The following is a 131,068-nucleotide window of genomic DNA, read 5'->3' as shown; positions in this document are numbered from 1 at the left end:
TTTTTAGTCAATAACATCAATATTCTCTAACAGGCAAAGCCCTGGCTGGTTTATGGTTTAGCTCAGTGGATTGAGCGTCAGCCTGCGAGCTAAGTGTCGCTGGTTCGATCTTCCAGTCAGGGTACATCAGAGAAGGAAAACTCTGACTCCAAAAAACCTCCGCTGCCTTGCGGCATACCTCTTCAGGGGAAAGGCTAAGGGAGTAAACCCCGACAGAAAATCCGGAGCCGGAGTCCCTAAGGCGGTTTGACGTTGTAGTCAACACCGGCAACTCCTGCGGCGCACCTGAAGCCAAGCTGTATCGACTCCGTCTTTCCCTTGGACCCTTCGGCTGCGAAGAGAGGGGGGGTCTGCTGCATGGGCAACAGCAGACCCTCCATATTACCCTGCCCAGGCTCTGTAGCTTCAGCGTCATCGCAAGATGTCGATTCAACACGGGAGGAGACAGATACTACCATGTCACTCCCGAGTCGGACTGCACAGCCATTCTCGGCGGTCCAGATGGACTCTTAAGAAGCTACACCATCGTCTCTCGAGACGGACGGCTGCCGACGACAACGACGACGACGACGACGATCTCTAACAGGCAAAGAGATTGAGAAGCTGGAGGCTAGTCACAGAGACCGATGGAGCGAATTGTCACTTGTTACCATCACCCACCCCTCCAAAGGAAGAGAGGGTCAGCTAGGGAGATGAGGCTTCCAGAAGAAACTCAGTTGTTACTGGGATCTCTTTGTCTTTCTTCCTTCACCGAGTTCTACTGCAATACAAAAAGCCCATTTACACCAAGTGTGAGTGAATTCTGTAGAATTTTCTGAGGTTTTGGTAAAATGTAGGGCTTATTGTTGTCCTACTGGCTCAAGCCTTTTCCTCTTTTCCGCTTTTGTCTCCTGAGTATTAAAAAAAAAAAAAAAAAAAAGTTTCCCTTTGCTCCAGGCTTGAGCAGGCCCTGAGGCCCTGCTCTTCTTCCCAAACAGTTTGTGGAAGTAGTTCTTCCAAACAAACTCAGAAATCTCCCTAGGAAATCTCCACCTCATCCGCTCTTCCAATTTCACTTCCACACCATACCCCCTACTCCATACTGGTTGCTGTTCCCTGGGGGCAAGCCATGAGGGTTAGGCAGGGTGGAGTGTCCATCCCAATGCTTTTGGGACTGCAAGCTATCCAGAAGCTTTAAGGATCTGACCTGTTTGATAATAGCTAAACAATTGAGTTTTAAATCCCCCCAAACCACACTAGCATTTGGGGTGCAGTTCTTATTGAGCCCACTGAGCAGTGCTGTTCCTCTATTTTTAGTAAGATGGAGACAATGGACTAAGAGGTGTAATCTTTCTCATCAAAGGGGACAAATATTTAGTGTTTCTGGCTAAAGATAGGTACTTGTTTCCTTTTAGTGACATGTATGTAGAGGGTCTTTAGTGGATACTAAATAAGTGGGCTATTATTTGAATAGCATCAGGCATTGTGCTTGGAGGTTGATACACCTGAATATCTAAAGACAGAATTTTTAAGTGTGAGACTTCAACTAACGTGCCTCAACTATCACCACCTCCTCCACCACCACCATCATCATCATCTTCATTGCTAGGGTCAAACTTTTAAGTACTCCATTAAGCTGTCGCTGTATACCTGGATACTCCTTTGTGCAGGGGGCAGGAATGGGAAGCCAGAAAACTTAACCAAACTTCTTTAACTGTTAGTTTAAGAAGACACATTGAACGCCTTCATTTTCCCTTTTTCAAGGCAAGCAGGAAGAGGAGATTAACATTTATTAAGTGCCCACTATTTGTTAGGTATTATGTTGCTGTCTTAGGAAAGTTATCTCACTAAATCACATAACCTTAGGAGGTAAGTGATATGGTTGTTTTACAGAAAAGGAAACCAAGGCTCAGAAAAACCAGATGACCAAAGTCACACAGCCACACCAAGGTGTAAACTCAAGTATATGTGACACCCAAGTCATTTTTTTTCACTGTACATACCCACAACCACCACAACAAAGGAAAATACAGATTTTCTGATGGACGATAATGTTTGCAGTTTTCTGAAATTATTTTGAAATTGAAAGATGAGGAAACTTGAATAAGGTTTCTGTGTTGTTTATAACTCAACGGTGCCCATTTATTCTTTTTTTAAAAACTACTTTCTTCAATATTACTTTTATAGAACTCTTAGATAATTGAGGAATTTCAACTAAATGCAAAGAATATATAACTGTTTCATTGCAGATTTTGAGTTCCAATTCATTCTTCTACTTTTTGAGCAGATATCATTCAAAGAGACTCTGTAAATTTTAGGAAGGTTCATTTTTTTCTCTAGGGAGAAGTTAAATGACTTTTACATGCTAACATAGCATAAGGACAGAGGAATCATTTCTTTTGGTTCTCTGCATTAGGTTGTCTTAAGGTTATTGAGAAAGAGAAGGTTGAGGAGGGAACAGAAGTTGGTTTCCTACAAGCGAATATGACAGATTGTTATTAGAATATTTCATTCTCCCCCCACTGCTTTCATGTTACATCTGGGTGCCTAAAGGACTTACGGGTATTAGATGCGTGTTACAGACACCCTGGGCAATTTTGGTGACTATTTCAATTACGTATCTCTACTAACTAAATAAGAGTGATGAAATCAATCAGAAGCAAAGTTGACGTAGAGTATAGATATTGCAAATGTTCTCTTTTGCTTCAGAAGTTTCATAGTTGCACATTATCCTTCCCAACTCAACCGCAGACATTGTAAGGTGTCATCCATCCCATTCAGCCCAGAATTGAACATGCAGCAAATGGTCATCAAGATGATCTCAGTTGAAAGGAAATAAGGGGAAATATGTAAAAACAAGGAACTAATTGAAGGTGGGGAATGGGATAAATGCAACAAGACAGTTAGGAGGAGACATATGGGAAGGAGAAGGAAAGATGAATGGAATGGTGTCAGGCAGATGAATGAAGCTATTTTGGATTTTCAGTCTTATTCAAGTCTCTAGACAGCTGCATCCCATACTGCATGGAGAAGAACTACCCAGTTAAGTCCAGCTCAAATTGTAGAATTGTGAACAAATAGTTACTTTAGATCACTAAGTTTTGGGTAGTTATAATAGCAACAGGTAACTGAAACAGAGATCTAAATGGAGAGCTTTATATTTCAGGTATGGCTAACAGATCAAACCACTTGCAGATAATTATAAACTGGGGAAAAAATTAAACTCAACTACCTGAGGGCCACAAAGACTAACAAAAGCAGTAAGTTTTGGGAGAAGAGCTCAAACTTGGAAGACGGGACTATAACAGGGTGACTTTTCTGTTTATTTTCAGCTCTTCCCTGAGTGTAGACCATAGTCACAGTAGGGCACAGAGAAGCTAAAACTCCAATAGAAAGCCAGCTGTCTTTCTGCTCTAAAGTATTAGCTTGGTTGCCAGTAGTGGCAGTCAGAGGATGACAGAGGAGTTCCAGAGAGGAAAGCTAGAGAAGGGAGCCAAATGTTTAGTGTTTAAACTTTGTTCAAGATGCTTGCTAACTCCTGAACTACGTATGCGTGGTGTCAGACTGCAAACAGTGAAGCTAAAGATAAAAGAACTGAGATTTGAGCTGTCACCCACCACAGTTGACATGAAGTTTGTGTTGAGTCTGATCAAGTTGACCGTGTGCTTAACAAAACTGTCAACATTCTTCAGAGAAATATAATAGATTCTAGGGTTTCTACAATGTAACATCCACAATATCCAGGATATAACATCATACTTGACCAGGAAAATAAGAGCTATTCTCAAGGGAAAGGCAATCAATAGAGGTCAACCATGAGATGACCCAGATGTCAGAATTAAAAGGAGTTTAAAGCAGCTACAATAACTATGTTCAATGAGATAATGAAAATATCCTCAGAACAAAGATCTGGACAAGATTTGTAGGTAGAAGAAAACAAGGGCGAAAGAGAAATGTATGACATACACAGACAAGTTCTTCCCTTTTCTCTGTTGGGCTCATACAAAAATATTTGATTATCCTTTCACCCTTGGCAAGGGTAAATATCTTGGCAAGGGCAGTGCATTCTTGAAAATGCTTCTATTGATAGATAAGTTAATGTTTCAAGGCAGAGAAAAATGGGTCAAATCTGAGTGGCTTGGGAGAAGCAACATGATATGGAATCTGAAGAATGAGACTATAACCTAGTTTAAAAGCATCAATTGATTATATAACCTTAGGTATATCATTTAACTTTTTTGAGCCTCAAATTGTCTCATTTGCAAATGAGGATATTAATAACACTTGTTCCAAAGGGTTGCTGTAGAGTTCAAGTAGGTAAATACAATGTACGTGTAGTATATTTTGTAAAGTATTGTCTTAGACATGTTAGTTAAACATAACTCTAAATTTAATGAAAGATATAGTAAGATAAGTGTTTTTATTTTGAAGAACATTTCATAATAACAAAAAGAAAAAAGAAAATAAGTGTGGTTCCAGCAATGTTTTCTGTCAGACCATTTTGGAGAAAGTTCCCTCTCATTTTTTTTGCCAAGAATAAACCCAATTATAGAAATTCAATTTAGCTATTGAAAAATACAGTTAACTTTAAATGTACTTTACAAAAAAAACTTGTGGCTTTTTTACATGTAAAGAAATCTGACTTTAAAACATATTTTTTACTGTATTTTTCTCACACATTCTGATCTGGTGCTGTAGTTTTTGTATCTTTTATCCTGATAAAATTTCAGCCTGTGAAAATATTAGCTACCACTCTTCTTTATCCATATTAAATAACTAATGTCATTCAATGAGCAAAAGGAAGTGAGTTTATTTCAAGCATGATTTTACCAACTATCTATTTAATCTAAGAACACATTTAATCCAAAAGTTTCTTTTGGAAAGTGGTAAATGTCAAGGTACTCATTGACATTTCTATAAGGATGTCTGCTTCTTGAACATTGAGATTACCATCAGGCCTGACTATAAATACCTACTTTCATGGTACTACCCAAGCAGCACTTAGATGTCCTTTTTGTCCCACTCCAAATTGGAGTAATATGAATGTCTAAAATTCTGCCACCAGAAAAATGGCATAACACTTTGTCCTTTATTGAAATTAAAATATTTCTAGTGGGAGGATATATAAAATTTCCACCATAATTTGTAGCTCAATATGAGTTAAATCTTTGCCTGAGAACATGGTGGGAAGAGAAAAAAAAAACAAGGTGCCTCTCCTGTAACTTACAAACTCATATATTAAAATGCCTACTTCATATTGCCACCTAATGTCTAAAGGAAATGTCAAACTTACAATATCAAAAAAAAAAAAAAAAAAAAAAAAGAAAAGAAAGAAAGAAAAAAGAATCCAAAGAACTCCTGATTTTCTACACTTCTCCTCACGGATTTCTCCTGATCAAATAGAAAAATACCTTTCAACCAGTTTTTAAGGCCAAGAAACTTGGAGATAGCCCACAATAGAGCCATCAGCAAATCTGAATGGTTCCTGTTGTAAAATATATTTTTTAAAAATATTTTCCCACTACTTCCTCTACCACGTCCCTAATCTAGACAATTATTACTGCCCACCTGGACTGTTTCACTGGTTTTCTAATTAATTTCTCTGTTTCAATCCTTATCCTAATGTCTATCTTCTTTTCATCTGTGAAAAGCAAAAATAAAATCATGACACCCCTCTGTTCCAATGGCTTGCCATCTCACTCTGAATCAAGTCAGGATCCCCTGCCATGGCGTTTAGGTAACAAGGGCAAAGCGTCAGAGGGCACTTTACTCTGGGAGATTCTGGATCTATACCCACAGAATTCATACAGAATCATGACAATCCATGGGCATCTGGACAGGCATTTAAGGTAACATGCCTGAGAACTGATACGCTGAGATAAAATCCAGAACCTCCAAGTCTTAACATTGAAAGGGGAATTTCTAGAGAGAGGGGCAACCAAACCCATTTGCTTCCTTGAATTTTACGTTAAATGTGGGATCTTCCTGCAATTTATTTAACTGCTGCTACTACCAGGATGGAACCTTAGTTTTCTCATGTTGTAAATGGAGACACTAATAGTCTTATCACAGCATGGTGATAAAACTTTAAATGAGTTAGTATGTGTAAAATGCTTGGAACAAATCCTGGTGCACAGTAAGTACTTAATAAATTTTAGCTGTTATTATTATAACGATTCTATGTCAATACCTAACCATTACCTTTGCATTCATGGAATATAATTTATCTCAAGCAGTAGCTAATTCCATGTACCTATCATGGCTCAGGGGCAGTTATTTACATGAGCAAGGATAAGGGCTGGGACAAATTCATCCTAAAATGTTTTGATGAGCAAGTAACGTGTTATCTGAACTCTCTATGCACATACTGAACTACAAAATCATTACTTAATCCTCCGCCTCTAAACTCACTTTAATCTTAGATGGGAACATTGATACCATTTAAATTAATTTTAAAAGATTAGTAAAAACTGTTTTTAAAGAGGTCTTTTTCATTGTGCTTTCTTAAAAGAGTCTTTGAAATAGGGTCTGACACGGTGAAAGCTTCAGTTCTGGGCTGCATGTGTAACTAAGACTTACTCATCATACCTCATTTAGGAAACCTCATCCTGTCCTGTAACATGGCAAGAATTCAGAAAGTTCCTGTACTAATTGGAGAACAAAAAGAAATGTAAGCTCTGTGATCAGCAGTTAACAAGCAAAGGAGAACAAGGGTATTGTTAGAAAGATAAAAAGTCCATTTTGTTTCAGGGACCATTAATAATTCAGTTTTGTTCTAAGATTTGTCTTTGACATCCATTTCAATGGAAAGTACCAAATTCTAGGAAGGAGGATTACAGGCTGGATCTATTCTGGGGCAATTATAAGGGAGGTGAAGTGTGGCTTAGGTACTTTCCTACATCCTTCTGAGGAGTTCTGTCCTTTTTTACACCTGTTTTCCTCTTCTTCCTTTTGCTTGTTCCTCAATCTGACCCCTTATTACTCTATCATGACTCCAAACACTAATGCTACAAGACCTTCTTCAGTTGTGCAGGACCTAGCATCACAAAGTATGCTCTTTGACCATTGCCCATTTTCTCACCACTATGCCTTCCCCCATCAATGGTCCACATTAAAAATAACTTATTCTTTTCCATCATGTTATCTCTCCTGAAGTCTTTATAAGTACCTGCTGCTCACTGCATATGTTAACTAAAGTAGTGAATGGTCAATACTGGTTCTTTTGTATACTCCTGTAAAATGTATGTGCTTATTAATAGGAGTATCCAGAAGTGGCAATGTCACAACTAAAGAACCAATATCTCTAATAATGTAATCATAAGAATTTTGGCATAATAGTTGGGGAGAGATTATTTTCTGTATTGTATGATCAAGAAATTTAATTTTACAAGATGGAAACCTAGACAGACATGCTGCATCTCCCTCCACAACTAAGAAGGAATACAACTACCTCAAAACTAAAGAAGACAACCAGAAGTTCCAGAAAATTGAGCTGCATGGAAGTCCAACAAACAAAGATATAAAGAAGAAATACTCATCTGTACAGGTAGGAGAGGGGAGGAGCTGGGGTGGAGAGGACTCAGTGTGGAGGCGGCGGCAACAGCAGCTGTGGCCAGCTGGTGGAAAATGCAGTCACACATTATAAAAGCTGGGAGAGACACCTGGGGAATGCTCCCAGTGCAGCTCATGGTTCCAACACAGGGGAAAATAAAGCCACATTGCTTCTGACTGTGAAAACCAGTGGGGGTTGGGGCGGAGGAAGAAACTGCTGACGTCTCAGCAGAATCTGTTTGTTTAGAGGCCCTGAAGGTCCTAGAACATCCACAGACCCACCCACTCTGGGAATCACAGCCAGGATAATAGCCAGAGAGGTGCCAGTCCCATACGGGAAATGGGAGAAGTGCCTGGAAAAGGAGCAAGTGCAGAACAAGCGGCATTGTTTCTTCTCAGTCTCCTCCCACACATACAGCACCACAGCATGGTGAAACAGGTCGCCAGCACTGATAAATACCTAAAGCTCTGCCCCTTACAACATAGCAGGTGCAACAGCTCTACCTAACACACAAAGGCAAACACAGGAGCACAGGAGGCTGTCAAGTTGAGGAGACAGAGAGGTATGGCCCAAAGGAGGGAATGGATCAAGGTTCCAGTGGGAGAACTAAGCAACAAGGAGATAGCCAACCTAACAGATATAGAGTTCAAAACACTGGTAATAAAGATGCTCACAGGCTTGACAAATATACTTAACTACAGCAAACACATAAGGGAAGAAGTGAAGGCTATACTATAAGTGAAGTGAAGAATAATCCACATGAAACCAATGGTGATGGGAAGGAAGCCAAGGTTTAAATCAATTATTTGGAACATAAGGAAGAAATAAACAGTCAACTAGTACAGAATGAAAAAACAATAATTGAAAAAAACGAGGAGAGGCTTAAGAACCTCTGGGACAACTTTAAACGTGCCAACATTCGAATCATAGGGGTGCCAGAAGGAGAAGAGGAAGAGCAAGAATTTGAAAACTTACGTGAAAAAACAATAAAGGAAAACTTCCCTAATTTGGTGAAGGAAATAGACATACAAGTCCAGGAAGCACAGAGAGTCCCAAACAAGCGAGTCTCAAAGAGGACCACACCAAGACACATCATAATTAAAGTGCCAAAGATTAAAGAAAAAGAGAGAATCTTAAAAGCAGCAAAAGAAAAGAAGAGAGTTACCTACAAAGGGGTTCCTATAAGACTATCAGCTGATTTCTCAAAAGAAACTTTGCAGGCAAGTAGAGACTGGCAAGGAGTATTCAAAGTGATGAAAAGTGAGGACCTACAACCAAAATTACTCTATCCAGCAAAGCTATCATTTAGAAAGGAAGGGCAGATAAATTGCTTCCCAAACAAGGTAAAACTTAAGGAGCTCATCATCACCAAGCCCTTATTATATGGAATGTTAAAAGGACCTATTTAAGAAAAAGAGGATCAAAACTATGAACATTAAAATGACAACAGTTCAATTCCCAGTCGGGGCACATGCCTGAGTTATAGGCCAGATCTCTAGCTAGGGGTACGGGAGAGGCAACCATACATTGATGTTTCTCTCCTTTTCTTTCTCCCTCCCTTCCCCTCTATCTAAAAATAAATAAATAAAACCTTAAAAAAACAAAACTAAACTAAAATGACAACAAACTCACAACTATCAACAACAGAACCTTAAAAAACTAAAAGCAAAAACAAACTAAGCAGACAACCAGAATAGGAACAGAATCGTAGGTATGGGGATCATCTGGAGGGTCATCAGCTTAGAGAGGGAATGGGGAGATGGTGAAGGGATTAAGAAGCATAATTAGCAGGTATAAAATAGACAGGGGGATGTTAAGAATAATATAGGAAAGGGCGAAGCCGAAGAACTTATATGCACTACCCCCGGGCATGAGCTAAGGGGGTGCAAGACTGCTGGAGGGAAGGGAGTACTGGGTAGAGGGGAGCAAAGAGAAAACTGTAACAGCATAAGCAATAAAATATACTTTAAAAAAAGAAATTTAATTGTATTACATCATGTTCTAACTTAAAAATGTATTACCAACTTTGACCAAAATTTTGTTGTTGGTTTTACTTAATTTTTATTGAGATTTAATTCATATACCATTAACTTCACTATTTAAAGTAGGTGATTCAGTGGTTTTAAAAAATATATTTGTAAGGTTGTACGACTATCACCATTATCGAATTCCAGAATGTTTTCATCACACTACAAGGGAAAATATTTTTGAATTGGAAAATCTTTCAAGATATGTCTCTGAACATGCCTACTTTGCTTCATAAGACAGTGCCTAGAAAAATAATTAATTGGAATGCCTTTCAGAAGATTTAGAACTCTTTTGAGTAAGAGGAATATTCAAGTCAATCACACAGTAATACCTTCTTACAATTAAATTGGTTACATTTACTATTTGAATTGATCTCATTTACAACTAAATTTATTACATTTACAAGAATACTGTGATAATGAATTGCATATATTTTGTTCTGCTAAAGAAAAGAAAGCAGATGGGATAAAGGCAGAAGGGGAGAAAATATATCCTTTCTTTACCAGTTTAAAATAATTAGCATGTTCTTTATTTTCAGGTAGGGTGGTAAAAAAAGGGAGTGGGGTACTATTTTGGTTGTATTGTTTAGAATTAATTTCCTTGGCAAACAGTAGAAACCAACCTAGCTTGAACTAAGAAGGGAGATGGAGATGGAGAGGAGGATGAAGATGGAGACGGAGAGGAAGAAGGAGAGAGAGAGATGGAGAAAATTAGATAATGTATTATAAAGATACAGGCAGGGGCACATGGCAGTGGACTGGAACCAGAGCCTGCAGCATCCTAACAAACCAGGGAATAGTTTGTACCATTTCTCATCTGCTACCTTTATGTGCTGACCAGTTTTCTCTGTTTCCATATGGCAGAAAACCTGGCTTTCAAAAACATTTCAAATTAGTATTAGCCTACATGTCCAGCCACCTGGTGAGAGTTTTCTAATTCTCAAGGTTTGGGAATGGCCCAATTTGGGGCAGTTGTCCACAGCAGAACCAACCTGTTGGTGATAATTTAGATAGACTTCAGGTGTAAGAAGAGCAGGACAGAGTTCCCAGAAGAAGAGAAATATGGGCAATCAAATAGGCTTTCCCTAAAGTAATCTTTGTCGTCTCTGAACAGGATGGTTTCTGTTGGAAATTCTTATAGTTCCCTACCCTCACCACCGCTAACCTTGGGAAAAGAAATATACCCACTGCCTTGTTTGAAAATTAATTACAGTCAACACTTTCAATGTTCAATGTCTTATTTCATGAAGAAAATGGTGGCACTTAGTAGTAAAATATACAATACAGAGTCTATTCAACTTAGCCTTTCAATGAACTGCAGTGAAGACTGACTAGGAAACAGCATTCAGGAGAAGATAACAAAGGCTCTGTTACTGACACAGTCTCAGATATCCATGAGAGTTTTCCATCCCATCATTTAAATAATGAAGACCTATTTGGAGTCGAAGCCAAATGCTTCTGTTACCCAGCTATAAGCTTGAAAGGCAATAGAACAAAGTCCTCTTAAGATTTTGCAGAAGGTATTCTTTCCGGGATTCTAGCAACAGTACTTGAAAAAAAGGATTCTGTGATCATCACATTTTGCCTTAAAAAGGGTATTTAAAAATTTCATGAAAAACAAATGGCCAATAAGAAATGTATAAGTGTGCAAACTCATTTATAATAAATTATATGAAAAATAAATAAAAAGCCATCGGTTTGGTCAGCAATTTGGCAATACATTGAAGAAAACAATCATTATTCATTATTGCTACAGATGTGTTGAAATGGGCAATGTCAGGCTCTGCTCCTGGGGTGAAAATTGGCATAAACGTTCTAAGTAAATTAGGCTGTCCATATCAAGGTTTTTTTTTTTTTCATTTCAATTTTTAGTTTTTAGAGAAGGAATTTATCCCTGACACACACACACAAATATATGTATATGTATTATGACATTGTTTCAATAAACAAGTATCAAAGAGAAAAGAAAAAGATAAAAATATCAAGTATAAAACAATTAAATGGCTAAGTAAATTAAGGCTTAGCAACACAATAGAATACTATGCCACTGTTTTAAATGATACAAAAATATTAATACCATTCCTATTGGGCTGATGCTCTGCTTGCTGAATGAAACCTTCACTATCTGCTGCCTGGTCCCTCCTGCCTGGCTGCAGTTCCCTTTTTGGCTACTACTGGGTGAACCTCTCCAGTGTTTCTTATGCTTGGGCAATTCTCTGTTCTCCTGATTGTCATGACCACCTAACGAAATCAATGGCTTTTGGATATAAAGGTCTGGCATTCATTTCTCACTTTTTCCAGATTTGTACCACAACCTCCTTATAAGATGTTCCCTTGATTATGGATAGTTGAAGCTTTACATATCAGTAATTGGCTGGGTCATCTTTACCCCAAGCTCTCAACATATCCACTAGTTACTAACATCACTATCACCCTGGTATGCTTGATATAAAATCTTGGTCTGTACCTGTGTACTCATTATTCATTCTTCCTTCACAGTCTGAATGTTTTTTCTTTCCAGGGCCTTGGGAATCTTCCTGTGCTTGATAGTTCTCATTCTCATACTCTTTTACTATAGAACCCCACCCTCATTGTATTTAATACTCCATTTTTCCATTTCCTCTTATGTTAAATTATTCAAATAATTTCCCTTAAACACCGTTTTCATCATGGCTTTTCCTTTTCAAATATCTACAGTGGCATTGGTATGCTTAATCATAACAAATAAAAAGCCTCTAGCTAATCAAGACTGCTCATTCTCTTCCTTCTTTACATGCTTCCCCAAGCTTATTTTATATTATTTTTCATCCTAGTTCCTGTATGCCATCCAGAACTACCTATTTTGTTTTTCCTGTTCTAATACACAAATATTGTTCAAGGGAAGATCTCTGTCTGAGCAATCATGTGGGGGGAACAGCGGAGCCAGCAGTCATGGATTAGCATCCTAGCTAGTCCTTTGAGCTGTTTCCCCACTTATACAATAAAATCAATACTATTAGCCCTAGACTTCTTGTCGTGAAACCCCTCAGATAATGCATGGGAATGTGTTTTATAAACTGCTAGGTAATATGCAGGAATAAGGGAGCTCAATGACATGGACAGCTAAATATCCACAAAGATGCTGAGGTTTCCCCTTGATATGATCTGATTTTGAGTGAGGAAGCATGTATCAAACAATTTCTAATTTAAATGTTTTAGAGATTTAAAAGAAAAAAAGCCTCTTGAATAAAAACATCTGATTTGCAGATGTCATTCTGCTTGGTCCCTGCCTTTAACTTGAGAATCTGTTCTCTGCTCAGCATCTTGGTTCATCATGACAAATAATGTTGGCTCCTTGAAAGTTGGCAAGCAAAAACTCTTGTCTCTGAGGATATTTAAATCTTTCTTGGCTCATGGTCGTTTCCTCTTGGGTGTTGAAATGAAACGATGCCTTCCAGCCTTTCTGAAATAGAGCTGTAAGAAAGACTCGTGATCCTCTCATTTTGACAAAATGCTCTTCATAAATCACAGATGTAATGGGCTGTGGTCCTGGTTAACAGTTCCTCAAGATCTCTCAGATCTCCTGCTTTAGTTTCAGATTCTAATTATTTAGAATATTTTTCTACTTCTCTCTTCCTTTTTTTTCTTTGTGTTAATTAACTAAGGATATTTCTCTGACATTTTTTTCTCTGTTATTTTCTCAATGCTTGCATTTTTTCTCCTGGTAGTTCTCACAGACCATCTGTCAAAATTTTGCTGGTTTTATAGCAGTTCCATGCTGTTTTTTTTTCCTCTCTCTCTTTTTAAAATTGCACAAACAGTACACAAATAAATTTTCATTGCAAATAGTCCACACAAAACAGAAGTTTATGGAGTAATATAAACACATTTAACTATTGAGAAAAAATAGTGATAAAACCAAAATAAAGCCAGCATCACCGCAGAGAAGGAACTCTGGACCCAGTAGAAGCTCTGTGCATTTTCTAACCCACCTAGAACACTTTTCCTGGAGCCTCCTGGGAGCTGATCTGGGTAGCTTGTTGGGGGAACTGGTATGCAGAGGCAGAAGGAAAGCCAGCATTACTATATAACTATCAGAGTTAAAAACTGAGGAGAGAGAAGAGAATATCTAGTCTTGAACATGCAAACTTAAAATCAGAAACACAAAAATGTTTGTTTTCTAAGTCTGGCTGCAGTAGATTGACATTTCCATACTATTTAGTAGTCTCATGAAATTAGTGGTTCTGCCACTCAATTACCATTACAATGGTTCTCCAAATACTAAGACTGGGTTCAATTTGATTCAGTCTTTTCCATGTAATTCTAACTATTGTTTTCATTTTCCCAACTAGTGTCTTCTACATATTACCAAGTGAATATTAAATACCAAAGAGAAGTGCTGAGCAATTGTCTATGAACAATTGGTGAATAAAATGCATACCTGAAACCAATCAGTGTAAATTAGTAACCATATTGTATTTTAGTAAATATATTTTTTCTCACAAAATTGTTTCAGGGGGGCTTGGTTTATCTGAACAACGCTCTAAGCCTTCCATTCTGTCTGTACATATGGTCTGCGGCAGATTACTGAAAGCGCAGTTGAAGGGTAGGCTTCATTGCAATTTGTAGCCTCTGTTCTCATTTGAAGGAATGCAAGCCAAACATAATTGCTCCAGTTCACTGGACTCGGGCTGGATTTCTTGCCTAAAAAATAATAACAGAAGGCAATCAAACACATGAACAGACTGAGTAAAATTGTAGTGTGTTAACCCTGAAAGAGAACACACCTAAATGTCACTCTCATGATTGTGCTATTTCAGAACATGTTGGCTCTCAAAAAGCATTCCAGATGTACGTCTTGAAGAAAAACTGGCCTTATTTCAAAAACACATATAAATTGTCTGCGTGCATTTAAATTCCAACAATACATTCATGAAATTGAGGCAGTTTTTCATTCTTCTCCTTTCTCTAATTAAGATATTTTTTGAACCCACAAACCTTGGTGTGTTGGGATGACACTCTAACCAACTGAGCTACTTGGCCAGGGCTCATGTATATTTTAATTACAAAGTTTGTTGTAAGGAAATTAAGAGACTCAGAGGCAGAGACACCAAGTCCATGAATGGCTGGAAAACTGGGTACAAACGAGACAGAACCATGTTTCCACTGTATCCACAAACCCTATTTCTGTGCACCCTTAGCCCAGATGGCTATTCACTTCTCGACCCACCTAGACTCTCTTTAAACTTGTTTCTCTTAACATGTAAGCTTGGTGACTAGATTTTTTACTTTTCCTGTACATATATCTTTAAAATAGGACAAAAAGCAAATGGAATGAAGATAATATATTTCCAATTTTCCACATATGGAGAAGATCAGCAAATAATTATATGGTACACATTTCATTTTTTAATGTTGTAAATAGCCTATTCTCTCATTTCGGCTTTAAGTACAATACTAAAATACACTTACATTTGCCCACAACTGGTTTACCTCTCATGGGTCTCCTTTTATAAAACTGGTATATATTGTCAACAAATCAGCAAAGATTTTAAAGCACATATTTCACTTGGAGCATTTGTATGTAATTGTGTGCTTCAGTGTGACTATCAAGATTGAAATAAAACTAGCCTCAAAAAATTTAGAAGAATTTCTGTATATTTATGATATTTTTCTTTCCAGACATTTTCTATTTCTAGACAACATATAGGGAAATTAACAGGTAAGGGAGTGATGAGGTATTCTACTTCTGGAAATACAAATTTTTTTCCTTTTGAAAGTAGGTACTGTTTGAGAGAGGAACTAAGATCTCTCAGAATTTGAAGAGCTGCTATAAATAGATTATTCAGAGCTAGTTCTTTTGCCAAGTTACTGCGATTTCCCTTTTTCCCCTGGGCTAGTTTCATCCTTATTCTTTACTTTTTCTTTATGGTAAAAGTGGATTTTCTTCTTCAAGCACTAAAACCCTGTTTTTTATTTCTAACTATTGGAGACTTGGTTTATAGAAATAATTGAAAAGATTTTTTTTACACATTTTTGATAGGGTAGTGGGAAATGTTGCTCAAATATATGATAAGGACAAATATTTTTAATGGGCAAATCATATTTTTTTATAATGTAAACACTTCCTTTGACATTTCTACTACCTAAATTCTGAACAAGTATAAAGGTTCTGAGAAGTTAAGCATTTATAGTAGGCAACAATTAGCATATTATTATTATTTTTTATAATTTTATTATTTTTTTATTTTAAATAATTTATTTATTTGTTTTATTTATTTATTTATTTTTTAGAGAGGGGAAAGGAGAAAGAGAGGGAGAGAAACATCACTGTGTGGCTGCCTCTCACTCACGCCCCTAACTGGGGACTTGATGTGCAACCTAGTAATGTGCCCTGACAGGGAATTGAACCAGCGACACTTGGCTAGCAGGCCGATGCTCAATCCACTGAGCCACAGCAGCCAGGGCCAGTTAGCATATTTATGGTAACTATCACTCCATTCACAAAGATCTGGGTTTTACCAACCATTTGCATCGCCAAGCAAACTCATCAGCTTCAGCCATCTTGTCCAAGGCAGACCCAGACAACTTTGGCCATCTTAAGATTTTTTAAAAAGTAGTAGATTCTGTATTTTAAAAAGTCTAATCTACATGTTTTGGTTTTCTTAATGACCTTATGACCATGAAATCCATCTTTTTACTGCAACACACAACTAGAGCTGTTAGAGGTGGTTATGAATTTTCTGAGGATTCAAAATGAGATTAAGTATCTCTGACTCCTTTTTTAAAAAGATTTTTACTTATTTATTTTTAGAGAGGGGGAAAGGAGGGGGAAAGTGTGTGAGAGATACATCGATGGGTTTCTTTCACACACCCCCAACTGGGGACTTGGCCTGCAAAACCCAGGCAGTGCCCTGACTGGGAATTGGACCAGTGGCCTTTGGTTCGCAGGCCAGCGCTCAATACACTGAGCCACCCCAGCCAGGGCTGACTCCTTTTAATACCACTGCCTCCTCCTTTTTCTTCCCAAGATCACCATCATACCCCATTTCTTATTTGCTTAACATTTATGATATGCCAAGAACTATATAATTGACAAAATTTCCTCCCTGGAGATAAGAGCTTAGAGTAGCCCCTTATTTTTATTGCGGGTGTTTGGGGAGGATAGTTCTCTCCTGCAGGTAAGTATTAGTAGGAACTATAAGAGCTGGTATCCACCTGAGCAGGGGACATTTTGTGCGTGTGTTACACAAGCTGTCACCCTGGCTGGTTTGGCTCAGTGGATTGAGCGTCGGCCTGCGAGCTAAGTGTCGCTGGTTCGATCTTCCAATCAGGGCACATCAGAGAAGGAAAACTCTGATTCCAAAAAAACCTCCGCTGCCTTGCGGCATACCTCTTCAGGGGAAAGGCTAAGGGAGTAAACCCCGACAGAAAATCTGGAGCCGGAGTCCCTCAGGCGGTTTGACGTTGTAGTCAACACCGGCAACTCCTGCGGCGCACCTGAAGCCAAGCTGTATTGACTCCGTCTTTCCCTTGGACCCTTCAGCTGCGAAGAGAGGGGGGGTCTGCTGCATGGGCAACAGCAGACCCTCCATATCACCCTGCCCAGGCTCTGTAGCTTCATCGCAAGATGTCGATTCAACACGGGAGGAGACAGATACCGTGTCACTCCCGAGTCTGACTGCACAGCCATTCTTGGCGGTGCAGATAGACTCTTGAGAAGCTACACCATCGTCTCTCGAGACGTACGGCTGCCGACACGACACAAGCTGTTGTGAAAGGAGTGGTGAGCAAGACCCATCCCTCTCAGTGTCTGTGGTGCTGAACTTGAATCTGGTAAACCATTGCCAAAAATAAGAAGGGGTGCTGGTGGTGACCATCATGGAAGCAGGAGGGAACATAACAAACATCTGGTGTCCAAAAGTAAGAAAGAAAAAAAGCAATCCTTCACAGCTGGAAACTGGTTTGGTACTGCAACTGGGCCTTAGGTTTGGTGGCACTCGCAGCTAGGCCGAGATGTCCCCGGGTTGAACATAACCAGGGTCTTAGAGCATCAGTGTGAGGTGAGCTTACTGTGTGTTGGTGATGAAGCAAAACAAAAACAAGACCACTTCGTAACTGCGTCGGAGCTCAACAAAAACAAGGCCACTGTGAAATCATAAAAATGATCAAATGCTCCATCACCTAGCAGAGTTACTTCTGGTTCTTTATCAATTGCAACTTTAGCCCCACTTCATTCCTCCTGTCTTCTAGATAAAAATGATTAAGATTTCCCATCGTACAATTGCTTCGACTTCCCAACAGCACAAAATCTATGGCAAATACATGCTTTTTTGGAACCCTCCCTAAAAATATGTAACACAAGCCAAATTTCCATAGAAATTTCCTTCTGACTCTCACTTAATGAGATACCCTTAGTTCCCATGTGGTGTGTGGTCTCTCCACGGTTTCCATGAATCCAGCCAATAAAACCACATTTGTTTGACTTTCAGATGTGTTACAGGTGGTCTTCGGCTGTGGTGTATCACCAACAGGCAGACCCAGATTTAAAGTTTCTAAGTATTTTCTTTTCAAAATGAAGTCACTTGAGACTGTGTTTTAAAAATGAAGATTCCTAGAGCCCTGGCTGGGTAGCTCGGTTAGAGTATCACCTGATACGCCAAGGTTGTGGGTTCGATCCCAGTCGGGCACATACAAGAAGCAACCAATGAGTACATAAATAAGTGGAGGAAAAAACTGATGTTTCTCTCTCTTGTGCAGTTGTAATTTTAAAAAATTGTGGTAACAGATTTAATATAAAATTTACCATTTTTAGTATATAATTCAGGGGTATTAAGTACATTCACAATGTTATGCAACCATGACCACAATTCATTTCCAGAAGTTTTTCATTATTCCAAACAGAAGCACTATATCTATTAAACAATAACACCTCATCTTCTTCCCCAAGCCCCTGGTAACCCCAATTTTACTCTCTGCACTGTGATTTTGCTTATTCTAGGAAACTTATGGAAGTGAAATTATAAACTAGTTGTGCTTTTGTGTCTGGCTTATTTTACTTATAATATTTTTAAGTTTCATCTGGGTTGGAGCATATATTAGAATTTCATTCCTTGTTCCAGATAAATAATATTTCATTGCATGTATATACCACATTTCATTTATTCACTCAGATGAAGATTTGGGTGGTTTCCTCCTTTTGTCTTTTGTCAGTAATAATACTATGAATATTTGCTTAAAGTATATGAGGTCTTCCTGGAAAAGGTCCAACCATTGTTAATATAATGAGAACAGTTTGTGCAATACTGCTGTAATCTGGCAGTCAAGGAGAATGGACTGGAATTTGCATGGGTGAACATGCCACTGAGTGAGCATGAGTACTGTGTGGTTGTCCCATTCAAAATGACTGAGCCAGTAGAGCAACAAATCTGCATCAAATTTTGTGTGAAGCTTGTACATTCCTCTGCGGAAACTATTCGGATTATTCAGAAGGCCTCAGCTATGGGCAACTGGTGACTGGCAGCTTCATCATAGCAATATGCCTGCTCATGCATCACATCTCATGCAGGGCTTTTTGGTGAAACATCAAATCACCCAGGTGACTCAGCCCTGCTACAGCCCAGATTTAGCATCTTGCAACTTCTGCCTTTTCCCAAAAACTAAAATCACCTTTGAAAGGGAAGAGATTTCAGGCCATCTATGAGATTCAGGAAAATATGACTTGGCAGCTGATAGTGATTGGGAGAACTGTGTGAGGTCCCAAGGTGCCTACTTTGAAGGGGACTGAGGCATCATTGTCCTGTGTACAATGTTTCTTGTACATTATATCTTCTTCAATAAATGTCTCTATTTTTCATATTACCTGCCTGGATACCTTTTGGACAGACTTCATATTTTTGAGTTCCTGTTTTCAATTCTTTTGGGTATATGCCTAAGAATGGAACTGCTGGGTTGTATGGTTATTCTAAGTTTAGTTTTTGAGGACCTGCCACTATAGAAAAAAATCTTAAAATTTTTGTCTACTAATAGTGAATAAATAGTGACATAACCCTTGATGGCATATTTTGTAACATTTCCCCCCTTTTGGGAAACTTGTTATTATAATATAATAAATACTCCAGCAACCCCTTATTAGATTGATAATCAGGAACACTACCCCTCTTTTTAAAGTTTCAATAATAAATTCCAAGTGTATTTGGACAAGGATATCTAGCCCTAGGTAATTTTATTCTACTACTACCACTAGTAGTGGAAGCATGGGTGCTATAGAACTGTACCATTAATAAAAAACAAACACGGTTCACATGTCATTTGTTTCTCAAAGCATACATGTAATGCAGATACTAGCCCTAACAACTATTAAATAAAAAAACCTTTTAAAATGGCATTTCAGAAATGAAATCCAAGTTTCTCAAAGGCACATGGTTGCATCTATAGTGATTGCAGGTGAGGGCAAAGACCGTGGTAGAATTTTTCCTGTGTGAGAATTTAAATCAGTGCTAGTGTACCCTATAGTACTATAATTTCCAAATTAGTCAGTGTTCATTAACACACTCTACTGAATTGGAATGAAGTGTTAAACACGCACTTGATTACACTTTCCTGAAAGGTCCCTAGACCATATCTTGACTGACTGACCACATGAAGCAACATGACCCGTTAGACAACAACCACCACAGTGAAAAGTTAACACGGGTCTTGATTGGTGACTCAGATGAGCTCATGTGGTCCTTCAGAGGCTGAGTGAGGATCCAATGCCTCAGCATGGTTCTGGGGTCTGAGAATAGGACTGCAGCCTTACCAAGAAGATCATGAAGCCTGAAGAAAATATTTATGGAGTAGAGCACCCTTATCTGAGGAACATGTCACGGTTCTCCTACACACCTCCCTCCTTTTGACCCTTTGTAACGCTTCCCACCTGCCTGTCCACCTGCCAGCCGACTCCCACGGCTTTGTCATTATCTCTGGAGTGAGAGCAGGAAGACACAGAAAATCAGCTGGATTCGTGCAAATGTGTTTAAAATGTATATCTTATCTTCTAAAATGGAAGGCCTTCTGTTGGCAAAATTTTATGGACCAGGAAAACATAACTATCTAAAATTAAACTAGTACGAGTTTATGGTTGCATTTGTCAAGAGATTTAGAGTTGTTTGTTCCTCATACAGCAAAACAAGTTTTTAACGGGAGTTTTCAAAATATCTAGACTAGCCTTTGGAAATAGGGAAAAAAGGAAGTAAATCACTGTTTTCTATCTGTGGCTTCAATACTTTTCTCTAATATAATTTTTAAAAATTTATTGAGATATAATACACATGTAATGAAATTCAGCTTTTTAAAGCATACAAGTCAGTGATATTCAGTATAATCTCAGAGTTGTGCAACCATCTCCACGATCTAGTTTCAGAACATTTTCATCGTCCTAAAAAGAAACTTTGTACCCATCAGCAGTCACTCCTTGTCCCCTACTTCCCCTGGTCCTTGGTAACCACTAACTTATTTTCTGTCTTAGCTTTGCTTATTCTGGACATTTCCTATAAATGGAATCATACAAGATAAAGCCTTTTGTGGCTGGCATCTTATATTTAGCATAATGTTTTTAAGATTTTTGTTTTTCTTTAGAATGTATCAGTGCTTCATTTCTTTTTATTTCTGAATAATAAATATTCCATTGTATGGGTATAACACATTTTACTTATCCTGTTGTCAATTGGTGAGCATTTGGGTTGTTTTCAGCTTTTGGTTATTAGGAATAATGCTCTGGACATTTGTGTACACTTTTTTGTGTGGCCATATGTTTCAATTCTCTTATGTATAAACTTATGGTTTTAATTTTTAATGTAATTAAATTATTGTTTAAGCAAATTCATACAGATTATTTCCCTCTCTGGGGTGAATTTACATGAGATAGTATTTTCACTTTATAACACATATATCTTAAATAATTAACTTCAAAATTACTGCTTGAAATAGGACTACAAAAAGGTGGGACTGCTAAGATACATGGTTTACAATTAAATTAAAAATGCGAAAATAATATTGCATATCTTAAACAGAATCCAGAAGTACATTAAAGACTGCAATGCTACTCCATAACTGAGTGGGATTTATTCCAAAAATGCAAATGTAGCTTATAGCTTTAAAAATACTATTAATATAATTCACCATATGAATAAGTCAAATGAAAGAAATCGTGTGATCATCTTGGCCAATGCCAAAAATGCATTTAATAAAATTTAACATCCATTTCCAAGGAAAACATTTAGTGCAATAGAATTAGATGAATATTTCCTCAATTCATTAAAGTCCAGAGTAAAATAGAGGCGCTGCTAATATATCAAGCCAAGAAGTCAAATAAGAGCTGGGGTGGAGGGTAAAATGTATCATTTTTGGAGGTGATTTAAAAATACATATACAAAATTAATAGTTGGCTTATAGACAGAAACTACCTAGTTATAAAATATACTGACTGAAACATCAATTCAAATAGCAACAAAAGTGTAAATTACATAAGAAAACTTTAACAAGCAATGATATATGAAGAAAATGACCAACCTTTATTGAGGTCTGACTCCAAGTACAATGGTTTAACCACAATGCTGGATATAGTTATATATATTAATTTATATGATAAGTTATACATATTAATTTATATGATAAAGATAGCATGTCAAAAAAGTGGTTTTAAAAGAAAATCATTCTGGAAAGGTTTGGGACAACAGCTCAGTCATCTGGAAAAAAACAAAAACATCAAGATTTCATCTCCTTATGTGCACATACCTTCTAGATGAATAACAGATGTGAGTGTGATAGGCGAAAAGTTGGAAGTACTAGAAGAAAAAGAATAGATAATATTTTCCCCTTTGGAATATTTCAGGCCTTTTAAAACTATGCCACAAAAATTCAGACACCAAAAATGATAAGATTTATAACCTTGACTTTTTAAACTTTTGTGTTGCAAACAACCAACTAACCAACCAAACAAACAAAAAAAATGAACTCACAACTCACTATAGAGAAGGGAGAGCCCTGAATAGTGTGGCTCAGTTGGTTAGGTTTTGTTTGCAAAACTAAAGGTCACAGGTTCGCTTCCCCATCAGGGCACATGTCTGGAATGTGGATTCCTTTCCTGGTTGGTTGCTTCTTGATGTATCTCTCTTACATCGATGTCTCTTTCCCCTTTCTTGCCTCTATAAAAATAAATAACTAAAATATTTTAAAAAGAAGGAAGAAAGATACACGAGAAATTTGGAAAATGTTTTGTAACATGATACATAATAAAGGGCTAAAAATTTTAAAATATATATTTATATGTAGAGGGAAAACAAAAATTACAAAAGAACATGAAAGGAAAATTTACAAGAAGAAGAAATTCAAATGATCAATAAGCATAGATGTTTAGCCTTATTAGAAATAAAAAACTATCCAAATAAAATATCAATGAAATATTATTTTATGGTCCAATTAACAAATATTAAAAAGGTTAACAGAATTTGGAGTTGGAGATGGTTTCAGGAAATGGATACATTCATGCCCTTTTTGTGGGAATGTAAATTGGTACAATATTTCTAGAGAATAGTTTGGCAATATGCATAAAATGACTGAAAACCCCATATATAGGAATTTATCCAAAATAAATAAATGAATAAGTGACAACAGATGTAATTGAAGGATGCTCATTGTGGCTTTGTTTATAATAGTAGAGGTTCAGAAACAGCCTACATGAGTAAATTATGTGCATGGATATAATAGGGTACACTGCAGATTAGAAAACAGGAAAGTAGCTCTGTGTTGATGGGAATGGAAAGATGTCTGGGACAAATAATTGACTGGAAAGTAGTATGTCAGAATAGCAGGTATAGTGTGATTTCATTTATGTAAAATTGCAATTATCTACAAATGTGTACATGTGCTTAGAGAAATGTGTGAAAGTGTTCCCCACACTGTCAGATGTTTACTCTGGTGATGGGATTTTAGGTATATTTTAATTTTCTTCTTGGTACTGTTCTGTTATGTGAGTATTTTGTTTATAATTACATATAACCTTAAAGACAGTAATCTTGCTGAAATATTTGACCCTAAATGCAGCTCCTGTCAGCATGGCAATGCATCTGTTAGTAGTCGGGCACAGATAGGGGAGTAGCAATCATGTCAAGGACATTTCTCTCTTAAAACAGTCTCAGTCCTGAAGAAAAATGTAATAACGTTCAGTGGCTAGAGGAGGTATGGGAAGTATTCAGTACATTAGATGCAACATGGAGGAAAATATTCTGATTTTTGTAATAAAACTATAGATGGCAAAAAATTAGGTGTATAGGTTAAAAAAGATTAAGAAGCACTAATAAGTACTAAACGTTACTGTAAAGGAAGGAGGTTTAAATAAAAGCTGATCATTTAGCTGGGAGCTTAAGAAAATTTTCTTGGTAAAAGAGGTGACAGAGGGACAGGGAGGATCATGCAGTACCCAGAGTGTTCCAGTTTCCTCCCCCATCCCATACTTGCCTAGTGCATGAGCAAGCTGTGAATTTGGAAGGCTTAATCTGTGACTCGGTTTGCTTGATTAAAGGCCGAGTTAAGTTGAAATCGTTGGCATTGTGTTTCAGAACTGAAACCGATAAACATAACACTTGCCAAGTGGCAATTCCAAAAGTTTAAAGTTTTTGATTGGGTCTAAGGTGATTGGGAAAGAGAAGACTTGGTAATAAGAAAATTAAGAAAAATTTACTTGACTTTCAAGTTTGTGAAGAATCGTTAACCATAAATCATCATTGAACGAAGGTATAGAAATAAATAAAAATGCTCTTCACTACAATGCAGGGGAATTTCATGTTTTAAGGTAACAAGTCGATTCTGCCGGAAAGCAGAAATACAAGTAGTAATTGAAAGCATATATTGTTAGGAGGCAAGTGGCACAGCAGGCACACACACATTCTCATACTCCGACCAGTCGCTACACAATAATTCATTGACCTGTTAGAGAAACACACTCTGAACAACAAACAGGGACATTCCACCTAAAATCCCACAGAGGAAGACATTTTAACATAAAAGCAGAACCAGTCCTGCAAGAATGATGTTCATTTTTTGTGTCTTTCTCGTGACCTTTCTTTTCAGGCAGTGCAGAACTGTTGGGTCCCATTATGATACGATTTGGTCACTATGCAATGAGGTTTGTCTGCTGACTTACCTGAATCAAAAATATCCCAGGTAATTCTTCATTTGCTATCCCTCCTAAAATGTTTTGTTAAAAATCATCAGTAGGTGGGTAGAGTATTTAACATAATGAAAACTCTAGTTTAGAATATTATCTAAAAGACTCAGCTGAATTAAAGTCTGATTTATAAAGTTCTTTTTCAGACCTACAAGTTTGTATTTTAAAGCTCTCTTGGAATATGGGATAATTTCCACCAAACTTCCAAGGAAAGCTTCTTTTTTGAACGTGTTTTAATAAACATAATTTTTTAAAAATTTAAAGATTTATTTATTCATTTTTAGAGAGAGGGGAAGGGAGGGAGAAAGAGAGGAAGAGAAACATCAATGTGTGGTTGCCTCTCACACACCCCCAATTGGGGACTTGGCCTGAAACCCAAGCATGTGCCCCGACTGGGAATTGAACAGGCAATCCTTTGGTTTGCAGGTTGGCACTCAATCCACTGAGCCACACCAGCCAGGGTTCATTTAAATTTTTTCTTATCATTTACATGTAAATAAATGTTGTCATAGAACTTTGAGAGTGACTGAAAGAACTTTTGAGAAAGGTTAATTGTTCCCTCTGGATGTTTTATTTATTAATAATTTATGTAGTAAACACTTGCATTAGAGAAAGTACAAATGTCTCAATCTTGCCATGCTAGAATTTTCCCATCTTCTTAAATACTAGGTTTACTTAATGAGTTATTACTGAAATCATGATCATTACTATTATCATACTGGAATGGTATCATGTGTATAAACCTTGTGGAAGACAGTCCAGACAGCAGTGCCTTAAAGTTTGACTTTAGCTATTTCTAGAAGATTCAATTCAACATAGAACAAGATTCTGTAAAATTTTGTAGGTTTTGGGTTGATTTAGCTAATTAGTATTTATCTATAACTTTTTCCACATAAGCCAGGTGTTGGGAGATGGTGTACACAAAGATTAGGATCCAAAGCATATTTTGAAAGTGATAATGAGAATGAACCAGCACCTACTAAGTTTGGAGGATGAAGCAGAACCACTCAACAAAGTCCAAGCTGGAGCAGCTACCCCAGAAACCTGTGAGCCTGAGAATTATGTCATGCATCAGTCAGTTGTGGGGTGATTTATACGCAGCATAATCATGGAAATGGCTGATAAACATACTTATGTAAGTTGTGATCACTTCATTATTAACTCAAAGAGGATAAGTGGGAGGAAATAGAGAAAGACAAAAAGGGGCATAGAAGAGGTGAGGGGGAAAGATCTTGGTCAAGATCTGTGCAAATATTGTGTTAACCAAAGTTCAATTGAAGTCTGTGTTGCATGTCACCTTCCAGATCCTCAAATCCTCATTTTTTAGAGGAAGATATTGGATCTCAGGGAGATGGAGTCACAAGTTGATACCATGGCAGAAGCAGGTTGTTATCTTTCTCCATTCATCATCTCTGCCATGGGAATCCTACCCATCCTTAAAGGTCCAACTCAAAAGTCATCTCTTTTTGGTTGCCCCTTCCTTGTTTTTCTTAACTAAAAGTGGTCTCTTTCACCTTTGAATTTCTACAGATTCCTGAACTCTGTCTGAATTGAAAAAAAAAAAAAAAAAAAAAAAGATAGTTTTGCGTTATTTCATTTCCTTTGTCCTGGCTTATGTAGGAGAGGAAAACTTTCCCTTCTTCCCTTCTAGGTTCTTTGGCTGATCTAATAATTAAATTGACATAAGACAGATAAACAGGAGACAACCAAATTTAATTTTGTACGTACAGAGCCCATAAAAATGAGACATAAAAGGAACCAAAGAAGGTAGCTTTTATATCTTTTAGACAGTGAAATAATAAATTTGTGAAGAATTGACAAGACAAAGAAGTATGGGCTTGGGGTTGTAAATTACTGAAAGTAACAAGTTTGTTCATACAGCCTTCTCCACCCTAAATTTCCTATCTCTGGTGATAAGGATGCCCCTACCCTCTTGTTTTCAGAGGGACAAAGGAGGATCAGAGTGTTCTTCCTGCACCAGCTGTTTCTCAAGTAACTTTAATTCATATTAATCAATATGCCAAAGTGGCTTATTTGGGGATGGCATATTCTGCTCCCTTCACTTACTATTCTTTTCATGTCCCGGGCTTGGGCTGCTTCTCAGCAAAGCCTGCTCGAGCTTGAAGAGAGAGAGGCTCACCATGAAGAGCACAGCAGATGTGTGTGTGTGCTGGAAAGGGTGTTCTACGTAGAGTGTTCTTTCGCTGTAGGGAAAAGAACAGGGAAAACACATGTGCCTGGGCATCATCCCTGCTTCCTTCTTTTCAACAAATGACCTTCATAAATTGTACTTGTTTTATTTCTCCCTGTTCCTATGAATCCAGGCACTAAGTTATTTAAAGTTTCCATCTCAGAGCATTCTATTAACTCCACGTTATGATTCAGAAAAAGAAAGAGAAATCCTGAGTCCTCAGAACGTCTGTAGTAGAACAGAAAGCCAGGTGGCTTCAGCTTTTCTCGGTTTCCTCTTTGGGGGACAGGTGACAGTCAAATTGTAACAGATGCAACTGAAACCTGTTAGTATGATGTTGCTAGGTGTCTCAGAGCCAAGGCAGTCAGAAGAGCGAGTAAGTGATAAATTAAAAGCAAGAAAGGATGGATTTATAATTTTTGCTATTATATATTATTATGCTGAAGAGAACTTATTATGCAACTGTGTTTTAAAAGATGGTTTATACCTAAAGGAGAGATTAATAGCTTGGAGAAGGAGATGTATTTTCCCGTCAGTGAGCTCTTGTGAATTCAAAAACCCTGAGGAGTGAGTCACTGAAGAGATCCCAACAGATGACATGTTGTTAATCTCTTTTCTTCTGCTGGGAAATCAGATGTGAGAGACTTGAAGTAAAATATAAAGTCCAACGGTCACCAAATAAATGGAGAAATTTGTGGTAGAAACAGCAAGAGACCACAACAAAATGAAGCACAGAAGTGGGCCTAGTTGCAAGAAATAGGGAGCATGTGTTTTAGTTGCTACAAAGTCCTGGAAAGCAAAGCCTATGGTTAAGTTCCCAACTCCTTGAGGGCAGAAGCTGTGTTTTATTTACCTGGGTCTGTGCTCAGTGTTTGCTGCATTAAAAACTTTGAGACTAACTTGCTCTAGACAAGGCAATTATGTGCCTATCTTCTGAGACTCTGCCCATCTTTGGTGTTCTTTGCATTTCACGAAATTGGTGACGGGAAAGCAGATGCCCTCAATCTTTTGTACTCTCTGTTCTAAGCCTGGTTCTCACAGCAATTTCTTTCCCACCCTTTTTCTGGTGAGTAAAAAAGGGATGACTTTTCTGGTAAACGACATATGCCTCCTTTGCCTCTAAAGGTCACAAATCAAAAGGCCACCAGGGCCTCTGTTCTTCATGCCAGGAGACTATGACAGTCATACGTCAGAGATACTGCGGGCTCCATTTCAGATTACAAGTGGTAATCTTCTTTGCTGGTGGAGGGTCTTGCCTTAAATTTGTAAAAACACAATGTCTGTGAAGTGTAATAAAGTGAAGCACAATAAAACAGGGTATGCCTGTATTGGTTGAAATTTGGTCCTAGAGTTTAATGGTTTCATTCTCAAATCTTCAGGGAACAGGGCACTGGGGGAGTGTCCCTTTAACCAAAGTGCCTGTCCCTCTCTTCTTTCTAGTCTTCCCTGTGCTTTACAGTAACAGAGCCAGATAGCTCTATCTAGAGGGCCCATTTTAAAAAATGAAGTTTTTGCAATCATAAAAGCAATATAGTTTATTATTAAAAGTAACAATACAAAACTGTATGGAATAAAAAGGAAGTGTTCCAACCCTTTGCCATCTGTCCACCTGAGGTCACAACAGATATGTCTTAACCTCGAGAGATTCAGACAGATTATGTCAGTACCAGCGTTTGAAAAAAGAAAGGTCTTACATTCAAAACAATTCTGTCTACGAGCCTTCCAATAATTCATTTTATAGTTTTGATAAAATGCTGGTCAGGTACTATAAAGGATTTTTAAGTTATTATGCCTGGCACACTTCATGTGTGGTAGAGACAGCCAAATGTACACCTTACAATCTTCTTAATCCATCCTGGATTCCTGGGCAGAGGGTGTATGACGTGGGTGTGTTTCGTGTGCTTGATATCTATAAATATACTCAGAGGCTGTTCAAAGCTGCTCACTGTTATTTCAGCATATTCACTATTCCCAGTTTTTACATACACCGCACCCTCACAAAAAAGGAGTAAAACTGAATTTTACTTCTGCTAAGATGACTGCGATTCTAGATAAATTGTTATAAAACTAGATACAATTTTTTTAGATGTACCTCACCTCAAGGATGCAAAGTTCACTTCTAGTTTGTCCGCAGTGACGTGTGTAACACTGTTTTCACGTCATTTTCTTGACCTTCTGTGTTGAATTCCAGAGGCTGACATTCCTGTTTATGCCTCTACCTGCCTTCTGCAGTTTGGTTCAGGGTTTGTTTTCTCCCAGCCTGTGACTCTGACTCTATTTCTTTTTGTTGTTGTTCCAAGTGGTATTTTACAACATCAATTTAGTATAATACTAAAAATTGTTGCATACAAATTTTAAAAGATTTCCTAAAAAGGCATGTTTGATAGCACAAATTTATTTGATCAGAGACATTGTTTATACAGGGAATCTAGGAGCTTTTGGTTTATAAAATGAATCCAGTATTATTTGTATTTTTTCCTTTGGGATACATAAATAAGGAAAAATGGTAGAAAAGATTCAGGATAGTATACTAAAAAGTTGTCACATTTAATCTATCAATCTTAGTGAGAAGACCCAAAGATGTTTATAAGATGGATCGCTGAGATAAGCTGAGATAAGGACTTAGGAAACTCAGCAAGCTGATGTGACATTCTTGGCCACATTTTTCCATTGTCACCTGTGACCAAATAGGCCACACAGGACATTGAGCAACTCCTGAAGCTCTCTCTGATGTCTAGACTTCAGGCAAAGCAGGTTTTGTTCACATCTGAGTCCATTTCTTGGCTAAAGCTTTTTGTCTTCTTTTCCAGGAATTCCAACCCACAAATCCTCCACCTACAGCTGGCTGCCTGAACCTACTGCTACAGTCTGTACTGACCTGGAGGACAGGACCTTGAACATGTTCAAGGTCCATCACTCACCCCTCTGGTCTCACTCACATGACTTTTACTCATGTAGAGCTTAGTGGTTAAGAGCACAGTCCCTGGAGCCAGACCGGGTCCAAATCTTGGCCCTGTCTCGTATAGATACACAGATACAGGTATAGATACACTCGCAGATATACATATAGCGAGGAACTATAACCACGCAGAATCTTCATTTCTTTAAGTCAAGCTTTTCTCCTTCTTTCCTTTTGATTCAAACTGGCCTTGTCCAGAGACTAAGAGCATCCCGACCCACCTACCTCCCTCTCCCTTGCATGCCCCCTCCCTTAATCATTAATCCCTCAGGACAATGAGTTTTTGGTCAGCATCGAATCATCTTAGGAACAAAGCCTTGGGCTGTTGACCACAGAGACAGAGCTTTAGTCAAACTAAAGATAACATCTAGGTCTCAGTTGTGTTTCAATACAGACCCAGAAAAGTTGAATGACTCCACCAACCAACCACGCCCTTGAGAAACCAGACAGAGTGTCACCATGGTTGACATCATGACCAGATACAATGATCAACTACCCCTGACTCCAGCATGGATCAGCCAATAGACCACACCCCTAACTCCACCGTGAGTAATGATTTTTCCCCCTATTTAACCCATCCCCTAGAACCCATCATGGAGCCAGGTCTTAGAGTAACAGCTCACTTGTGCCTCTGGGTTTGGTGCATTTCTTTACAAATAAACTTTTATTTTCTTTGCTGTAAATTCCTGTTTGAGGTTGATTTGGCTTTGATGCACGCAGGCAAATGAACCCCTTTAGTTCAGTAGCTGAACTGGCTTATGCAGCTGTGGGGGCTAGCTAGGTAAGTCCAAAATCCCCAAGGCAGGCTCTCAGGAAGCAGGTTAGAACTTGCCCACAAGAGGTAAGACTGCAGTCCATAGAAGGAATTCCTTGTTGTTTAGGAAAGCCTGGTTCTACTTTTAAGGGCCTTGAACTGACTGAGCCAGGTTTTCTAGGATAACATTTGACAGCCACACCTAGATTAGTGTTTGTGTAACTAAGGACTATAGCCTAGTCAACTGGCACATAAAATTGACCGTCAACTTTCTAACATCTTATGTAATTTAAAATGTTCTAACTTATTATGTCCATTGCCTGAATCCCAACTGAAATATAAATTCCATGAAGACTGGAGGTCTTTGTTTTGTTTGCAGATGCATTCCACAGTAAATATTCATGTAGATATTTGTTGAATCAAATCACTTGTTGAGTTAAATAGCATCACATCTTCAGTAAGTCTTCTCTGACAACCCACTGCCTCACAACGGGTACCCACATAGCCTAAGACGGCTGCTTCTCTTTTTCCCATTTACTTCTTTAGTTAGCTAAATCCACCCACTTCAATCAGACCCATCTAATCTCCCTACAAGAGATTAAGTACAGTACCAGAAATAACTAAATGTCTGATGAGTTTATTTATTCAATTTATTTCTTTGCTCACATTTGTCTCTTATTTGTATCTATTTCTGTAGTTTTCTTTCCTCTGCTCTACTTTGACCAACTGGGAAAATAAAAGGAAGGATTGCTACTATTAAATTTACATATAAAGGACACTAACATGAAAGGCCACAAGGCAGTGTTATTTGACATACTCACTTGCAAAAACAGTCTTTTTAATTTAGCAGCATGCGCCCATAAAATTTCACCAGCATTTATTAAATAACAAATATGTCAATGTTGTATAAAATTTGAGGACACACAGAGAAAAGCCAAGGTCTCTGCTTTAAATTGTTTATAGTCTAGAGCAGAAATACGAACTAATGTCCTGGGGACCAAATCTAGTCTTTACTCATTATTAATTCAACTCACACATTGTTGATCTATGTAGTGCCTGATGTTTAAAACAGTGATCAAGAGTGGAAAAATAAAAAAAATTTCACATAAAAATCAGAACTTTTGGCTTTTCTTGAAGTATCAGAGGATCTAGGAACATGACCTGAATTTCTACATGGCACAGGCAGCTCAGATCTGAGGAGCGGCTCTTCCCTCTTGCTGGGCATGGGTTCTTCCTCTCAGTTCACCATCTTTCCTACCCCAAGGTTCAGGTCAGGTGCCTGTTGCTGACGACATCTTACACCTGGCCTGATTAGTCATTTAAGTTACTTTCCTGGCCTCTTGTAGGCATTTGGTTTTTGGGTTCCTGGTCTAGTGGGTTGTATTCAATAATACACTAATAAAACACTGTTTAATTCTGCAAAAATATTCTACTTCTATGATATAATTTGATGTTCATAATAAATTGAAGAGGCATGTAGGCCAAGTATTATTAGTCCCATTTTTCACATGAGGTAATGAAAAACTGGAGAGACTAATTTACTAGTCTGGGTGCAGAGGTGGTTCTAGAATTAAAACTTCTTCATGAGCTATCCTAAGTCTAAGGAGTACGGCAGAGGTATCTCACCTCCACCTCAACTTTCGCCACTACAAGATTTCACACTGAAGTAATGAAAGATTGGGGAGGGAAGAAAAATTAACACAAAGTTAAGTTGTTTAGATGTCCTGATGTGCCAAGGTTGCAGGTTTGATCCCTAGTCAGAGCACATACAAGAATCAACCAATGAATGTGTAAATAACTGGAAAAACATATCAATGTCTCTCTCTCTTTCACTCTATCTTTCTCTTTCTCTCTAAAATCAATAAAAATCTTATAGTGTATCAATTTTAATGCTTCCACAATAGTTCATTACCTGGTGGTATTGTAATAATATTTGTCCAGTCACTTATCAGTCAATTTAAATTTCCAATTTATTGTTATATAAATATATTGCATTAAATGTTCCGGTAGCTGACCCATTTTGTGCATCTATGATTACTTCTTTAAGATAAATTTCTAGAAGTGAAATTACTGTGTCACAAGACACATCTATTTCTTAAGACTTTTGATGCTACCCATTCAGGGCATACACAACAATAAGGAAGTGAATGCAGAAATAAGTGTAAGATCCCCTTCTCTCTTTCTAGCTCCCCCTGCTCCTCTCTCTAAAATTAATAACAAAACTTTTGATGCATGTGTAATATCTCCTTAATCAATGCTTTTCCTTATAAATTTTCCCAACTGCCAATTCAATTTGTATACTTCAACCAGATAAATCTCACTAAAGTAATACTTGCATATTTTATTTCCTTGTTAAAAAGCCTCAGTGTCTTCTAGCTGATCAATCAATTTCAAACCACTCTCATCTAGGAACTGGGGATCCTCTGGGAAAATACATTATCTCACCTGTTCAACCTCACCTACTACTTCTCAATGTCAGTTAGGGCAGACCTACAATTTCTGCTGGGCCCATCATTTATTGTTTTCCTTCCCAATATGAGGACCCTTCTCCCTTTTCTCCTCTACTAATCTAAATCCTACATATTTCTAAAGCACAGATCAAATTATACCTCTTCCAGAAAGTGTTTCTGGGCTAACCCACTCCCAAATGATCTTTTCACTCATGTATCATTTTCCCTATAATTTTAGGTAGGTATAGCTCATTTCCTCAGGGTGGGCAAGCTGCTCCCAGGAAGGTTATTTTTTGAGACTTTTTCCAAAGCCAGCACAATGGTAGGTGCTGAATCTTGAAAAGAACTGTAAATGTGTGGGATGAGTTAGTGCAGAAAGTTCTGAAATATGTCCTGAGTACTTTTAGAATCAATCACACTCTCATATGAAATCAAGTGAATGGACCTGATAAGTTTTCAAATAGTTTCAGCCATGCTTTTTTAATAACATAATTATAACTAGTTATTGATTAAATATAAATTATTTCCAGCTGGTCCTTTGAAAGACCTCCACTTGCAAAAAAATTTTGGTATGAAATTCAGTATAAGAGAAATATATCTTAAAGATGATTTAAACACTGCAGTTACCAAAGTAGTTAGTGGTGGTCACATGACATGGATTTTGAAAACCACTTTAATGAGATTCCATTGTATAATGATATTTTTGTTCCCAGCTTATGCTATAAAATAGAACCAATGAATTTTAAAATTATCCTAGACACTGAACATTAAAAAAACAACTTTAGTTCATTTAAAAATAAATTATTTTTCCCACCCTCCCAAAGTATGGTACTTCACAGATCCAAAAATACTTCACATTCAAATAAACTGTAATTATGAACATATATAGCTTCCTACAGTTAGAACTTTAAAAATGAATTGTGCTAAATAAAGTGCATGTTGCTGCAATATTTAAATATGCTTTAAAGTAAATTGTTATAACTAGTCATGTAACTACTACGATTTTAGGAAGGTTTAACCAGGAATGAAAATACAAAAAAGTAAAATTTCAGCAGCTTTTGAGTAACATACAATGAACAGATATCCACCACAACCCAGCTCTTCAAGATCTTCCTCATATCCTGAGTTTTAAAAAAGAAAGCCTTCTTCATGGACAAGTAACTGAAATGAAATATTATGGAAAGGAAAAAGTAAAAATTGAAACAAAACACATGAAAAAACAGAAAGAGAGAATCTAGAATTCCTAAGGATTTCTGGTCATGTAAATCCATTTTTTAAAGTATATTTTATTGATTATGTTGTTACAGTAGTCTCAAATTTTTCCCCTTTGTTCCCCTCTACCCAGTACCCCACTTCCCTCCAGCAATCCCACCCTCCTTAGTTCATGTCCGTGGGTCGTGTGTATAAATTCTTTGGCTTCACCCTTTCCTGTATTATTCTTAACTTACCCCTGACTCTTTGGTACCAACCAATTATGCTTCTTAATCCCTGAACCATTTCCCCATTTTTCCCCCTTTCCCCTCCCAGCTGATAACCCTCCAAATGATCCCTATACCTATGATTCTGTTCCTATTCTGGTTTGCTTAGTTGGATTTTGTTTTTATTTTTTAGATTCAGTTGTTGATAGTTGTGAGTTTGTTGTCATTTTAGTGTTCTTAATTTTGATCTTCTTTTTCTTAAGTACATCCCTTTGACATTTCATATAATAATAGCTTGGTAATGATGAGCTCCTTTAGTTTTACCTTGTCTGGAATGCACTTTATCTGCCCTTCCATTCTAAATGATAGCTTTGCTGGATAGAGTAATCTTGGTTGTAAATCCTTGCTTTTCATCACCTTGAGTAGTTCTTGCCAGTCCCTTCTTGCCTGAAAAGTTTCTTTTGAGAAGTCAGCACATAGTCTTATAGGAACCCCTTTGAAGGTAACTCTCTGCTTTTCTCTTACTGCTTTTAAGATTCTCTCTTTATCTTGAACCTTTGGCATTTTAATTATGATGTGTCTTGGTGTGGTTCTCTTTGGGTCTAGCTTGTTTGGGACTCTCTGTGCTTCCTGGACTTGTATGTCTATTTCCTTTGCCAAATTTGGGAAGTTTTCCTTCATTACTTTCTCTCATAAGTTTTCAATTTCTTGCTCTTCCTCTTTTCCTTCTGGCACCCCTATGGTTCAGACGTTGGTGTGTTTAAAATTGTCCCAGAGGTTCCTAAGCCTCTCCTCGTTTTTTTCAATTCTTATTTCCTCATTCTGCACTGGTTGACTGTTTATTTCTTCCTTATGTTCCAAATCATTGATTTGAACCCCAGTTTCCTTCCCTTCACCATTGGTTTTGTGTGGACTTTTCTTCGTTTCATTTAGCATAGCCTTCACTTCTTCCCTTATGCATTTGCTGTACTTAAGCATATCTGTCAAGACTGTGAACATCTTTATCACCAGTGTTTTGAATTCTGCGTCTGTTAGGTTGGCTATCTCCTTGTTTGTTAGGTTGGCTATCTCCTTGTCACTTAGTTCTCCCACTGGAACCTTGATCTGTTCCCTCTTTTGGGCCATACTTCCCTGTTTCCTCATCTTGACAGGCTCCTGTGTTTGTTTGCCTCTGTGTCTTAGGTAGAGCTGTTGCTCCTATTACATTGTAAGGGGCAAAGTCTTAGGTATTAGTACAGGGGAACTCATTTCACCACGTTGTGGTGCTGTATGTGGGGGAGGGGTCTGAGAGGGAACAATGACACTTGCTCAGCACTCTCCCCTTTTCCAGGCACATCTCCCACTTTGTATGAGACTGGAGCCTCTCTAGCTGTTGCCCTGGCTGTCGTTCCCATAGTGGGTGGGTCTGTGGATGTTCTATGACTGTGGGGTCCCTTTAAACAAGCGGACTCTGCTGAGGGACCGGCAGTTTTTTGCCTACCCCCCAACCCCCATTGGTTTGCACAGTCAGAAGTAATGAGGCTTGATTTTTCCTGGTGCTGGGATCATGAGCTGCACGTTCTGGTCTGGTGCTGGGAGCACTCCCCAGGTGTCCCTCCCTTTAAAATGTGTGATTGCGCTTTCTGCCAGCTGCCATTGCTGCATCTGCTGCCACCACCACATCGGGTCCTCTCTGCCCTGGCTCCACCCCTCCTACCTGTCTGGATGAGTATTTCGTCTTTATATCTTTGTTGGATTTCCATGCAGCTCAATTTTCTGGAACTTCTGGTTGTCTCTAGTTTTGAGGTAGTTGTATTCCTTCTTAGTTGTGGAAGGAGGTGCAGTCTGTCTGTCTAGGCCTCCATCTTGGCTGGAAGTAAATTAAATACATTTTAAATAACTAACTTTTGCCTTGGTTGGTGTGGCTCAGTTGGTTGAATGTTGTCCTGGGTCTGGGCACACACCTGGGTTGTGGGTTTAGCAACCGATCAATGTTTCTCCCTTGCACTGATGTTTTTCTCCTTCTTTTGGAGATTAGTGACTTTGAATCTTGCCCCCTAAGGATTAGAGTAAAAATAAGATTTCTAAAGGAGTGTGGTTTGGTGGGAGGAGAGGGAAAAATGGTATGTGGTACTAAGATGCACTGGAGTATCTATTTGGCAGGGTCATATTTAATCTGATGCATCAGCCAAACTTCTGGTGTTCAAAGCCTTCCCTGAAATTAATATCAGCTAGAATCCTGGAGGTATTGGCAAATGGCAGCTGAGCTCTCTCTGCCTGGGTTCCCCACAGCTACAGCAAATTGGCAGCAAGGTTTCCTTAGCAGCTGCTAACAAGCTGATGATACCATACAGCATGATTCCACTTATGTAAAACAAATACAAACCCATGCATTTCTCTATGTACCTTATATGTATGTAACTGCATAGACAAATGTTTGAAAAGATGTACATAAAACCTGCTATCTCTTGGGGGAAGTCCTTTCACCTTATGGTTTGAATTTTTTTTTACTGTAACAAAATAATCGTGTATTATTTGTCTAAATTTAAAACTTAAAAGCAATACTGGGATGCCAACCTACGTAGAGAGAAAGGTGGAGATTACACAGGAGAGTATACATCTTGTAACAAAGTAGCTTGCCACAGAAAGCTGCATTACCAATTTCTTCAAGAGTCAAAAACTTTATGAGTGGTTCTATCTTTGTACCAAGTGTCCTTGTCCTAGCTTATTTACAACTTCCTGCTGGACATTTTTACTTGCATATCTTGCTATTATTGTAAACTTGGAGGCCTAAAACTATACACATCATCATCTATGCCATGTGACTTTCTTCTTTTTATTAATTCTATCACCATACCCTCAGGTTCAAAACCTTGGGATATTTGACTACTTCATCTTTCTTGTCCCCATATCAAATTAGCCATCAAATCATGCTTATTCCATCTTTGCCATTTGGCATTTTCATTTTCATTTATAGCACACTATAGTTAACCTTTGAACAGCAAGGGTTTTATCTGAGTGGGTCTGTGTATACATAGATTTTGTTCAATAAATACGTACAGTACTGTAAATATATTTTTCTCCTTTATGATTTTCCAAATAACATTTTCTTTCTTCTAGCTTACTTTATTGTAAGAATGCAGTATATAATATAAAACATACAAAATATATGTTAACTGAATGTTCATGTTATCGATAAGGTCAACAGTTGGCTACTAGTGAAGTTTTGGGGCAAGTTAAAAGTTATACATAAAAAAATAAATTACCTGAGAACTGTAAAAGAAAGAAAGTTATAAATGGATTTTTGACTGCACACAAGGTAGGTGCCCCTAACCTGTGCATTGTTCAAGGGTCAACTGTACTTCAAGTTTTATCATCTCACACATGAATCTTGTAATGGTTTCCCAACTAATCTTCCTGTTTCTAGTCTCTCCCACCTGTCAATAATGTTGCACAGCAATGCAAGATTAAAAGTCTTAAGAGAAGAGTTTGTTTATTCTATTACCTGGCCACACACACACACACACACACACACACACACACACACACATTCTCTCTCTCTCTCTCTCTCTTTCTCTCTCTCTCTCTCTCTCTCACTCTCTCACTCTCTCACTCTCACTCACGTACTCACTCCCATACTTGTCTACTTCACATAAAGCCTAAAGTCCATTCAAGCATTCCTAGAATCTGACCCTAACATTAACATCTAGGCTATATTTCTTATTACCTCACCCTTGGAATCATTTATGTAAATCCTCTTTTACTGTTCACTGGACATACTCTCTTTTCTCACTATGAGTCTTTCTCTTTCTCAAGTGCTCTAGTGCTCATCTTATTTGTGAAGACTCTGTTGTCTGGTATTTTTGTTTAATTAATTTGATTTAATTCATTGGATTTATTTCTTGTGTGAAGTTAATTACAAGTTTCTTAAAGGCAGAATCTTTGCCTTAAGCTTTTTATTATTTCTACCTGCTCCCTACCATTCCCAGCCTATTACAATGTATTCATCAAAAAAGTCATTCAATGTTGGCATTCAATGTTGTGCATTCGTTATTTCTTGGGAGCATTGATTTTATGCTTCTAAAAATAAGAATAAAAATTAATATAGAGATGTAGTATATAGGTGTTGAAATGCACATTGCATGAATTCGAGTTAGAGTGTATATTGCTGGAGGTAAATGTTTTGGTTGGTCTATGCAGTGAATTGTGCCAACTGCTTCATTCAATAGTATTTTTTGCTTGCATATTATGTGCTGGTACTCTTCTAAGCCCTGGGGATATGGCAGTGACCAAACAGGCTAAAATCTATGTCTTTGTGGAGCTTACATTCCAAGGGAGAAGACAGACAATAAGTGACATAAATAAGTAAAACACATAGTTTGTCAAATTGTGACATGTACTTTTGGGGAAAATAATCCAGACAACTAGTTTAGGGAGTGTTGAGGATGCAGGCAGTAGTTGCAACTTAAAATAGGGCAATTAGTATTTTCCATATCTGGCATAGGAAAAGCTTGATGTAATACCTAAGTATAATACAATTAAGATTGACTTGCATCAGTTTGCCTCAGAAAATGTGACTAGGAATATTTTTCTCGTGACTTAATTTTAGTTGGCTTTTAACAAAGACTTCAAAATGGCAGCTTAGGTTCAATTTTAGTTCAATGAAGACTACTTCTTATACAGCCTGGATTCAATTTTATTTCTCGGGCTGGATTATTACCAAGATCTTAACAAGGAAAATGAAGAAATATGGATGCCTGAGGAATTGGCTAACTACTTATACCTGCATTAAACATGCTTCTCTGCATCCAGAAGCTGACTAGTACCAGATTAAGAACCAGAAAGGATTTCTTGGCAAAGGATCCTTACTCGCAAAAATAATTCCAAGATTTGGACTGAGCTCAAATTTTAGGATTTATGTGGATATTTAAGACTTATCTTTTCATATTACCATGTGAATAATTTGAACAAATAATACAAACTCCCAGAGGTTTGGTCTCAAAAGGCCTAGAATTTAAGAAAAATATTTTTCATCTACTCTTCCAGCAAAAGTATTACTGTACTTCTATTAATGAAAAAGACACATTCCAACATCACACATCATCATCAGAAATGTTGTAATTAAAATAACATAAAGGGATTGGAATACATTCTAGGAGGAAGGATAATAGGGGATAGGGTATATAGATTTTATTTGGCTAAAATAAATCCAAGGGAAGTTACCCTATTATATTAAAGCCATTATGCTAAAATATAACCCACTAATCATTCTGCTAACTGATAGTAAATAATTTCTAAGTCTGATTGAAAGATGAATGGAGGACAGTGAAGACCTGCAGATAGTGAGGGTTAGAGGTGATAAATAGATGCCAAAATGAAAAAAAGGAAAATATTGGGGAAAGTGACAGTACCAAAAAGCAAACATTTCACAATTTTGCTTACAGTCCATGCTATTAACTGCTGTGATGGACATACTGAAGCTGTGTGTTGAAGTTTGTGTGTGTATGTGTGTGCATAACTTGAGATGCATGACAACAAGCTAATAATGCTTCCCATAATTCAAGAATTTTTACTTGCTTCATCTTCCATGCACTGCTGATTGTGTAGAGAGATGTTTAGTCCTAGATAATTCTATAATGAGGTATTACATCACCAGACTACATAAATAGATACCATATAATTGTATACAAGTAAAAATAGATTATGTAAATTTCCTTTTAAAAATAAAGCACAGAGAAACTGCTTACCTGGTATGCATTAGTGTGAGGTCTATTTTTGGATCCTTCCTGTACTAATACCTCCAACATATGTCCAATTAAACTTTGTAGCAATTTGCTTTCATTTCTCCAGGAACCTCTGATATAGGACAATGGACAGGTGTGCTAGGCTGGAAGTAAGGTGGGCGCCTTAAAGACAATGAAAACAAGGAAACAAGCATTTGTAAAGTGAACTGAACTCATAGGAAGGAAGGACTCCTTCAGTTAAAGATTTTCTCTTTGTTTGGAGCAGAAGACTCACATCACTCCGTTTAACACCACGAAGCTTGTAATAAATACCTTAGTGTATTGACCAATCAGTTTGCTAGATAGCACAGTCTCACAAGAATATTTTGAAATGCTTCATAATATATTATGCACACTAAGCTGCTTCCAAATCAAAAGAATAAAAGCAAAAACTTTAATTTAAAATTAGAAAAACAACTCATGTAATCTATTTTAGGCTAATTCTTTAGGGTAGAAGACATTTTGAAAGGACTCCATTTCCTCTAATACCCTATTTTTTGAATGAGTGATGCTTTTCATACTTGCTATCTTTACAGTGGAAAGGATTACAAAAACGTGATATTTTGTAATCTTCGGAAAAATTAAGTCCTTTCTTTATAGGAGAAATTCTCAGTTCCTGGATTCTTGTCATGTATGTGTTTGTGACTGCCACGTCGTGTCATGCAGTTCTGTTGCAGCATCTGATTTCAACTCAATCTAAGTAATTTTTGCTGCCAGCTACTGTCATGGGCTTGTTCCTCTGTGTGGTTCCATCCTTTTTTAAAAATTGAATTTATTGGGGTGACATTGGTTATTAAAATTACATGCTTCAAGGGTACATTTCTGTAACATATTCTCAGTGTATTGTATTGTGTATTCACCACCCCAGGTCAAGTCTTCTTCCATCACCATTTATCCTCCTTTTTTATAAGTGATATTTTGGTTACCTACATTAGCTTTAGGTTATGGTTACTAATTCAGCTAAGGAGTTGTTCTATTTTACAGTATAGAAATAGATGGACTTTTCTAAGATCTCATTCATGGTTGGGAAGTAAAGGGCTCATCTAAAGAATAATCAGTAGGTATATGGAGCTAATAACCTGAGCAGGGAGAGATCAAACACCCATACATGTCCAACCAGTTTTTATGGCAAGGGAAATAAAAATAAGATGTTTTTGGTGGCTTTGGTTATCAGTTCCTAATCCTTCATGTTCTTTACTTGAGAAAATGGTGAGACTGACATACAGAGGAAGACGTATTAAAAGATTTTTCCCCACGGATGGATTCCTGTTCACCCTCACAATCATTTTTGTGGTGGATGCTGAGACAGAGGTAAGTGGCAAGGCTGTATCTGGTCGAATATCAGTTTTGTGAAGTTACTTGGCCCACACAAAGATGAACATGGAAACTCTGGCCTCATAAATTGCACAAATCTTAGCAGGTTTGCTTATGTCTGAAAGGCAGATGTTTTGTCACTGTCTTCTCAGAAAACAACAAAAGCTCAGTATAGATTAATAAATATTTTCAAATTGCTTCAAGATTCTTAGGGGAGATGCCCAATTCAACCTAAGCCTAGGCTACCAAGACACTTCAGATCCTCCTCTGGCTGCTTCTTCTCTGTCTCCTTTGCTGAATCCTTCTTATTGTCTTAATGTTGGAGTGCTCCAGGGCTCACTTCCTGGTCCTCTTCTTTTCCCCAGCTACATTCTCTTGTTGATCTCAACCAGTTTCATGGATTTAAATACTATCTGTATGCTGACAATCTGCACAGTACAGTCCACCCTATATACATATATCTGTCTACACCTATCTTCACATGGATGTTTAACAGGCACCTCAAACTTATCATGTCTAAATCACAGTTTACAAATACTCCTCTCCCCCCACCAAATCTGCTTCTTCTCTGTTTTTCCAAATCTCAGTAAATATCAACTCCACTCTCCCAAGAGCCCAGACCAAAACTCTTGGGATCATCTTTGACCCTGCTCTTTCTTTTATACTCATATCTAATCTATCAACAACTCCTGTATGCTTTATCTTGTAAATAGAGTCAGAATCGGACCACTTCTCTCCATCATTCTGACTTTATTCCAGGCCTTCCGTATTTTTTTTTTATCTCACTAGTCTAATCTTCTTGCTTGCTCTCTTGCTTCCCTACATGTTGCTCATATAGCAACCAGTCATCTTAAAACACACACACACACACACACACACAGAGACAACTTATTATGAACCTTTTGAAACATCCACATAAATACACATAAATGGTCATCAGCATCACCTGGAAGGCTTGTTACAGCGCAGACTGGGGAGGGGGGCGCACCCCCAGAGTTTCTGATTCAGTAGATCTAAAGTGGGCTTGGAGAACTCGCATTTCTAACAAGTTCCCAGATGCTATTGTTGTCCAGTGGGCATACCTGGAGAACCACCTGCTACATTGTTCTCCCCGTTCCTCAAGAAGCTAGGCAAGGTTTTGCATAGGAATCCCCTGCACTGCTCTTCCCTACGTCCTGAATCTCTTTGCATGACTCAAGATGCGTTTTATTCCATCTCCGTTTAAATGTTATCTTTTGAGCGGCCTTCCCTGACCACTCCTAAAATAGCATCCCATCTTTTAACCCCGAGCATTTCCCTTCATAGTAGGCATCGTTTCCTGTCTGTCTTAGCGGTCTAGGTGGACAGCTCCACACACGGGCAGATCTGGTTTTGCTCTCTACGGCATCCCCGGTATCAAAACCTTGCCGAGTAGGTGCCCATTGCATTCGAATGGACTATAGACTGGGGAAGGAGGTGCAGCTTCTTGCTTGGGACACTAGATAGGCAAATTCATTTCTTCTTGCCTCAGTGCCACCGTTTGTAAAGGAATTGGTAGGTTATGCTTATCTTTTACACCTCCCTGGGCATTGGCTCAAACCAAGAGAAGCATGTGAACAACCTGTGAAGCCGAGCAGTCAGTGTACAGCGAGCGCTATTATGCTGTGCTTTCGGGCGCCTTTTTCCCGCACAGACAGCACCCCTGTCCAGTTTTCTAGCTGCCCCGCCCGCGTGACCCACAGACCCCACTGCAGGCTCCGTGGCCCCAGTCCCGCCCCGCGGGCCGGCATCTCATCACGCCCACCCCGTTCCAGCAGCCACCGCAGCCGCAGCAGCGCTTCAGCAGCAGGAGGAGGAAGGGGAGGCGCCGAGGGAGGGGTCCCCAGCCGCTGCGGGAGGCCGCCTCGCCGTCCCGTCACAGCGTCGGCGCCGGCGAGGCCGAACCCGGAAGTGGCTGAGCCCGCGCGCCCGCCCGTCTCGCTGTCGCCGCCGCCCCGCACTCGTGCGAGCGCGGTAGCCGCGCAGTCAGACGGAGCGCGCTCGGCCGAGCGGGCCACGGCCGCGGGGGGCCGCCGCCGCAGGTGGTGGCGCTCAGTGAGGCGGATGGAACGCGGCTCGGCGGGCGGGCAGTGCTGGCGTCCGAGGCTGGAATGGTGCTGGCGGCGGCAGTGGTCGGTGCCTGCGTTCTGAAGCCCGAGAGGAGCCACAATGGAGACGCCGCCGTTGCCTCCCGCGTGAGTGAGCGGGCGGACAGTGTCCGCGCCTCTGCGGCGCGTGTCGCCAGTCGCGGGCGCTGCTGGGGGACGGTAGCCTGGTGCTCGCCGGCGTTGGACGCCGGGCGCCGCCAGGGAGCCGACGCTGGGGGCGCCGAGAGGTGGGAGCTGCAGGGCGTGACGAGGCGCGGTTCCCGCAGTCCCGAGGCGGATGCGGGCGGAAACTCAGCCTGATCAGCCAGTGACTTAAAACGCTGCCCAGTATTTCCTGGGAAGGGTCTTCCCGATCCCGGGAGAATAGGAGAGCCAGAATGGGGCTGCGCTTGGGGACTCTGCCCATCCTGTGTATGTCTCCTTGGAATGCATGGGGTGCTGGTGTCGACCCCTCTCTAAGGGATGGAAGTAGGTTGCACACGAGTCCGTTGAAAAAAGGATACTGGAAAGTACCTGACGCCCCGCGTCTAAATGAATTGATCTTAGGTTACTTGCTTTTTCAAATTTCTAGTAAAATCAATCGAGGAGCATTTACATCAGTGAATGAGCCGCGGCCATTCAGGGCATGTGACCTCTTTTACCTGGCACTGCAGAAAATTGTATCCAGAAATCAGAGCATCTTCTGTTTCCGTGGTACCCTGGGCAAATCAGTAATGTAGCGACCTGCCAGGCACAGGTGTCTTTCTCTCCGTGGTAGCCAAACACATTGAAGATAACACTCAACAAAATTACTTTTCAGAAATAATAACAGTTGGACCATTACATGGAAGATATTGAAGATACTGCATTATTGAGTAGAAGATTTTCTTCTTTTTAACATTTTAGTAAAAGTGAACTATAAATCCCCAACTTCTGAAATTTTCAATTTTGATTTGCTTTCCTTAGTTTAATCTTTATGAAGGAACAAGAGCCCTTTGAATCTGACTTTTCAAACCGCAGGCACCTCATTTTGAAGACCGGCTTACCTTTTCATGAGAGTTATTCATGGAGCCTTATCGTTTTTACTGCACCCAGCCTCTTATGGTTCCAGCCAAAATATGGATATTAGGCTTGGGCTGAATAATGTTTTGATGTTGAGTCCTTTTAGGAAAGCTAATAGGATTCTGGAACTACAATTTCTACAAGTGTCTTACGGAATATCTAGCTTGAGTGGAACAGGTCATGGAGATCTAAGGAGTAGATAAGAGTTTTGAGTTAACTGTCTGGAGCTGATAGAACTGAGAGCTCAGTTGCTTCATGGTCACTGTGGCTTTGATGGCTTTTTGAACCGGTTTGGTTCTTGAGCAGGTTCAGGAAGGCTCCTGACTCCTAGGAAACATGATGGTGGATTGTTAACAGCAGCAGCATGAGTACAGCACCAGTGCGAGCTGTATCCAAGCCCAAGAGGCACTGAAAGCAGGAAATGCTACCTGTATATAGACAACAGCTAGTATGTATAATATACCACATAGGTATCTGTAGCAGGCCTGCCCACTTTATATCAGTTCTCTGCAATCCCTTTTTAGTTTTTGAGCAGAGTGACCTTAAGGAAAGACCGAGGAGATCTTTGAGTGCAGGTGAAAAAAGGGTGTGGAAAAGCAGGCTTTGTAGGGAGGGAGTAGAGATCTAGATAATGATTTAAATAGAAATAGTTAAAAATGATGGAGGGGGCACTTTGTAAAGTATATGATTGTCTAACCATTATGTTGTACACCTGAAACGAATACAAAACAATATTGAATGTAGATTGTAATTGAAAAAAAGGAAAAAAGCGAAATACTTGTGTGCATGCAAATGTTGATAAACTGAATCTAGGGAAGATCAATGAATCGTAGTTTTGGTGCCTAGCTCAATTCTTTGGTGTTGAGACTCCATCAATAGCGCTGGAAGAATGATTGGCTGAGACGTAATGGAATGCCAGCAGTGATGAAAGAATTGTTAAAACTTCTTTTAATTGTGGGTGGCCAAAGTTGGTGAGACTTTAGCATTGTTTCTGTTCACTTAATAATAAAGGCAAGTAGGTTTTATTTTCACTTGGTCTGTCTAGGATTAATTCTCTTTCCAGAGCTCCTCTCAGTGTTACTTACCTTTCTGCTTCCATTCCCATTAACTTGTTTTTCCCTTCTCTGAATCATGGGTGCTGAATTTGAGAAATGCAAGCAGTGTCTTTGGGAAGTAGCTTCTTAGGGCCTCCCTGGGCTAGTACTAGACTAGGACAGAAGCCATTGGAAAATACTGGGAGGGCTCAGTTTTTTCATAAGGTTAGATTTGTAGCCTGAGCTTTAAGGCAAAGAAAGATGTTTGACATGGACTTAACGTGCCTTGGGTGATGTAGTGGGAGACTGGGACTCAGATCCTCTTTGTGCGACTCTCTGTTTATTAATTCATTCCTCCTGCAAATATTTGAATGCCCATCTCTCTCTGGCACTGTGTGTGATACTTTTGCTCATACTTCTCTTTTAGCAGTTTTACTTTGCTTTCAAATCTCACCTGTTCCCTTTCAGCCTGTTGGTATATTTTCTTGGAGGAATGGAGGCAACTGTGTCCCAGGCTCCCATGTTCCTTCAGTATGGGCTTGTTGAAATTAGGTTTTGATCTCTTCTATTTCCACTCCTCATCCTTTTGATTATCATATAGATTGTCATTGGGTTTTAATATCTCTGCTTATTGGTTTTTTTGCCTCCTTGAGTACATGTGGTATTTCGATGTGTTACATTTTGAGATCTGGCTAATATTAAGACCATGGACATGTGCCTCTGAATCTGAAAGGTGAGCAACTAAAAATTAGATGTAATTAGTAAAGGACTTTCAGGCCGTAACCGAGATGGACAAAAGAAAAAGTAAACTGATAAGCTCTAACCTCAGGAATTTTAAAAATATATTCTAGCTTTTAGAATTACTTTTAAATGGCTTTTCATAATTGTTAAAGGAAGACAAGGAAGTATAGGACAGAGCTCATCCTTTGACCTCCCCTCACGGAACAGTTTTCTTGGACTTTGTTTTCCTGCTGATTCCTCTTTCACAAGTTGACTTTCTTTCTGCAGACTTTGCTTTTTCTGCTCAAAACTAAGCAAATATACTTAGATATAACCGTATCTTTTTTTCAGTTGATTCCACTTCACAGGAAACTCTTGAATTTCAGAGGTGTTCAAGCATAGGCTGAAAAACATATTGTTGGCCATGTTCTAACAGATTTAAGCAGAATATTGGTTCACTTAGAGCAGAAGTTCTCAGATTTTTGGATTTTACTGACTTGTGAAGTTGAAGTCCAGCATAAAATTGATAAATTTTCTGTTTTGCCAAGAAAAGACATTATTGATAATAAACTAATTATCAACTCTCATCTTTTGTAAAAGAAAGGACATTTTCATGCCCCTTCCCAATTCAAAGATGGACACAATCTCAGAATAAAGACTAGTTCTTAAATGGAATAAATTAAGCTTTATAAAAACTTACTACATTGCTCTCATTTGGTCATAGACCAGTTAAAAGTTCACTGAAGCCTCACTGGACCAGATGACCTTCTAAGATGCAATTCCTATGAAATTAGAACCTTTCCATAGTTATCCCAATATCCATTTGTCTTTTCAAGCCCAGTAGCTATAAAGTTGAAATAGTTTTTTGTTTAACTAGTCCTAAGTAAATTGGGCATCTCTTAGATCGTAAGTGAACCTCCTCAATGACAAAGACCTTTAAAATATTTAGGATCAATAATGGCCCACAAGGTAATGTTGGAAGAAGACATATGAATCCATGTGTGTTGAAAGAAATGTCACACATAAAGAACATTTTGAACTGCATTTGGGAACTTGAGAAGTAGATTCTGGAATAGGTAGCATTTATGTAGAAGTTTAAAAAATTTCTGTTGCTGGGAAATCACTCCCTCTCCCACCAAATACCCTCAAAACCTCTTGTTTCTATTTTCTATTTTCTAATGCACTTAGTAGGTACTTAATAAATATTAGTCAGTGCTTTTGTAAATGTGACTCTTAAGTTTACTTATCTGTGGCTGTTACGGAACTGCACCAGGAATGTTTAGGAAAGTAATTTAACTTCTTTCTTAAGATCAGGGTGATATGGAGAATGAAAATTACCATTCAGATGCTTTTCTATAGAATTCTACGGAATTCTAAATGTATCTACTGTTCATAATGAGGGAGGTCAGGTTTTTTGTTCATATGTGTTTATTTTTTAATTATTGATTTATTTATTGCTTTTCTTTGTTCATATTTATTAGGGCTTTGGGGATAACCTCAGAAAACAAAACGAAGTCCTTTTCCTCATTGCTGAAACTGACAGTAAACAAAGGCATAACACAATTATTGTAGTGGGTGGGTTAATATACTTTGTCTTATGCACTTTCTTCATTTCGTACTCTTGGCATTTGCTAAAGTATTTTTTGGACCAGTTCTATTCACTGATTTTGCCTTTAAAAATAAGCCTTTGCTTTCCATGACCCTACTTTTTCTTAGTTTTCTCCTCTGGTTTTTAGGTTGCTAAATGTGATTTATTTATTTTATTACTTGATCTCACTTAGCCTTGTCAACAACCTACCTTGCAGTGTAGGTCTCTTACAATTATCTTTTTTTCAGAAATTAAATTACCTTCCCACGCTTATAGAGGAGAAGCTGGGCCTCTGTTGGTCACTATTTTGTGTTCTGTGGCTTCTCTTACTGTTCGTTGGCTGTAGCTGTTTCTTACAGATGCAGGCCTTGGCCAAGTGTTCTTTTCAATCAGCTGTTAACCAGTAAGTTGTGGTTCCATCTGTATCTTAAAACCAGGCTTAAGAGTTTGTGTTTCAGACTTGAATTTTGAGCTTCTTACAGAATATCTACTCTTAGCTAAGCTCGTATCTTAGATTCATCATTTCTAAGACTGAGTTCATAGTCTTTGTTCTCAAACTGATTTCCCTTTATAACATCTCCACTTATTCAGTGGAGTAATCAGTCCACCCAAAGCCTTGGAGTGGTCTTTGATTTCTCTCTCTCTCATCACCTTCCACATCTTATCAGCTCCCAGGAACTGCAGAGTCTTGGTTTCAAGTGTCTGTTCTGACTGCTACTATTTTGATGAACAGATTTCATCACTTGATACCTGGATTTCTTTTCTGCTATTGAGCTTTGTTTTCTCTCCTCAGCTTTCAGTCCACCTACTATCTGACACCCCAACACCTTAGAGTCATGTCAAATGACTTACCAAAAGCAGATATCTCAGCCAGGTGGTCAGAGCCCTCCATCATTTTGGCCATATCTTATGTGTTCAAAATCTGCTTTGTCACAAGCTGGGAGTCTCCAGCCATTTTCCATCCTGCTCGCAGTTAAACCAACTTTTGGAGTTCCCCACGAGTTGGAGTCTCAAATCCTTCACAAAGTCTTTCCTACTTCCTTCAACTCATTCCAGCTCTCTTTGCATTCTGATAGCATTTATAATGCATAGCCTGTAATCTTGCACCTGTGTACTAACTTGTGCCCTTCCCCACTGGTTGCAGATTTGCCTGCTCAGTTAGATGGCAGCTGAAGAGGGCTCCTGTGTTCAGCCTCCATTTACATCCCTCTCCTGTTTAGCACAGGGCCCGCCATGAGCATCTGGGCAGTGCTTACCTACTTGATTTATTAACAGTGGCAGTTGTATGGTATATTACCAATAATTTTAATTGACTGTTGCAAATAAAGATGAGGAAGGCCAATAAAATCCATAAAAATATATCTCCATATTCAGTTTAGCTCCTAACTTCAACATTTTTCTTTTGAACTCTGTGTTTACATTTGTGTAGTGTTTAGTATAGTTCCCTGAGGCAAGGAGGTGAGGTGTTATTATCTTTGACTTTCATGTTACATTTTACATGAGGCATGTTTGTGGAATAACAAAACCTTATTTTCTAATTAAACAGTCCAAAGCCCAGAGAGGCTAAGTAACTAATCCAAGGTCAGTTGGTTAGTATTTGGCACAGGCAGGAGTACAATTCAGGTCACACAGCTGATTCTGGTCCTCTTTTAGTGCCTTTGCATTCAAGTGCTGGAAAATGTAGCCCAGTGGACTAAACTGCCAAGTCATATTGCTGCCTTCTCTTACCAGCCAAGTAATGGCAATACCAGGAAAAGTGGTAAAAGGAACGTCAGAAATATGAGTGATAAAAGACACGGAAGTGTTTGAAATGGATCATCAACCTCCTCTTTCAGCACCTTACAAATAATCCCATTAGACAGTGCTTTGTTAATTGTTTTTTAACATATTCTTTAAAATAAGAATGATCTTGCATAAGAAATGCTTTTACCCTGGTCCCTTTTCTGGTAATAGTCACTGTCAGGGACAAAAAGTGCCTGATTATGCGCCGTTTGTCATACTGTAGGTGGGAGGGAGAAAGAGCGGGAGTTGAACTGAAGTAGAGCTTTATACAGCTCTATTGTTCTACTCTCTGAGAGCAATTATACTCCAGCTTCCATCAACCTCTTCACCTCCGACATCTCAACCACCTCCTCCTGCCAAAAGCTCCCCCACACTTCACAGAAAGCCCCACAGCCAAGACCTAGGGCCTGGAGAGGGTTAGCATGTAATACCTCCGTGCGCTGCTTTAATTGCTGATCCATTTTAGTAATATTGGACATTTCCAGTTTTTCTAGATGTTTCCTTTCTACCTCTGGAAAATTAGAAACATAACTTCTAGTGATGTATGTTCTATACCGATGTATTCAGTGGCATTATTATGAGGCTGTCTGTAAGGTGTCCTGTGACTGGATAGGAGGTGTTTTTTAATCTTACAAGGTTCTTCATATTCAATTCTAAAACTCTACCTACTGAAGGTACAATTCAAGTTCTTACATGTCTGTAGGGCAGGCATTAGTATTTTTAAGCTATATTTATTTGGTAATATTACCATATGTTTACAGGTTACAGTTAGTATACTGGTTCTGGACCTAATAAAAGTTTAAATTCTTAAACACTTGAAGAAAATTTGTAGAGCATGTCTTTTTGTCTTTAGCTAATTGCAAAAATTGAAACCACAGCTCTACCACAAACCAAGACATGTTTCCAATAGAGAAAACCCTCTACTTTTACAACCTGTAAGAAACATAGTGGTTATTTGGGTAGGATGAAGGATGTGAGAGTATTTTGTTGGGAAACTGTGGAGTGACATAACAAATATTAGTTATGTCATTTCCGATATCCTGTACTTGTGTGTGGAAGCAATGTTAGTACAATAAGCAAGTTTTGCTAGGAAGACAATAATAGGAAGACAGCAGAGAGAATCAAAGTGGTATGATAAAATAATGGAGAAACTTCAGAGCTGTACAGCATGGATGGTGACTTTGAAAACAACAGCTGCTGATGTGAACTTGGCAGAAATTTGTGAGTAATGGTGGATGACTCATTGTAGGCAGGGGAGTCTTGCAGCTTTTGAGGTGAAGAGGCAGAAGGGAGAGCACAGAGATGGTGGCCACCAAGGGGCTAAGTATTGGTGTTCTGAATGTGAAAATGTCTGGTCCCCTGTTAAATGTTGCAGCTGTATCATTCACATAAATTATAGCATTGTTTCCACTAGAAAATGTTAAAACCATAACAAACCCATATTTTCTAGTGTTTGTTCTCAATCTGAGATGATTGTCCTGGAGTGGGAGTTAAGTGGGTGGTGGGGCATATTACATCACTTAAAAAAAATTGTACATAGCCTCCTCTCACCCTTACTTCTGGAGCTACTGTCGTTAGCACTGTAAAAAGGGCTTGCCTGAATCTTTTATGTGAAGAGGGATGGTTAAGTGTAGCTTGAAAAAACTGCTTGGGTCTTTGTGATTCTTCTGTCCCCCTCCATTTGAAATCACTATTCCCAAGCGGATGATGTACGTGTACAATAACCGGACCTAATTTTTAAGGTGTCCTCAAAATTTTTGCAGTAGGTTTAAACCTTTGCCTGGTTATGGAGTCTTGACTCTGAAGGAGACAGCCTGGTCTCTTGTTTGCTTTTTCTTGGAGAATATGGCTATTGTCAGTAATGTGTTCTTAGCCAGAGTTAGAAAGTTACCTGGTCAGCCCTGACCGGTGTAGATCAGCTGGCTGAGTGTCGTCCTGCAAAGCATAATGCTGCCAGTTTGATTCCAGGTCAGGGCACACGCCTGGGTTGCAGGTTTGGCCCCTGATTGGGGCGTGTATGAGAGGCAACTGATCGATGTTTCTCCCTCTCTCCCTTTCCCTTCCCCTCTTATCTAAAAATAAATAAATAAAATCTTAAAAAACAAACAAAACAAAAAAAGCTGCCTGGCCTGAGAAGTCACCCTTGCCCACAGCTGGGAATTTGCGGAAGAGTCGGTCATCGAAAGAAGGCCTTAGAATGATCTATTACAAAGCATAGCAGTGTGCTGGGAACCAAACCCTGGGAAGCCTCAGCTATTTTACAGTATGTTTTGTAGCAATAGGCTATTGGGTAATATTAAGATTGGGTATGGAATGTCGAGTTAGGGAAAGACTTAAAAGTGAAAAACCTTGGAAAAGTATCTTCAGATATTTTAAAGAAGACAGTTCTCAGAATGAAGAGCTTTTCTGGAAAAGGCCAGCTAGCTCTTTGCTTTGAAGGGAAGCAGGGACGAGATGTAACAGCACTTAGAGTGGTGTAACTTAAAGGGTTACCTTCCACTTAGCTGCTTCCTAGTGAATGTTCATTCTCCACATCTGTAGATTTAGACATGAAGTGTAATGTTTTGTTACTCATTTCTGCTTCTGAAATGACCACAAAGCAAATGGAAAATTATGGAGACGGCCTTACTGTGGCAAATGTAGACCCGGGCGGCTCGGAGCTGTATTTTTAAGTGGCTGCCAGTACGGAGAACATTTGAAAAAAAATTTAATGTTTTTTTCTTTTTTTTTTACTTATTTCTTTAAGCCTTTTAAGAAAAAAAGCCTTTAATAAAGTGATTTTTTCTTTTTTTTTTTTGGCAGTTTTTGGAGTACATTAAAAAAGTGGGGGCTGAAAATAGCTATAAGAAAGCACCAGTATAGACATTGATAATTGTATGGTAGCTGCCTTAAGTTAATTCTCTAATACAGGGAGTTTTAATTTCTAATTTCTTAAGCAAATATAAACGTTCTTGACTCTTAGTGATATTCTTTCTAGGGCAGAGTTGCTTTCACTTCTACTCTGAGCCTTTTCTGGAAAGCTTTCTATGATAGTTTGCTAATCCTCAATATTATATTTTCTATCTGTTGAAAACTAAGTTATTATACTAGAAACATATAAACATTTATTAAATTGCTATATATGTGGACATTCAGTGTTACATGGTCAGTTAGTGTAGGTTACATATATCTAACTTTCCTCCTTTTCCTACTGTTTTCTCCATGAAAGAATGGTGCAAAGTGGCATTATGAGAATATATCTTATACCATAAAGTGTTTCCCCAGCCCCCTCCACTGGATCTATATGTTCTTTTGGTTTTAGGTTTACTAATTGTTCTTCTTAGGCCAGGTGTAGCTCATCCCTCTATACACACACAGAGACAGACAGACAGACAGACACACACACACACACACACACACACACGAGGCCACAGGGAATGGAGTACAGGCAGGTGTAGCTCATCCCTCTGTACACACACACACACACACACACACACACACACATAGCCACAGGGAGTAGAGTACACTATTATGTTTTCCCACTCCAGCTGTGGGCTCATCTGCTGGAGGTAATTAATGCCTTGCACTAGTCGTTTGTAAGGCCTATTTAAAAACTGAGGTGGTGGGGAAGCAGGACTGAAGCTCACTTCTAGGCAAGCTTTGCAATAATCAGCTCTCTCAGTGTGAATTCCAGAGTGGGGATGGATGAGCAAGGATATGTTGGAGGTTATCTTAATGTTTGAGTTTCATGGCTTCATGTACCATCTAGGTTAGCAATTTTTGACCCATAGGCTGCAAGAATTTAAAAACATACAGTACCTGAGTACTTAGTCAGGGGCACTGACCTCTTTTCCCTTGGATTGTCAAAAAAATGACAACAGGCAACACAACAATCGCTGTCCAGTGTGAAGGAATCAAAATCATATCTTTTTGTCAGATCAGCAAAAAATATGTTTTTTGGTGTGATGCAGGATTTTAATAATGTATTTTTTGCACTATAAGACGCACCTAGGTTTAGAGGAAAAAAAAATCTCAACCAAATGGTGTACTAAAATATTTAATAAAATGTAACAATAATATTTCAACCACGTAAGGTGAACAGCAGTCAACAGCGGTATTAAGAACCATCATCACTGTCATCAACAAATGAGGAGAGACTTTAAGGTTCAAGTACTCTTCTAGTTTTCTGGGAACCCCAAGAAAAACTCATCATCGTTATAGCAGAATTTATGAAGCTCAGTTGCTCACAATCACTGATATCACTTTCTTCACTATCTTCACACTGACCAAATGCTCTGAGATTCAGCAGTAAAGTGGGACATTTAAGTGTCCCCAGGGGTTTCGTGTGGGCCCACTGCTTCCTCTTCTAACAGCTGTCGCCACTACTGACAGATCAGGTAATACAGGTCACGGTCTGTGACGCAGTATTTGCTCCATAAGACGCACAGACATTCCCCCCCCCACACACACACACTTTGGGGGAAATAAAGTGCGTCTTATAGTGAAAAATACAGTAGTTTGTGTGCCATGAGATGAAAAAGATTGAAAATCGCTGATTTAATTAATCAGTGATTTCCACATTTGCTGTCTGCAGCTAGATTTTTCTCTCTAACTCTAGGCTCTAGCATCCATCTGATATCTTTTAAACATCTTTACTTTGAGGTCTGATTTCTCAAAACCAACATGTATAAAACTGAACTCTTGCTCTTCTTACCCACAAACCAGTTCTACTTGAAGCTTTTCCCATTCAATTAGCAGAAATTCAATCCTTCCAGGTGCTCAGACCAAGAATGTTGGCGTCATTCTGACTTTCTTGGAATGCTACATGTGAACGGAGCTTGCATTCTGTGAACAGATCTTGTTGTCACTGCCTTTAAAATACGTCAGAACTGAGCCACGTCTCACCCCTGCTCCTGTCCCCACTGCTCTACCCTGCTCTGAGAGACTGTGGTCTCCTCCTACTGCATTCCTCTCCTAAATAGCTTCCCCCCCTTTCATCTTTGACCCATACAGACTATTCCCAACCAGCAGCCAAAGTGATATTTTGAAAACAAGTTGGATTGTCTTACCCTTCTGCAGTGCTTCCCCATTCATCTCAGGGTAAAAGTCAAAGTCCTTACCATGTCCTACAGGGCCCTACACGATCTGCACTGCCCTGTCCCTGCTGGCCCCAGCCCTGGGCCCATTGCATACCCCCGACTCTCTTTACCTTGCCCCTTTTCTTTTTTCCGTAGCTCTTAATCATTTTCTTACATGCCACATACTTTAATGATCTGTTATGTATTAACCCTCCATATAGACTGTAAGCTCTGTGAGGACAGGGATCTTTGTTTTGTTTATGGATGTATTCCAAGTGCCTAGAATTTTGCTTGATACATAGTTGACACTTAAAAAAATTTGCTGAATGAATTAATTAAAGATAACATTTAAAGTTTCCAATTAGCAATACTTGTGCCTTGGATAAACCTCATTGGCTACGATACTGTCACTGTGCAAAGCTGAAAAGATAATATTTAAAAAATGAAGGAGCCTTTCAGAAATGGGTCAGAAAAGGAAGGGGTATGAAGAGAAATGCAACAATGACTAATGATGTTTGCCTGTTGTTCTTGAGTGATGTGTATACGAGTATAATTATCCTAAGGCTTACTTTGGTATCCTGATTTTTTAATTTAATGGATTTATTGAGTTATAATTTACATGCCATAAACTTCACACATACAATTGTACAATTTACTCATTTTTAGTAAATTTGTAGAGTTGTTCAACCATTTTCTCAAAGTTCCCTTGTGTACATTAGCAGTTAATTCCACCTCCGCCACTTCCCCCACTCCCCAGGTGCCCTGGTTTTATTTATTATTTAATGTCTCTCAAGTCCCAAAAGAATAATTTATGCAGTTACACCAATATAACCTTGTGCTCTTAAAAATTAAACTTAAATATGAAATTAAATATCCAATGCTAAATGTAGGAAATTATATTGAACCTTAGTGAAAAGAATGAGATTGAGAGTCATAGACAGACCTTTTACTCTGTCATTTGAAGCCAAGTTACCCAAATTATTTTTGGCCTCAATCTCTTCATCCATTAAATGGGGATAATAACAGTAATTAGCTCACCAAGTTGTGAGGATTAAGCAAACAGTAAAAGAAAAATTCTTAGTATAGTTGTTGCCATATAGTCAATACTCAATAAACTTTAGCTAACATGACTACTGTCTTGATATGGTAGGTTTGAAATAGTATATGGGATAAATAACCTTATAAGTAGAGAACAAAATTCAAATCAGATGGTAAGTTTCTGAAATTTGTGTAAAATATCTTTTTCCTGCCTTGGTTTGTAAGTACTGTATGACTATAGAAGATTGTAAAAGCAGGTTACAGTAATTTCCAGTGGAGGGGATAATTTCTTAGCCTTTTTATTTGGAGGTACTTGTTGGCTGAACCACATTTACTGAGTTTTCAGTGCTCAGGTTTGACAGAGCTTTGACACCAGGGAGGTAATTACCTACTTTTTTGTTGAAGTCATAGTGACCATCAGAAAACGTTCTGAATTGTTTCTTAATCTTACATTTGGACATATTGTGAGACTTCCTCTAAATAAGTGTGGCAGGGCATTCATCGTATCCCTTGCAGCCTGATAAGCCGGAACTAAATGATCTTTAATAAGGTTTTTTCTGTTTTTCTTTTCTTTTATGTACAGATGCACAAAGCAGGGTCATCAGAAGCGTCTCGATTCAAAAGATGATAATACTGAAAAACACTACCCAGTGACAGTGAATCCTTGGCATATGAAGAAAGCTTTTAAAGTCCTGAATGAATTAAGAAGGTATCATTCTGTTAACATACATGTAAACATGGGTGTCTTCTCTTTATTTTTCAGATGTTTATAGTAAATATACTCCTCTTGCCTCAATGTTTTGTTTGATACAGAGAACATTAAAAGCTTTTTCTGCAAATGTTTTAAAGTAAGAAAGAAAGCAAACAATTTATCAGAAGTGTGAGTGGTGTAAGCCTGCTCTGTTCTGTATGGTAGTTACTTGTCACAAGTGGCTGCTACGAACTGAGATGTTCTGTAAGTAGAACATACATAATGAATTTCCTAGATTTCGTACAAAAAAAGAAAAAGAATGCAAAATACTTACTAGTAAGTTTTTTAAATGTTGATTACATTTTGATATGATAATTTTTGGATTTTTAGGGTTAAATGGAATAATTATTGAAATTTATTTTACTTTACTTTTTAAATAATTACTAGAAAATTGTGACTTGGGTTATATTTCTGTTGGACATTGGTGGTCTAGGGTTTCTAACTTATTGCAAAGAATATGGAAAGAAAACTTTTAGATAGAGAAAAATGTAGCACTCTTTGGTGGTGGTGGTAGTAATTTTGGGGACCTGCCCATTGCTTAGGTAATTGTCAAGTGTTTTGAGTCATTTTAATGAAAAGAATGACTTTAAAAGTGGATTGAAATATGATTAGCTTTTCCTTTTTTGATGAAAAGACTAATGTATGTATGAACAATATTAGTTTTGTTAGCATTTTTTGAAAGACATGCATTTTTTTTCATCATTCCCTTTGTAAAAGTACTCTACATGTATTTTAAAAGCTTGGGCTAAAAAGGGAGTGACCGGAACTTTCCCTTAATGCCCCTATGCCATGTCTTCCTAAAAGCTCATCTTTAGGTCCATTATTTGTTGATTTGTTCTTTAATTAAATTGAAGAGTCAATAAATATCTGCTGGTGATGGGAATACAATGATGAGCCGGAACAGACATGGTTGCTGTGCTCATGAGGCTTATGGTTGACTGCAGGAAGCAGGCATTAATCAGTCAAAGAATCTCACACATGATTTCAATGGCACTAAGTGCTATAAGGGGGCCTGTAGAGGCAGATAGGAGAGAGCTATGAAAGAAGGAAGGCTTTGCTGAGATCTGAAAGGAAATAGAGGTAAAGAAATGAAGTCCAGATGGAGTGGGAGAGATTAAAGAAGAGGGTTCCAGCTAGAGAATGGCAGTGCTCAAGTTTGCGGTGGGAGGGAGCTTGCCTCACTGGAGGAATGGAAGAGTAGCTGGGGCACAGATGGCCAGGGGTCACAGACGGCAGGGGGTCATAGCAAGAGAAGAGGCTGCGTGGGTAGGAGAGGGCCAGCATTCTTAGGACCTTTTACATTTTGGTCTTTATTAGGGGGTACCGTGAGAGAAAGCCACTGAAAAGTTTTAAGCAGGGTTGTGAGATCAGATATGTATTTTGAAAAGAACACACTGGCTTCTGGGTGGAGAGTGGATTGGAGAGAGAGGGGCAAGAAAAGTTCAGCTGAATATTGGATGTCTGATTTGCAGCCGAGTCTTGCTCTGACATTTTCAGTAAGTAGGCTTTCATTTAGTCTTTGTGAAAAAATATAGTTGGGCTTACCCAGCACATGTGGCCATGCCGTTTTCAATATTTTAATCTCACTGCAATGATAATTATTAGAATGTAAAATGCAGTGGTTACTAAGTGGAACTGAAAGAAAAGTAGGGAGAATAATCAGGTTATTTTGTGACTGAGATCTTTAACAGCTTTTCTTTTTCTTTGAAAAGTTTAGAAAAACTGACTTTAAATAGTCCTAGTCACATTTCCCCTCCAGGCTGTAGGGTGGGTCGCTGTGGCCTTCCACTGGTATTGTGTGAATGCCTCTCTCTCAGCCTCAACTATAAAGTGAGGGGAGTGGTTGGGGTAGAGTCTAAGGTTCACTGCAGCTCTGACATTCTCTGAGCCTGAGACATTTTTCCTGTTTACCTGCAGGTCATGTGATATCCTTGCCCTGTCCTAGAATTATTTAGCTGTAGCCTTCATTTTCCTATTTGTTCCATTTGGGGCGTGAACTACATGGCTGTGAAATAGTACCTTCTTGCTGATGCTGATTTTCAGAACAAAGAATGACCTTCGAATAGCTGGGGCGTGTTGGCTGCTAGATCTATAGCCAGGATTGTTGTAATGAAGTCATCAACTGCTAGTGTTTTTAAAAAATGAACCCTCTTTGGGATTTCTTAGAACCCCACCCTCCTTTTTCGGGATATTTAATACCATTCCATTCTTTTTTACCCCTTATAGCCAATTTAACTAGTCTTTAAAAAAAAAAAAATCTGAAATGGCCTATTCCTTGTACAGGTGAAAGTCACTTCTTAGATCCTGCCCTTGCCTCAGCTTCTTGCTGCCAGGAAAGGGCAGCCGAGAGGGACTTCCTGACTTCTGGGAAAGGAGAACTTCCTTGTTCTCACCACTCTGCTCTTGGGCTGTCCCCTTTACTCGCTATAATAACAGCTGTGCGCCAGAGAGTTTTATGAACTTTTGGCTGATGGAAGTGGAATTTAAGGAGTAAAAGTCACTTTTTTTCCAATTATAGTTGGTGTAAAGTGTAGTTGTGTGAGTGGGAGGGCAGTTTTGTAAAGTTTAAGTTACAGAATTAATATAGCTTATAGAAAAGAAATGCTACAGTTTCTTTAAACTAGTTTTTTTTTTTTTAAATAGAGGAGACCCAGATATAGCTCCCTGTCTCAGCCCAATATAAGCTTGAATAACTTAAAATTATTCGGATTAGAAATCCTTCAATCACTTCTAAAGAGTGTATTCAAGAAGTATTTGTAAACACCCAGTTTTCCTTTAAAATCATCTAGCATGCCCAAAAGGCTGTTTGGGAGCCAGAAAACAGCATCAGACTTGCCCATGCCCTTCAAGTGTCTAGATTGTTGCAGGAGATGCCCGAGAAGCCAGAGAAGAGGATGAAGTGGTGGAAAATTGTTTGCAAAATGTGGGTGCTGAAAAGGACTCTCAGGATAAATCCACAATGATCTACAGAGGTGGTTTCAGCAGGGCCTGATGGGAGTACAGGAGGGTTCATACAAAGGACGGGAGAGAACAGGCAAGTGCCTGGTCTGGATAATTGCATGAGCTAGGGAGGGGATAAACATGACCTATTGGATAAAGTGAATCAAGAATTCATACAGGGAGGTCTGTAGAAAAGGTTAGGAAGCAAGAGAAACACAGGCTTGTGGCAGGTTTAAGTGGCTTGATGGCTTTGGACCTAATCCTGTGGGCAGTGGGGATCAGTGAAGGTGTTTGAAGAGATAGTGGCATTGTAATAGTAATGATGTCAGAGGGACAGTTGGCAGTGTAGTGACAGGACAGGTTGAGTCCAGCAACATGTCTCTGGTGGGAAATTCATCTCTTTAAATTTCCAAACATGGGTTGGGGGTCGGGGAGGAGTTTCTCAAAGTATTAACATTTTCAAAATTAAGCCAATACTGTAGATCTTTATACTGTATTGGGTTGCTGGAGGAGACAAAGAAACAGACTAAGTTTTATTGAGAACATTAGACCGTGAACTTTTTTGAGATGACAAAAAAAAGAACTGTCAAAGGTAGCATTTTACCTTTAAATAAATTTTAACCCTTTGAGTGCCAACGTCGTTGTGAGCGACGCTGACAAATTTTCCCAAAAGTGCCAGCGTCGCTCCCAGTGACACTTTTCGGTGGCTATAAATGTAAATAACAATGTAATAATATGTATTTTATGTTTTGTTTTCTTTTTCTTTACCTCAGGTTATGTATTGATATAACTTTTTCTCATGTTGATACAAATTTCAAATTACGCATGGCACACAAAGGGTAAAATAAAACCCAAAACTTCGATTTTCTAGGATATAGGATAAAGCTGTACTTGAGCTTTAAAAATTTTAATGAGTGTCAGTAGGGGTCAACCTATTACTTGTTTAGGAGGGAGATAATTTTGATCCTTAAGTTATATTTAGGAGTTAGAAGTTTTCAGCAAGGATAACTCGTATGAGACAATTCAAATGTTCCCTTATAGATCATACAGAAGCCACAGATATTTAGTCATTCAGTTATAACAGCAGTTCTTACATTCTAGAAGATAATTTAAATAACAGAACTCTCTTAATGGAGTGCTTATTAGTATTTTTCCCCTCAGGGCTTTTAGACTTTGTGGCCCCAGATCACTATAGGATAAATTATCTGTTGTGCGTTGGTGAGAAATGTGAGTTGTGGCTCTTTGGTTGTTTGTAATTTGTTGCTTAAATGGCAAGTGAATTAAACAAGAAACTTAAGTGAGCCTGCCCCTCTCTTCATAGCTTTATATCATTGTTTTTACAAGAGGTTTTAGGAAATTATATAGGATGTGAAATTTTTATCGCTCAAATGTGTATATTTTTCTATAGTAAAATACTATCAGGTTTTTTTGTTTTCTTGTATTAGAATAGAATATAAAACATTCCCTGAAGGACAGAACAGTTGGAAAGAACCCCCAAATCAAGCGGGCTTGTTTGTTTAGAAATTTTAAGGGCCGTTTTGGAGATTACAATCTCAATTTAACTGCTAATCTTCTACAGTGATTTTTAAGCACTTGGGATTGATCTTTTTAAATGCTGCTAATTGAGCATGGACAGAATTATTAAAACATTTCAAAGAATGTGAAAAATGGGTGATAGTAAATGAATTCACTAATACAACCTCTATTTCTTGTTCTCTTCATGTTGCTGACTAATTAGCATGCGTGAGATACTGTGCCGCTTCAGAGTTAGCCTCAACATCCCGTCTTACACCAGAAAACAAGAAAAATCTTAGCTTGACTTATTTTTTAAAAATTATTGAAACTAAGAGTATTTATCTTGTGATTTATTTCACCAAGTTTATAAAAAAACAAAACTTTCAACAAGGAAGTTTCCTTTGCATGTATTCTACATTTTCTACCAGGTAGTAGAGCTTTACACTCACATGTTTAGAAACTCACCTCTGCATTAGTTTCCCTTCGAATCTTTTAACCTTCACATCTCTCTACTGTGCTCCCTCCCTGCCATCTTTTTTCTGTCCCAAATACCGCCTTTCACTTTATTTCTAATTAGTTTTTCACCTCTCAGCGGTGACCAGGTACTCTTGCAGGTCCTCAAATCAGGAGATGTTACCTTTCCTTCCCTACAGATAGTAGCATGCTTTCCCTCATGTCTTCTTGTGGCTCCATTTTTGTCAGTTTTCACTGTTATTTTGCTTTAATGATTCTTTCTGAAAAGAATGCTAGATTCTCTCTTCTGGGCCCCTTACTAGTTTAAAGCAGTTTCTCAATCACTGACTGTAGTAGGAGGTTTTCCTCCAACTTTTTAAGTTGACTGTCGCTGCTTCCTGCTTCCTGCTTGAAAGTCAGGGAGTGCAGATCTGTGGAGCTGTGCTGTTCTTCGACTCTTAGTGGGGTGGGTCTCATTACACCCAACATCTGGCTTCTCCTTGTGCCGAAATGCCGCAGATTCAAATTCAAATCGTCATAGTTTTAAGAAGAAAAGGAAGAAAGACAGCAGTGGCCCATGTCTTGGAGTTTTGTTGTTCTTCGAGATCATTGACATTTTTGTCAGCTTGCATCTGCCTTGTCTGTTAAATGACATGGTCAGTTATAGGAGGTTTGGTTAAATATGACCAATTGAAGTGACCAGTCAGGTAACCTTTCACCTTTAAAACAGTTCATCCCCCTACGGTCCAGGCAGCCGGTACTCAGTGATGCAGCTGTGGCCTGAGCCGCAGCATCTGGCTCCCCTCTGCTTCCTGACCAGCTTTTAATTTCCTTGGCTTCTGACCTCTTAAACCCCCTCCCCCCTTCTTAAAATGTCTTTCCTTGTTTCTTTGTCTTGACACCTGATGCTCTTCCAAGATGACCTGGGGCACATTCCAGGGTTGTGCTTTCTGTTTGCCTTGTGAACGCTGACTAACAGCGCTTCTCCCCAGCCTGGCACCTCGGTTGTTACTTCGATTGCACGCAATGTGGCAGGAAGCGCCTCCAGATTTTTCCTGGCACCCGGGGAAGAAAGGCAGACAGATGCCATGTCATCTGCCTCCCACCCCCACTTCCAGCAGAAAGTAAATTCTTGTTTCTACAAGAGATTCTTGTGACTACTAATTATTTTTGATGTCTCAGAGCCTGATGGATGGCACATTTTACTTTAAGAAGATACATACATAACAGTGATAGGTTTTCTAGTCTTAGGAATTAATTCATTTTGTATCATAAAACCAAATAACATCCTAGTATGTTCAGGCATGTTTTATTGATTTTCAGAGCAGTTTTTTTTCTTTTTCTTTTTCCCTAAGAAGGACCCGTTCTCATGTCATTTCATTTAGGAGATGGAGTGACTTTCATTTTTCTGTGCCATCTGGGTTTTACATAAGGTCCGTGTAACTCCTGTTCTTCAGATTTGAGTTCAGAAGCAACTTCTTTCCAAAGCCGCCATGAAGTTGGGCTTGATGGCTCTCGTGTGTTCCCAGACAACCCACCCTTGTACCATCTTAGTACCGGATGACTTATCTTTTCCCTGCTTAACTGTGAATTCCTTGCTATCATGGACATTATCTTGTTTATTGTGGTAAACTGACCTAGTGCTTGGCACGCAGTAGTCACTCTGAATACTTGATAAATGAGCGAATAAATGCAAACTTTGCTAAATAGCAGCTGGGTCTCATTCTGAAAGCTTTTGCCTCCCATAGTCCATCCTGTATTAGATTTGAAGTTACAGGAACGTAAACTCAAAAAACTTGCCATGTAGACTGGGTTTGGGCTTCTGAAACAAGTTTCTATTATTTTTATTGCCAGATGTTCTGTTTGTGACCTTTTTCTTCTCATCCCATAGTCATTTAATTTGTTCATTTGTAATGTGGCCCTTAGACTCCACATGACCTCACCCAAGGCGTGGCTGCATATTACTAGTTTGGGAATGCTTTTACCTTATTAGTTAACTAACATCAGCTAATAAGCTGGTAAGACCAAGCTAATTATATGGCACCCAGCAGATGTTATGCTACAAGGTTTGAATCAATGAGTAATTGTAATTGAAGCTGAATGTAATTAGTCATGTGATTTCGAGGTGTTCAAGTATAATTCCACCTCAGTTCCATTTTGAAACTAGAGCACTGAGAGGGATGACTGACAAAAGGAAAACTGGCATCAAGATGCAGTTGACTGATGTCTCATTTGTGCCCAGATGCCCTGGTCACAGCATGAAAATGCAGATGGCCCTCTCGAGAGATGTGTGCCACTCTGCCGACCACCGTCCCGGCCCCTTCTCCGCTGTGATCATGCCCTCGGTCCCGTTCCACGGGTCCCCCCTGGGCTTTGCTGCTTCGGGTCTTCATGCAGCAGCATATTCTGTGCTGCTGTTTGGGGTTCTCTTGCTCCTTCTTCATCCAGCTAACATTTACTTTTTTTAGAACCCAGCTTAAGGTCAGTAGCGACAGGAAGCCTTTTCTGACCACCAGTATGATTTAGATGCTCCCCTATTCCCATGGCATTTTTACAAGGGCGCTTTCCACTCTGTCCTGTAATCTCTGATTATCAGTCCTTTTCTGCTAGTCTCCGTAAGCAGAGACGGTCCTACAATGCCTTGTTGAATGAGCAAGAAACTGATTTTTCTAAATACTCTTGTAGTGTAGTGCTAAAACCCACTAAAATTGGGCCTTTTCTAAACTATATATAGAACTTAAAAAAATAGCTTTAGTATATAGTATGTCAAATAATAATTTGGTGTTATTTATAATTTATACTTTCTATTCTCTGTTTTATTCAAACTTTAACAAGTCTTAAAAGCACAAATTTGGGTGGTTTTGTGTAGTGGTTAAGAGACCTCTGGAGCTAGATTCTGTAGATTCGAATCTTGGTATTGCCACTAGTGGGAACTTTAGGCTGGTTATTAATCTTTAACCTTGGCTTCCACAGCTATACATTTTGTGTGTAAAAAATCATAATACTACCTACCACATTAGATAGTGGTAGGGTCTAAATGAGATAATACATGAAAGTGAAGCTCTTGTATTGTACCCTCCTGAAAATACTGCTGACTTTTCTCACCCTAGTTATTTGTGAACCCATGGAATTGATAGAATTGAAGAGTGCTTTTATATTCCCAGATCAGATCAGGTGGTAGACATTGTCAGTTCTCCATGCTGATGGAGGAATCACAAATTAGTGATGTGGAGGAATGACAGATCAGTGAAACATTGTGGCACCTCTTATGACTCTTAACATGGGACCTGTGTGATGTCTCCTACAGCATTGTGAGCCATTGCAGCGATACCACCCATGAGCTACTTCAGTCTAAAGGGGACAGCGAGCTCATTACCAGTGAGGCCCAGGACTGCAGTCCTCACTGGTGCTAGCGGGCGATGGTGTTTTGTACAGCTCCTCCTAGACTGGGGGGCAAATAGATGCCCATTGGCTCTCTGAAAAGTTGTGGTAAGAACTCCACAGAAACAAGTTTGTAAGCAGTGTGGAAAAGTAGAAAACTCCCAGGGCTTGGTTAAACTCTTGTGAAAATGTTGCTTATAAGCTACTAGAAACTTACAGAAGCAGGCAGGCCACGGTTGGAGGAAATAGGCAAAATAGTAGAGGTGGGCCACGTGTGACCGATGTATGCTATACACATGGATTCAGTGTGCAGATGTTTGAGGTGCGTTGAAAGGATTTTTGATTTCACCACACCTGTTTCAGCCATTGATGACATGAGGGAATTGAACTGATGACTCAATCCACTGAGCCACACCAACCAGGGCAGTTTTCTACATGTTTGATTGTGTCTTCCTCTTAATGTCAGAATGCCATTTGCCATTTCTTCTGATGCTGTTCTTAATTCAGACATCCTCTTCTTGAACAGTCCAGTGATGGTTTGTTGCCAGTAATTTCCTTTAGGTTAAGAAATCAGTAATCAAGGTTAGAAATATTTCTCTGTTAAACAAAGGTAAGAGTCTGAGTAAGGGCCAAGGCAAGCCAGTCTTTTGTCATGACAACTTTTTATGCATTTCCTGTTTAGGGATCCTGTTCTAAAGGATGGTAGTTTCCAGTCCGTCTCAACTTCAGAAAAGTGGGCTTTTACTATAACAGTTTTGCATAGGGTCCTTGGGACATATATTATTAGTATCATTTAAAAATTTTTTCTCTTTGCTTTATAAATAGTCAAAATTTGCTGTGTGATGTCACAATTGTGGCTGAAGACATGGAAATCCCTGCTCATCGAGTGGTGCTGGCCGCCTGTAGTCCTTATTTTCACGCCATGTTTACAGGTACGATATATTTTAGTAATGGATATTTTTTTTTGATCTGGGCTTTTCTTTCTGTATGTTTTAATTAACATTTTATTTTTATCTCAGTTAACTGGCAGGTGAGTACTTCTTGGACTTTACCCTACTTCTTCCTGAGAATACTTGGTCAAATTTTAGATTGCTGTGTGCTAAGGTTGATGCAAAATAGGGGTACTATGTTAATTTTTGGCACATAGTGTGAATTGAGTACCTTCATTATTTTTTACAACTTTATTGAGGCATATTTACATAAAATTTACCCATTTCAAGTGTGGAGTTCAGTGATTTTTAGTAAATTTACTGGATGGTACTGTCATCACCATATAAATCAATTTTACAACATTTTTATTCCTACATAATGTTTTTGAAGTTTATTCATGTCACAGTATGTATCATTGGTTTCTTCCTTTTTATTGTTGAATAGATTCCATGGTATGAATATAACACATTTTGACTATTCATTCACCAGTTAATGGACACTTGGATTGTTTCCAGGTTTTAGCTATCATGCTCTATGAACATGTGTGTAGACAAATATTTTCATTTCATCATGAGGATAGATGTCTAGGAGTAGAACGGCTGGTTCATATGGTAAATTTATATTTAACTTTAAAAAAAACTGCTATGTTGTTTTCCATAGTGGCTGTACCAATTTCTTTTCCCACCAACAGTGCACAGAGGTTCCCATTTCTCCACCTTCCTTGCCAAAACTTGTTACTGTCTGTCTTTTTTTTTAATTGTAGTCATTTAACGGCATCATCTATTGTAGTTTTAATTTGTTCTTCCCTAGTAACTAATGATGTTGAGCATCATTTCATGTGCTCAATGGGCTAGACTTTTATGATTCTTCATTAATAATAGATACTGTTTACCTATCTGGCAATCTTTGTACTTTTTCTTCTTCTGAATCCACTGAGTAGTCAACAGTTTGGCAGAGATTAGATAAAGAAGATACCGAGATTTGGTCTAGGTGGTTTAGTGTACATACTATATTCATTTAAAATTTGCTACAATATAAGTCACTGTCTCTTTTCTTGGTCTGAAATCTTGTTATATTATAAAAAATATTGTGAAGGCCAACAAGTAGACCTTGTATATTTTCCTTCTGTCATATACCACGAATGTTATATTCTCTTGCTTAGTGGATAATCAGAAGTGTTTACAGGGTGTTACCCTCCTCTTGTTTTCCTATGACTCACCTCTTAGAAAATGAAGAATATGCCGCTGATCCTTTTTGGCCCTTGTTTTTAATCTCCCATAAACTGTAGGTGAGTTTTTTCATTCAAATTATATCACCTAAAAATGAATTTTGTTACTCATCCTAGTTCCAAGTATTTGGATGGAGAAGGGAGGTGAAAAGTAATTCTGTGATATAGTCCCAGGTTTTTACATTGAAGTATGGGCCTGTTTAGAGCCAGGCTAAGTTAACTGTTAATTAAGAAGGAATGTGTCAAGTTGGGTGGTTGTTGTTTTTTTTTTTAAGTTACTTGTTTGTTACAGATGTGGAATTAAAAAAGCTATTTCTCTTACAAATTTGAGGCTAAAGTATCTGAAACATAGTGGGGAAATACTGAATTTTAATTTTTACTCCTTTTTCGTGTATGCATTTTGATGATTTCTTTTGTCATATTGAACATAATTCAATAAAGTAAATTAAAATAGGAAGAGATAGATTATCATTTAAATGATTAAGAAGTGATATTCTTTAAAAAGTTGTATGCATGGCTATATTTGTCTAAGATTCATGCTTTCATTCATCAAAGAATAGTTATTGAGCATCTTTGTGTGCTAGGCATTATCTTAGGCTTTGGGGATCATAGAGATGAACAAGACAGACAGATCTCTGTACTCATGATTACCGTTGGGGAGGGGAGAAGAGGTTAATAAATGGAAAAAGATAATCACTGAGTGCTGTGAAGGCAATGCAATAGGGTGTTGCATATGAAGCATAAATTAGAATGTTTAATCTGCACCTAATAGAAAACTCCACTTAAGCCGGTGTAAATAGTAAGGAATTGTATTATCTCATTATTGGAAAGCAGGCCGAGCACCAGGCATGATCACATCTGAAACTTGAGGCTGTTCCTCAGGAATAAGTTCTTTTTGTCTCTTCCCCCCTCTGTCATCAATAAAATGTTTTTCATAAAATTGCTTCCCTCCTGAATGCAAGATTCCTACCAGAGGGGACCCAACATTACAAGGAAGGAGGAAAATTGTCTCTTCTTTTTTTCTCTTTTAGAAACTAGGAAACCTTTTCCAGAAGTTACTCAGACTAGACCAAAACTGGAAGGGGAATGCAGTTCCCATACTTGCCTCCGATTAGCTGCAGAACTGGGGAGCTGTGTACCGTGACCCCCATAGAGCAGCTGGCAGGGGCATTTAGGTTGGCCTGCCGGGACGGGAATATGTATGTGTTAGTAGCTTCTTTGTACCGTAAGACTAATAGCAAACAAAAGGGCAGTAATGGTTAACATAAATGACAAGTGGAACTTGAGGAGTTATGGAACAAATTTTATTTATTTCATTTACTTCTTAGGGTAAGCATACTAGAAGCTTATGTGTTATACTTTTATGGTTTTTTTTCTGAAATTGTTTTATGTGCTAAACAATAGCTGAAACTAGGATTACGGAATTTTTAAAATTATTGAAATGAGCTTTATGTTTTACCCTCTTAAACCTATTTACTTTTTAGAACTTCAGAATGGATAAAGTTACCAGTTTGTACTGGGCTTTAGGAGTTCTGATTAGAGGTCACTGAAATAGAAATGTTTCTATTCATAGTTTTATCCTTAAGCATTTGCAATTTGAAGGACTTCATTTCTTTTCTCAAAAAAAGTAGAGATGGTTCAGAGTTCACTAGTGAAATTGCTTAGCTCATCCTAGAATGCTTGCTGGATGTCAGCAATTGTTTGTTGATGAAAATCCTTCATGACTAGAATATCCATGCTCAAGACTAATTGGACTGTTATTAATTATGTTAAGTAAAGACACTACATCTTAAATTGGAACTTGTTTTACCTTTCATTCTTCTAGTCATTCATTTATCCAACCACTATTTATTAGCTCTTTACCATATGTCAGGCATTACATGATACAGAGATAAGAAAGATGTCATCCCTGCTCTCCAGGGGCTCAAGAATTCAGGTGGGGGGAACTCAGTATTGTTAGGTCAGAGTGGAGTGTACTCAGGGTGAGAGCCTAACACAGGCTTGGGTCAGCAACAGGTAAGGCTACCTGGAGAGATCCCAGCTGAAATTTAAAGAATATGTAGGGATTAGCCTGGGGAATGAGGGATTAGGGAGACAGGACAAAGCTCAACAGAGGCATCTTGGTAGGAAATTGCTTGGTGTATGGGGAGGAGGACAAAAAGTTCCTCCTTGGTATATTTTAAGACTGGAAGTGGGAGAGAGAGGAGGCTGGATCGCCAAGCAGGGGCGGACATGGAAGGGGTGTGCATGCCTGGATGGGAGCAGTGAAGGCTTCTGGGTGCTGCTGTCAGATCTGCGGAGTCCGTTCTGGAGGCAGGGAAGGAATTAGGAGGTTCCTGCAGTGGTGTTGGCAAGAGGTGATGAGTGATGAGAGCCCCGGCGGCTCAGTGGTAGGAGGGATGGAGAGGTGAGAGGATTGATTTGAGATCTATCTGAGGTTAATTCTGCAGGTTTTGGTGAATGTTGGGATGGATGGGTGGATGAAGAAGAAGCGAGAGACTGTCAAATTTTCAGTGACGGTGTCTGTGGATATCTTAGTATAGCTTCTACATGATCAAAAACACAGAAACCAACACTAGTCAGACAATATGGGGACTTAAAAATGATACAAGATGAACTCTGTACAGTATCACTGGATACCTTTTTAAAAATGCATTATCAAAAATAAATCTCACAAAACATACTGTTTAAATTCTCTGTGAACACAGCAAAGGGTAATAACTAAGGTACTATGTGACAACTAGAATTAGATCAAAATAGCTTTTACAACTCTTTAGTGTGTGTTTTGATTCTTAGTGGTACAGGAATTTTTCAACTTATAATGCAATCTGTGGTAAACTATTTGTTTTTGTAAATATGAAAAGTAAAGATTAAAATGTTTCTGAAGCTGTGTATGATTGGAATTGAATTTACTGAAAGTAGATAAGACACATTTTTCTGGTGAAAGAAACAGTTTATATTTAAAATGACATAAGGAATATATGAATTAGTGAAGTGCGTCTTACAACAGTATGTTAAAAACTATAGTAGTAAAAATGGCATGGTAGAGGACTGTTTTTCAGTTATATTTGTAAATATTTTTGTCTAAGCTCAGTCATGCCTAAACCCCGAGGGGTGAATTCATTCCTTGAGAAGGAGATACATGGTTTTAGGTTTGTGTGGCCCCAGCCCTGCAGGGATATGCACATCACAGGGACCCTTTAGATCAATTACATGTGGCTAATTCTAAAAGTCCATGCGGGAGTTCTGGTCAGTGTGGCTCAGTTGGTTGGAGTGTCGTCAGGTAACCGAAAGGTTCCGGGTTCAAAACCTGGTCAGGGCACATACTTAGGTTGCAGGTTCAATCTTCAGTCTGGGAGCATTTGACCCCAGTCTGGGAGTGTATGATCCTAGTGTTTTCTCTGTCACATCCATGCTTCTCTCTCTTCCTTACGTTCTCTCTAAAAGCAATGAAAAAATATCCTTGGGTGAGGATGAGGAAAAAAAAAAGTCCACGTGGGAATCACGAAAAGAGCTTCCAGATGATACAAATGTAGTCTCTCCACAGGATCTAAAGGATAGTGGAAGATACCTTATATGCAGATAAAGAATTATTTTTCCATGTTCCTCAACCCTCTTTTTCCCGTTTCCTTTAAGGGGGAAAATAAATGTGCTTTAACAGCAGACACATAGTCCAGTCTTCCTTTTGTATAGACATATGTACCTTTTTCTTTTAACTGCTCCCTTCCCTTGTGATACTGATGGATGTTTCCCCCCCCTGGGAATTAGCAAGGTCATTTTTGAGATATTTTAGCTCTTAGGAGAATAGCTTCTTTTTGAAATCTTGTCAGAGATAATCTCCAGGGAAGCATGCAGTTATATGTACATCACTATTATTATGTCTTTCCTCCCAGGGTTTGTGTTTGCAAAGGAATTTTGTGTTTCCAAAAGAATTTTGTGTAATTATGGCTTTCCTTTTTTAAAATTAAGTTTATTGGGGTGACATTGGTTAATGAGATCATATAGTTCAAGTGTATGAGATCATATAGTTTCTGCGATGCATCGTCTGTATATTGCATTGTGTGCCCACCAGCAAAAGTCAGGTCATCTTCTGTCACCATTTATTTGGCACCCTTTACCCTTACTGTACCCCCACCCTCTTTCCACTGGTAGCACCATACTGTTGTCTGTGTCTGTGAGTTTTTAATTTTATATCCTACATATGAGTGAAATCATATGGTTTTTAGCTTTTTCTGACTTATTTTGCTTAGCATAATAGTCTCAAGGTCCATCCATGCTGTCGCAAATGGCAGTGTTTCATCTTTTCCTATGGCTGAGTAGTGCGCCATTGTATATATGTGCCACATCTTCTTTACCAAGTCATCATTTGAAGGACATCTTGGTTGTCTCCATGTCTTGGCCACTGTGAATAATGCTGCAGCGATAGGTTTTTCTGATAGTTTACAGTCGCTGACAGTGCACTGTATCTGAAAAAGAAATGAACTTTTAAGAAATCTTGAGGTCATTGTGTTCCTTTTGTAATAGGAGATGCCTGATTAAGGTGAGGGTGAAGGACACCAGCATCATTTTTCATGCTTCTTCTTTTATCTCTGAAATCTGATGAGTTTTAGAAACCAATCTTTTTGCTCTCAACATTGTTTTTAGACTGCCCTTGCCATTTTTAATTGTCTTTCCCCACCATTGGATTGCTTACGGCTTGCCGTGTCGGGTCATTTTGTTGTCCACACATAAATCTGCTTCTTATTTTCCCAAGTCCCTTGGGTTTAGGGGCCATCCCTTCTCCTTTCGGCTTCCCCGTTTCTTTCACAAGGGGAGGATCTTGTTTATGATCCCTGAATACTGAATTAGTTCAGTGAGTATTGGGAGGGAGGGCTTGTACCACTTTTTGGTAGGCAGTGATATAGAAAGGTATCTGGCTTTAGTAATCATTGCTGGTATGAGATGACTTCAGGATGAAGTTACCACGGATGACAAACAGGAATGGAACTTGGGTGAGAAAATCTTTGTAACAAGCCTTTGCCATCAAATAACCCTTGGTGATCCCTCTTTGGTGTCTTGCATTCCCTCAGCATATTCTATAACCTTGTTCTCATGTGCCCTGCCCATGATGGCAGAGCCTCTGTGTCCAGTGCAGACCATGTGTGTCTGGGGCAGGCACTGGTGTGCTTTTGTTGAATGGATGTTGCTAACCTAATGGGTCCTTCTCTGCAAGTGCTCATTTCTGTTAGCCGAAGGGAGTAAGGTTGTGACTCTTCTGGGCATGACTAGAAATCCAAAAGGAAAACAAAACTGCTCAGAAGAATGTCCCCCCCGCCCCCCCCAAAAAAACCCCAAAAAACCATGGACAGCATTGGGTGCCAAACCTGTAATGACACAGGTGATATAGTTTATGCGGTTAGACATGTGGCATGTTCATTGTTGTGATGTGATTTTTCAGGTACAAGTGGTGACAGAAGTACATCTTATGGTTTGCTCAGGTAAGCTTTTAGGGGAGCTAGGGACTGTTTTAGGCCTGCAAGAAGTGGCTGATGAGTTGCTTACTGAGTACAGTGCGTGGCAAGAAAATGGATCAGTGTGTCCTGGCATTGATGTTTCCGCAGCAGTGTCCCACTGTAGTGTCACTCTTAACTCCTTTGTGTTTCAGGTGAGATGAGTGAGAGCCGAGCAAAGAGAGTGCGAATAAAAGATGTAGATGGCTGGACCCTGAGGATGCTAATCGATTATGTTTACACTGCAGAAATCCAGGTTACAGAAGAAAACGTACAGGTAAGATAAACACCGCAGACCATTTCGTGCTCTATTGTGTACCAGTTTTCTTAAGGCAAAAGTGCATACCACCCAGAATATATATGTATTGTACCGAAGTAATTGAATTCGTTGTTAAAACTGTATTTTAAGAGGCATTTGGAATGATTATATCTTTTTAATAATATTTCTATGTCAGTATTTTTTATATTCTTAAATTTCTAAGATGCAAATCCCTTTGTTCTCTGATTGACATTTGTTCTTATAAGGAAACACCGTCATAGTCACTTAGAACCACCGATGGATACTGCCCACATTTGTCTTTATTCCCTGGAAGGTTAAAATCTACAAAGGATGTTTTTGACTACCAGCAAGCTTTACTTTTTTATTACTTCAGTGTTCTCTTTAGGTGCTTCTAGAGTTTAGCTAAAATTAGACATGCATCTTTCTTACTTTCTATAAATATCAAATGTTTTATCTGTATGATGTAGATGTTGAAAAATACAGATGTATATGGCGTAGAAAGTGCAAATGTGTCTTTGAAAGTGCCCTTCCCTTCATGCCCACCCCAACCCACTCACACTGATCCACTTTCTTTTCCATTTGGTGTGAATTCTTTCAGACCATTTTCTGTGCAGTTATACTACACATATACACAATTCCCTTGACATAAATATACGTTTACCTGTTGTGTAGCTTGCAATTTTCATTGGGGTTCTTTATACATCCATACGTATGGGTTCAGCTTATTCTTTTGTGTGGTACCCCATTTGTTAATCAGTGTATGCGATTTTTCACCTTTACAAAATGCTGTAGTGAATGAACATTTTTACATTTGCATCCAAAAATTTCATGGGATAGATTTCTCAATGTAATTGGTGAGCTAAAGGGTATATGCATATTTTACTTTTTGATAAATTTTCCAAATTGTCATCTATATAAAAGTTTTTATTTATTTATACTCCTTCCAACAGGTAAACTCTGTTTTGAGGACCACAAGAAGTATTAGGACTAACTTCTTAAGACATAATCTCTAAATAGGAAATTGTGGATTCAATTTTTTGTCCATTGTAATTAGTGGAAATGTGCTACAGAATATTTGAATGTGGAGATTGATGTCTTTGCACTTTAACTTGATAAGACCTGCTATTGTTATTAGATCTGAAATATTGGCAGTGGTGATCTTTCCCACATGGCCTCATTAACTTTTGCTTGGAAGTCTTGCTCCTAAGCTCAAGCATTTGAAAAACCTTGTTTGATAGGGAAGTCATGTGTAAAGTTGTGAATCAGGTGCTGAGTGAATTTTTTTGTTAACATGGCAGGAAGTGTTTGGTATGTGTCATGTGATGACAGCCCAACATGTTACCTCATTCTGGTCTTTTCTGTACAGTTATGCTATTTGTTGGATTCCAAGACATTATTTTCAACAAGAAAATCTTGGGTTTCTTTTTGCTCCTTTTTAATAATTTAAATGCACGGGCCTCATTGTGTTCTATATCTGACCTACAACAAATGAATTACTGATTGGTTTCTTTGATTCACACAGTGTTCCACGTGGGGAAATTAAAAAGATAATGTAGGCCTAAGAGACTAGGCTGTGAGTTAATAAGCCTGGGATGCTGTTTGTAGTAGTTCATGTGGTGGAGGACCCCTCTCAGGTTTCCTTTAATAAGTATTGTGTTCTAGTCCTCAAGTATCAGTCATCACAGCCTTTCAGAAAACCTCTTGCCACACTGATTTGCCTTTCTTATATATTGTGTAGCTACAGCAATACATTCAGGGTTGTATTTGGCTTGCTTATTAAATGCTTAACATTCATATAGGTTTTTTTTTTATGTTTATGTAGGAAGAGGGATGTCTTTACAGCATGGCGGTATCTTGGTATGTAAAGCCTTATTTTATATTTCATTGAAAAACTTGTTTTGGAAGAGGCAATTTGGAAAGAAAATCAATTAAAATAAGCTGCCTTTTCCATAACAAGCATTTTCCAATGAAATACAAATCAGGGTTTACCCTGTATCATTATTTTTGTCTGTCTGTATACTTTGTTAAATTTTTCTTGTAAGTTCTGTTCACCTTAAGGAAAGGAGTGGCGTCGTGGGAGGTGTCTGGTGTTCTTGTTCATGTTCAGCTAAAGTTTGGAATGGCCCCAGCGGTAGCTCTGCTCTGAGTATTTCTGCCTTGAGAGTGGGGACAGAAGTGTCTGTAATTCAAAAGCTTATTATTCAAAAGCTTATCTTTTTTAGGCATATTTTCTCATTAGACATAGAATCAAATCTCTTGTCAGGTGACCTCCATTTTGTCAGTTTCTGTTTTAGTAATAAAGTGAAGTGCAATTTTAGGATAGCAGGTATCTTAGTTTTTTACTTTGGGATTGCATGTTTTTATGTAGAATTACAGTCTGGTAGAATGCTGAGGTCCAGCTTTGTGAGAGCTGGTCAGTGACAGAACAGGACCAAAACCCTGCTTTCCCCGATTCCTAGTTTAGGCTCCCTTCTGTGGTACTTTACAGCCTCCTTCTTACACACATTAAAAACACATACATAGTAGCTGTTTAAAGTTAAGGTTGTTAACTTTGAGTCAGAATGAGGGGTTTAGTAATTTGAAAAATTAACTCCAAAGAAGAAACAATGATTACTGTATTGTATTATAAAACTAATGGTGCTTTAGTTCTTGGCTAGTTAAGGTTTCCGTTTCCGTGTTTGTGTGTGGCTTACCTGTTGCAGTCCTTGTGGTCAAGGGCGCGAAAGTAATTCCAGCAGACAGAATGGGAAGGACAGAGGGCTACTGTACACTCAGGCAAGATCAGCACTGAGCAGACCAAGCACCTTCCTTTTATTGAAATCTGAGGGTGCCAATTACAGGATACACATCCTATTGCTTACAGGGAAAACAGGATACTGGGTTTCAAACATTAACTACTTAGGTACAAACAAAACTAAGTCCTTAAGGCTAAGTTCCAAACAAGATGCTAGGACAAGGGAGTAATGGAGTACTCAGCAAAGTCTCTTTGTTCTCAGGATACCATAGCTCAGTGACCTGAAACAGCTTGCAGCTAGCATGCAGCTGCAAGTCCAGCTCGCTTAACTGAGTCACAGGACACCTGGACAGGGCGGCGTGAAGTGCCCCTACCCAGAGACTTGATTTCCACCAACACTTACCGTTGGTTTTTTTGTTTGTTTAAGTTTTTAAATTTTGGTTTTACATTTGGGTAGTTTATTTACAGCAGGGCTGGGAAATAATTTGAGCCAAGTAAATTTAAGTTTGTTTATTCTTTAAAAGAGAAATAAAAGGAGGATATATATCTTACAATGACCGTGCTTTTAATTCAACTTTTTGTTGTGGTTGTTCTTGGGGAACTTAAATTTAGCTTGTGTCTAGAGTTTTCAGTTCAGTTTTATAAACTTTATGACTCTGGGGACAGACAGTAAAGCCAAAGGCTACTATAAATTAGGCTTTTAAACTTCTTGGGGTCATGGACTACTCTGAGAATTGAATGAAAACGTGTGGATCCTTTAACAAGTAAGTAAAGTGTACGTAAGCATATGTGCACAAAGTTTGCATACACTTTGAGAGAATTCATGTACTTTGTTGTCTCTCTGCCTCCCGCACTATTAAGAATTCTTGGCTTTATATACATATGAAGAGTTTCACATTAGTTCATTTTCAGTTGTGCACGAGGCATTTTACATGTTCACCAACAAATTAGATAGGTATTGCTCCATTTTGTAAATGAGGAAGCTCAGGAAGGTTAAGTAATCAGTTCAACATCACACAGCAGCTATTAAGTTGTAATTAACTAGTGTTGCCTAAAAGAGTTTGTAAATTCAAAAATAATACTTTTATAACTCAAAATTTTTTTATTATCCAAAAATTATTGAAGATTTACTCTTCTTCATTTCATGTGTTGATTAACATTTTTGGATAATTCTAAAGGAGCTTGAATTTTTTAAAACATTTACTATTGCTAAATTTGTGGTTTTGTTACATGTATTTTTACTTCTCAGCCTTTGGATATTACAGGGAGGGCCTTCCATCGCAGGAGGCCTGTTGATATGTTTGCCCACTTAATCAAAAACGGCTATTAATGTGGAGAAATCATTAGAAAGAAAAACATGTAGTGTAGACTCTAAATATTTTATTTTAACCTAAAACAAGTAACTGTACAATTATATGCCAATTTTTTATTGTAAAGCTAAGTATGGGCAGCTGCTTTGAGAGCCACGTGCTCTTTCTTGCACGTACCACATCATAATGATGTATCAGTTCTCATTTCCCAGTTCTTTTTTTTAAGTAGCAAGAGCTAAGACACTTGAAATGTCAGTGTGAAGTCATTTTCAAATTATACAATTCCTCTTTTATTCCTTCCATGTCTAATTTGATTAAAACATTTCTTTTTGCATTAATACATTAGTCAAGTGATTCTAAAGCAGTCAACTTAGTCTTCGTAGAAACAGTTCTCTTTTTACACTCATATTTCATTGGGTTACACATACTTGTTTAAATTATGTAATTTTAATAAACGCAGGTATCACAAACAGATTTGGGAGCACATCCAACATGTATAAGTTAGTAAAGTGCAACTCTGGTCGAGGGGCAAAAGTTTGCAAGCATATTAGAGAGTACACTTTACAGAGGGAATGGGGAGATTCGGTTAATCAGGTGAGCAGGTGAGCAGAGGTGGGTAAAGAGTGCCTTTGCCGCATGCATTTCTGCATTGTTTACATGTACGTTGACCTGAGGTTCCCGTTAGATGGATATTTATGTAAAAGATGTATTTTGAAGACACCCTATCAGATACACAGGCATGGGTGTAGTAGGTATCCGCTAAGTCCTCGGTCCTATGCTAAATCCTGATGCTACAAAAAATTAACAAGGAACAAAGTATAATAAATATAGATCGAGACTGTATTTGAATCTTGGCTTTGCTAGTTAAACACCATGTTACCTTGTCCAAATTCCTGGAGTTCCCCAAGCCTCATTTTGTTGTCCGTCCAAGGGGGTTGATTCTCTTTTCTCTTACATAAGAGCCTGTGGAACATCACTCATTACTGGTTTATGAAGGGGTGAGGCACGTGGGGACTCACTGCAAGCCTGGTTGCGATTGAGGTGTGAGTCAGAAGTGAATGATGCCAGGAGTACAGGCAGTGATATGGGGGAGCAAGCATTCGATACATATTTTTTAAACTGAGGGTAGCATGCAGTCCAAAGTAAAATGTTCAAGGATGAGTGACAAATTCAGGTTTGAATGGGGTGCTGCAGGGGGCAGCTGAAGTCTCCTGGTAGTGGTGGTGGTAATCCTCATAATTTGAATTAAAATATCTGACTAGAACATTCATTCTCCAGTCATGCCAATAAATGACCTTTTACTTTACACAAGTAAGGAATACAGAACATATGAAAAAGAAGAAAACAGAACTCATGGACATGAACAACAGTGGGGCGATTAGGGGGGTGGGTGGGGGGTAGAGGTGGAAGGAGGGTATGGGGGATAAATGGTGATGGAAAGATGTAAAATTAAAAAAATAAAAATTAGTATGGAAGAAGCCATTGAGGTCAGCTAGTTTGAGAAAATCTAGAAGCTTATTAAACTCGAAGGACCTCAGACTTGAAGTGGTTTTTTAAGTTTGTGTTTAGAGGAAAGCTAGGTACTCTGGAAGCATTAGTAATAAAGTTACTTGTGGTTTTATATTATTAAAATGTATAATCTTGAAGATGTCCACACAGTTGAGTCTTTTTTATGATTTGTGTTTTAAGTAGGTTCATCTACATACAAGGCATTATCTTGATGAACAAAAAATGACTCTCTTGATCATGACATAACATAGCAGCATGGTAGTAATTTGATCAGGGATGAAAAACGTTAGAAATACACCAAAGTCCTTACTGGGTGGATTTTTTTCTGGATCTTTGGTCTTCACCTCATGTTGTTTAGGTGTGGCGCCTGAGTGGGATGTGCTTGTGTCAGGCTTCTGGTCAGGGGTCAGGGACCCTCTCTCCCAGCCTGTTTAGGTGGTGACAGTCCAGCATTGTTAAATAACCTGTGGCTCTGGCATATTTGCTTTGAGATCATCCATAGGTTTCATAAACCCTAGGATTGCTGACAGGCAATTTTTGAAAATATTATTACCTTTTGGACCTTTATGTCTTAATTCTATTGTCAGGCTAGTAAAATTAATGTGTTTCTGAAGATCATCTGATTTAAGTATACTTGTGCCTTTCCCAAGGATACAGAATTTATGAAAACTTTATTTTATTTATTTTTAAAGATTTCATTTATTTGTTTTTAGAGAGAGGGTAAGGGAGGAAGAAAGAGAGGGAGAGAACATTGATCAGCCACCTTTCACACACCCCTAACTGGGACTTGGTCCACAGCCCAGGCGTGTGCTCTGACCGGGAATCAAACTGGTGACCTCTCAGTCTGCAGTATGATGCCCAATCCACTGAGCCATGCCAATCAGGGCAAAACTTCATTTTTTTGTAAAAAATATTCTATAGCTATTTAACATGTGTAGTTCTATAACATTCACAAGCTGCTATTTTAAATTAACTTTATTAATACAAGTGTAGAAATTTGGTCATGTAAATACATTTGATTTTGTTTACTTTTTAAAAAGTTTTGGATTCTATCAGATAGGATTATTTCCCATTTAAAAATATAGTTTCATAATATATAAATGCCTTCCGCTGCCCTCTGGTTAATTTCTTGGTGTGTGCTTAAAGCCCTCATTACTTTTTTCCTATTGGGGTATAATTTACATACCATAGGTTTAACTTTTTTATTTACTAAGTTTTAAGTGCATACACCCATTAACCCACACCTAAATCTAGATATTCAGCATTTATAACTTAAAGCCTTTTCCCAATAAATTCCTCACCGCTGATTTCAGGAAGCCGGTGATATGATTTCTACTATAATACATTTTGCCTTTTGTTGAACTTCTTATAAATGGGATCATGCAGAATGCATTCTTCTGAGGCTGACTTCTTTTTTTATTTTATTCTTTTTAATTTTATTTTTTGGTTTTTCAATTACAGTTGTCCCATTTTTTCCCCTTTGCTCCCCCCCACCCAGCCCACCCCTTCTCCCGCAATCATATCCCTCCCCGTTGTCCATGTCCATGAGTCTTTCATACAGGCTCTTTAATTAAACCCTTCCCTTACTTATCCCCCTTCTCTCCCTCCTCCCTCCCCCCTATTGACTGTTATTCTGCTCCTTGTTCTATTTAGTTCATTTGTTTATGTTGTTCTTGAGACTGACTTCTTTGGCCCAACATAACACTTTTGAAATTCATCTGTGTTGCAGCATGTTTCAGTAGTTTGTTCCTCTTTATTGCTGAGGATTCCATTGCACAGATTTATGTAGCATGTTGATGGACATGTCCTTAAGGGTTTTTTTTGGCTGTTATGACTTAAGACTTAAAGCAGTTTGATAAGGATCATTGAGAACAACACATTTTATAATTAAGCTCCATTTGGGGGTAAAGGAGAAGGATCAGTAAGATAGATGAAGTTATTTAGTTGCCTGTTAAATGTGATTGTTTTTTATTATTATTTTGCTTACCCTGTGCTTTTCTGTTATGTATTTTCTCACTTTTTATTCTCCAACAATAATTTGATCTTGTCTTATACTCTTTCTCTTTGTCACGTCAAGCCTTGGATTTGAGAAATAAAGTGGGGAGATAGTGTGTATAAATATTTATTACAGACTGGGTTGGGAGGAGAGAATGTAAAATTTCTTGTGAAAAGGAACATGCAGCTGAAAAAGAGCTATTTGTCCAAGATGTAAGAGTGTGTTGTGTGTGTGTATGCCTGTCTGTGTGTCTGTGGTTCGGTTTAGTGTTATATTTAATAATACAAAAAATCTTTTAAAAATACTTGCAGCCTCTTTAGTCTTGAAGAAAACATCTGTTGGAATAAATTTGGTAATCTGTGGGGGCCTCTGAATAATACAAATCAATTTGGAAAGAAGATGTAAAAGGAGCTGGTATGGAGGAAAAGGCCGGAGGGAGAGAGAGGGAAGAGAGGAGAGGAGGAGAGGGACAGGGAGGAGTTCTTTATAATAAATACAGTGGCCCAGGGGGCTGTTTGGATTATTTCCCTTGGTCTAGAGAATGGCTGCCACGAAAAGGAGACAATGAAGATAAATTATATTGAAAATGGTATTTGTCAGTTATTCTGGCAGTTATCATTCACAGTTCTATCCATTCAGTGCCTTTGAAAAGCCAGGCGTGTTCATTAGTCCCTTGTAGTAACAGATTACCTTTTAACTTCTATTCTTTGAATTAACTGATAATCTTTGTCCCTTAAACGTGCTTGCTTATTTTAATTAAAAAAAATATTTTTGAGGCCTACTGAAGGTACTCATCAATCCCAATTTTTTTCTTTGGACAGTGGGTTGATGCCTCAGTCTTAACACCCTGTTTTCAGAAGATGGATATGGAGACAGTGATTGTCTGTTAGTCTGTTCTTTAGTTATTCATGAAATTCTGAGATTGTGGAAAGGAAGAATCCTGGATGATCCAATGGAGATGCAGGAGGAAATTTTGATCTGTGGAAGTGAAACGCATGTTTGGTTAGTCAAGAGACTATTGGTCATGTTTTTTGATTTTTAGTAGATTTTGAGAGCAGAGACTGAAGGAGGAGGGATTAAAGTGGATTAATCCTAATAAATGATGGTAGAAATAGAATAAAATATTTATTTGGAAATAAGGGGCTTCCTGTCTTCCATGTTCCAGTCACTTGGCTAAATACTGACCTCATTTAGTTTATATAACATTCAGGACAGAGTGTTGTTTTTTTACAAATTAGAGAATTGCAGCTCAGAAGGGCTATGTGATTTTTTAGGGTCACACAGCTAGTATGGCACATAGCCAGCATTCAGGGATAGAGTTCTCTGACTCTGCAGTCTGTGGTGTGATTTCCTTCTCCATTCTCTTCATACTAACTCTGTTCTGCTCCTGAGGCTATAAGGAACTCAGCGACCGATTGGGGGTTAATGTTGACAGCTCCTGAGTTCTGCAGTGCTTGTGGACTTTGGACTTTGAGACCTGAAGGCCACTTTGAAGGTCAGGAGTGCTGCGCTGGTGCACACTGCACATGCCCGTACTCAGTGTAAGCACTGCCTGTTAGGATCTGGGTTCTAGGATGGCTGGTGTATTTTGTCTGTTTTGTTCACTGCCATAGCCCTACAACCTAGACTGGTGATTGGTATTTATTAACATCTCAGTAAGTATTTATTAGGTGAACAGCAAGGGCATGCCCACTAGGAGCAGCAGGCCCTGTTTGATGAATGAAAGCTGCACCAGGGAGGAGGTCCTGGCAGGGATGGGACAGGAAGAGAGGAGCCTGGGTACAGGAACTCTGCACCTTCTGGGCAGGAACTCGGGCAGAATTTCAGCCTCTGGGGGACCTGGCCAGTGCACAGCACAGTAGGGCTATGTTACTGATACCCATTAGAAGGGCCCTAGTTAGAGGCAGTGAGGGGCATGTGAGCTGGAACTGGGTCTGGAGAACAAAGGATCACAGTGCCCAAGGTTGCGTTAGGACTGGGTTAAGCTGCTTAGTGAAGGCCCAGGCATTCTCTCTGATTAGAAGCAGGATTGGGTCCAGATTCAGGGCAGCGGGCGAGGGAACTGATGGGTGCAAGGGCAGGGAGCCGTGCCTTCTTAAAGAGGTCAGCGAACCACTATTTCACTTCCTTTAGTTAATGTTCAAAAAATAAATAAATCTTGTGGAAATGTTTAGTTGTTTGTTCTTTCTGTCTCTGTCAACATTCTTATTTTCCAAGTTCCTTGAAATCAAGGGAACTTGATGTCCGGTAAGTTTTTCTAATATGATTCCATTTAATTTTATAATATAAATGTATATCACAAATACTTTAGAAATACTGGATTTTTAAAAACCATGATTAGTCTTCATTGTCTGTCATTGATTATAATTTTTCATCATGTGGATTCAACATATTTTACTTAATTGTTGCCATATTGTTAAATCTTTAGTTGTTCCTGGTATTTTTCTCCCTACTCTCATAAGTAATGCTAAAATAAAATTTATGGATTGTAGCCTGTTCCAATTTTGTGAACTGTTTTCTCAAGGTAGATTTTCAGAAACGTATTTCCATGGTCAAAGGCTTTAAACTTTTATACTTTTTAGTAGCTCTTGGTAAAGGTTGACTTTTTGCTTTCTAATAGAGTTGGCTAGTTTACAGTGATGGCAAAAATGTGCTAGGGTCCAAGGCTTACTATATACCTTGACCTGAATGTATATTGTTAAGAAAAAAAATGTATCACTAGTGATAAAGTGTGCTCTCTCATTATTTTAACATATTTTATCATAATTAGTGAGGTATCAAAATATTTTCCCATGTTTGTATGCTGTGCTTGTTCTTTTCCAAATTGGCCCTGATTGTATCTTTGCTTTGGGATTATTTGACTTGAAAACAATTTTATTCTTATTGTCAATGACCCAGCATAGAATATCATCTTGTGAGGGAGAGAGGAAATCCTGGCATTCCATTGTTGTAGGGTTGACTGTTTAATTTAGTCCAAGAAAAGTCCTTGAATTAGAACTAATGTGCTACTCTGGTCATGTGCTAGGTGCTGTTTCAAATGGTTGACCATCTAATTTAATTGTTTTCAACAACTTTACAAGGGAGGTGCTGTTTTCATTATACGTTTGAGCCACTGTTGAATAGGCTGGCGATGTCGAGAAACCTTGGGTTAAAAATAATGGACAAAAACAACTGTAAAGGATAGCATAGGAGAGGTGGCTTTCAGGCAGGCCCCACAATTATTTTTACATTCTACCTTTGCTTTTCCCCTTCACTTATTATATCATTGGAGATGACATTAATTACAGATGTATTCTGCTTAAGAGTTAGCCTCTCTGAAAACTTTAAATGCCCCTGGAAGGGATTTGTTCTGGAAGGTGATGCGCTGTTTACCATTAATATGAGCGAATGGTAAGCTGACTTTCCTTTTGACCCTGCTGGCAGCAGCTGTCCTGAGGGATGGACCTTGGGGAGGGGTGTGTGGGGGAGGGGAGGGGAGTTAGGGGATGAAACACCTAGCAATCAAGAAAGGTGGATCTGGGTAGAGGATCAGAACTGGCTGCACAGAGCAGAGGCCTGGCTCCGGGTGGCTGAGGTTTAGGGCTTTGAGGTGTAGAAGTGCCATTGAGGTGGCAGGATGTCAAGGGAAAACACTTCCTGTTTCAAAACTGTACTGGGTCAGGCCTGTATCCCAGAAAGAGGAAGAAAACTTTCTTCTTCTTCCCTGCACCCCATACCCCTGAGGTCACAGCAGTCAGGTAGTAGTATTATGTTCATTGATATTGTGGTTTATAACTATTTTTAGTACTCTATGAGTAAATGTACAATGAGCCTCAACCAGCCTAATTAAGAAAATAAACTTGTGAAATATGACTTATTTATAAACTGGGGACCTAATGCAGTCCTTAGATGTATGCTATTGAAAGTTATAGGCTATATTTCATAATGAGACTTAAAGAAGCCAAGTAGCTTCTTTAAGTGTGGGGATAATTTCTTTGGACAGCTGTTTTCTTCTTTTCAGGTGCTTGCTGGCATGCAAGGCTCTTCCACGTTAAACAAACAGGTGCTTCTGATATGAATATAAAATAGCTTGGGAATTAATAAAAATCTGCTTTTAGCAGTGCACTTACTGTAAAGTTAAGAGTGACTGAGTTGTGAGTTTCATGTCTGCACGTTTTCATAGACATCTGGAAATCTTATATATGGAGCAATCAGACCCATTGGTCATATCTTCTCATAAACACACTGCTGATGGCTCAGGATTTAAAAGACTCACGATATAAATTATTTCCCCCAAAGGAGTAAACAATTACGCAAGCTGAAAATAAACTACAGATTCTAATAGCCAAGCAGAAGGAATGTACTTGTCTACGCGAAACATTTTTCATGTCATTTGGCCTGTCAAACAATATGAAGTAGGATGAAAACTTCTTACTTTAAAATGTGCAGTTGGTGTAAGAGTGTCACCAGGTGCCCATTGTTTGGCTCTGCTGTCTTACACATCCAGTGTTCTGCTTGTCTGCACCGATCAGCGGCAGGCGGCTTTGCCCCCTCTTCTTTGTTCATTGCAGAAAACATCTCCACAGAATAAAATTGTCAGGCTTTTATGTGTCTCATGTTGGAAATCAACAAGTCTGGATGAAAATATTTTTTTCTATTTAACAAAATGATAGCATTTGAAGTTACCTATTTAATTAGCTGGCCATGTTCTTTTACTTCATGTTTCTCTAAGCACTTAAGATACTGCTGTTCACATGAACAGGAAGAGTAATGTGTAGAGCTTACTTATTGTCTGTGAAACACTAGCTTGATGATCAAAGGCAGGTGAGACTCAGGACTCAGAGGACAGGCCAGACTGAGGCAGTCTCTCGTCAGTGGTGGGTGATAGTCACTAAATAAATAGCTCCCCTTACCCATTTCTGTATTGGCTAGAATTCTAGAGATCCAGAAAAGAGTATTCCTTTACTTTCTTCTTCTTGACTTTTAAAGAACTTGTGATCATTTAAATGGTATATATTTGTTATAGAAAATTTAGAAAATAAAAATAAACAAAAAGAAGTAGAAAGCCTTCATACTGCCACTATCCAGAGATAACCCCTATTAATAATTGCGGTATAGTTTATGTACATGTGTGTTTACAAGAAAGGGGATCATACTAGATATTCTGTTTAGAAATTAGCTTTTTATACTAAATATATTGGGACCATTTTTCAAGTCTTAAATATTTGTCTATAATATCTCTTCTAATACAAAGTTCAGTTTATTGATATTCTAGAATTTACTTCATCTGTTCCTTATTATTGGACATTAAGTTATTTTCATTTATTTACTTTTTTGGGAGCATAGATTTTATTGTATTTTTTTTCAATACTATTTAGTCCCCTTATACTCCCTCTACCATCTCAATTTTTTTTTTTTTTCAAAATGTTTTTATTTATTTTTTTTTTTTTTAATTTTAAGTATATTTTATTGATTATATTGTTACAATAGTTCCAATTTTTTTTCCCCTTTGCTCCCCTCCGCCCAGCACCCCCCTTCCCCAACAATCCCCTCTCCAAGTCCATGCCCATGGGTCGTACATACAAGCTCTCCCGCCTCACCCTTTCATATATTCTTCTTCTTCTTTTTTTTAAAATTAATTAATTAATTAGTTAAATATTTTAACAATAAAAAATAACAATTCCTCCCTCTCAGACTTAAGACCCTTTACAATCTTATAAAGGACAATGGATGAAGGTCTCGAGCTCCTCTAGCTGCTTCAAGCTGGACATGGTCGTCGTCCTACCTACCCGTGGGTCAAGAAATCCCTAATAAGAGTGGGGATGTGGAGGGGAGGGTGGCTTTCCCACAAGGGGAAGGATCGTGCAGACTCCAGGTTGGTTGGCTGTCTCTGGACAACGGCATGCTTGGTTTGACAGGCTGGCATCCTTGTTGTATTCTGGGGGCAACAGGGTTAAAGGACATCATTTAATCCGTAACCACTAGATGACAAAAGACAGGTATTAATTTTTCAATGTCCCACATTAGGGAAAAGAAGGGCTTCTTTGGAGGAAGGTGTGCCAGGTCCATCTCACCTGTCCAAAACCCTTTTGCCCATTATACTTATTTTTGACTGAGGGAAATATTTTAGGTTTCCCCCATCTCAGGCCTCTGGGCTTTTTCTGTCCAAGCCATTAGGATAGAAAAGAGAAACCAGTTTTAAAGTGAAGCCCACAGACCACCCCGTTCTTCACCAACCCAGCCACTTAGTTCAGCCAAACCATTGAGTCTCAGGAGGCAGCAATGCAGACAGGATTAAGTGAGGCCTATGCATACAGATAATCACTCAGGTAATGAGATTGTAGGCTTATGCCCTTTGAAAACAGAAAACACATGTTAATTTATGTAACATAACCCACATACAAGTCTCTAAATCTGTAGGACTGTCTTATCGGAAGGAAAATCCTTGTCCTTCTAATATTCACTGAACTTGCATTTCTATTCTTTATATTTTTATTCCCCCCCCACTAAAAAATTTTCTGTTTGTTTGTTTTTCCACTACAGTTGTCTCACTTTTTTTCCCCCTCTTGCTTCCCTGCACCCTGCCCCCCCCCACAGTCAGTCCCCACCCAGTTGTCCATGTCCATGGGTCATTCATACATGTTCTTTGACTAGACCCTTCCCCTTCTTACCCCTTCTCTCCCTCCCATCTCCCCCTTTGTTACTGTTAGTTTATTCCTTGTTTACATACCTCTGGTTCAATTTTGCTCATTTGTTTGTGTTGTTCATTAGTTTCCTGTAACAGGTGACAGCATAAGGTAATTTTCTTTTGTTGCCTGGCTTATTTCGCTAAGCATAATTCTCTCTAGTTCCAATCATGTTGTTGCAAATGGTAGAAGTTCCTTCTTTCTTTCAGTACTTATTCATTGTCATTTTCCCCCTTTGTACTCGTGTTCCTCTCTGTCTCTCTGTTTCTTCATCTTCTTAAAGCAGACCCTTTAGCATCTCTTGCAATGCTGGTTTGGTGGAGATGTATTCTTTTAGCCTTCTTTTGTCTTGGAAACTCCTTATTTCACCTTCCATTTTGAATGAAAGCCTTGCTGGGTAGAGTATTCTTGGTTGTAGGCCTTTGTTTTTCATTGCTTGGAATATTTTTTGCCATTCCCTTCTGGCTTGTAGTGTTTCTGCTGAGAAATCTGATGATAGCCTTATTGGAGCTCCCTTGTATGTTATTAGTTGTTTCTCTCTTGCTGCTTTTAGGATTCTCTCTTTGTCTTTGAATGTTGGCATTTTAATTATGATGTGTCTTGAAGTGGGCCTGTTGGGGTTCATCTTCATTGGGACCCTCTGTGCTTCCTGGACTTGCGTGACTCTTTCTCTCGTCATGTTAGGAAAGTTTTCTGTCATTAGTTTTTCAAAGAGGTTTTCTATCCCTTGCTCTTCTTCTTCTCCTTCTGGAATTCCTATGATACGGATATTATTACGTTTCATGTTGTCCTGCAGCTGTCTTAGAACCTCTTCAGTCTTGTTCAGTCTTTTTTCATTTTGTTGCATTGTCTGGGAGTTTTTGTGTAGGTTGTCCTCCAGCTCGCTGATCCGATCTTCTGCTTCCTCTAGCCTGCTTTTAATTCCTTCCACTGTGTTCTTCAATTCAGAGATCGTATTTTTCATTTCCTCCTGGCTCTTATTGATAGCTTCTATGTCCTTTTTCATGCTCACGTAATTTTCTGTGAGTTCCTTGTAGTTTTTCTGGAGTTCTTTGAAGTTTCCGCTGAGCTCATTCAGCTTCTCCATAATCCATGTTTTGAATTCCATATCTGATAGTTCGCTCCCCTCTATTTCATTTAGCACTCTTTCTGGGGATTCTACCTTTCCTTTTGATGGGAGGTTGTTTCTCTGTCTCCCCATTTTTTTGACTCCTATTGTTTGTTGGTGCTTCTTGGAATGATCTGCACTTCCTGGATCTGCCTCTGGTGGCGTCAGATCATGTACCAGTCTGGCCCTAGGCAGCCTGTTGGAGACTTCCAGGGATCTACTGCTGTTGTCTGTCTTCTTTGATTGTTAATCTATTCAATCTGTGATTAGCTGTCAGGCTTAAGGACTGTGGGTGTGGCAGCTTAATTCCTGTAGGCAGGGCTTTTGCTTCCCCTCAGGCTGACGCCACTTGGAGGGGAATGGTCTACCCGCAGTACTGGGGATGAGTCAGCACTGGGACCCAGTCAGCTGCTCCTCCAGTTCTCCCCTCAAAGCCACCGTGCCAAATTCTCCCCAAGTGTCTCCAGTCCTCTCTGCCTTCCCTCTGCTTGAGCCCAGGGTAAGTGGTGGCCAAAATATTTTCGTATGTGATCCACTTAAGAGCTCTTTTTCTCCTGCTGTTTCTCTCTGGCTAGCAAGAAAGCCTGTGGCTTTTCGCTTTTCACAGCTGATACTATTTTACTTTCCACTCTGTCGCTGTAGGCTGGGAAGCCCAGCTGGGGGTTTAGACCCTGCCCTTCTCAGGGGGAATCCCCGGCTGCTGAGCTGTTTCTCAGCCCCTTCAGCTGCCACCCGTGGGAGCCCAGCCAGCCCTTCCACGTCTCCGCACTCCCTACCGGTCACGTTGTGATGTAGCGGCCTTTTCTGTCTCTCCGTGGTTATAAGACTTCTCTCCAGCTGGTGTTCGGTTCGTTATTCCAGATGATTTCTCCAAAATTACATTGTAAATCCAGACTAGTTCTAGGAGGAAGTTAGTGTAGCTTCCACTTACTCCTCCGCCATCTTGTTTCTCCTCAATTTTTGATAAGAGTACACAGCACTATAATCTTATTTTTATAACTGACTATATATCTACATTCAAGTTTGTCCCATGGTTCCCCTGGAATCAAGGCTTTTTGGGCAGCTAGTTTATTTGGAAAGTGATCCAAGAGCGCAGTAGTGAATGAATGGGGGATTTGAATTGGAAAAGAGGTAAAAACCAATTCAAAATGAGGTATATTTCTGGCCACGGCTAAATGGAGCATGTTTATTCTCACCAGGACCTTTTGAGGAGCTTTATGATGTTTGTCTCAGAACTATCTGCTTGGGGTATTAAAAGGGGAAGTATTTATCCATCATCTTCCTTTGGACCATTCGTGATTGGTCGAGGGTGGTCCAACAAGCATTATTTCCTCTAGATTCCAGGTTGGGCAGGTGTGAGTCCCCAGTGCATTCCTGGATGGAAAGCCAGAGAGATGTTTGGAAGGGCTTTGGCAAGGCACTATTAGGTGACATCTTCACAAAGGCAATCAAAGCCTACTTGGACCTGGTAGCTTGAGCAAGAGATGGGACTGAGATTCGCAGTGGGATATGAATGTTTCATATAAGTTTGTGTTTCTGGTTGAAAGGACATCTAAAATTGTATCTCTTAATATACAAACATTTTCAAGAGTAATAAGTTACCATTCAGGTTGATTCATTTATTAGGCAGCTGGATACTCTTCTAGTACCTGAGGATACAACAGGGAGTAAAACAGATGTGACCCTACTGTCACAGAGTGGAGATTCTTTTGAAGAGAGAGACAGTTGACATGGGAGCAAATGCATAAGATCAGTTTTGACAGTGGTACATGTTATGAAGCAAATGAAGTGGAGCAGGGTCTGAGACGGTGGTGAGAACAGCAGGGTCTAGTGGAGAAGCTCAGGGGTGATGGAGTAGAATTAAAGGAGAGACATGTAGAGAGGAGGCTGCGGGAAGGAGAGGCGACCTGGGCCCCAAGACAAACTGCCTGCTTTACATTTTTCTTAGGGCTTAGCAGACCCAAGAGATTTGTTTTTGCTTTTAGAATGTGACCCTTCCTTAGTATATGGGAATTGATTCTTAGAATATATCATTAACATTCAGAACATTTATCAAAGGTAGTTGCTTATTCTTTGATGTTGTAGATTACATTCCAAGATCTTAGAGTGCCTTAAGGTTGTTTTCATCAGTCTCAGGGTTAATACCAGGAGAGCACATGAAAAATGAAGCCAATGGAAATTTTCCACTAGATCATAATATTTTGTGGCTGGGGGTTTATTGTATCAATATAATTTACCTCATATGAGAAATAGCAGTATTCAACTGTTTCTTTGCTCTACAGAGCTCAGAAAAATGAGTTTGAAAGACATAAATTTATTCTTCACACCCCTTAGTTACAATGCCCAAGATATTTTTGAAACCTAAACAAAAAATTCAGAACCCCCCTTTTTACATTGCTACGTGTTTCTCACATTTGTTACTAATAGTATGGTTTATCAACTTTGTAGACTGTAAGTGACAGGATTATGATAGCCCCAGATTAAAGCACATTCTTCCTGGGGACTCTGGTCAAGATGGCAGCATAGGTAAACATGGCTTGCCTCCTTGTACAACCACATTAAAATTACAATTAAATTCACCCTGGCTGCTGTGGCTCAGTGGATTGAGCGTCGGCCTGCGAGCCAAGTGTCGCTGGTTCGATTCCCAGTCAGGGCACATGACTAGGTTGCATGTCAGGTCCCCAGTTGGGGGCACGAGTGAGAGGCAACCACACAGTGATGTTTCTCTCCCTCTCTTTCTCCTTTCCCCTCTCTCTAAAAATAAATAAACAAAACAAACATAAATAAATAATTTTTTAAAAATTACATCTAAATTCTAGAATAACCACCACTCAGAACTGTCAGAAATTGAGTTGAGTGGAAGTCTGACAACTACAGAATTAAAAAACCAAATCTATCCAGACTGGTAGGAGGGGCAGAGATGTGGGATGGGCTGGTCCCCTGTTCACCTGTGGTAGATAAAAATTCAGGAGTGATATCTTGGGAGTGAAGAGTCCCAGCTCCACACCAGGCTCCCCAGCCCAGGGTTCCAGTGGCAGAAAGATAAGTCCCCATAACTTCTGGCTGCAACTTCTGGGGATTGAGTCAGTGGAAGAAACTTCTATAGTCCCAAGCAGTTCCTCAGACTTACTGGACTTACTCAGACTCACTCCCTTTGAGCTCAAGCACCAGAATAGCACCAGTGGCATTCGGGGAAGAACAGAAGTGTCTGGCATCAAGGCAAGGGCTGGGGGACAGCTTACTCCCAGACAGAAGCCATTGTCTCTTTTCTGAACCCTCTCTCCACAGAGCCACAGAGCCACAGAGCCAGCAGGAAGGTGCCATATCTGAAACTCCATTAACCTGGCAGGGTATTTCCCCGCCTGGGAGATACCCTGAGGCTTTGTCCCACCCAATTTATAGCCCACCCAAGCTGTTAACAGTGGCTTTTCCCTATGAATGGCTGGTATTGGCTCCTGCTTCACAACTTCCTACATCCTCTTGAACAAGCACCAGTTGACCTCAGTGAGCCCCAATCCCCCAGCCCCTCTGTACCTCTTGCTAAGTGGCCCCAGGCCTGAAACTAGCAGTAGCCAACCTAGATTCACAGCTTGGCTTCTTCTGGGAATCTCCAAGCCCATTACAAGTAGCAGCCAGCTCAGATTGCTTTATAGCTCAGGCAGGGTGGCTCTGAGCAGAACACAGATGGGGGCTGATCTTGAACTGTACCACCCGGGAAACCCCAGGGCCTGTGCACCCAATGGACCATGTTGGAGCACCACCACCCTGCCTCTGCACAGCTGATCTCCACAGAGGGCAGATGTTGGTGGTCAGTGGTCACAGCCAGTCCTTGCAGCCTACTAGCCTGGGTAAATCTATTCAATTGACTTGTCCGCAGCAATCAAGGCTCAACAAAGAGGAGAGTGTACTCAACCCACACAAAGAGTGCACCATGAGTACCCAGCTTAGGTGATAGGGGAGACTGTGCCACTGGACCCTACAGGACACCTACTACATTAGGCCATGCTACCAAGACGGGGAATCATAGCAGCTCTACCTAATACATAGAAACAAACATGGGGAGGCTGCCAAAATGAGGAGAGAAGGAAGCATGTCCCAAATGAAAGAACAGATCAGAACTCCAGAAAAAAAATAACTAAACAAAATGGAGATAAGCAATCTATCAGATGCAGAATTCGAAACACTGTTTAATAGGATGTTCAGGAAACTTAGTGAGGATGTCAATAGCATAAAAAGATCCAGTCAGAAATGGAGAATTCACTTGTTGAAATAAAGAACCATGTACAGGGAAACAACACTAGAGTGGATGAAGCCAAGAATCAAATAAATGATTTGGAACATAAGAAAAGAACAACCAATCAGAACAAGAAGAAAAGAGAATCCCCCCCAAAACAAGGATAGTGTAAGCAGCCTCTATGACAACTTGAAGCATTCCAACACTCACATCATAGGGATGCCAGAAGAAGAGAAAGAGCAAGAACTTGGAAATCTATTGGAAAAAATAATGAAACAGAACTTCTCTAATTTGGTGAAGGAAATAAACATGCACGTCCAGGAAGCACAGAGAGTCCCAAACAAGATGGATGCAAAGAAGTCCACTCCAAGACACGTCATAATTAAAATGCCAAAAGTTAAAGATAAAGAGAGAATCTTAAAAGAAGCAAGAGAAAAGAAGTTAGTTTCCTGCAGGGGAGTTCACATAAGACTGTCAACTGATTTCTCAGAGAAACACTGAGGACTAGAAGGGATTGGCAAGAAATATTCAGAGTCATGAAAAGCAGGGACGTATAGCCAAAATTGCTCTACCCAGCAAAGCTATCATTTAGAATTGAAGGCCAAATAAAGAGCTTACCAGACAAGAAAAAACTTAAGGAGTGTATCATTAGCAAACCATTATTATATGAAATGTTAAATGTACTTATTTAAGGTGTCCTGGCTGGTTTGGCTCAGTGGATTGAGCGTCGGCCTGCGAGCTAAGTGTCGCTGGTTCGATCTTCCAGTCAGGGCACATCAGAGAAGGAAAACTCTGACTCCAAAAAACCTCCGCTGCCTTGCGGCATACCTCTTCAGGGGAAAGGCTAAGGGAGTACACCCCGACAGAAAATCCGGAGCCGGAGTCCCTAAGGCGGTTCGACGTTGTAGTCAACACCGGCAACTCCTGCGGCGCACCTGAAGCCAAGCTGTATTGACTCCGTCTTTCCCTTGGACCCTTCAGCTGCGAAGAGAGGGGAGGGGTCTGCTGCATGGGCAACAGCAGACCCTCCATATCACCCTGCCCAGGCTCTGTAGCTTCAGCTTCACTGGAGAGGACACTCCAGCGTCATCGCAAGATGTCGATTCAACACGGGAGGAGACAGATACTGTGTCACTCCCGAGTCGGACTGCACAGCCATTCTCGGCGGTGCAGATAGACTCTTAAGAAGCTACACCATCGTCTCTCGAGACGGACGGCTGCCGACTTATTTAAGGAAAAGAAGATCAAAACTATGAACAATAAAATGGCAATAAATATATATCTATCAAGAATTGAATCTAAAAAACAAACTATGCAAACAAGAATCTAAAAAACAAACTACGCAAAGAACAGACAGGATCATAGATATGAAGAACATTTAGATGGTTGCCAGATGGGAGGTGGGTTGGGGGAATGGGTGATTAGGTAAGGGGATTAAGTACAAATAGGTAGTTTCAGAATAGCGATGGGGATGTAAAGTACAGTGTAGGAAGTGGAGTAGTCGAACTTACACAGATGACGCATGGACATGAACAAAGGGATAGGGATTGCATGAGGGAGTGGGGGGTGCTCATTGGAAGGGGGATGGGGGAAAATTGGGACAGTTGTAATAGCATAATGAAGAAAATATAATTTAAAAATATATAAAGCACATTCTTCCTTTTCAGTAATATGTGAAAACCCACAGGAATCAGAATGATGTAAGATATTGAAAGATTAGAATACTAAATCTGATCTTCCAAATCAGGTCTTCCTGAAGTTCAGTAATTTTTGAGTCACCTTCATGAATTTGCTGTATTTTACAGTGCTGATACTATTAAATAGTTAATGTTTTTCTTTACATTGACTCAATTTTTGCTTAAATTAATATACTTAAAATTTTATTTTATTAAAATAAATGGAAGGTAACTGTAAAAACATATTCCAAACTATTAATGTGAGAATGTTTATCTGCGCGTCATCTAGAAGCATTATACCCATTGGCATATACTGTGGCCCCCAGCAGACTACCTGTCCCCCACCTCGTGTCTTACCTTGGGAAAGTTACTCAACTTCTCCAAGCTTCTGTGATCACTTATATACTGTACTGGATATAATGAGATATTATTACCTGCCAGGTGCTTAGCACAGTGCCTGACACAGTAATTACTCAGTAAATGGAAACAACTATAAGAATGCATTGTCAATGTTGTTATTATCTTTATTACTCTTGCTGGAAGAGTAATATTGCAGATTTAGTACTTAGACAAGCACTTACATTCTATACCTTGAGATGGGGCTCAAGATAAAGGAACGAACAGTAAATCAAAGAGTTGGTGAATTTGATTTTAGTCCTAGCTTTCCACTGACCAGCTATATGACTTGGTTGAGTCATTTGCCTCTCTTGGGGGTTTGGTTTCTTCATCAGACAGATGAGGAGGTTTGATTTGATTTGATTCCAAGGCATCTAGCTCATAGGCTGCCAGCTGTTTTGAGTAGTTCTGATTGTGGGATATGGGTCATCTCAAATTTGGAGCATTTTTTATTTTATTTGGTTTAGCTGGCTATCCAGCTAATACACAAAATAATCTAGAAAGTTGGTGTGGCCCTAGCTGCTTTCCTGTTTTCATCATGAGTGACTAAGGTCACCAGGGGCCATGTTAGTAAGCGTAGGTCAATTTTTAATTGTTTTTGAAGCTACATATAATTAATTTCAAAATTATGAGTTGATGTTCACTCCTAGTAAAATTACATCTTAGAACTGAGGCATTTTTGTAGAGTTTAGTGACAAAAGAAAAGATGAATAAACTTGTTTTATACATTTGACTACCATTTAAGGTATATTTAGTATATGTTTGCCAAGCATGGAGGCACTTGACTCATCATTGCCATCTATAAAAAATTATGTTGACTTTTTAGCTGCATGGCCTACAGTTAAAATAACTTTTATATTTCTGACCTACTTGTTTTTTCCTTTCCAGATCTGAGATTATACAGTTTTATGAATTTCAGTCTCTTGGTAAGGTAGATCTGGATTTGGTAGTGATGAAGTTGAATTAAGCAAAATAAAAAATTGTAAAGCCTGTTATTGCTGCTTTTTTAAAGTGCGAGTGTATATGTGTGTGTTAGTATCGTATGAACTGATTGCTTTCTTTTTTTCACTTAAGAAATTATCCCATTCATACAGTTTTCTTATTTTTTTGAATGACTGCAGAGTAGTCCATTGAAAAGATTATTGTAAGTAACCAGTCTCTTTATGATGACATTTAGGATTTTTCCTAATGTTTACTATTACTTACAATAATGCTCTAATGATTATTTTGTACACGTGAGAGTTTGTGTATCTGTAAGTTAAGTTGCTGGATCAGAGGATATGGGTATTTGTAATTTTTGTTGAAATAGACAAATTGCTCTTCATGAAGTTTGAACCAATATAGGATGGGCAAAAAGTAGGTTTACAGTTGTTTGTATGAAAATAATACAATAATTAATAACTAATAATAGAAGAATAAACTGTTTTATGTACTACTTTTGCTAACCCCTGTATACACTCCCACCAAAAATGCATGAGTGAGCCTTTTTCTGCTCAGCTACTTTTTTTCCCCTCCCAAGTATCTCTGTCTTTCTGTATTACCAAACAATTATGAATACAACTGTACTACACTCTGCTTTCTCTGGGAAAATGCTGATTAGATGGGTGCTCATTACATGAACATTTCTTAGAGATTGAATCTTACGCTGAAGACCACTTTCTTATAAGTATCTGTATTTGCTGAATTAAATGGCTGCATTGTTAGGCATCTTGGAATGTACTTTACGTTGCTTCAGAGCACAATTATACCAGTGTAAAAAATCCTCCAGTTTCCAAATTATCTCGACTAAAGTCTCCCATGGAGATTTATGCTCATAACATAAAGAAATATACTGCATGTTATACAGAAAGTTTGGCTATAAATAACATTATTTGCACTTTAGTTTTCTTAAATTTAGAAGAGAGAGACATTATTTTTAGATACTGTTTTTATGTTAGCAAAAAAACGAGTATTAGTTGGTGGAATTGGACTGAAACACAAGTTATCCCCATAGTACTTAATTCGTGAGCATTTGATTGTGTACATGTTGGCACACACACAGCCTCTAGATCTGACAGTTTAAGCTTCTGTGTTTTTTTTTAAGAAAATAGAGTAGTTTGTGTTACAGAAAGACACCATGCACTCTTTCTCTTCCACATTTAGGACTTCTTTACACAGATTTAAGAAAATTGTATAAGATATTCAAAATTGCTATTTCTTTTTTTTCTTTGGGCTGCAGATTGACTGATATGAAAGTCAATTACTGAAATGAACTTAGGTTTTATTTTATTTTTTTATGCTAACATGACCTTTTCTAAAATTGACCATTTTTCTAATATTGTGGCTTTTTTTTTCTTTTTTATAAAAGAATAGCAGATGTTCAAGAACTTCTTTTTGTGAAGTTTTCCTTCTAAATTTGACTTTCAGATATTTTCCTTAACATATCACTGTATAATTCACTTACAAGAAAAAATGTTTTTATTATTGACCCATTTGAAATGCATTTTTAGTGTTAGATGTTGTATTTATAGTGAAGATACTGGCTCAATCCCATAGAATACCCTATAATTAACAAAAATTTATTGGAGTTATTCAGATAAAAACAAATTAAAAAGTTATTATTAGGCAATTACATTTTATGTTTTCCTTTTTAGCTCATGTATTGCCTTCTAGACACACTATCTGCTTATAGCTAGAGACTGTTGAATTTCAAATGGTTCTGCCCCGAGGAAAGCAGTTTGCTGTGTTGTTTAGACAGTGGAAGGATAAAATGAGGCTTTGTTGTGGTGTCTGTTACTCTGTGCTCAACCCCTGCTCCACAAATCACTGAAACCCATGACTGCTCAAACTAAGGGAACCAAATAATTTTCACTGAAACATAGCACCCCCTAGCATCTGAACAACTTATGTTTTTAAAATTCAAAGGAATATTTTGTTTATGCTCATAAAAACAACAATTAAATCTAGTATGACCTAATTTCTCATATATCCTCATGACTAAGAAAAGACCTTTGAAAGATTCCATAGAAATTTTGGGGAATGTGAAGAGGCATCACTCTTTTCTTTGCAAATAATTGTTATGTTACTTTTCTGTGTATATGTCTGGATACAGATCACAAGCTATGATAGCTGGACCTCTTGTGCCCTGTGTAGAAGCGATAAATAGACAGTGTTTTTCCAGCCAGTTGCCTAACCCTGCTTACTTGTGTGTTGCAGGTGCTTCTCCCAGCTGCTGGCCTGTTACAGTTACAGGATGTGAAGAAGACTTGCTGTGAATTTTTGGAATCTCAGCTTCACCCTGTCAACTGCTTAGGCATCCGGGCTTTTGCTGATATGCACGCGTGCACAGACCTCCTGAACAAGGCCAACACCTATGCAGGCAAGTCGAATAGACTTCTGCTGAGGCAGAGACCAGGAGGAATCTGGAAATCTTGAGTTATAAAACGAGTCTGTAGTGATTTCTGGAAAGTCATGTCCTGTTTCCGGATCTGGACTTTATAAATATACATTAAAAAGTTTATAATGGTAGCACTGCAGAATTGAAGTATGCTCATAAAATTCTGAACTTAAAATAACCCAGTATCAGTTGGTATTGGGCCCAAGTAATAGAATAGCTGGTTTTATGCAAGTATTGAATCCTTGTATATTTTTCTTTCAAATTTTCAAATAGTCATTATAAGAAAGTGTTTGCATATGAAATGAAGTCATTTTTTATCTGTAGCTTTTTACATTCTCCTTTTGAATCCATTAAAAACAGTCTTATTGCTTAAAAATCTTCAAAGCATTGAAATCTAGATGCCTTTGGGTGAAGTAGAAAAGTAGATTCAACATAGGCAGCACTCTCTTAGACAGTGGTTTCCCGGATGGTGTGTCTGTGGCGGAGGGAGGGCTTGTTGCTGTTGTCAAAGAAGCCATAACTTGGTTGCTATGTAGGACCCTGAGATTCCCCCATCTCTTCAGCTGGGGAGGAGAGATTCCTGTTACGGCTTTAGATGTAGCTAAAATACACAGAAGGAACCGATAATTTATTTTGCTTTAAGTTTATAAACACTTAATATATTAAACGTGATTATTAGGAATTTTCTATCTTTTTAACCTTCTTTCTGGAAGATAAATCTTTTGGAAGTTACAGTCCACTGTCAGTCCTCTGTATCTGTGGAATCCAATAGGGAGAGTTATGATAGGATCTTCCATGACCACTGCCCCTTGTAAACGCTGGAACCCCTACTTCTTCCAGCCTTCAAATGCAAGAGCCCCCCGTCTACACTCTGCCCCATCGTGTTTACTCTGATGAGTAAGAGACATTCTGGCACATAGACCTGGGTAAGGGGTGTGTGTGTGAGGGCGAGTGTGAGTGCCTGTGCACATGTGTGTACATGCAGATCACAGAAAAGGCGAAGTACGGGGTGGGCTTGCAGGGGCCGAGCGCGGACTCTCACCTGTGGGCTCTTCTCAGTGGAAGCCTGCTGCGCAAACGCTGGAAATCCTTATTCGGTCAGAGAAGTACATTAAAATGCATCCCCATTGTCAGTGGAATACAGCTGTGGGTTGCAGTCAAGCCAGCTCTGCATGAAGTATTCCCAGAATTTCTGTTGCATTTATCAGAGAAATAATGGTATTAGGTGGTTAGCTGAAAACAAATATCAACAACAAAAATGTTCCAGTAAAACATAATAGGCCTAGTAAATTCGATGACTGTTATTGGCTCTTCAGAGATAGGGAGAGGGGCTGGGGAGAGAGTGAATAAAGCGGGATTAATGCAAAAGCTGTCCATACGTATATTTTCCGTGATGTAATAGAACTCATAGTTTTACTCTTTCAGAAACAACTCACTTACTGTGTGCTTTCTGGAAATAGATTTTGTTATTTCTTTTATTTAAAACCTTAAATTTATTATAGTATACTACAAAATATGAACAATTTTCCACCAAAATTAGGACATCTCCATATCTTAGTTTGTGGAGTCCTTTGTAATTATGCCATCAATTTTTTGTGGAAAAATTAATTTCACTTTCAGCAAAATTTTAAAGAAAAATTGGCTTGTCTTCTTAAAAATACTTTATTTATTTATTTTTAGAGAGAGGGGAAGAGAGGAAGAAAGAGGGGAAACATCCATGTGTGAGAGAAGCATTGATAGGTTGCCTCAACCGGGCCCACAACACAGGCATGTGCCCTGATTGGGAATGGAACTGGCGACCTTTTGATTTGCAGGACCACGCCCAATACACTGAGCCACACAAGTCGGGGCTCCTTACCCTATTAATCTGTTTATGCATCCTGGGTCTGTCCAGGCTCCATGCACTGAGAGCCTGGACTTAGCTTTTCCTCTATGCTCGCACACTGATCAGATTCTTTTTTTGTATGTTCAGCTTTTACTTGTGCCTTCTCTTGCTTTGTCTTAAGTGAAACTTTGCTTTTCCCCCAAACTGCATGTTGGGGGCCATCTTTCCCTGACTCACTGGGGCTTTGGGTAAAAGGTATCACATCCAGACCGTTGTTCTGTCGCTGTCACCATCCTCAGTTCTGCACTGGCTGGCTGGTTCTCAGTCTGCAGCTTTCTTTCTGCAGCCCATTTTCTCTGTAGGCCAACAGGCATACTTCTGTCTTTGGCGCTTAGGTTGTCTTTGTCCACTATGCTTGGTTTCCCTTGCCATAGCAACTTCCAGATCTGTTCTGTTGGCTCCTTTGAGACCCCCCTTTCATAGTTCCTTGTGACAACCATTTTTCCTCCATAAATCCTCTTGCCACCCTAGAGCACAGTTACAGAGCATGAAGTACCTGGTTGGTATTTGGAACTCCAAGGTCCCATCTTTTGTGTTGAACATATTCCTACCTTCTTCTGTGCTTGTATTTCTTCATAAATCTATGCTCTCTGGTCCCAGTTTCCCCAGCTCCCTCTTGGCTGCTCAGCTGAGACCCCAAGGTCAGTCAGTTTGAGAGCTACCCTCTTTATGTGCCTGGCTGTGGGCGACAACAGGCTCAATACAATTTAACCTCTGCTTACAGTAAGGAGTTTACAGTCCAGTGATAGTCACCTCACACCCACATTTTGTATATCCAGATTATGCCTTATTCTCTGTAAAAGCAGTTCTCACAACAGTTTCTTCTGCAATCAGTTTATTTCACTCATTTGCCCACTTCTCTATAGTTTAGGCTAGGAATCAGTGCTTGAGGTAAACATCTGTCAAAATACGTTTATCGTTTTGAAAGCTGCCCTCTCGAAAGAAACTTGTGTTGAGAGTGGTTTTAATAATGGTGTTACTAGACTTCCGGCCAACATGGAGGCTTAGACGGATACGCTCGGTCTCCCTCTACAAGTAAAGAGGATTACAACTACTTCAAAACAAAAGATAACTAGAAATTCCAGAAAATAAAGCTACACGGAAGCCCAACGTACGAAGTTATAAACCAGCGGCGCCCTTTGGGCAGGTAAGGGGAGCGAAAGGGGGCGGTGCTGTTTGCGGTCGCACCAGGGACAGCGGCAGGGAGAACAATCCCAGCGGCAGGGAGGACAATCCCGGCTGCATTCGAACCCCGGCAGCTCGCGACCCCAACGCTGGGGAAAGCAGCCACCACATCGCCTTGAACAGTGAGGCCCAGGGGGGCGGGAGGACGGATCCCGGTCTCCTAGCGGAATAACTGTGTGAATCCATCTTGGACCCCCGCCCCCATAGAAAGCGCCACAGGGCTGCGAAATAGGTTGCGGACAGGCGCCTGTCGCTGGGTTGTGACGACAAAGCACCACGGCGCAGCGAGAAAGGTTGCGGATTGCCGCCAGTCGCTGGGTCGTGAGGAGTACACAGGCACTGCCCCCTACAGCCGGCCCAAGAAAACAAAACGCATCTGTCAAAATGAGGCAGACAACTATAGAAATCCCAGTGGCACAGCTCACCAGGCAACAGATGGAGAACCTGACAGATGAACAGATAAGAAACCTGTCAGAGGCTCAGTTCAGGGCCATTGTTATCAGGTGACTTACAGAATTAACAAAAGATCTGGAAAAAGATGAGAAAGAAGCGAAAAACACTCATAACGAAAGGAACAAAACCACATACGAGACAGATGGTGAGGGAAAAAAATCCAGAGTTCATTTCAACAAACCAGAATATAGAGAAGGAATGGGAAGCAACGACGAGAGGATCAGAAACCTCTGGGACAGCTATAAAAGGCCCAACATAAGAATCATTGGCTTGCCAGAGAACGAAGAAGACGAACTAGAACTTGAAAAATTGAGTGAAAATATAATAAAGGAGAATTTCCCAAACTTGGGGAAGGAAATAGACTTACAGGTCCAGGAAGCACAGAGAATTCCAAAAAAACTGGACCCAGGGAGAACCACTCCAAGACACATTATAATCAAAATGTCAAAAGTTAAAGATAAAGAGAGAATCTTAAAAGCAGCAAGAGAGAAGAAAAGAATCATGTACAAAGGGGTCCCAATTAGACTATCAGCTGACTTCTCAAGGGAGACCCTGCAGGCAAGAAGGGACTGGCAAGAAATATTCAAAGTAATGAAAATCCAAAACCTACAACCACGAATACTCTATCCAGCGAAATTGTCATTCAGAATAGAAGGGCAGAGAAAGTGTTTCCAGGACAAAATAAAACTGAAAGAGTTCATTAGATCCAAACCACTGTTATATGAGATGTTAAAGGGACTGGTTTAGAAAAAGGAGGATCAAAACTATGAAATCTAAAATGAAAACTGCATCACAAGAAACAGCAGAAGCTAGGGAATTGAAACAAAGGCGAACTAAACAGGCAACGAGAGTGGAAAAAGAACTATAGGTACGGGGAACATATTGGGGGGAGGTCAACAGGGAGGGGGAACGGGGAGAGGGAGGGAGATGATATAGGAATTAAGGATCATGGTAGGAGGGAATGGAATAGACAGGTTGAGAACTATATGCACAACTAATGGACATGGTCTAAAAGGGGGGGACAACTGGAGGGTGGGGGACCACAAGGTGAAGGGGAGCAGAGGGAAGGGAAATTGGGACAAATGTAATATTATAAACAATAAAACACATTAAAAAAATAAATAAAAAAAATAATGGTGTTACTAGACTTGACTATGGGATTTGCATACCAAAGAATAGATGATGACTATTCAAGGTCTATTGCGATGTTAATTGACTGATAATAGAAGGTTTTTTTCTTTGGAGAACTGTGAAAGCATTGATGTATAACATTTCTTGATTGAATTCATGCCGACTTAAATGCCACTTCTTGAGAGAATTAATCATTTTTATATTCTTGCATTCATTATGGTCTTCATTTGTGTCCTAGCAGATTACATGCTCTTCTTTATTGACAGCTTTTCCAGTTGAGATGAGTGAACTCTTTTCAAGTTTTACCGAAACGGTCTGTATTAATGGAACTAAGATTGAGTTCATTTTCAGGTTACATGTTTTGATAGAGATTGATAAACTGAATCCCAGAGAAAGCCTCAGGATCTCTAGCAGGGCTGTTGGAAGGTATCTCTCTCCCAAAGGCAGTTAGTAAAGACTGGAGGAGGTGACCACTCCCTTAAGTGCAAAGACAGCATTGCAAAACTCCAAGGAACACAACAATGAAGGACATAAAACACCACAGTAGGATCACCGTAATCTTCCTGTAACTGAACCCAAAGGTAGGAGATCTATGATTTACCCAATAAAGAATTCAAGTAGCTATTTTATGGAAACTCAGTGAGCTACAAGAAAACACAGAAAGACAATTTAACAAAATTAGGAAAGTAATATATGAACAAAAGGAGAAGCTAAACGAAGACTTAGAAATCATTTAGAAATCATAAAAAAGAACCCACAGAAATTCTGGAGCTGAAGAATTCAGTGAATTAAATAAAGAATGCATTAGTAAGCATTATTTGCAGAACTGGATCAAGCAGAAGAATCAGTTAGATTGAAGACAGGAATTTTGAAATTATCCAGTCCGAATGAAGGAAAAAAGATTGAAGAACAGTACGAAAGCCTATGAGACCTATCGGATACAATCCAAAGGACCAATTTGTGAATCATTGGAGTTCCAGAAATATAAAGGGGCACAGAGTTTATTGAAAGAAAGAATGGTTGAAAACTTCCCAAATCTGGGAAGAGGTTTGGATATTAAAGTTAACGAAGCTTATAGGTCACCAATGAAAATCAACTTAAGAGCCGTCCTCTATTCTTCTGCATGTGGATATCCAGTTTTCCCCACACTGTTTCTTGAGGAGACTATCCATTTCCTATTGAGGGGTCTTGGAACCAATGTTGAGATCATTTACTTTGAGGAAGTTACAGTTCATTTTTTCATTATTGGGTTAGATTAAGAAAGACCTTTTCTTTTCCCTGACCAGTGTGGCTCAGTTGGTTGGGCATTGTCCTGTAAAACGAAAGGTCACGGGTTTGATTCCCAGTCAGGGCATATACCTGGGTTGCAGGTTTGGTACCTGGTTGGGATGCATGCAAGAGGCAACCGATCAGTGTTTCTCATATACCTGTTTCTCTGTCCCTCCTCCTGCCTCTCTTCTCCTGTCTCTAAAAATATATAAATAATATCTTTTATAAAAAGAAAAAAGAGGAACCTCTTCTTTTTTAAGAAGTTTGAAACTATGATAACAGAATATTGGTGTTTCTTTTTAACCTCCAAACAGAGCAACATTTTGCAGATGTTGTACTTAGTGAAGAATTTCTTAATCTTGGCATTGAACAAGTGTGCAGCTTAATCTCAAGTGACAAACTTACCATATCTTCAGAAGAGAAGGTAAGTATATATTTCTTTTGCCAGCGTACAGTGATGTAGTACTTTATTTCATTTTGTTTTGAGACTTGGTTATTCTATATGTGTAGTACCAGGCAGTGATCTTTGATCTGGAAGTTAAGAAACTCAGCTAGTTGACTTGTTGATTGTCTGTGTAAATTACTGTGTTTCTTCACTCCTTAGGATGTTTCCTAAACTATTACAAACTAGGATTTTGTACTTGACCTCTACATCAAGAGTTTGCACACATTAAACTGTCTGAAACAAGTGTCTTTTGGGAACCAGGTTTCTTCCCACAGCTAGGTGCCTATAAGTATGGTGATCTAAATGCAATATTTCTCAAATCAAAGTAAGAACACCATCATGTATGTTGGAAGAAGGTCCCCTGGGTGGCAAAGTTTAGCTGCTCCAAGACTGAACATCCTTGATCATGCTTTTCCTTTAGAGTGGTACCCTGTTACTTACACCATAGGCCCACTGGGGCTCTGTCCTCCTTCCTAGAGCTCTGTGCAGCTGCTTCATTGCGTGTAGCCTTCTATCTCCACGGTTTGGTTGCCTTTGTCAGCACCTGCACCTTTCATGTAAGTGGAGGGAGACACTTATCCTGGTAGGTTTTTTCTTTTGGTAGGTTTTGTATGTAGCCCATGTGAATCAGGACACAAAAGTTTGTCAGTCCACTGTGTTTGGAGAAAGTAAAAATGGAGCTTTTCTTTTGCGTACTTTGCATGGAAAGTTGTGTAAATTTTAGTTCTGTTCCTTAGGGATAGTCATTCCACCTGATGCCAGAAAGACACATTTACTCTAATATTTGCCATGTGAAGAAGTATCTGAAAATTGCGTGTGAAGTTTATAATCTTAGCACTCTAGAAATACAGAGGAGGAGAAGAAGGCGTTCCTACTCACTTTTAATAGTCATGTGTTGAGTGCCTGCCATGGGCCAGACAGTGCCATAGAGTCGTAGGTACGAGAAGATTAACAAAATAGAATTCTTTGCTCATAGTTTAGAGGAACAACCAGTGGGGTAAATGATTACAGAATGCTGCAGAGGGTAGTTTAGGAAATTTCATCATTCCTGTGATGGTGATAGGAATGGGAATTCAGCTTGGCTCAGATGTATGATCCAAGTTTTTAAAAATGAGTATGAGCTTGCCATGGAAATAAAGATGGGTGGGAATGGGAAGGGCATTCCAGGTAGAGAGAAAGGAACTTGCAGGTGTAAAGAGATGTGAAAGAATAACTGCATGCAGTTGGTTCAGTGTGATTAGAGGTTAGAATATGTTTGGCAGAGTGGTAGGAGATAAGATGGGAAGGTGACATAATAAAATGGCTTCTCAGTCATATTAAAGAAAATTGACTTCATACTAGTGATGAAGAACCTCTAAGACAGAGGCTCTCAACCTGTGGGTCGCGACCCCTCTGGGAGTCAAATGACTCTTTCACAGGGGTCGCCTAAGACCATCGGAAAACACATATATAATTACATATTGTTTTTGTGATTAATCACTATGCTTTAATCGTGTTCAATTTGTAACAATGAAAATACATCCTGCATATCAGGTATTTACATTGCAATTCATAACAGTAGCAAAATTACAGTTATGAAGTAGCAACGAAAATAATTTTATGGTTGGGGGTCACCACAACATGAGGAACTGTATTAAAGGGTCGCAGCATTAGGAAGGTTGAGAACCACAGCTCTAAGAGGTTTTAAGCAATAGGAGAATACCATCAGCATACCTGCATTATAGAAATATCATGAAGGCTCTTCTGGTTTTCTGTTGCTGCATAATAAGCCACCCTAAAATGTAGTGGCATAAAACAACCATCTTATTATGCTCACAGTTCCATGGGCAGAATTCATGCTGGTCATATAGGGATAGCTTGTCCCTGCTCTACAGTGTCGAGGATGTCAGCTGGGGTAGTTTGCATGGCTGGAGATATCTGGCAAGGTTCTACTGGGGCTTTAGCCCTTTTCTGCACATTGCATCTTGTGTCTGAACTATCCACAATGGCTCCTTCACTCGTGTGGCTCTTGGGCTGGGGGTTGGTTGGTATCCCCCCTCCTTCTCTCAGTGGTGAACTTGGGTTTCTCATGGTTTGGTGATCTCAAGTATTCAGACTTCCTACATGACCTCTGGCGTCCCTCAGATGAGCATTTCTAGAGACCAGAGTGGAAGCCAAAAGGCTCTGACTCAGTGTCAGAAATCTCACAGTGCCGCTTCTACTACATTCTATTGGTTACACAAGGCTAGCTTAGATCTCCTGTTGGAGGTTACCTTATAAGGTGTGGGTACCAGGAGATGTCCTTTATTAGGGGACCATATTTGGAGACTAACTATCATGGCGGTAGTGTGCAGAATGGACTAAAAGTGCGGTGAGGGTAAGGTAGGAAGATGTTGAGGTCATGTGAGTAGTAGGATCTGAAAGGAGAATTGTAGGAAGTGGTGGAGAAGAAAAGGCAGAGCCAAGAAATAGTAGATAGAATTGATAAGCTCCTCTTCATCCCTAGCACCTAGCTCATAGAGGCACTTGGTAAATATTTATTGACTGAATGAATTAAAGAGACATGCTAATTATAATAGAGATAATTTTTAGTTTCTTGCTCTATTCCTGCATCAAAATAACATTTTTTACTTCAATAATTCGTTTATATATCAAACATTTTCTACAATCCTTTAAAGATTACTGGGTTATATATTCATTAGTCTGGAAGGAAATTATGTAGTCAAATCCTGTCTTCATATTAGTTAACTTTTTCTAACAAACTAATATGTATGCCCTTATTTATTTTCAGTTCAAAATATTACATTTTAATATATTGTGACAGAAGAGTTTTTATTTTATCCTCACCCAAGGACATACTTATTGATTTTAGAGAGAGGGGGAGGGAGGGAGGGAGGGAGGGAGAGAAACATTGGCATGAGAGAGAAACACGGATCGGTTACCTCTTCTATGCACCCCAACTGGGGACAGAACCCTCAACCTAGGCATGTGCCTTGACCAGGAATCAAACCTGTGATCTTTTGGTTTACTGGACAAGCTCCATCCAACTAAGCCGTACCAGCCCAGTCACAAAAGAGAGTTTTTATTCTGCAGACCCTCAATTTAGAAGTGTATGGTCCAACATTTGTTTGTAAACCTAGAGAAAAAGCCAAAGATGAATTGTTTTTAAGGATGCATGATTTTCATTCCAGAATATCACTTTTGATTTATTATTTTGGGTGCTTTATTCCAAAGAGACTTGAGATTTAAATCTGGGCAAATATAACCAAATTCATTTTGGAAAGATTATCAACAGTGAAATAAATCATATATCATCAGATTATCACAGCTATCACTCAGGTTCAAGGAGATTTGATAATGTACTCAATGAAATTCTTAATACCAAATGAAAAGTACTTGCTAAGTATATTAAAGTGCTATTTAAGTACTTATTAAATTAAAAGTGGAACTACTATATGATCCAGCAAACCCATTTCTGGGTATATGTCCAAAGGAAATGAAAACAGGATCTCAAAGAGGTATTTGCACTTCCATGTTCATTGCAGCATTATCCACAATAGCTAAGATAATAGAAACAACTTAGTGTTTATCAACAGATGAATGGATAAACAAGATGTGGTGTATATATACAATAGGATATTGTTTAACCATGAGAAAAAAGAAATACCACCTTTTGTGACAGCATGGACCTTGAGAGTGTTATGCTAAGTGAAACAAGTCAGACAAAGGCAAATACTGTATGATAACACTTGTATGTGGAATCAAAATGAGTTGAACTTACAGAAACAGAAAGAAGGTTACAAGGGGTTGAGGTGGTGGAGCAAACGGGGAAATGTTGGTCAAAGTGTACCAACTCCCAGTTATAAAAGATTAATAAATTCTGGGAATCTTATGTACAGCATGGTGATTATAGTTAACAGTATTTTATTTTATACTTGAAAGTTGCTAAGAGAGTAGATCTTAAGTGTTCTCACCACAAAAAAGAAATGGTAATTATGTGACATGATGGAAGTGCTTGATGGTAACCGTTTTGCAGTATATAAACATATCAAATTAATATCTTAAGATTGTATACTTTAAACTTTCACAATATTATATTAATTATATCTCAGTAAATCTAGAAAAAAAAATTTACTAAATACCAAGGGAAAAAAGGAAAGAAATTAAGCAAATGGCTTTTAAAGTATACCAGAAGTCATGATTTTGAAAAAAATTGAGCCAAGGATTAAACTTTGATGTCTTAGCAAAAGTTGTGATATGAAATGTAGTCTCATTATATTTTATTGAGTTGCTTTGGTACATAACTCATTACTTACTTTCCGTTTTCCGTGTTTTCTGCAAGGTATTTGAAGCAGTAATAGCTTGGGTGAATCATGACAAGGATATAAGGCAAGAATTTATGGCTCGGCTGATGGAACACGTACGCTTACCCCTGCTCCCTCGGGAATACTTAGTTCAGGTAAAAGGATATACAAAATGTGTGAATACACGTAGCATTGTGTCACTGGGCTGACCACATGTAGATCTTTGTTACAAAATGGTGAGTGACAGTATACAGATCCAAGGGGTACAGGACCTTGGCAGCTGCTCTCTCTTAGGCCATCCCCATATTTGGGAATTTGTTTCCCCCTATTTCTGATTGGTTGAACAACAACTGGAGCTTATCAAGGTGGTATTTGTGTCATTGAAGCACATGTAAATAAAGCGCCTGTGGCCCTGCCTTACTGCCCTGCACCTTCTTTGTCCTTTGGCTAGCCTCTCTCCATCAGCCTGCAGAAGTGGAATTTCGACATCCTATTCAAATACTGTTTAATTCTACTTGGTACTTTCACAGTGGCATGTGTCTGCTTGCTATCTTTATTTCTAAGCTGAGGAAAGCCAGGTTATTTAAAATAAATAGGTATAAATGGATCTTTAGTAGTCTCTAAACAAATTTTAAATTTACTTTTTTATGATTAGCATCCTACTAGGAACATTTCAACATTTTTATAATTAAAACCATTTCAAGAAACATTTCTTTATTAAGAGATTAGATCTGAGCATTTTAGGATTTCTCAGAGCCTCATTATTTTTTATCATCTGTGTAATCATCAGCACTCTGCTGTTAAGAAAATAAAGAGAAAAAAATGCTGTTCTACCTTTGAGGTCAGAGATAGCAAGGACAAGACTTATTTCTGGTGTAAGCACATTATTATAAAGTATTTTGAGTTCCGTTTCTGGATATTTTATTTGCCATCTTGAGTTTGAAAAAGATTGTCTTCAATTTATTAGTATTGCCTTCCCCACCTGAAGGACTCATCTAATTTTTTTTTTTTGTACTGTTTGGCTTGATGTTTAAAGGAAAGAAATAAGTGGATTTAATACAGTAGTCCCTCGCTATATCGCGGTTCACTTATCGCAGCCTCACTGTATGGCGGGGTTTTAAAAAATATTATATTTAATTATTTATCACCAATTTTTCCCTATATCATGGGATTTTGTGGTACTGTACACATATGTTGTACTTAGGTTTAAAAGTGCAGAATATGTTTAAGAACATTAGTGTTTATAAAAGTGTGGAAAAGGTTAATAAGGGAGTGGGAAAGGTTAATAAGGGACTGGGAACGATTTTTAAGTGTGTGGGAAGGGTTTATAAAGCCTTGAAATATATATAAATACTAAAATAAATATAAGGTTCCTACTTCGCGGATTTTCACCTATCACGGGGGTGGTATAGAATGTAATACCTGTGATAAGTTGAGGGAATACTGTATTATCTAAAGATTATTCTATAGTTGATATTGAAGTATATAATTTTCATTGCAGTTCTTTATTACTTATACATTTTTTTTTCTGCAAACCAGATACTTTAGCATTTTTTGGCTTCATTTATTTTTCTCTTAGTGATATTCTAACTGTAACTTCCAGTCCGAATTAGAGACAATAGGTACTGCTTTTTTTTTTCTCTTTACTTTTTCTTGGGGGGGGCGGGTGGTCAGTGTTATTACAAAATAGCTGTCCTCTCATGGGGTTGTGTGATTTCTTCTCACAGAGGGTGGAAGAGGAAACATTGGTCAAGAATAGCAGTGCTTGCAAAGATTACCTCATTGAAGCCATGAAGTATCATTTGCTGCCCACAGAGCAGCGTGTTTTAATGAAGAGTGTCCGGACCCGACTGAGGACACCCATGAATCTTCCCAAAGTAGGGTCTACAGTTCGTACTTGTTATTACTTCATCTGAAAGGCTCTTATGAAGCTGCTGATATTTTTACTCATCTGAATTTCCATGCTTTATTTTTAGTTTTCCTGCAATAGACAATGTACCTAGGAATTCCTTTCCATGCGTATAATTCAATTTCTCTATGATTTTTGTCTCTGGAGAGTGGGGATTGTTTGGTTCATTTACTTTTTATAAAGCTGTGTGATGTCACTCTTCTGGAATAGAAGGCAGCGGGTTTTTGTCCCTTCAGAGTTTTATTAGTTTTGGTTCTAGTAGAAGGGAAAATCAGGCTAGATAGAAAGATTTCTCTGTAAACCACGTGGGTTGAATAATAACTGAAAACCAAGTAATTTCACAGAATTACATATGGGAGCTAAGGATGATAAAATAGCTTGTTTAGTTTACTTTCTTTTTATTCCTTATTATATGCTATTTGATGGTTCATCCACACATCCTATGTAGCCATTTCAGTGTAGATTTCCCATACAGCTTTCCAGATCTCCAGTGTTCATATTTTCCTATGTGAAAGCTTTCATATTCTACCTTTATATTTTTAGTTGAAGCCATTTGTGGTTTACTGTTTTAATTTTGTTTATGGAATAACTCCTCATTTCTTTCTCTGTTTGCAATTCCTTCTCTCTTTGCATCTTTATGGTACCAGAAGACCAACACTAAGCACCATTTTGTGTATGGTCTAATCAGAATGATTCATGATATAATGTTTTTATTTATGTATTTATTTTTAGCTCTTGTGTATGTTTGGGGCTATTTATGTATTTATTTTTAGCTCTTGTGTATGTTTGGGGCAGTGATGAATTAAGAAATAAGAATTAATCTGTTATTCATTGTTTTCTGATCTTTAGTTAATATTTTCCATTAAATTATGTCTTTTAAATTCTTTTACTTTAATGCCTTTATTTAGTGTTTTTTTCAAGTTTTATTTTTAGAATCTACATTTTTAATTGCGTCAAACCTATATCAGTATGGTATTGTTTTGGGGTTTTTTTTTCTGTTTTGCTCAGTGTTAACAACAGTTCTCAATTTAGAACTAATAGCATATTTTGGCAGTGTGCTATTTCCTTCTTTTTCTAGATCATTAGTAAATATTTTAATTTAGAATAACCTCAACACTCTCCCTGGTGACACTATATTAAAAATATCCACTCACTGACATAACCCATTTATAGAAAATTTCAGTCCATGTGCTTATATTTATTATCTAAGCCAAAAATAAGTGATTTGGCATATAATGTCCAATGAGATTGAGGATGAAATAGATTCTAATTTGGCATGATTTTTTAAAATATCTCTCTGTGTTACTCATTTTGTTGGATCCTATAAGTTTCAATGCTTTTCTCAAAATATTCTACATTTTTACTGGCAGTTATCACTTTAAAGGTATTTACAAGGCATTCACTTCCTACCCTGTTTCAAAAATTGGTATTTGCCTTTTTTAAATTTTCTGATCTCTCCTCAGTTCTCCAAGATTTTTCAAAAATAATTGTAAGTGGCTCAGTAAGTACATTAGCTAGTTCCCTGAACACATTAGTATGCATGCCATCTGGGTCTGCTGATTTTATAAATGTTTACATTTTCCAAATACCCTTTTACCTGCTTTTGTAAGTAGCCATCTTTATAAGTCTTCATTATTTCATATTTGTCCATATTATTTGGTGTGTCAGTTTTTGCTCTTAGAAAAATAGATTTATAAAAATTGTTCATAGTCTTTGCTCATTTAAATGACCACTTCTTTTATGTTCCTCTTTTCACCTTCCTTCTAAATAGTTTATTTTATCTTTAATACTTTTTAAACAGTTCATCTTTGTGAAAGATCTCTTTTTAACTTGTATATTTCCTCTTCTGAATTCTTTAGCTTACCTGTTGTTAGCTATGCTGCAGAGACTTTTGGGGTGAAAACTAATTCTCCAAGTGTTTATTTTCTCCTTTGTCGAGTTGTGATCATCTGTTAAGTCAACATTGTTCCTGGGCTGCTCTGGTTTTAGCATTGGAATAGCGCTTCCAACTGTATTATACGTTTGGGTTTCTCAGTTCTTCAGCTTTTGTTTTGTGGTGGTTATGCTGATGCCTGAAGGTTCTCTTTCATTCTGCTCTGTCAGGGTGGCTAGGCAGGAGGAGCAGCAGAAGTGGCAGAGAGCAGAAAAACACATGAATGCTTTGCATGATCCCTCTCAAAACTTACTTATCTGCACATATTTTTGAAAAGGTGCGTTTGTTAGATGCTCTTTCAACAGCACTATTTGTCATTTCACAGTGATTATATGCAAGATGAATTTTAAGTATGTAGGTAGGAATGAAACAAAGATTGATCTCTTATGTTTACGTATTTCATCATAATAATGCATTTTTTCATAGTAAGAAGTCAAACCAGACAAAATGGGACATCAATGCTGAGGAAAGTATTGCAATGTTTTGATAACATTTCTACCACAGCAATGACTTAGTACTTTTTATATTAAGCTCTGATTCTGTGGACTTATACCAATTTGCATGAAGGATTCTTTTCATACCTCAGACATTAGTTTTGCATAATCAGTAAACAGTATTGGGATTTTGTAAGGTACCTTGGATTTGGACATTACAGTGAAAATCTATAAATGTTTAGCTACTGTACTTTATTGTTAGCTTTTCCTCTTTGGAATCTGTATTTTTATAAATGCTATTATATTATTTCTTTGTATATACTTTTTATGTTTTACTTAGGATATTTATTGAGGTTTGCAACTGGAAAATTTTGGAGCTTGATTTCTTTTTAGGGATCAGTTTTTATACTAATATTTACTACGTGAGTAAAACAAAAGAATCAAGTTTAATTGACCTCATTTCAGGATAGTCACTTGCATTTTAGCTCCCTACCCCTTGCCTCCCTTAAATATGTCACATTTAACTTTTCCATACAAAAGGTCTTCCCAATTTTCTGTTTCTTTACATTAGCATAATTAGTTTGGTGTTTTTCAAATGAGATCGAGTGTCTTTCACAAATAAGTGGGGTGTCAGGCTCCTGAGCACCTCTTCTGATGGTAGCATCAGTGGTTTTTAGTAGTGTTTTGCTCTCATGCAGATAGCCCTGCTTTCTTGTCTTCTCATTAAACATTATTTTTGTCCCTGTTATCTCTGATTCCTGGACTCCCAGGCCCTCACCCCATTTTTCTTCTCTTGACTACACAAAGGTCAGATATCACTACTGTACTATGTACTCAGTAGGACATTTTCCCTTCCATCCTCATTTTGATGTTGCAGAAGGGAACTACTACATGGAAATCATGAGATTCAAAGCTTGAGAATCTTGAAATCTAAACAGCCAATATTGTTTCTCAAGGGTTACTTTGAAAAGTATTCCCTTCAGAATTTTTTTTTTTAGTTGATCTTTATTAGATGTTAACTAAGCCTCTGTCAACTATTGTTTAACTGCCAGCAGTTTAGAAGTTTAAACACAGGTAGAGCTTATATAAATCCCTATATACAGGGTTCATCTGACTGTATATTTTACTTCTGTGATTTTTTTTTCCTTTGGCTATAGATGCGAGGGTATTGCAGGGTCTTTTGTTCTTTTATGTGTTTTCATTCCACACTAGAAGAGTGGCAGATCTGAAAAAAATACATAATGGGTCTGTGTTCAGTCTTCTTTTTACAACCTTTAAAATTTCTCGTACTCTCCAGTTAATAAATTACTAAAATAGGCTTCTTCTTGGAAACTTGGGATTTACTCTGATTCAGGAATGACGTTTTCTGTGTATGTGTCTTCCTGTAGTTCTAAGTTCAGGTAGGTCATTCCTCAGTCAGGATTCCAAACCTCCCCTTTTGGTATGTATGAGTCATTCCATCTTCTGTTTGTTTTGATTATTTTTCTTTCTTTTGAACATCTGTTTTTTTCCTATCATCACCTCATCTTTCCCCCAAAGTCATTTGTCATTCTTTCCAGTATTCCATATGTGACATCATTAACTTTAATGTTCTTCTGATTCAAAGGCTATGTTTTTAGTGTTGCTGAAGTGTGCCTGTTTGTACTCAGTGAAAGACAAACGTTTACGTTAACTACAAAATTCCATCTGTCTCACAAATTTCCACCCCCTCCTGGAAGCTTTGCCGATTAGCAGTAACAATTAATGTCTATGGTAATCATATAGCTTTTTGGTCATATATAATTGTATACTGTTCTTGAATTACTTTATGGGTCTTGTCTCCTGAGTGGGATCCATAAGCCCTTGAGGGACAGAGACCATGTCTTATATTTCTTGTATATAATACCTAGCGCAGTTCTGGGCAAATACAGATAATATACACTTAGTAAATAGTTGTTAGACTGAGTTAAATTGTAGAATTGTATAGAACTCATTTACTCTGAGCACTAGACTATTGTGCATTCATTCATTCATTATGAATTCTAGTAGCTATGTTATCTGTCCTGGTTTATTTGTGAGGCATCAAAGGAGGTCTCTTTATATTTGACATCCGGGAATCTGTGCTCTCTCGTGATCGCCAATTCAATTTCTCCTCCTTTTTCAATAGCCTCCCCCTCGCCCCCTGTCTTTCATCTTTCTTTTCATACCTTATTGTCTTCCTCACCTCACCTGCCCACTAACATAAATTTCACTTCCGCGTCCTCTCCTAGATTACAGAGATCTAATCCCTGATCATTACAAAGCCAGGGTCTGATTGTTAGCAAGCCCGTGACATACTGCAGCCTTGCCGGTGCTGCCTGCCTGCTGTTTTTTGGCTTAAATACTGCTTTTGCTTGAAGGATCAGAAACTTATTTTAGTTTCTGAAATCCTGATTTTTGACTAAATGTGCTGCAGAATAGAATTGTAGTTCTAACCTGTGCCCCCTTTGTTGTTTATTAAATGTTGATTAGGTGGTTGTTTTCCCCCAGCTCGCCCTCCCATCCTCATCCTAACACTCGCCACATCAGCATCTTTGTAAGACATTTTAAATCCCTGAATGTGCAACGGTTGTTTGTTCAAATGCTTACATTTCTGCCCTTCCAGTTGATGGTGGTGGTTGGGGGCCAAGCACCGAAGGCGATCAGGAGTGTGGAATGCTACGACTTTAAAGAAGAACGGTGGCACCAGGTAGCAGAGTTGCCTTCCAGGAGATGCAGGGCAGGTAAGCCCTTCCCTGCTGCTGGGTCATTGGGAGCTTCTCTCTCAGGTCTTACTGTGTTAATGAGAAGAATCTTCAGTAGGAAGCTTTGATAAACTGGTGATTAAACAGTGATTCAGGAGCCTTGTACAACTCATTGACGGGGACAGCCACTCTGTTTTCATCTGAATGGATCTTTCTGATTTTCTAGTATAAGGTGCAGTAGGAACTTGCTGGATATTTTCTTAATTATCATTGCTGACAGGTTGAGGAAGAATTGTTTAGGTTGGGACATTTAGTTCTAGGAGATTCCCAACTTAGTTATAAGCCACAGTTGCCTTCCTCCAGGCACCTATTTTATAAACATTTGTTAAAATAGACATTATATAGCAAAACAGCAATCAGAAAAGGCAGTTGCAAACTCTAAGAATTCTTCCTGGGGCTCAGACTTGTTTCTATTGGTTCATAGCTCCCACAGCAACATGAGTTCTAAGTGTAATGGGTCATTTCTGTCATGGTAGTGTACTTGAACAATGTATCTTGGAGATTGTTACATGTCAGCATAGCGTTACCTCGTTCTTTAAGAGCTGGTTAATGCTGTTTTGGGGGGAGTCTGGATGTAGTATAATTCTTACTGGTTTTCAATTGAACATTAAAATTGTTTTTAATATTATGCTATATATAGTGCTACAATGAATTTCTTATACATACACCATTGTGTACATATGCTAATATATAATGTAGGAGAATAAAACTCTAGAACTGGAATTATTAATTTAGAATGGATCCTAAAAGGATATACTAGTTATTAATCTAACCTTAAAATATGAAGATGTAGCCCAGGCTGGTGTGGCTCAGTGGATTGAGCGCCAGCATGTGAACCAAAGGGTCGCTGGTTCGATTCCCAGTCAGGACACATGCCTGGATTGTGGGCTGGGTCCCCAGTTGGGGGACCGCAAGAGGCAACCACACGTTGACGCTTCTCTCCCTCTCATTCTCCCTCCTTTGCCCTCTCTCTAAAAAAAAAAAGAGAAAAGAAAAAATGAAGATGCAGTTCTCCCTGCACTCCTAACAACATCTTCTAATTAAGTATTCTGAGTTTTACCAATCTGGTAGGTGAAAAATATGTTCTCATTTTACTTTGTACTTCTTTTATCATAAGGAAAGTTAAACATCTTTCAAATTGTCAGCTCATGATTTTTGCCATTTTTAAATTGTTTTATTCATTTGACAGGTATATGTTAAGGAAAGTAACCTTTTTATCATATGTACTATGAATATTTATTTGTATTAACCTTTTTCTTTAGACTTGTTATTTTTGTCATTAAAATTTTTTTTTACCATTTTATGGAGTTCTGTACATTACTTTTGTTGTTAGACTCAAGGATTTGTTTCTTATGTAGAAAAGCCTTACTACAAAATTATTTGTGTGTGTGTGTGTGTGTGTACAGAAACATATGTTTTTTAAAAAACTTTTTGTGTTGAAATAACTTCACACTTACAGAAGGGTTGTCAAGATAGTACAGTGAGTTCTGCTTTGCCCTTCCCCTACATGACTATGGAACAGTTATTAAAAACTAAGAAATCAGTACTGGTACATTGTTGTTAACTATTGACTTTATTCATATTTTACCAGTTTTTCAGTTAATGTTCATATTGTTTCAGGATCTCACATTGCATTTTGCTGTCATATTTTCTTTTTAAAAAATAATTTATTTGTTTATTTATTTTTAGAGAGAGGGAAAAGGAGAAAGAGAGGGAGAGAAACATCACTGTGTGGTTGCCTCTCACTCGCGCCCCCAACTGGGGACCTGACGTGCAACCTAGTCATGTGCCCTGACTGGGAATCGAATGTTGTCATAGTTTCTTAATCTCTCCTATCTGTGACATTTGCTGAGTCTTTCCTGTCTTTCATGTCCTTGATTCTTTTGAAGAGTTATTTGATCAGGTATTTTGAAGAATGCCTTTCATTTTGGGCTTTGATATTTTCTTATGATTAGACTCAGGTCATTATGATTATTTTTGTCAATGTTAACTTAGATTACGTGGTTAAAGTGGTATCTGCCTGCTTTCTCCCCTGTAACATTAAAATTCATTAAAGTATGAATTTTTTGTAGTATCTTTACAGTTGTATTTTTTATATTCATATCAAAAATATCTGAACCTTATTCTGACATAAGTAAGATGAAAATTTTGTTTTTTAATGGCTAGTCAGTTGTCCCAACACCTTTTATTGACTAAGCTAGTCTACCTGCCTCTCCACTCATTTGAAATGCTGCCTTTATCATAATTTCTACATTTACTGGGTTTTATTCTAAATTTTCTGTTCTGTTAGTTTTTTTTGTCTTGCCTTCTGCATCAAATAGAAAGTTTTAGAATTGTACTTTGTAATATGTTTTTAATATGTGATTGGGACTAATTATAGGACTAGTGATAGGATTCATGTCTTTTATGTCTTCAGTAGATTTTTAACATTTTCTCTATATAGTTCTTTATATTTCTTGACAAGTTTATTCTTAGATATTGTGTCTTTATTGTTACTGTTGGATATGGAATCTTCCATGATATTTATAACTGGTTTCTTAATTGATATCTGTTTCCTGGTCTCTGGAATCAGTTTCTTTTGCATTGCACCATAAGTCATTGAACTAAATCCATTCCACGGTGTGCTGTTCAAGAGTAAATTCTACCTTTATTATGTCATCATGTCCCCACCCCTTCACATTAGAGCTGATGTCCTTTAACTAACTGTACTCTTGGCCAAACTACACCAACTTCTGGGAACTTTAATTCCCTGTAACTTTGGGGAGTGATGAGCGTTTTTTGTTCAAACCCTCTCCACCCACAGCGCTCAGGGTCGGGGGGCGGAAATCTCACATCATGGATTGATTTATCAATTTTTTTCTTTCTTGTCCCTTGGTAAGCATACCATACTGTCATTAAGATTAGAGTTTTGTTTTGTTTTGTTCTGTTTTGTTTGTAGAGAAAATAAAATGAACATTTCAGTGGCCCAGATTCCACAGTGAACATTCCCCAGTGTTACTTAGGATTTTGGATATAGAACATTTTTCTGCCGCAATATGCAACTGCTGTGCCACTGCTCGCTGGCCCCCAGGCTCTCCCAGGAGATCCACCACTTGTCCTGCTTTTCGGGGGTGCTCTGGAAGGCTAGTGGTTATTCTTAATCACTCGCTAGTTCTCTGCCTTCTTAAATTGTGCATGCCCGTAGCTCTCCTCAGCCACTCTTGATTTACCAGAAAATAGCCTGAATATTCATTTCCTGATTGAGCCAAGGACTGAAAAGTCATTTCTTTCCCTGAGAAGGACCTGCCCACACAGGCAGCTTCATTTGAACTGTGAAGAGTTTTGATGCCATATGAAGGATGGCACATCCACATATATTTTGGGGACTGGTTGGGGGAAGCACCAGAGGGTAAGGCAGCAGCGGGGTAGAGGTGTACACCCTGCCCGACGACATGATACAAATCACTGAGCTAGTCAAACACTGAGAGCTGCGATTCCTGTTTTCTGCGCTGAGACTCAGAGAACTGTGAGGCACTCCACCCGCCCTCAAGCTGGGCCAGTAACAAAAATATTACAGAATTGAAGAACAACAAAAATTTGAATAATTTAAAGCAATGAATGATATTGCAGACTGTGTAAGACTCATTACCTTTAAAATAGGTGTCTTTGCTCTAAGGGTTCAGGAGCTAGAGGTAGTGCCTTCAGGCAAAAGTGGTTTGGGTAGGCCTGATAGAGAATGTGGAACTTTGGGGCAAAAGTTGAGGAAAGCAGAGCAGGTGGTAAAAGGAGCGTCTCAGATAAGGACAACGGCATGAAAAAGCTCAGGAAAGTGGAAAGGCGGTTGAAAGCCTTAGTCTAGCAATATGACCTCTTTGTTCAGGGATCACCTATCACACTGACCTCGGGGTCAGCACATTTTTTCTTAAAGAATTAGAGAGGATGTAGTTCTGGTTTTGTGGGTTACATTGTCTCTGTTACAATTACTAAAATGTAGTGCAGAAACAGCATAGACACTATATAAATGATTGGGTTGGGCTACGTTCTAATAGGATTTCATTTATAGATGCTGAAATTTGAATTTCATGTAATTTTTTTTGTGTCATGGAACATTTTTTTAATTGTTTTTAAATTGCTTAAATATGTAAAAACCATTGTTATTAGTTAATGGGTCCTACAAAAATAGCCTGCGGGATGTAATTTACTGACTCCTGATTTAGCCCACTAACATGACAAGCTGGGAGCATGTTTTGCAAATTAGGTATAAACATATAGAATAGAAGATTCAAAATTGAAAGCCATGGGAGACGTGTACAGGTTAGAGGAGTTGGCTCATTATTTTAAGTCTGTAAGTAAGTCTTTGAAAATACCTAGAGTCAAAAATAGGATCTCAGCCCATGCCATTGCATTTTTTAATAATCTTAGAAAGTACAGTTTAGTCTTTACATAGTCTTGCTAATGAGTAGCGTTTCTTAGGACCTAATCAGTCAGGATTCTCTTGAGAATAACTTACATTCTGACAGCAGCTAGAGACACGTTGGAAAGCAGTCCTCGGCGGTGGTGGTAGTTTGGTCACACATTCATCGTGAACAGCTGTATTTCTTTTGCAGGAATGGTCTACATGGCTGGGCTGGTTTTTGCTGTCGGTGGCTTTAATGGTTCCTTACGAGTCCGCACTGTAGATTCCTACGACCCCGTAAAAGATCAGTGGACCAGCGTGGCGAACATGCGAGACCGGAGAAGCACTTTAGGGGCTGCTGTATTAAATGGATTATTATATGCTGTGGGAGGCTTTGATGGGAGTACAGGTGAGTTCCTTTTCATTTCCTTCACATTGCTGTTAAACTTAATGTAGTGATTACATTTGTAGAACAAATTGTGTCACAATTAGGAGATGTCTGTATATCTAGGAGTGTTTTAACAGGTATTAATAAGTTTAAAAATTCCATCAAGAATTCCTTTAAGTGGTATAAGAGTGGTAAGTATCTGAGTTTTTCTTCTTATGCATCAATATCAGCCATGTTACTAAGTTTAAAAAGCTAATGAATGCCAGTAGCTTGGGTAGGAGCCCTCTGGAAAAGAAATTATTCCTTTTATCACTTAATCGATATATTTACATTCCATCATTTTTCTCCCTTAATTTTAGCCCAGTTTAACATAACTGAAGTATTGTTCCCTAATAATATATTGATATATAAAGGAACAATTGCCTTACAGTTTTTTCTGAAGGAGGAAATAAAGAGCGTTATGCTTTATTACAGGTTTATCATCTGTGGAAGCGTATAACATCAAGGCTAATGAGTGGTTTCACGTGGCTTCCATGAACACGAGGAGGAGCAGTGTCGGTGTTGGCGTCGTTGGAGGTAGGTGCTGGCGCTTCCTGCAGGTGAACACTTTCAGGCACGTGTGGCTGCTTGATTGTCAGGGGTGGTTCTTCCAATAATCTAAAAACCAGCCCTCCAAATGGGCAAGCAAGTGATCATTTAGAAGGGGAATGTAGTAGCTATTGTAAAATTTTAATTATCCTTTAAAAATTTGAGCTTCTCTATATAAACTAACCGATATAAGGCCCTCCTCCCACTCTGGCCTCCCTCCCTCCTCCTCTCCCTCTGTCTTCTTTCCTCCTTTCTCTCTCTGCATATGTAGCCTATATAAAACTGTTAACTGATATTAATACAGTTGCTTGGGGAACAAATCAGATGGCATATATGCAAAGAGCTGGTTGCCACATTTATTTATTTATATTCTATTTTGTCCCTCCAACAAAATTTAAGAAAGGCTGTAAGTAGTTTTTGGTTTGATTTTTACCCCCCCCCCCTTGGGTAAATTTGTGGGTTGCCATGCTCTCCCCATTGCTGGTATAATTCTCTGCACTATTTTTAAAACAGCTTTATTGAGAGATAAATTATGCCTGCATTCATGGCAGTTCATTTTAGAACATTTTTATTACTCCAGAAAGCAGCCCTACACCCCTTAGCTATTGCCCCCATCCTCCCCAGCCATCAGCAACCACTGGTCTACCTTCTTTCTCTGTATCAGTTCCCTATTTCTGAATATTTCATACTCTTGAGATCATACAGTAAGTGGCCCTTTGTGACTGGCTTCTTTAACTTGGCATAATGTTTTCAGGGTTCATTCATGCTGTAGCATTTACTAGTACCTCACTTCTTTTGGTTTAACTTTTATTTTTTTAATTTACTAAGATATCTTTGATATCTAATTCTTTTTTCAAGGTGTTGTTTAATTACCAAATAGTGTTATCCAAAGACATAATGAGTGTATTTTCTGTTCTGTCAGTCAGATTATTGATAAAAGTGTTAAATTAATATCATCATATATACTCTGCAGATTTTTATAATATGAGTTGATAGCTCTGTGTATCACCATTAGATAAGATTTCAATAGTCTATAAAAACCAGTAACACTTTAAAGGGAAACTGCTACCATGGAAGAAAATATATTACCTTTGACCTGAAAAAATAGCTTTTTGTGAATGTGGCTTTCTTTGTGATTTCACGTTTAGGTTTGCTGTATGCTGTTGGGGGTTATGATGGAGCTTCACGTCAGTGTCTGAGCACAGTAGAATGCTATAATTCTACAACAAATGAGTGGGCCTATACAGCGGAAATGAGTACCAGACGGAGCGGAGCAGGTGACTAGGAGCCTCATTTAGCAATTGAAGCATGAAAACGGTGGAAAAGAATTAAAGAAGTGGAATGATTCATTGACATCTCTTTATGTTTTCAGGAAATACATACTGATTCCAGTAACATGTTTTAAATGTCATTTGAATTACACAAGTAGTAATAGGCAGCTGCACTTAAATGTCACTTTGTAAAATTTCTAAGTGCTTTATTACAGGAGTCTTCTCTGTTTCACTTAATCATTTATATTATTTGGCATTCCTTTTGCTTTTTGTTTTTAGTGCTTATTGAGGAACTTACTTAATAATCAAGTCTCTTCATATCCATTTCTTACAAATTTTATGCTTTAATACATGTTATGTAAAATTTCCCCGGGCTGAGGGACCAAGGAAAAAGACTCAAAACTCCAGCTTTACATTATGAGTTTATTAAGGGAAACAAGGTACATCTCGGGCTGCAGCAAGAGGACATGGGCTAAGGGGTATATAGGACAGGGCAGGTTAGATAGGGGTACTGAGTCATGATCCACCTCAGATAAGAAGATGCCTTCCATGCTGCCTGGGATGGGGCAAAGACCTGTTTTAGGAACCCGCCCATTTGGGGTGTTGGGGAGGGGTCAGCAGTCCCTGAGGGAATTTACGAGAAGTAATCCCTGTTCTGTCTAGAGGGTCTGACATCATTCATATCAAGACTGTTTTGCTTTTATTATGACAGTTGTTTTCAAAAGGATTATCTTAATGGCCTTTCCCCTCTATGTTTCCCCTACTTACTGTTTTTAGTCTATTTGATGTGCCTCTTTTTAAAGAATAGTAGTTCACACTGAGATTCTTATTTGACCATTCTATTCATTTCCCTTTCTTAGGTTGTATACTTTAATATTCACTTTATTTTTTGAATATCCACTTATTTTTACTATGAATAATAATTTCAAAAGTTTTAGTTACAAGTCATTTGAATAAACCCAAATATTTTATAAATTTCTTATCCCTTTTACTATAGTTTGGTTCTTTTTTTTGCAGGTGTTGGTGTGTTAAACAACTTATTGTATGCTGTAGGGGGCCATGACGGCCCTTTAGTACGAAAAAGTGTTGAAGTGTATGATCCCACCACCAATTCATGGAGACAGGTTGCAGATATGAACATGTGCAGAAGAAATGCAGGTATCTGTCTAGTTTACAATTATAAAATTTATATGAATTGTATTTATAGTTTTATTGGTATCACTGTATATTTCTATTGTTCTTTTACTGATCTGGGTTCTCTAATAGACTAGATTTTTAAAGGCAGAATCTTATGTCATAATCCTATTCAATATATAGTCAATGCTTAGTATAGTGTCTGGAACATAGCAGGTTGTTGTGATGGTTCAGTTAACTTAAAATTTCTCCTAGTGGCTATTTTTGGTGATGAATGTAGAGACTGAATTAGAAGAGCCCTCTTTATTTGATACTTAAATTCATTCACTCTTACCACCAGCATGTTTGAGTGCCTATCACGTATCACATGCTAGATATACCAGTACCTAGGGAATTTAGTCTAGTTGAGTAAATATTTATACCAGATCAAAAGGCTAGTGTTTATCTGAATCTAGGGGGCGGGGGGAAGCCCAAAGAAGCTAACCCTAATCTAATATATTTCAGAATTTCTAGGAAATGGAAAAGCTGAAACAACAATGAATAATTTTAAGAAAGCTGAGGTCTTCAAGGAGTAGGAAATCAATTACTTGAAGATCCATGGAAGGGACATGGAAATGGAAAATAGGTTCAGGATAGGTAGATAGTCTTTCAGGAAATGCTCTTCTTCTTTAACATGCTATTATCTTCATGCTGTTTTCATAGTCCAAAATAAGTTCCTGATGATTCTCAAACTCATCTACACCATTGGGTGATGTTATAAGATGCACACCCCCAAAAATGCTCTTCCTAATTTCTCTAATTTAAATGTGATTATTATGGGAAGCTAAATACGTGGGACTGCAAAGACTCTCAACAGAATTTATAATTCTATGTGAACTTGCACCTCATTCAGTCATTTTTATTTGGGAAGATCCTAAAAATCTCTCAGCTATAGATAGTATGGAAACATGGTAAGACCCACAAATCTGGACCCTAGGTAGAATGTGCTTGATCCTAGTACATACTGAGTTAGAAAAGTCACAGTAATATGTGCATGTGCCTTCACTGGGTTAGGAAATTTATTTGCAATTTGAACTTTCATTATTGTTTTCCTGAAGGTTGGAATAATCTTTTTTTTTTTTCCTCATGTTTTATTTTCAAATCAAAATAACCTCATTTCTGATGGCCAGAAGAATAAGGAGATGACTTGTATATGTAGAGCAATCATTGCCCTACTGTTACTTTTCAAGTATTTAACCTACTTTAAATTGGTATATATTTGCTTCCTGTCAAGAGACTGGAATAGTAACACAATTGAGTTTGAGTAGGGATGATCCACTCTTATCTGCAGGGAGATACTGCTGTTAGTGCACTTCTGCTGTATGGAGTTGGCTCATTGTTATGTTAAAAATCTGCAAGCATCTGTTAATTATGCCAGCAAAACTTTCTGCAGTACTGCAGAAACCAGTGTGCAGCAGCACCCTTCTGGATTTTTTGATGCCCTTGAGTGCCAGTTCATAATAGCTTTGAATCTTGTTTAGAATTATTAAATGTGCTTTATAAAATGTGGAAATAAAGGTGTTTATCTTTAACGAAGCAGTTATTTGGTAAAAATTTGTATTAAGAAAATAGTTGCACAAGTATACAAAAAAGTATGCAATAGGGATCCTCTTTCAATGCAACATCATTGATAAGAAGGGAAAAAAACTAAATGTAATATCCATTAGTAAAAAAATAATCTTTATATCAATGAAAGACAATAAATTATGGTATTATCATACGTAGAATACTATGCAGTCACTTAAGATTATGTAGATATATATTTATAAATATTAACTTGGGGAGATGTTCAAGGTATATTATTTGGTGAGAGTGTGTGAGTAATAAAGTAGCATGTGTATTATGAGCTACTTTGGTGTTAAAAAAGAAGTATCTGAGTATAAATGCATAGAAAACAACAAGAACAGAGATCACGATTTCAGTGGGCATTCTAAGTGGTATAGGGTTAGAGGTGATCTTTTTTTCTTTATACTTTTCTAGATAGTTTGAATTTTTGCCAAAAAACCCCCATGAGTTACTTTAATAATAATGAAATAAATAATATTGTTCTTCCTTTTTGAAGGAGGTAAAATAGTTAACTAGTCAGTAGTGTAATTAAAATTCAGAATCATTTTTATTTTCTACTAAAATATAGGTTTTCCTTAGGTTTCCCTAAGAGGTTGACATTAGGAGAGTTACTAGACTTACTTGACCTTTAATTTTTCTATTTTTTAAAATAAAAGAATTAAATAGTTTCTAATCTATAAAGTAAGGGTATTGTGAAAACTAAATAAAGTAATGCAAAAGTAAAGCAACTACTGTATAAATGACACCAGTAGGAGCTAAAGTGGTACAGTAGTCCCTCTCTATATCGCAGTTCACTTATTGCAGCCTCACTGTATCGCGGGATTTTAAAAAATATTATATTTATTTATCATGGATTTTTCACTATATCGCGGGATTTTGCGGTACTGTATATGTATATTGTTAAAGTTACACAGGTTTAAGAGTGTAGAATATGTTTAAGAACATAAGTGGTGTTTATAAAAGTGGAAAAGGTTAATAAGGGACTGGGAACGGTTTATAAGTGTATGGGAAGGGTTTATAAAGCCTTAAAAAATACATAAATACTAAAATAAATGTAAGGTTCCTACTTCGCAGATTTTCACCTATCGCGGGGGGGGTCTAGAACGTAATACACGCGATAAGTGAGGGAATACCATATTAGGCTCTCATGCATAAAAAGAATTCTTCTTTGGCCACCATCTTTTCTTGCCTTCTTCAAGGAAGTAAGTGTCTCTGGATCACCTCACCGAACATGTGTAGGAGTATTCTTAGTCATCCAAATTTTTAAAATCATTGTTTTTTTCTCTAATCTTTTTCAAGGAGTTTGTGCTGTCAATGGTCTGTTATATGTAGTTGGAGGGGATGATGGTTCCTGCAACCTGGCATCGGTAGAATATTATAACCCAACTACTGATAAATGGACAGTGGTGTCATCGTGTATGAGCACAGGGAGAAGTTATGCTGGTAATAATTGTCTGATTTTCTTACAGCCTTTATTACAATACAAAAAAATTATATCATTATGATTTTTTCATTAAGAATGTTTTTCTGTTATAAGAAGACTTTTCTCAAAGTATATTTTGTTTCCTATTCTTAAAATAATATTGGATATGTATTTTCTGAAAGAAAGCAGCAGTATTCTTTTGTCTTTCTACAGCCTTTTGTATTTGAAATCACAAATCTTTCCATTGCAGGGTCATATAATAAAATTTCACATGGCTAATATCTATAGGCAGTGGAGTGGAACTCACTATGTCAGATATGCAAGAAATACGACCCCTACAACATGCCTCTGGCAGGGCTCTGTGTGATAGTGTTATAGTGAGGCTGGGGAGTACTTTTTCTTACTTAGCACAGTGCTGGTTGAATTATAAAATATCATTTTGGTCTGTCCTCTTAGTAAGAGAAATGGTAATTTATTAAAGAGAAATGGTAATTCTCTTTAATAAGTGTAATGATGTAAAATATTAATTCTGATGATATTTATATTGCTTTAAATATTAGAGTGTTTTAGTAACATTCTACTATTGATCCAGTTATGGAGAAAAAGAAGTTTATATTGATTAACCATCACTCTTGTTTATATATCATCCAGAACAACACCTAATAGGACAATGTACAATAGGATCCCAGAATAACATGCCTGAAAATTAAGAAAAAAAATTTTTTAACAGTTTCATTGAGATATAACTGACATGGAATAAATAGCCTATATTTAAGTGTACAATTTTATTAATTTTGACATATGTATATATCCATGAAATCATCACCACAATCAAGATAATGAAAATATTTATCACCCCTAAATGTTTCTTTGTGTCCCTTTGAGTATTAGATGGATTTTAGTATTTCCTGAGTAAAATTATTTTTCCTTAATTGTAACTGCAAAGAGTGAAAGAGTAATTCTGGATTAAATAGTCTGTTGTTTTGGTCTATAACTAAACAGACTTCACTGTCATTTAGATTAAAATGATAGTACTTTTGATATACCATGATTTCTTCAGTCCCTGTTGTTTGAGTAATAAAATAAATTCAGTATTTTCTCAGACATACTACAAAATGCTGCCTGTAACTTCTCATTTCTTCATTTCTTTGCTCAGGGGTCACAGTTATTGATAAACCACTATGAGCCTGAAGGACATTTTTGGCATATTTATACATAAGAAACCGACTTCAACAAGTATTTCTGAAGTGACTGAGAATCTAGCACTTCTCTACTTGCAGCTGCACTTTAAGTCTCTGCAGAAGATAAAGATCATCTGCCTTTACCGGCCTCAGATTCTGAAGATTATTTTTGGTAGAAGCACTGTGTAGGCTTTTTCTGCAATGAGCAGCAGCCGACTGAATTTTAATAAGAAACCTGGACTGCAGTACTTACTCTGTAGTCTTCAGGCAACAGTTGCTTTCATTAAGACTAGTTATCAACCTTGAATGACTATGTCTTATTTTGTGAAGAAGGATAAAGTAATACATGTGGTTGTAAAATTAAAATTTATCTTTCTTTATTTCTTTCTCCTGGAAATCTGTGTACACAGGAACTGAAAAATCTTTGAACTGGTATTAAATTCTATGTACGTATACAAACTAGTTGAGGGATAAATCTGTTTGCTTTTATAAAATATCTTTGATTATATGAGTATAATAAATGGTGTGCATATAACTGTGTGTCTATATGCTTTCCTTTAAATATGTTTGAAAAGATGTTTGAAACTTGATTATACTATTTATAATTGGCACAGTACTTTGAATTATGCCAGTACTACATTGTAAAACAGAGTTGTATTTTTTGATATTTAACAATGCTTAACACTTTAAAATGCCACTTCTAAGGAATGAACATGGTGTAACACACTTGAATATGTGTGATGCCAAACTTTTTTAAATAAGATGTAAATTATGCTTATTTATTGTTTTCTTTGGTTTAATCTTGGTCATGTTTCGGTGTGTATTTTTACTTTTTTTCTTAAAGTAACACTTTGGCATGATCATTACTGCAGGTTTTTGATGAATATAATGAATGTATGGAATTCAACTGAATTTGCATGGTCTTAAGAATTTTTTCTGTGTGTAAATTTAGCTGCTATTAACAGAAGAGAGAACTTTCTGTGAGTAGCCATGTGTGTTGATCAGATACAATTTTTCTGAGATCTTCAATTAATCTCACTTTAAAAATGACCAAAACATGTCTTTCCGGAATTATCTTTGAATAAAAGTTTGTATATTATTTGTTTTACATTGTCCTTGATTTTTATCTATTTAGTTTGATATTAAGAAAGTTTCCTGTTTAGCTTTTCTATTCTTTTGTAAAATCTTCATTTTTCTAACTTCACAATTCAGTATTTTTAATTTGTTGCCAAAGTACCTGTTGGGGACCCCCAACCCGCAAAGATCCTCTGGTGTCACGGATGAATGAAGACTTCCCAGGCTGCTTGTGCTGGGGGAGAGAAGGCCAGCAAATGTCTGAGAGACAAATGCCTCAATAGCCTTCCTCCAAGATCTTTTATTGAGTGCAATAAGCTTAAGGGCATATAGTATGCACGTAAAGCTCATCAATCAATGTTAAACAATGCTGATGCAGAAAACAGAGATTGTTGTGGGATAACAATTGAAGGAATGTTGAGATCTCCCTCAGGTCAGGGTGTGCTGGACACAAAGACTTCAGGTGGCCATAAAATAGGGAGGGTAAGTTCATTCTGAGTTAAAGTTAAAACCTCTGCTGCTGGTACCATAAAGCGATTAAGCGAGGTAAAAGAGCAGGGCAAGCTTCAAAGAACATAAAGCATTTTCTCATGGACCGATTCCCACCGGGGCCCACTGGCTATAGCATCGAGGCATGTATGCACCCAGCTTTCCTGGTTTTCTGGTCAGGTCTTACAGGCTTCGTTTACTTCACCTGGCCGTGCAGGACTCCAAGTCTCGATACTTTCCCAGGGGGACCCCAACAAGTACCTCTAAGGCAAGTCTGTTAAATCAATAACTGAAGTCATTGGAAATTGTTCTCCAAGAAGAAGTTACCTCAACCATCAAGGAAAAGTCTCCCAAGGATTGGTGAAAATTAAAGTTTTTATGTTCCTTTGCCCCTAATATGGGCAGGACACAAGATAAAGATAACACAGATAGTATTGGACAAAAAATAAGTTAAAAAATTACCCTAAAGCAACTGAGAAATAAATTACGATTTTGAATCAAAAGAAAAGGAGGAAATGGGAGTTGGGGAGTGGGTTGGACAGCTGGAGTGCTGGATACAGGGCAGGACAGAGAAGGGAAGGAGGGGGACAGAGGTGGTGGGATATGGTGACTGTTCCTCAGGAGACGAGTTTAAAAGGTTAGCATGAGCTTTTCCAGAACAGTTGGGAGGAAAGACTTATACCTATGATATAATTTCTACCTATTTAATGTAGCCCCATTTAAACATAAAACCACATATATATGTATTTTTACATAACACAGATTTTATTTCTCACAGTTTTGGAAGCCGAGAATTTCAAGATCAGGGCACCAGCAAATTCAATGTCTAGTGAGAACCCGTTTCCTGGTTCATAGACTGTTTTCTTGCTGTGTCTTCACATTGCTAAGGGATCTCTGTGGTCTTTTTTATCAGAGCACCAATCCCATTCATGAGTGCCCTTCCCTCATGACCTAACCACCGCTGAAAGGCCCCACTTCCTCACGCTGTTACCTTGGGGATTATGTCGCCCCAAATTCCTATGCTGAATTTGGAGAAAAAATAAGAATTCGGTCCATTGCAGAGGTGTTTGTAGTAGGTAGGAATGAGCACTTCACAACCTAGATTACCCCAGAAAGGACTTAATACAACTGTTTCCAAAGCTCCTTCACCTTTAACCATACCTATACCATCTGAACTAGATCCTTGGCACAACAGAAGACAAAAATACTCTCCTTTGCTAATGACCTTAGACTGCAAGAAGTCTGTAACAACCTGTTAATCGATTGCTTCAGAAGTTAACAATCCAGTATCAAGTATGCCAAGACCCAAATCTTTGTTTTCCACATACAAATTATAGTATCACTTACATAGAAAATACTAAATAATTCAATAGGTCAACTAATATAGTTATCTGAGGTTATATATATATATAAAGCATGTTTATTTTCTCCTTATAAAAGTAATACATATCAAATGGAAAATACAAGAAAGTAGAATTTTCTTTAATCATAATCCCACCACCTCAAATGCAGTACATTAATTTTTTCCTTCTATTTTATTTGTACCATTTAAAAATTTTTTATAATAGCTTTATAAGATACAACTCACATGCCATACAATTCACCCATTTAAGGTGTTCATTTCAATGGTTTTAGTGTATACATGAAACTGCAACTGTCACCACAATTTTAGAACATTTTCATCATTCCTCAAAGAAACCCCATATCCATTAGTAGTAACTCCCTATTTCCCCCCAAACCAACAGCCCTAGGTAACCACTAATTTATTTTCTGCTAACATAGAACTGTATTTAATATTTAGTTGAATTTTTCATTGTAAGTGGAAATAATTTAATCAGAGAAGAAAGCCTATGCTCAATTTATGAAAACATGAATTCTGCCATAGTGTGGCTCCAAGTACA

General features: G+C 38.4%; 1 protein-coding gene and 1 non-coding gene across 2 annotated transcripts; one reads left to right on the top strand and one right to left on the bottom strand.

The window, feature by feature from the left end:
- The first annotated feature begins 43,573 nt into the window (after positions 1 to 43,573).
- KLHL2 (kelch like family member 2) lies at positions 43,574 to 128,703 on the top strand. Its single transcript, XM_090288725.1, has 15 exons — positions 43,574 to 43,806; positions 56,563 to 56,688; positions 65,845 to 65,951; positions 72,822 to 72,943; positions 97,770 to 97,932; positions 104,188 to 104,297; positions 108,640 to 108,756; positions 110,329 to 110,478; positions 115,501 to 115,618; positions 120,226 to 120,423; positions 120,877 to 120,978; positions 122,139 to 122,267; positions 123,279 to 123,419; positions 126,300 to 126,443; positions 127,580 to 128,703. The coding sequence occupies exons 1-15, from the start codon at positions 43,781 to 43,783 to the stop codon at positions 127,606 to 127,608; spliced, it is 1,782 nt and encodes a 593-aa protein (XP_090144851.1). The 5' UTR covers positions 43,574 to 43,780; the 3' UTR covers positions 127,609 to 128,703.
- On the bottom strand, positions 55,218 to 55,363 carry LOC149999345 (U4 spliceosomal RNA). The gene has a single exon (XR_016513798.1). It is a non-coding gene; the product is annotated as a U4 spliceosomal RNA (small nuclear RNA).
- Positions 128,704 to 131,068: the final 2,365 nt, after the last annotated feature.

The sequence above is a fragment of the Furipterus horrens genome, unplaced genomic scaffold (assembly GCF_987537825.1).
Source record: "Furipterus horrens unplaced genomic scaffold, mFurHor1.1.pri manual_scaffold_10, whole genome shotgun sequence".
Classification (NCBI taxonomy): domain Eukaryota; kingdom Metazoa; phylum Chordata; class Mammalia; order Chiroptera; family Furipteridae; genus Furipterus; species Furipterus horrens.
This window is presented reverse-complemented; position numbering and strand designations above follow the sequence as displayed.

Coding starts and splice junctions, on each gene's coding strand:
- KLHL2 (XM_090288725.1), top strand. CDS start 43,781: ATGGAGACGCCGCCGTTGCCTCCCGC. Junction 72,944..97,769: donor TTACAGAAGAAAACGTACAG/GTAAGATAAACA, acceptor TGTGTGTTGCAG/GTGCTTCTCCCAGCTGCTGG. Junction 126,444..127,579: donor CACAGGGAGAAGTTATGCTG/GTAATAATTGTC, acceptor TTCTTTGCTCAG/GGGTCACAGTTATTGATAAA.